Here is a 129978-nt window from a genome sequence, read left to right on the forward strand (position 1 = left end):
ACGAGTACATCTACACTGATGTTGAGGTACTGCGAGCAAAACTTTATAGACAAAATGGGTATCCCACAGATAAAGTCAATTGTTTGCTAAGAGAAACCAGTATATCATTTTGGAAAAAAAGATAGATAAGGTGCACAGTACCATTACATGGCGAAAATTCTGACAACATTTCATTTAATTCTATTAGGGATAAAGAGAAGTGGATACAAATGTGTACTGCACAGTAGTTTGTGGAAAGTCCATGACTTAACAAAGTAAACCCAAAAACGAAATAGAAGGTGCAAAACAACACAATTCGGTCATTGGCGTCAGGTGAAGTGGGTCAGACGGTCAAACGGACTATTTTCTACCCGCATGATATACTAAAGACAGGCTCAAAGTATTAAATATGTGTTGGTTTTCATTCGAATATACTTGTTTTCCTCTATAGTTGTTTTCTCCATCAGTTAAGCATTTTCTCTATGATGTCTTATTTTCATTTTGTATTTTTCAACTTGCAGTCCCTCCATACAACAAGGTCCACATTAATTATAGGATTTTTTGACGTTTATATTTATATATATATATATATATTAAAAAAAATGTTACCGTACACAAGGTTATTTTTTTCGTGTTATTCACTGAGAACAGTATAATCTAAGTTCGTTGTTTTCAATCTGCTTTACTGTCCTTTTTGTGTTTTAATTATAGGAAAACACTTTTTGGTCGTTTATTTAAACAGATTCCCAGGTTCAAGTCATGTTTATACCATCAAAACCAGATTAACCTTTACTAGACACACTTATTTTTATTATCAATTCTATATTTAACTTCCAGGAAAAAAGTTATTATTTTTAGTAACTATTATTAGTTATAAGGTGCTATTCATATTATGCGAAATAGAACAAAAATCAATTGGTGATAGCGTAGCGGAACGGGTAATCCGTGTATTTCTCTATTCTATTTTTCTATCAAACTGATTTCTAATAATGGAGGAAAGAAAAATGCTTTTATAATTGAACATTAGAGAAAATATTCTTTGAACCAATATTGATTTAAACAGCATGAAAATATTTCATTTTTAACAACAACAAAAACACTTATTAAGTTTTAAGTCTCTTTTAAAACTTATTACATAAAACAATAAAATAGCAGCATAATTCATATAAGAGCTACTTCAAATTGAGTTATGAGAGAATGCAAGAGTCCCAAGTCAGAAACCACTGGCCTTTTTTAATCAAATGTCTTTTTAATTTTTGATTTATTTATATGTTACATTGAAGATCCATTGGTGTCTGGCGTCTTTTTTTTTTTTGCTATTTGGTCAGTTGTTGTCTCTTTGACACATCCTCGTTTCCATTCTCAACTTTATCAACCTATCTAGACGATAGTTAAAAACAACATTTTGACAGGTTTGGCTAATTTTGTATATCTATCTATATCCGAAAATGTATTCGAAGAACATTCTTAACCGAAGTCCTAATTCTGTTTTATGTTATAAAATTGAGAATGAAAATTTGCTTTATATTGTCCTTCGTACACCGATTAATGCTTTTTTTTTGTAAGTGACCTCTTTCGATGTAAATTTAAACAAAAAACCTCACAGTAAAATTTTAAATTTTGTATTAAAACCCCTTAGCAACATGTAGCTCTGAATGATATTTTGATTTTATGGGAATATGTACGGTTGTTTAAACATGTTTGAAGTTTACAATAAAGATAAAAATATTCGAATTCCAGTAGGATTTTACACCATTTATATTTTCACCCTGATAATGAAACAAATATATGGGGAATTGGCCTAATCTCGTTGCATTATTTATCTACTACTATACTAACATAAATGCTAAAAATACAAATTCTATTCCATAAAGATAACATAGCAGAAATGCTGAGTTGGAAGTATTATAGAAAGCAAAAGACTATATATTTTCGTCTCATGTATACCAACGCCAACCAAGAGTAGACAAGTGCTTCATATTTAGCTCCTGTGTTCATTATTATCACTATTATATTTGTAGTTGTAGTCGGAGTTGGAGTCTTGTTGCTTGTTGCTGTTGTTGTTGAAATAAAAACAAATACAGGAACCGTCATGAATTGTCTCATTGTTACGGAATATTTCTGTCATAGATACCTGCTGATATTTTCCATCAATCTTCCTTATTTCCTTTTTCAAGACTTGTCATTAAGTATAACGTATCATCAGATGTTCATTTGCCATGACTAACTTGACGAGAGCCCCCTAATTGAAGGTCCCCTAATTGAACAAGAACTACTTGTGGTTTCAGAGCACCTGGTATATCGCCATTTTTTGGTAGCACTTGCGCTATTATTGTATGTCCTTGATACTGTTATAGTACTTCTAAGATTTCTGACATTGTTTTGCCCCTGTCATATATTGTCTTAATTGGTTAAAATATTATGAAAAGCTAAAGTAATGGTGGACTTCCATGTGGGTTTTATGTGTTAAGCATATGTTATTAGTATGTAAAAAGACTTATGCTGTCACAGTAGACATGTTTAAGTACATTTGTATAACAGTGTATTGTCTAACTTGAAATGAGAAATTTGTATTTCAATCTGTTATTTCGTTTTTCTGTTAAAGGTACTTGCAATATAGAGGGACAAAAGGATCGTAGAGACACTTTTGAGACATATTTTTGAGAAGGGTTGTTTATATTTGAACAAACGGGGAAATTAATTAAACATTACTTTGAAACCTATTATCAGTATGCTGTGAGACTTACAATGTATGTTTACTTGTACAAACACTATATTATTTCATCATAAAAGAACAGTTAAGGGGTTAAAATTCGATTAAAGATTGAAAGTTTGTATGAAAGGTGTAAATTACTAGAGCTTTTCTCATGGTGAATAGATATTTGAACTTTTATATGTTTTGACTCAAAGTTGTTTGAAAAATCTGAACACCGCGTTGTTACTTTTTGTATTGTAGCAGAAGTAAAAATCTGTAGTGTAAACTGTAACCCAGTGGTTTTTTATTAATACAAGAGAAACAAATCTATTTCTTCTATTATTATCTGCATAAATTTTCGACATTAGTTTTGTGTGTGTCGATGTGTTTTAGTGTTGGCAAGTACGAGAGAAGAAAGGAGTCTGATGTTCAGAAGAAGTCGTTTGTTGATGTCGTTCATAAGTGTTTCTAGTTTTTCATTTTTATATAGATTAGACTGTTGGTTTTCCCGTTTGAATCGTTTTACACTAGTAATATTTTGGGGCCCTTTATAGCTTCGTTGTGAGCCACGGCTCAGTGTTGAAGGCTGTATTTTGACCTATAATAATGGTCCACTTTTACTATTATGGCTTCGATGGAGAGTTGTCTCATTCGCACTCATACCTCATCTTCTTATATATAATTATTGACGGGTATATTCAAGCTTCCCCCGTACCGGTTTACCCAAGGTGATCCCGACCACTAATACAGTAGTCAATGAATAAATAAGAGAGAGACATATTTAGCCGGGGATTGGTATAATAATAACTATCAAGCAAAATAAACAAATCAGTATAATAGTTACACAAGTATAATTTGTATATTTTATTTGATAATTCATGCATAAAAAGGAAGAGGCGTTTTACTGATTTAAAGTTATTATATGTTAATTTTGGTTTGCGGTTGGTTGCAGTTCAGTATACTTATAAACGAGGGTACTCTACCATTTCAGACCTTTGCTTGCATTTATTACGCCTACCTTATTAAGCATGCACGTTATTTTATGCAATGTCATCAGATAGTACAAAACAAAATAAATAATAATAGCTGTTGATGTTGGAATCAAGTTAATTTGAGACTCTTGATATAAAACATTCAAAAGAATCTTTCGGTTTCTTATTTCTGGAAGCTTACTATGGGTGTGTAGGCGGATTGAATTATGATGAACGTAATATTTTTTGATACAATAGAGTTTTAAACCAAAATAATGTATATATATCACTATTTTTTTCAAGTAATATGATTTTTTTTTAAATCAAATAAAACAAAAGTTGCATCAATAGTTTTAACGGTTTGTGGAAAATGTTGATAATCAATCACAATGAACAAGGTCGTAGTATACTGATATTTTTTTTATTTTCGGTACTGAAATGATTTGTACACATTTTTTTTAATTTCCCGTTAATAAAATGAAGAAATTACTTAGAAACTAAAGAGTCAGCTCCCTCAGGCAAAATTTTGCTATTCTTGAGTTTTGATTCTTCTTTCAGTCATTTAGCTCCTATTTTGGCAATGTATTTATCCATCTCTGGCTTTCAAATATTCGGCTTTAAACGTTTCCGATGCAGGAAAATCCAGAAAAGCACTTGCCGTTTACAATTAATGAACATTTAAAGTTATTGTCATATCAATAATGCATTTGTGAGGATAAGTAATACTGCATCATAGAAGCAGGTACCTTACAAATAAAGTAGAGTACATAATGCGCACAAGAAATGAAAGTGAATCAAGGTGACTGTTAATATACTCTTTTGGGGAAATATTATTTCCAAATACAATATTCCCCATCAACTTCACAAGTATTATGTCAGGTCTGTATCTATTTAACCTTGTTTAGTTCGGTTTAAATTTTCAGCTTTGTACCTCAAGTAGAATTAAATCGAGCTTGAAAATTTTACGATTAAACAAACATCCTACGGTTAGTCAACTTAGTGTCAATGCCTTCCATATACTATAATTGTCAAAGTTGTGATTGATTGGTAAGTCCGAACCTTGATGAATATCTAGAACTTTCCAAAGATTGATAAATGTAAAATATTCCATCAAGCTCTTAAGTTCAGGCTTGTAGTACAATAATGACGCACCACAAACTGAATACTATACTAGCCAGACAGTGCAAACTGTTATACATTTATTTCCTCAGCATTTAATTGTGTACAGACATATCAGACAAAAATATGCGTATTTCGTTTTAAGGAAAACAAGAAATCATATATTAATCATCTTCTATTAATATGTATACAAAAGCGATTTTCTTTTTAAAAACATCTTTAATTAAGTGATAAAAAAAACATTTTGATGATACATTGTCTTGTCTTATACACATGCTTTACAGCAGTAAAAAGATATCTCCAAGGTAGATTTTAATAGAGATATTTAATGTGACCTTGAAATATTTCTTTCCGTACATGAATTTTATTCCTATGTACGTTTTGCTCATCTGAAGAGTGTTTATTTTCTTCGATCTATAAAAAAAATACAACTTAATCGGCGGAACGTAGATAGTTTTTTAGTATCCCCTGTCATACTATTGTCATAATCCTTAGTTAACCAAAGTTGTGTCAAGGAATGACTCTGAACCAAATTCCACATTATAGTTGACACCAGCGTGTTCGTAGACAAAACCAAATGAGAAAAACAACACTTTAAACGCCTTGTACTACATGTATGTCATCATCAAGGTAACTAATAAACGTTACATAATGTTTTATTGATGTCAAAGTGACATGTTAAATCCACTTCTATTGTCAACATATATTTGTCATGGCTTACAGAAGTTCCCCTGGAAACTTTGTTATAAACAATTACATAATATCTGTTCCGGTTGGAGCAAATATTTCATACCCTTTCTTCTCATATGAACAACTTCTGTAATATTTGTTCCATTATAATATAACACGCTATTTCTTCTATTCTCTTATGCAGGAACTTCTATTTCACGACACTATGACAATTGTAAATATCATTGTTAAAGGGAGAATTTTGATTTGTCTGTTTTTAACCTATTCGATTGATGAGATTTGGAAATCGGTAAACTTTATTGTCTTAAATTTCTACCAGACTAACATATACACATAACGTAGAAATTACAAAATAAAACATAACTGTTTAACAGGAAAGGGAGAGTCATTTGGTCTCTCATATGATAAAGAAAGCTTAGGGATTACATTTGTGATTTTTATCCGTAGTAAGTTATCAACGTGATTTTTATGTTAAAAAGCAAATAACTGTATCTATGTATACGTATTATATGAATTGCAAGTGGGTCCCTCTCTTCGTGTTCATCTTATATTCTAATGATTGATTTGCCTCACAATTCAATGTTTATGTTGGAGAATTTTAGTTTAAAACCATTATATAAAGAAAAACATGCAAAAGATGCCAGCAAATATTTTTTATTTGACATTCTGATATGACGTTCTTCTTTCTCTTCTGATACTCAAATTGATCATGCACTTCATTGAACTTAGTTTCTGTATGTTTTACTGGATTTAAGAAATTTTTACCATTTTTTAATTATTGATGCATTAAAGGAGTAGGTTCAGTAAGACCCCTTTTTGGCCCCAAAATATAGCAGTTTTATAAAATTGTGAAAATGTAATCTTTAAGCTATTTATTGGAAAGTAGAATGTTTCTGCTACATAAATATTGGCTGTTTTTGACCATACAATGCACATGTATCGGGTACTAGCATCATTAAGTCATGCTAAATTACTGAAATCTTCAAAATTTTAGCATTTTAGTTCAATTTTAGACGGTTTCCGTCTCAAATAAAAGTGGCCACATTCGTGTTCATTCATAATATTGAAACGTAAGTTGTATTTTATGATAATACATAATATATATAAAGGTTGAGGATGAACACGGATGCGGCCACTTTCATTTTTGACACAAACCATCTGAAAAGTGACATTTTTTGGCATATTTGATAGATTTTTCATATTTAAGCTTGAATCGGAACGTTTTTAATGATTAAATCAGTTAAAATCTATCAAATAAACTAATCGAATCAATTGAAATAGACACTTAAGTGTTTAAAAAGTGTCTAAAATATTTCGTTAGATGAACTTGAAAATTGAGGCCAAAATTGGTCCTTACCGGACCTACTCCTTTATACCAATTTAAGAAATACACATAAATGAACACCTACTACTTACTGTTGCCTCAAATTTATGCCAGCTAAAGTTATACATATACGTGAACATTGGTACACTACTGTTGCCTCAAACTTGTACCAGCTTATCAAATACACAAACGTGAACATCGGTAGACTTTTGTTGCCTCTACTTTGTACAATCTTATTATTATTATTGATACGTAAACACGGTTAAATGCTGCTGCCTAAAATATATACCAGCTTAACATAAATAGAAACGTGAAAATCGATAGATATTTTTTGCCTCTAATTTAAACCACTTTAGGATATACACATACGTGAACTTCGGTTAAATGCTATGATGTTCACTATTGGTGCCTCTATTTTCTACCACTTTACAATATACAGATATTTTAACATCGGTTAACTATTAGTGCCTCCATGCCTCTATTTCATACCATCTTAGGATATACACAAACGTGAACACCGGTTAATTATTTGTGCCCACGAATTTGTACTAGCATAGGATATAAACATACTTAAACACCGGTCAACTATTGGTGCCTATAATTTATACCACCTTATAGGATTTACGCATACGTAAACACCGGTTAACTATTGATGCCTCTAAATAATATAAGCTTATGATAATTATACACATACTTGAAAATGGTTAACTATTGGTGCCTCTAATTTATCCCCCATAAACATATAAACAAACGTTAAAATCGATAAACTATTCGCGCCTCTAATTTATACAAGCCTATGATAACTAAACACATACTTGAACACTGCTTAACTATGAATGCCTCTAATTTATACCAATTTAGGATATACTAGTACTCATATGCGAACACCGGTTAACTATTTGTGCCTCTAATTTATACCACCTAAACATATAAACAATCGTGAACATCGATAAACTATTGTTGTCTCTAATTTATACCACATAAAGATATACAGATACATGAACACCGGTTAACTATTGGTGCCTCTTATTTATACAAGCTTATGATAATTATACACATACATGAACACTGGTTACCTATTGATGCCTCTAATTTATACCACTTTATGGTATGCTCATACTGGAACACCGGTCAACTGTTGGTGCCTCTTATTTATACAAGCTTATGATGGTTATACACATATTTGAACACTGATCACTATTGGTGCCTCTAATTTAGACCAGCTTATGATAATTATACAATACTTGAACACTGGTTCACTATTGTTGCCTCTAATTTATACCACCTAAACACAAAAACAAACATGGACATCGATCAACTATTAATGCCTCTAATTTATACCACCTTGGGATATACTCATACGCGAACACCGGTTAACTATTGGTGCCCCTTATTTATGACCACCTTAGGATATAAACATAATTGGACACCGGTTAATTATTGGTGCCCCTTATCTATACCACTTTAGGATATAAACATACGTAAAAACCAGTTAATTATTGGTGCTTATAATTTTTACCAGTTTAGGATATACACATATATATATACGTTAACATCAGTGAACAATTGGTGCCTCTAATTTAATCCAGCTTAAAAGATAAACACATCTAGTACAAATTCAAAATAAGGCATAAAAGAGGGGCGAAAGATACCAGAGGGACAGTCAAACTCATTGATCGAAAATAAACTGACAACGCCATGGCTAAAAAAGAAAAAAGACAAACAGACAAATGATAGTACACAAGACACAACATAGAAAACTAAAGACTAAGCAACACGAACCCCTTAAACTGGGGGTGATCTCAGCATAACTTTGTGTTTGCTTTTCTATGTTGTGTTTTTTTTACGGTTGTTCGTCTCGTTTGTTTTCGTTTTGGTTTTTTTTTTGCCATGGAAATGTCAGACTTTTCCCACCCGACCTAATGTTTTGAATATCCCTTTTGGTATCATTTCCCGCCGTTTTAAAGAAACACCAGAAGTAACTATATTTCCGCCCTTCATCATACTTGACACTGCTTTTTTACCTATTTGTGAATATATAATTTTTCTGCTTTTCGTCCTAAATATCCCAGAACCATTTTCCATTGGACGTTAAGCGGCAAATAACAACTAAACTATCTTTTATTCAATATTAAAATATATTTCATGTAAACGTTATATTTTAATTAATTATGTAAAAGGGGATAAAAGGCATTTAAGGTGTGACTTGTTACGTCTCACTAATCAATAAAAACAACTCATTTAACTTTATTGATATTTTATTAATGAACAAAATAATGTGAACAATATACGATCTATGTCCCATCCGGAGACCATACGCCAACATTACTTTTGGTCAGTACGTAAATAATGAGGAAGCTGTATTCGAGTGTAATTTTTCAATAAGGACCTACACAGATTTACAACAGTGTTTTAACTTTCATTAATCATAAAAAAAAAGTATCTGACACATAAACAAGTCTGTTACGATTGGGGATATCCATATATATCAAATGTGATATACAATGGGCCTGAATAGAGCTGTATTACGTAAAGTTACACTCTTAAAGGTCATGGGTACAAAAAACAAAAGAGTTTTTCAAAAGAAAATATGATATAACATATTTAATGATTTCCGTTTAGTAGCGGTATTTGAAAAAAAAATGTTTGAATTCAATATGAAAGAGATCTACTTACAGATAAAACTACTTACAGATAAAAAAAAAAAACATTTACCTACAAACTGTTATCACTAGTGATTGTTTTCTTTTGTTATAGGCACTAGTATGCAGTATGTAAATCAACCAATTCGTCGGGTCTCTAAACCATTTTTTTTATCAGTATTAACAATGCTGAACAGTTTTACATTTTAAATTGACAACCATGAACACGTGCCTATTTGGCTAACAAAAAACACAATATCTAAACATTTTCGTACAATTTATTAATACTTATATCTGTATATAATACAATAACGATTTCAAATACAAGAATGGATGTACGGGTGTTACACTGGAATCCTCCTCCTACATGCATATCGTCTTTATTAAGCACATTGTGGGATATATCAGCAGAATTTGTATGACGTCGTTTAAATATATATAAAAGTACAAAAATGTACTTGAAAAACGCGTTCCTTTTATCATGGTTTGCCAAACAGAAAACATAAAATAAAATTTAACGAGACATAAGTTTTTTAAATAAACATACAAATTCCTTTTATGTTTAGAAAAACTATTTGAAGACGCCTACAGAATGCATCTAAATTTGATAATTTATAACCAAGTCTTCACAAAAAGTTTGATTTTAAATACCCACAACTATCACAAGTAGGATCCATGACCCTATCTGTTGTTATCTTTGCACCTTCGTAGGCAGTTCATATCAACTACAGCGTGCCGAAATAGCTCCTTGTTTATAATTATCTAAAATAGGTAAGTATGTTAAGGGAATACACTTTTAAAAGGCTCCTTTGGTAACTTAAAATATGTTCAAGACGGGTTAACGCAACCTTATTGCAATACAAGCTTATGCTTCCATAACTGCCGACATTTGAATGAACAAAAAACGAATAAACTTTTCGACTAACATAGCAGTGTGCTTGTTTTAAGATTACCCTTCATTTCTCTAATAACCCAAAATAGTTAAACATGTTAAAAATGATTTATGCATACTGGTAACGACTATACTATGTAATAATAAAATTGAGAATGGAAATGGGGAATGTGCCAAAGAGACAACAATCCGACCATAGAAAAAAAAAGAAAAAAAACAATGTCCAGTTTAAATGCATAAATATCACTGGATGACCAATATCAGACATCAGCTAACCAATCATGTACAGGTAGACGCATGCATATTAAACCGGGGGGTTAATATCAGAATTTATCCAAGAAATTGTCACTGTATTATAAATGGATGAGTAAATCTTACAGAACATAGTACTGCGCTATCAATGGTCAAATGGACTATTTAAATCATTGCAACTTTGGAATAAGCGCAAGAATTTACCATAACATACGGTCGAGTTGATCTACGGTAGCTTGTACATTTCCATGCATGCATCGTAGCCATTAAAATCTTGTAGAAGATACTTAAAGCAAAATGAGTCATGGCTTCTTATTATATTATCTTAATTATTATTTTAATTTGTTGCATAAAGTAATTATCAATAAACATTCCATTTGTATAAATACGAGGTATGATATATGGCATTTTTGAAAGAAAATTTTAGAAAGTAATTATGTAATCCCCAAGAAACTCCCTTAAATGGGTTCAGCTTAAATTTTATCAAGCCAAATTTGACTTCTATGCACTAAGAGTATACGCCTTTGCAAAACGAAACTGCAGTTTTATCAAATTATAATGAAGCCCTTGAAACAAACAATTAATCATATTGCAAAATACTTGTATGTGTCCTTGTACAATCCTACAATACGTAGGCAGATCTAAAGCAAATTTAATCATTAAATAATAATTTACATTATCACAACGATTCCTCATTACAAAAAGACAAAGTATTTTTACTATAAATGCATGTAATATGCAAAGGTAAAATTATAATTATTCTCTCTCATTTAATGCACATATAATCCTACGACCTTGAATTTGTTATTTTGTTTTACAAGGGACTTGTGGTAAAGAGAATTGTTTAAATTGTTCTTTTGTTTATTATAGCGTATCATTGTTTAATAGCGAAATTACAATATACATGTTTCATATACATCAGTAGACCGCGATGCCTAAATAACTAAGAAACAAGGAAGTTAGAGATATTACAACCTCTGATAGATATTAGAATGACAACAGCCTTTTAATAAACGCTGGTAAATGTCACATAAAAAAAGTTTGATGTCATGCACCACCTCTAATAGATACACTCAGGAAAAGTTTGATATCATGAACCACCTGTAAAAGATACCACCAATAAAAAGATTGATCTCATGCATTACTTCTAAAAGATACCACCGAAAAAAAGTTTGATATCATGCATCACCTCTAAAAGATACCACCAAAAAAAGTTTGATATCATGTACCACTTCTAAAAGGTACCACCGAAAAAAAGTTTGATATCATGCAACACCTCTAAAAGGTACCACCAATAAACAGTTTGATATCATGCACCGCCTGTAAAAGGTACCACTAAGGAAAAGTATGATATTATGCACCACCTCTAAAAGGTACCACTAATGAAAAGTTTGATATCATGCACCACCTCTTAAAGGTACCACTAAGGAAAAGTTTGATATTATGCACCACCTCTAAAAGGTACCACTAAGGAAAAGTTTGATATTATGCACCACCTCTAAAAGGTACCACTAAGGAAAAGTTTGATATCATACACAACCTCTAAAATATAACACTGAAAACAGTTTGATATCATGTACCAACTCTAAAAGGTACCGCCATAAAAAAGTTTGATATCATGCACCACCTCTAAAAGATACCACTTGAAAAAAAAGTTTGATATCATGCATGCAACAACTCTAGCAGATACCACCAATGAAAATTTTGATAACATGTGAGTAAAAGATATCACCAAATGAAGTTTGATTTTATGCACCACCTCTAAAAGATATCTCCGAAAAAGTTTGACATCATTCCCTCCTCTAAAAGATACCACCAAGGAAAAGTTTGATATCAGGCACCACCTCCGAGTAAAAGAAACCACGAAAAAAAAGTTTGATATTATGAACCACCTCTAATAGATACCAGCGAAAAAAGTTTAATATCAGGCTACACCTATAACAGATACCACCAAGGCAAATTTTGATATCATGCACCATCTCTAAAAGATACCACCAAGGCAAAATTTGATATCATGTACAACTTCTAATATGTAGCACAAATAAAAAGTTTGATATTATGCACCATCTCTAACAGATACCACCATTTTTTTTATAAGCATGATACATTTGTTCTAATTATGAATCAGATATATGTGCTTACTATGTGTCATCTCCAATAAATAAAATGCCATGTTACAAGTTACATATACTACAAACGTAACTGCCTAAAATTATGCAACACCTGCATATTTATACATCCCACACAGCCAAACAGAAGCCTCAAGAGTTTCCCATCTGGGCAAACAGAAATCCAAAATATCAATATTTTTATACCCAAGTAAACCATTAGAGTCGTAGGAAATAATTTTTTTTTTGGTTAATCATTTTTTCAATTTTGTGTCACTGGTGAAAATTTGAATAGACGAAACGGGAGAATTGCGTTCACAATTTTACTACTGCTATTTACGATGAGTATATTTAAGTGTTCAGTCAATCACATTCAAACCAAGAAACCATAGCAATGCGGGTGAAAATTATAATATAATTTTAAAACCTGGTCACACTCAGTTTATATATTATATGGAATGCATTTAACTGTATCACATTAGTTCGCCTACGCAATATTTGACTATTCATATCCAATCTCTCTATGATTCAAAAAAACTAACCGTGAAGAACTTATAAATGACTAATGCAATATTCCATGTCAATGTTCATGATGTACCGCTGACTTGTCTTGTTTCTTATCCAATGCAACATCGTAATCTCATTTGAATAAAAATGTGTCGATGCAGCAAGTTAATAAAATATAAATCAATGTAGATAACAAGGTTTCAGCTGTATAACGGATTTAAAAACGTAACTTTACCTGTAATTTCACCTGAATGCATACTGTGAAAATCTCTTTTGAATGTAAAATTTATGCAGATATTCCGAAGTTTGTTTGACATGCATGCATAAACGATCTTGTGAGGTCGATGATCAACTATAAAAAGCATGTCTGAATGACATGCCAACTGACATATTCATAGGTAAAAAAGAGAATGTTTACTTGTTTTTTTGAGCGGATCGCGTTGTCCAGTCTCTGGTTTTCTATGTTGTGTTTTCTATACTGTTGTTTGTCTTATGATCGTTATTTGCCATTGAATGATCAGTTTGTATTCGAACAATTAGTTTGAATGTCTCTTTGGTATATTTCTTCTCTCTTTTAACGAATACTACATCTGCTATACAATTTGATTGCTGTTTTAATTTTTCAAAAAATCAAGCTGTAACATTATTCTGCAATGTAATAATTGCAGAGTGAAATATTGTAACGGGTTAGTGTCGCTGTGAACCCGTTGTGTATATATATACTGAGTGCCAATGAAAACGCAACACTTTTGTTTTTCAAAAAAGTCTGATAATTTTTATTTATTTTATATTAGAACTTTGTAAAGTTGGTTGAAAATGACTTTAAAGACAATTGTCGACAACTTTAGGGTTGGGTGATTTTTGGAACAAATGCAAAGTAAGGGTTATATTGAACGGACATAAACCAAGTTCACCGCTTTTCAACATACGCACCATTTTCACGATTTTGTCATTTAAAGCTTGGCTAATGTCATAAATTTTCCCGCCCTTATTGTAAGGAAACTGCAATAAACATCTGAGTAAATGCCAGGTCTTTCTGACAACCAGCGACATGCAGTTTCGGGCATGATCCAATGAAGCCTTTCACAGCATACAATAACCCAAATCATCCACAAATTCAACAAAAATGGATCAGTTAATGATAAGCCACATCCCGGGGTTCAAAAAGCAAGAAACGCTCAGCAAAACCGATACATTTGGTCTTTAACATATCCGATATCGACTCTGATGGATGTCCAAAGGTCACGTGAGTTCAATGGTGGTCACGGTAGATCCTATGGAGCAATTTCAGTAAAGCACCATTTGCGCAGAAATTCAACGGTTAAAGAGGACCACAGTCGACATCTAAACGGCTGTCTGGTGTAAACATCGAATTCTGTAGACCAAAAATCATTCATTATGTACCAAAAATCATCAGTGGTGGTTACATAGACGTTTGGCACCAGCCTTGGCCAAAAGTCGTGCGTTTCGCCAGATTTAGGTCCGATAGAGCAAATTTTGCATCAGATTTGACATGGTTTAGACGATGAAAACCACCACCAATATCATAAAGTCAGCTTGAGTTTGCTTTACAGGACAAGTGGAATAACATTCCTCGAGATCAAATTAAACCTCCGGGATGATCAATTCCACGGCGCTGTCCAGATTGCGCTGCACAACGGGGTTGTAACATTTTTAGTTAGGACTGTGATTTGATGATTCGACATTGGATGTTTCGTTTATCTATTGCGCCCGAAAGATGACAATGAAACATTTTTGTTTGATATCGATCTATTGTTAGAATTGTTAATTTTCAAGAACAATTCAGTTTGAAAGATTATGATTTCTAATATAAATTATATTTTTGAAAAACCAAGTGTTGCGTTTTCATTGGCACGCAGTATATAATGATAGTTTGCAACCTTTTTGTCCTGACTTCTTCTCAATGATAAAGATACTGGAAGGTAATCTCAACTGAGGATGTGCTGATTGATACCCTCAGTTAGACGTGAAGGTGCACAGAAGCCGGCCTCACTTTCGATTTTTCTACAGTTATAGAGCAGAATAATGCCATATCCAAGTAAAGCTGATATATTGTTTGGGTAGTATTCTTTAATTCTGGTTTTTGCGTCTCTGCCATCCGCCATTTTTTAAATTTTAATATGCAACTGAAATGATGTCTGCAATCCTATTTGTGCAGTCTTCTTCTCAATACTTCAAGTTGATAAGGATTGTGCATCATACATAATACCTCCACTGATTATTTGATTAATTTCGATGTTGTTAGCGTACAACCAATATGGTTTCCTTTAATAGTGTCTCGATATTTACATTTATCTTATTTTCAGTGTGTTTGGTTCGGTAATCGTTTATGTTCTTGTTTGTGATATGTCACTTTTTTCTGTAGTTGTTACCATTCATAAATTTCTTGTTTAGTTGTATAGTTAAACGAGATTTCATTGTGTGCAACAATATTTAACTATGTTATGTTATATCTGTCCGCTTACATTCAACTCTTCATCGTTTTGACAACGACTGATATTCTGATTGTGCCTAAATATCAAGTACGTTATGATATAATTTTATATAGTATAATTGTGCGTTTTAGGAATCGCATGTAATGAAATTATTGAGATATTATTATTTTTCAGCATTTCTCCCTAAATCAACTTTCTGTTATTCAAACTTGAGTGCCAACATGATGAATGTGATGTTAATAACCAGTGACATTTCACATCATTACATCTAGTGATGTGCTGTTATAACTTTTTAGAGATGTTACTATTGATTTTACAAGTGAAGCTTCTTGTTATTACTGGTAGATACAAACAGATCTGTGTTGAAATTTTAAAATAGAGTTTTTCTCCTTGTTAACTCCGTAGCTTTTGTGTTTAATGTTGTAGGATTAAAAAAAAGTACACTCTTCAACACTGCAATACAGTATTATAAAAAAATATGTGTTTTCATGGTGTGTTTTTATTTTGTTCACAATCTGAATGGATTATTTCAGAAGATTGCATGTTTCTTCAGTTATAAACATTTTGTTACAGGGTTCATTTAAAAGACACTAGATGCAAATAACAATCATTTGATAATTGACTTAAAATTATGATATTCGAAAACTGATAAATGATTGATCAAACCAGAACTTTAAAATCTAACTAAATATAACTAGTATGTTATATACATATACATATTTATGGATCTACAATCTGTCGATACCTGTAACTTGGCATTGCACAAGGTCATCTTTTTTCTCTGGCTGTTTATGACATCTTTACACTAAATCCATTGGATGTTGGATGTGTACGGATTGATAGTTTAGTCTTAGATGCATGATTTTTTTATTAGTTGTTAGTGGCTTTGAGCTAGCTGTCAGATAACTGCGAGTACTATCAGATCTGTTCATTGCGTCTTTTTGTGTCGGGATGTATAAGTACCCGGCCACGTCTACTTGCATTTTTGTCCATCTGATGAGTTAAGCCTTTTTCAACTGATTTTTATAGTTCGTTCTTATGTTGTACTGTTATACCACTGTCCCAGGTTAGAGGGAGGGTTGGGATCCCGCTTACATGTTTAACCCCGCCACATTATTTATGTATGTGCCTGTCCCAAGTCAAGAGCCTGTAATTCAGTGGTTGTCGTTTGTTTATGGGTTACATATTTGTTTTTCTTTCATTTTTTTACATAAAAAAGGCCGTTAGTTTTCTCGTTTGAAATGTTTTACATTGTCTTATCGATGCATATTATAGCTGACTATGCGGTATGGGCTTTGCTCATTGTTGAAGGCCGTACGGTAACATATAGTTGTTAATGTCTGTGTCATTTGTGTTTTTGTGGATAGTTGTCTCATTGGCAATCATACCACATCTTCTTTTTTATATTATTTAATTCTAAGGAAAAAAAACAGTTTTTCAATAGTGAGTCATTCCAAACCAAATTTTCAGGAATTCCGAAAGTAACAGCCATTAAATGCAACATGCATAAAAGTTCGATTTTTAATATAATACCATGCAGAATTAATACCGCTACACAGAACACTAAATTTACTTTGATATCGACAGATACATAATGGTTGGTGATTTAGTTTAATTAAGATAAAGACTAAGCAATGAGTATTCCTCAGATTAAAATGTACAGCATTAGCAGAAAACACTTGTATATGTTAATAGCAAAACATGTTATAAATAAACAAGTAGCAAAAGCAGGAATAAAGAAGAAATTTTACCGCGATGTTTGGTGATCTAATTTTTTTCACTTAACTACATGTATGTCGCACCTTTAATTAACATAGAGAACTTTCACTCGACCCTAATTTGAAATAATCTGACAAGTCTAGACAGCACATGATTGACACCATCGTATTGTATTGTACAGAAAAATTCAGACCTGATCACGTAATATGACGATTAGGTCATATAATGTCTTGATTTTGTCAATATCAAAATAAGAATATGTGATTGCCAATACGTCAACTATCTATTAGGAACAAATGACGTAATTGTAAGCAACGATAAATTTATGTTACCACACAGCCTTCAACAATGAGCAAACACATTTTTACAATATTATATAGACAGCAACCATTTATAACTACTGTATTATAACGAAACGATAAAGTACTGTTACACTTCAGACGCACTTACATATAGTCTCAAACTTGGTCTTATAATTTATATAGATGATATTTGGTCAGTAGAATATAGTCAATTTGAAAATTTGGGATAATTTCTCGTATGTTACAATCTATTTCTTTTCAATACAATTGTGACAAATTTTGGAAACTAAGACAAAAATTTGACATCTCAGACTCGACTGTATTCGTTTTTCATCATTTTATTCGGCATATGTCAGATGGTTCTTACCTATCGCAGCATCACCTTTAACATTTTGTTTGTGTAGATTTGTTGCAAAAGTAAAACATAATAGGTCAATAATATTTGGTGCACAATTCAATTTATGGTATACATGTGTTGCTGACGGATGGCATTTGACTTAAATTCGGTTTTATTGGTATTCATAAATAGCAGCAAGTTCGACATTGAACTCTGTCAACTTTTGTTACATTCACATCAGTTTTGGAATCTAAACATACAGTGGTATGGGGTATAATTTTGTAAACAGCTAATAGAATGCAATAATATTTCCGGGCGACTCACTGAATGCAATTGATATACCGGTCATTCAACTTTTTCCAGTGTCAGTCCATTTCCTGTTTGACCCAATTTAATGATCACTATTGCTTTGATATTTTTTAATTATTTTTATCTGGGAATATTTGCCACTAAATGTTTTAAAAAAAAGATATTATCAATAAAGTTATTTTATAAATTAATCCGCCAGCTTAAGAAATACATATTGATTTGTGCATCATTTGATTATACAAAATGACAAGACGATCACTGAAGTATGTCTAAATACATTATCCCGTTTTGGGCATACATCCTTAATGATGATCAATATCTTCTATCTATAAAGTCAATATCGTAACGGAAAATACATAAATAAAACAGTATTTTGTTATGTATGAGGAAGTCTTGGATTATTGATTTAATACAAGATAAGTTTTAGGTGTTATTTTTTATGCAGAGACTGTCTGACAGGGTCAACCCTTTGGAATCTATAATACAGCCAGTGTCCCTTCTATTGATAAGTTATTACGAGTAATAGGTGGACAATGTTTTTTTTAATAAGTAGATGACCTCTGTGAACACAAACACAACTCATTTTTACCTCAGATAACGTAACATTTTTCATGATTTTATGCGACATATATAGGAAACATGAAAAAAATATTTCATAGCAAACGGTTATATATTTGCCCCGCATTACATTCCCGAATCACGTCAAATTGAAATCTGATGATACATTAAAGAGTGCACAAGTAAATCATTGAATTCAAAATTTCAGGAGGAATACTGATTAGAATTCATGAGATGCTTATAAGGAATTTGAACCCCACTTGGAAGGTTATTACTGCTTATAGAGAAATATGTTCATGTCACCTTTTGTCGTTTAGCAGAAAATGGAATGCCTGCATATCTTTCTGAAATATTTGTAATGTGTCTACTTTTACCAGTTTTAGTAGAGCAATTCTGCATTATAACTTCATTAATTTTCACAGGTAAAACATTGTTAAAAGTTATTTTCAATCACTGATGTTTGGAATGTACAAAAAATCGTTTTCGCCGCAAATTCTCATTTAAAGTGCAGTAAATATTGATGAACTCGTTAAAGATAGAATATTGAGCGTATTATAAATTCTTTTATGAACATCAAGACAATATAATTATGCGTTTTCTTTTGTCTTTATATGAAGTTCCAGAAAAATCAATTTACACTTTTAAATTGTTTTTCTTGCCATATAGTATTGAAACATCACCACGATCAACCTCTAGATGATTGAAATCCTTACTAAAAATATTCTCCAATAAATGCTTAGGCAAAATATATATAGATAAGTATCAAAGTTAGACTCCTTATTAAATGTACTGGCCTGACCTATGAGGTTTGGCTTGTTTTCGTTCTTGTGAACTACAGTCTGCAGTTATATTAGTCCGGCTTAATCCGTCAAAGGACGTTGTGTTTTATTCATTATAGCGAGGTAACTTGTTAGTCAAAAACAGTACAAAAGTAAGGAAATATTTACAAAACTGAGATTGTCTCTTTGAAAATTTTAAGAACATCATCTTTAGGGAATTCAGGCCTCAAACTCACTAAACACACATGACAAACCCAAAAAGCAAAGCACACCGCTTTTATTGCTACCTGTCATCTGATTATAGTCAAATAATACGAGCCAAACAACATGGGGCAAAATGTTTTCTCAACGAAAATTAAAGACAAACCCTAACACAAGATTGAGCCGAGTGAGTTGGCTGATCGTTTTGGAGTAACTGTACATTTCACAGATCATTTTGTTTTGCACTGCTCCTGTTATCAAAGAATGCGATGTATCACTGCATTTTTACATAATGGTAATAAGCAACACGACAGTTGCATTTGTGAAGCAGGAACGGCTTTCTTTGCAAAGCACCCGAGTTAATCCGGTTTTTCGAAAAGATTCGAATTTTATCAGTTGTTGTTTGTGAGACTTTCTTCTATTGACTATATACCATTGAATGTCTATCTTCGATCACGATATCTTTATTCAACAATGATCGTTATAATAAGGCTTATTTTTCTGTTTCTCTCTATTACCATTAGGAAGACCTGATAACAAATGTCTATAGATCAGATGCAGCTGAGATCTGAGCTGAGATCTGAAGACAATTGTCTATAGATCAGATGCAGCTGTATTGATTGTATTCGGTGCTGCAGACTCATCAGTGCTACAAGTAGAGGCTTCAGGTCATATAAAGAGAAATGATTATGTCATTTATTTGCGACTACCATTTCATAATGACAGCTTAAAAGAGGGACGAAAGATACCAAAGGGACAGTCAAACTCATAAATCTAAAACAAACTGACAACGCCATGGCTAAAAATGAAAAAGACAAACAGAAAAACAATAGTACACATGACACAACATAGAAAACTAAAGAATAAACAACACGAACCCCACCAAAAACTGTGGTGCAGGCATACATAATTATTAGTTTACCTGTCATTAAATAGCAAGAACATTACAGTACACTTATATTCTTTAATGTATATGGTTAATAAAAAAAGGCAACAGTAGTATACCGCTGAAGTAGTCATGAATAGATTAAGAGAAAACAAATATGGGTTACATACTACAATCGAGGGAAACACATCAACTGTTAAATAACGAAACAACAGAAACACTGAAGTGCAACAAAAACAAGGAACAATGGAACATACATAGACACGAACTATTCGATATCAACTGCCTTATTCCTGACTTGGTACAGGGCATTTTTAGAGAAAAAAAATGATGAGTTGAACTTGTTTTGTTGGTTAGCAAAACCTCGCGCTTTGTGGAAATGTTAAATATAACGCTAAAATGACAACATTACTACCTCAGGCATGGATTACCTTAGCTGTATTTGGCAAAACTTTTAGGAATTTTGGTCCTCAATGCTCTTCATATTCGTACTTTATTTGGCCTTTTTAACTTTTTTGGATTCGAGAGTCACTGATGAGTCTTTTGTAAACGAAACGCGCGTCTGGCGTATATACAAAATTTAGTCCTGGTATCTATGATGAGTTTATTTACAACCACTGGGTCGATGCCACTGCTGGTGGAGATTTATTTCCCCGAGGGTATCACAAGCCAAGTAGTCAGCATCTTTTAGTGCTGACATGAATTATCATTGATATGGTTATATTTATAAATTGACTGTTTACAAAATTTAGACTTTTTTGAAATACTAAGGCTTTTCTACCTCAGGCATGGATTACCTTAGCTGTATTTGGCAAAACCTTTAGGAATTTTGGTCCTCAATGATCTTCAACTTCGTACTTTATTTGGCTCTTCTTTTTTTTTTTTACTTTTTTGGATTCGAGCGTCACTGATGAGTCTTTTGTAGACGAAACGCGCGTCTGGCGTATATACAAAATTTAGTCCTGGTATCGATGATGAGTTTATTTACATGATAGAAATACAATAAAAATAAATGAAAGAACACTAAAAACACAGAAATACATCAATAAATATAGTTATAGTACATTTCGACATGTTAACCAATGAATAACAACTAATACCTAAGATAATTTAGGACAGTACACAAAAACTGCACAATAGAATTACGAACTGTGAGTCTCAAAAAAGTATCAACGCCACAAAAACTGACGTCACTGGTCTAAAAATTGAAAAAAGATGGTACAGATCTTAAATTAAACTATTAGTGATTGGTCAATATCCATCAAAGACCTAACTGTATTAATTTCAAATCAGTGTCTATTCTGGTGAACTTGTTTATGTATATTTCTATCATTCTCGTGTGTAAACGGTTTGTGAAATAAATATCAATTGCTGGCTATATATGTCTAGAAATATATTCAAATGCAGCGGTCTTTACTTTACTACTACAAGCCGTATAAGTGCATGTTATTCTATTGTTTTTCATCGAAGTCAGTTTTGTAATTTTATATATTTGAACCTATGCCGTTTAATAGCTATTGTCTGCGAAACATTCTAAAAATCTGATATTAAAAAATGCAATCATATGAATACAAATTGAAACAAGAGTATCTGCGATAATATATGTTTACAATTACATAATTCTATAGATCATTTTGCTGGGGACATTGCTTATCAAAGCCTGGAATCTCTAGTAATTCCGAACATTACACGAAACATTGGAAACAACATTCTAAAATAGATTATAATCTACAGTTGGTTCTCCAGAGATTTGAAACAAATTATTCACTGTGGGGCACATCCGTGTCGAGCAATCCATTTAATGGATATATAACTGTCTAGCAATAATTCCTCAACTTACACTGGAGAAAGAACTAAATTTCATCCAAGACCGACATAAAAACAGCAATGAAATTAGAACTGTGTTTTACAACCCTCGATATTACTCTATCACCAAATAAGGTTGATAAAAGGCACTTTCAAATACTAGTGGGAGCTTATTCTGGTTTAAGAACAAACAAAGATGATAATGAAATGTTTAGGTTTATGAATATATATGTTTTGATTTTGACTCTGATGATAACCATTCGGATGTGGAGTACTGAGTCCTACAACCTCAATTATCAAAACTAAAGAAAAAATAGTTTGCTCTAATAATAGACAAGTCTCTAATGGAGCTACTCTCAAATAATTACAAACATTATCAGTTTAAAAAAAATGCTAATGGTGAGTGCGACCATGGAATTACTTATTCAAAACAGGAACTGCATAACAATTTAAAACGTATTTGAAATGTTTGACTTTTATATATATTACATTAGTTAAAAGCAATAAACGTTGGCATTTGTATATAACTTCCGAAAATAAGTATGTGTTTAAATGTTACATTGTTTCCGGCGGTTGCATACATTATTTTTCGGAAAGAGCGTAAAATGATCATTTTAAGTATGCAAATTACTCCATTATTTCGACCAAATGATGCAATATACTTAGTTGCACGGAAATATATATCATATACATGTATATGTAATTGAACAAATTTCAAAAGTATATACTTTCTCAGATCATTTACATCGTATACTCATTTTCATTTGTAAAAGGTACACATGGCTGCGAACACATGTATTACTGTAAATACATATGATACGAATCGTTGCCTCCGTCTTACTATTATCTGCTGATTAAAAAAGAAATTTGGTTCGGGTTTGGATCGTATTGGTAGTTGTTGCGAAACTGTCTTCTATTGACTATACAATTGAATGTCCATCTTCGATGCACGATGTGTCATATAATTGTTATCTTTGATATCCTCTCTCCCTTTTTATTCAACCAATGATTTTTCAAATATGACTTATTTTCTGTTTTACTTTCTATTGCCATTAAGGAGATATGAAGACAATTGTCTATAGATGAGCTGCAGCTGTATTGATCGTATCCGGTACTGCAGACGCATCAGTAGAGGCTTAAGGTCATATAAAGAGTAATTATTATGTCATTTATATTAGACTGGTATTTCATAGTAACAGCTTAGAATGATGCAAGTGACAAAGAAAATTAATATAAGTTGCACTTTCACTCGGAATATGTTGAAAAATGACTGTGATGCAGGCATAAGACAATATACGTACTGTGTTGCCTGTCCATACATAACAAGGACTATACAGTACAAATTGTTATACTCGCGTTTAATGTATATGGTTACAGATTAAAATCACCTATTAGTGATTGGTCAGTATTCGTCAAAGTTTTTAAAATTTTCAAATAAGGGTGTCTTATGTTAAACATGTCCATTTCTGTTTCTCCCCTTGTATAAACGGTTTGTGAGTTGCGATGAAGTACATTACAATTGTTTTCCATATATAGCTAGAAATATATTCAATCGTTGTTTTTATATTACTTCTACAGTCAGCTGTATATCTGTATGAAACAATTATTCTTTTGTTTCACATCGAAGTCAATTTTATAAGTGTGTTTATTTACCCCCCTCATTTGACCCATGGCCGTTTAACTACTATTATCAGAGAAGCATTTTGTCGGTTTCTACAACCATTTCGGTTTACCGTTACGTAATTTTAAAGAGCATTTTCCTGGTTATATAGCTCACCAAAGCCTTGATTAGGTCACTGGTTATTCCAATCATTACACGAAAAAAATACTTCTAAAATAGATTATATTCTATAGTTGGTTCTCAGGAGATTTGAAGCAAATTCTTCACTGTTGGGCACATTCATGTCGAGCAATCCATTTAATGGATATATAACTGTCTAGCAGTAATGCCAATGCCTTTCTCCACTTATAACAGTTTCTGTAGTGAAACATCTAAACTACATTCAACACAAACACCGTTAAAAACAGTAATGAAAATACAACTGGTTTCTACAGCTCTCTTCTCTATCACCAAAATAAAATTGACAAAACACATTTACAAATAGGAGTTTATTCTTGTAAAAAGTAAAATCACAAAAATACTGAACTCCGAGAAAATTCAAAACGGAAATTCCGTAATCAAAGGGCAAAATCAAATGATAAAACACATCAAACGAATGAACAACAACTGTCATATTCCTGATTTTTCAAATGTAGAAATTGTGGATTGAACCTGGTTTTATAGCGCTAAACCTCTAACTTTTATGACAGTCGCATCAGTTTCCGTTATTTACAATCTCAAAACAAACATTTACAAAAAAAACAACACAAAAAGCATCTTTCAAAGTAAAAAACACATTTCTTTGTTTCGCGTGTTTGGCATCAGAAAATGTAAACGTCACATAGGAAGAAATTTTGTCGTTTAGTGTATATTCAAAACAATTATAATTTCACATTTAGAATGGTGGCATGCAGGAAAATCAAACTTTATGTTAGAATTAATTTCAGAAACAGACCGAGACCTAAATTTATCCAGAAGTTCCTTAGAATCTTTAAGAATCCAAACATGGTCAATACCACTACACGAGTAAAATAGTTTTGTTATTTGTCGTTCAAATTATTATCAAATTTATGATAGAACATTTCATGTAAAAAAACAAAAAACAAAGAAGGATATGAAATATTTATTATATTTTTATTTCGACCATTCGGTTTGTGGCGTGTTGAGTCCTTCAACCTCAATTACCAAATAAAAAAAATACAGGTTTACTACACCAAAAGACAGGTCTCCGATGTAGCTACTCTCAAATCATTACAAACATAATTAGTTTTGAAAAAGCGAATGATGAGTGCGGCCGTGGAATTACATATTCAAAACAGGAAATGCATTACTATTTAAAACGTATTTGAAATGTTTGACTTTTAAATATATTACATTAAGTAAGCAATAAACATTTGCATTTGTATTTTACTTCCGAAAATAAGTATGTGTCCAAATGTTATATTTTTTCCGGCTGTTGAATATATATTGTTTTTCAGAAAGAGCGTAAAATCACCATTTTAAGTATGCAAATTACCGCATTACTTCGACAAAATGATGGAATATACTCAATGGCACGGAAATATGTATCATGTATATTTAATTGAACAAATTTCAAAAGTATATATTTTCTCAGATCAAAGGGACATCATTTACATCGTATACCCATTTTCATTTGTAAAAGTTACACATGGACACGTGCACTCGTAATCCTTAAATGTATATGACACGATGCATTGCATCCCTCTGCTCATTTGAAAAGATTTTTTTATTGAAGCCACCAACATTTCCAGGCTAAAAAGACTGATGTGTACTTGCATGTCTCACAGTTCACTTGGTAAAATAGCATAGTAATAGTAATTGATTAGAGTTTCTACACTGTACAATGCAAAATTCAATAAATATTGTACGAAACAATCTTGATTTCGGTCTATGTTTGATGAATCTGCTTAAGCGATGACAGTTATCTTGGACGCTTTATAGAAAATAAACAAAGATACCCTGTGAGCGATGTGTATAAACTCATTGGGGAAGTACTATCTTTTAGTACCGAGTCATGTCGTCTACATAAAATACGTGTCGCGTCTCTCCAGTATAATTATCAGTTTATCGTTGTTTTGTTGTTGATTTTGTTTTTTATATACCATTTATTGTTTTCTCTATTGGTTATTGTTTTATCCGCAAATCGTAGTTTGCTTATTTTTACTTTTCTAAATATTTGTTAGACTCGTATCGACGTCACTTCAAATCACAACACAGCATACCTTCATAAAAGAGGGGCGAAGGATACCAGAGGAACAGTTAAACTCATAAATAGAAAATTAACTGACAACGCCATGGCTAAAAATGAAAAAGACAAACAGACAAATAATTATAGTACACAGGAAACAACATAAAAAATTAGACTGAGTAACACGAACCCCACCAAAAACTGGGGATGATCTCAGGCGATCCGGAAGGGTAAGCAGCAATAGTCAACAAAATCAAAAGCAAAGGGCAAACATCAGTAAATGACAACAAGACAACCAACGACATCGCTTTACATGAACAATTTAGAATCTTTACTCAGTCTGTTTCTATCACATTTGGAAAACGATGGTCCGTAGCACTTCTTGCATGCATATTGTATCGGCCTTTCTGTGTTCTTTCTTGTTATTTTCTTTAACATATGCATCTACTCATCTTTAATTTGACACTCGTCCATTGTAAACAGTCAGCTGACATCCCGATTAATGATTCTGTATCTTGGTCATAGAAATTTGCACGCAGAACGGTCACCACAACTCTCGCGGCGGATAATTCAAGTTTTAGTTGTGTTATGATCGTTGTGGGTTTCCAGTTACAGTTTTGTTCCTATGCATTGGTTATTTACTTATAAAACGGCGTGTCGACTCAAAATTTCTGAGCGTTTGGATCTTTTATTCTTATTCCCTTTTTACCTTTCTTTCTCTTAGACAATCACATATACATTATTAGGAGCTGTATCTTGTTCAATGACGTATTTTAATAAAGTTGAGACGCCATTACGATGTAAACTAAAAATTCAAGTCGTACAGGCCAAAAGTTGGTCGTCAATTTAAGAAAGAAAAAAAAGAAGATAAGAGTGCCATATAATCGGCCGTTGATTTGGACTATTATTGTATTATGACGTCAGACTTGGACGTCGCTTTAAGGAACGGATATTGATTAAAGACCGGACATCGATCTGATTCTTTGATACATATAATCATCATGAAACTTCTTATGTAATTGGTTTGTCTCTTTCCGTTGTGTCGTTATTTATCATTTTAATAGATTAGAAAAAGATAGTCTGTGCGACACCATACTTAGTCGCATCGCGGTGCAAATTCATTAGGTTCTTTGTAGAAAACACTTCATTCATTCCAAATCAATAGTAACGTTTTCTGTCTGACAGTGCATTGTTGAGCTATAGACACGAACGCTGTTACACATGTAATCTCAAGATACATATGATCGTGAAGGCAAAACCAACAAATCAATAGAATTATAGAAAGCAGGGAAGATGTTAATGCGTAATCTTCAGATAATTAAAGATTGATTTAAAAAAAAAGCGTTGTTGAGAATTCAAAACATTATAAATTTATATGACACTAACAAAATGATAAAAATGTTTTGAAAACAAGTGTTCAGATAAACTGACAAAGCAATAGGGACTCAGTAAAAGTACTAACATATATTAGTATTACTTGGTGTTTAAAGCTGTAGAATATCGTACTAAACGTATCACTAGCAAACAATACATTAGACGAATATTCTTAAGTTATAGATTTCTGTGTTTTGAGATATATAAACATCTTACGGTGTTTATATATCTCAACTTGTACGATTCGCTCGTGTATGTAACAATGTTTTAGATTTTAACGAGAGAAATTTATGTATTACTGAAAAATTATTACACCAGGGTTTTCGATATCACAAACTAGTCAAAACATTTACTAAATTTTATCATCGGTATAAAGACATCATTCGTAAATATAGCTCAACATGCAGACTTCTAATACGTTCAGGTATTTCACATCCAATTTTTTATGGAAATATTCTTTATAAAGCACAAAGGTGTCAGTATTCACCTCAGAAACTTACAAAACCTTTGAATAGACTTATTAAGAAGGGATATAATTACGATACTGTTGTCAAGTCATTAAAGATTGCATATTTTGGCGTTAATATTGAGTCACTGATAAGGTCTTTGCATCGGAACGAAACACATTTATTCTAAAAACAGTTATTGGCATGACACGGGTTATGTTCTTCTCATATATGTTATGATGGCATGATACTAAACCCCTAACGGGAAGGATTGTGCCTGATGTTCATATGATGCATGAAATCATAATCTTTCAGTCAGTTTAATTGAAGTCTGGAGCTGGCATGTCAGTTAACTGCTAGTAGTCTGTTGTTATTTATGTATTATTGTCATTTTGTTTATTTTCTTTGGTTACATCTTCTGACATCAGACTCGGACTTTTCTTGAACTGAATTTTAATGTGCGTATTGTTATGCGTTTACTTTTCTACATTGGTTAGAGGTATAGGGGGAGGGTTGAGATTTCACAAACATGTTTAACCCCGCCGCATTTTTGCGCCTGTCCCAAGTCAGGAGCCTCTGGCCTTTGTTAGTCTTGTATTATTTTAATTTTAGTTTCTTGTGTACAATTTGGAAATTAGTATGGCGTTCATTATCACTGGACTAGTATATATTTGTTTAGGGGCCAGCTGAGGGACGCCTCCGGTCGCGGGAATTTCTCGCTACATTGAAGACCTGTTGGTGACCCTCTGCTGTTGTTTTTTATTTGGTCGGGTTGTTGTCTCTTTGACACATTCCCCATTTCCATTCTCAATTGTATTTGTTGTTTTCTTCTTGTGGTTGATGTGTTTCCCGGATTTGTTTTCTGTACATCGATTCATGACTTTTAAACAGCGGTATACTCCTGTTGCCTTATAGATGAAAAATAATTTATATACACAAATTAATGATTTTTGCTCCAATTTTTTGTTTGTTTGATTAATAGTTAGACTGGAAATAGTAATTGATGCTGTATGAAAAAAAGTGATACACAACAGAAACTCCGTTGACACTTGAATACGGTTAATTTTTCCAGTATTACAAATTCATTAATTCTAGTTTCAACACTAATGAGTTTGCTGTTTTTTTTCATGTAAAATCCATTTCGGAACGATATATTGTATTACTTATAGAACTTCCCTCCGACAGTTCAGATCCACTAGAAACACATTTCCTCTCTACTCAATATGAAATATCATTAAATACAAATCAAACCTATAATCGAAATGACTACTTTGAATTAAATAAAACATCGAAGACCAGTATTAATCTGTTGGTGGGTTCTTTTAAAATGCCTTAGGGAAGGTTGTTCTTAACCCATCTAGAGTGTGAGAGATCGTAGCTTAGATCTATATTTGTCTCAAACCAAAGACTAACAATGTGTTCGGGTAGAGTACCATGTATTCCTTTGAACTTTTTACCTTGTGAATTAACACGTTCAAACTTCTGATTCAGCATGTCGGTCACGTTCATAGTAGGGTCACGTTATCATGTTTTCATCCTCAAAATGCATTTAACTGGCCACTGGATGTTACACAGCCACCCATTCGTTCATCCATCGATCCTTTCTAGGTACATATCTAGCATGGCCTTCATAAAAAGATTGATAATCAGGAAAGAACCAAAACTACCTCGTAAAAGGCTAAGCAAACCTCAATATTTGAAGGTTTTTCGTAATACGTCACTTGGTACTTTTTGTTTCTCTTCATGGTGGGTTTGCACATTATTCAACATTTTCTTTAAAATGAAAAGGATATCGGTTAACTTAAAGACAGCTGGTTTCAAGCCATTCATCTGAGATTTCTTTTTTATTCAAGCTCGCTTAGTTTTAACAGATTTGACACATCCATAAAAATGATATTGTAAGGTGTGTGATACCTTTAAATCATTATAGTTTTGCTTATTTTGCACGTTTATGCATCAATGATATCTATAGGTACGATATAATTGAAAATATGTTAGGTAAGATAAATCATGGGTGTAACATTAATGGATGGATGAATAATTTAAATTCAATTGCATAAAATCAATGTATGCAGGTCGTAAATAAATTATAATAAAATATCTCGACAATGAAATGTCACAAGGCCATACTTTGACTTAAATTAGATATGAGAAGGTTAACCATTTTATTCTTACTATCAAAAGTGATGTATGTGAAAGTTTAAGAATTTTCCTCTTAAAATGGTTTCTATTGACTAATAGTAAGCGTTATTCTGGATTGGGGTAGAAATGACAACCCATTTAATATTATTATGAAAATATTACCGGTCGACGCACCTGGTCGTTTTTATGCCCCACTTACGATAGTAGAGGGGCATTATGTTTTCTGGTCTGTGCGTCAGTTCTTTCGTTCGTTCGTTCGTCCGTGCGTCCGTCCGTTCTACCGCTCGTCCGTCTGTCCCGCTTCAGGTTAAAGTTTTTGGTCAAGGTAGTTTTTGATGAAGCGGCAGTCCAATCAACTTGAAACTTAGTGCACATGTTCCTTATGATATGATCTTTCTAATTTTAGAGCCAAATTAGACTTTTGTCCCCAATTTCACGGTCCACTGAACATAGAAAATGAAAGTGCGAGTTTCAGGTTAAAGTGTTTGGTCAAGGTATATTTTATGAAGTTGAAGTCCAATCAACTTCAAACTTAGTACACATGTTCCCTATGGCATGATCTTTCTACTTTTAATGCCAAATTATATATTTTACTTAATTTTACGGTCCATTTAACATGGAAAATGATAGTGCGAGTGGGGCATCCGTGTAATTTGGACACATTCTTGTCTTTTTTATAAAGTTCAAGTGAATTCCCTGATTTTTGGTTTTTAACTTGATGTGTATCAACTTGATCCATTTATGTGATTTGAACTCCGATAAACATCTGTTGCCTCACATTTACAATTAAAGATTTGTCAACCAATTAAAATCTCTATCAGCTTCTCTACTTATACTTGATGTTTATCGCATTTATTAACAATAATTAAATTTGGACGCAAATTGACGGGTTAAGGGTTTAGACTTCCCATTTGTCTATGACCCAAACTTTAACTTGTCTTTGGTTTTACGAGTCTTTGTTTACTCCTTGGTTTTGATTGTTTTTGTCTTCAAAGTCAATCTCCAATTAAAAAAAAAAAAAAAAAAAAAAAGGAAAGGAAAGAAAACAGGGTTAACCATTTCAATTGATTTCTGTACTCTTCAAAATATTAAGGAAATAACAAAAAAAAACGAATATTTTTTTGTTATAATCAACTCTGTATATAATAGTCTTCTAATATAAAACAAAAAACAAAAAACAGTGCATTCAGTATATATATATATAAAAAGGCAGGTGGAGTTTTAACGTAAGTATAAAAAGAAGTGTCTGAATCACAATAAACCCTATACCTAGGCAGGTCATATTGAGTTAAATTATATAACCGAAAACATAGACATAGTGTGCCCAGATTAATCACTTGCATTGCATGAATTAAATATCAAACCTCAGCAAAGTTAAGATTTCTCTATGTAAAGTATATCAACTATGAAATGTAAATTTAATACAAATGACCTTTCTTTTCTGTTTGTTCACCTGAAAGTGTAGGTAGGTAATGAAAGAAACTTTATCTTCTCATGTAAACTAATAAAGGAATCACGAACCAAATTAAAATCGATAGTAAAAGGCTCAAAAATAAATTGAAAGTTAAAGTAAACAGAGACTACCAAAGTGTATCGTTATTACCATATATGGAAATGGAAGCTGTGCTTTGACCTTGCATGGCAATTTGAGATGAAAATTTGCGTGACGAGAGAAAATATAAATTGCCATTTAACTTGAATTTTTACGATAATAATTTTACTGATGATGAATTACATTGGAAATAATTGTGCGTCAGAAGGTGAACAATTTTTTCTACTGGAGACACCCAAAATGTTATCAAGTGATTAAATATTTATGCAGGAGTCATTAAGGAACTACAGAGACAACTTTGATTCTCAACGAGCTACAAAGACAGCTATGACTGTCAACCGACAAGTCACCGTGGGGTCTGAAACAGCTTTTATTATCTAATGTCAACTTTGGCCCTCTTCTGTTATTTCACGATGAGTCACCTACGGTCACGATGCGTTCTGGGACTTTTCGGTAGATGACCAAAGTTGTCTCATACCGAACAGGGACTAGTTAGTAGCATCTTCGCTAGCCAAGGGTTACGATCCACTCCCGTTAAGAGAAAGAACGGGAGTAGATCGTAACCCGTGGCTAGCGAAGATGAGTTGGTAGATGACCGAATGTGTCTCATCGTAAAATGACTTTGTTTGGTCTCATAAAAGCACGACCTAACTATAAGATCTAATAAAATCTAATAAAATCAAACAAATGAACATAATGAATCAAACAAGTAGAAGTTTTATAAGCACACAAAAGAAAACATAAACATAAACACAAAACATAAAAACAGTCGTGTAAAATTCACCAAAGGAACCAAACGAAACGATTTATAACTCGCAAGTAAACATGAATAGTACTGAATTTAAACAGAAAATTACAAGACATTCTATTTGAAAATATATTGGCTTTGAAGTTATAGACACTTTTTATAATTAATGTGTGTGCATATCAACCTTCATCTTGGAAGTTGGAGGCAAAACTTTTAGAAGCCATTGTGAAAACCCATTCGGAGAAGAGAAGAAATTTGGGATTAAATTATGATTACAAAATCGGTTTAACTATTAACCGCTGAAAAAAGTCATGACAACATGATTCATATTTAAATGAGTGAGTAAGCTTACGCGGTTATGCAACAGGATTTTCCATTTTACTACAATGCAATTAATGCATTAAGATATTCAAACTAATTCTAATAAGTCGATACGACAGCTGATATGTTAGCGGCGTAAGATACAATCTGCTCAAAAGTCAGAGCTTTGTTCGTCTTTCTGCTGTAAATATTTTCAAAAATATTCTTTGAACCCATTTATAGCTATTGAAATTAATTATGATTTGGCGATTTGTAAAGAGTTGTAAATAGTATAACCCATGCTATGTGTTTGTTGCACTATATTAAGGAGATTCTTAAGATTATCTGTATTGGTCTTTGTACTGGAAACCTCCGTCCATGTGTAATATAAATGTGGTTACTTATATTTTTTCCGCTGCAAAATGCATATTAGACTTTTGAATATCTACACTTTATTGCATAAATAAGATTGTGTAAGTTAAGTAAGGTCGTGCTTTTCCCCGACTTTTTATAAAGTCTTTACGCTAAATATGTCGGATGTATACTGATTAATACTTCCTGCTGGAAGAACATGATTTATTAGTTTTAGTTGGCTTTGAGATAGCTTGTTTTCTGTAAATACGATTATTTTTAGATCGGTACTTAATATCTTTTGCCTTCACGTTAGTTGTTTCGTTCTGCTTCGTGTTAATATGACGAGTCAAGTCATTTCGAACTGGTTCATGCAATGTTTTCTATGTTGTACTGGTATACCAATGTACAAGTATGTAAAACAAGCATTAATTTTGGTGTTTTGTACAAAACTTAATAACGTCGAGGTTAGCATTAATAATAAAAATGATAAACATAAAATATTCAAGTTGACGTAATATGTAGATAGTTTGTCGCAAGCTATGTATTTTTAACATAATTTGTCAATTCATGGTGTACACTCTGACAAGTCTTGGTGAGTGCTTTCTACACTTACATATTCTTATGGCAGGTTCTTGGTTTTCAAAATTGAGTTTGAAAGGGGGTATCGGGGGAAAACTTGCCTAAAAAGAGGAACGGCAAAGTAATATAACACAACTTCTCAACCATAGGTGTGTTGGGGTCCATTACTTTGATTCTGATTTGCATTTTGAAATATTTGACTAGTAAGACCTTTCTTAACGTAATAAATATTTTCAAGTGCAACTTAAATACCAAAATAATTATCAAGATAAAATTTAAATCGGACTATGTTTTACCTATGTAGAGACTGCTTACTCGATTGTTTTAAAAGAATTCTATGTAGAATATTTGTCCTGTCAAGAGGGCAGGCCATTAAAACTAAATTTGTGTTAAAATCTATACAACAGCATGATAACATTTTCTGAAGACCCGACACATTAAGTACCAGATATCATTTGTCCAGTCATAATTTGTAAGGACATAGGTCATTAATATGATAAAATATTAAATAGAAAAACTAAATTTCGATCAAACATTCGTCGTTTTTGACACTTGTAATCTGTTGGTTTTATCCGATTGATTAATAAGCCCGCGTTTAATTCCATTATGTCAAGTCCAACACCTACACAGGACCCTACCGATGTAAGTAAGACTTTTCGATCGGTGTCATATCCTGAGATTACTACAAATATACCATTGGACAAGTAAATCCTCATGGAGTATGAAGTTGCACTTATAATTCTAAAAAATATGAAAACGACGTAATCATGAGTAAGCAGTATTATCGCTATTTTACAAAATTTCCATTGATCTTACTGACTGGTGATTTCCTTTCGCAGCACAGTAGAGTGATATGAAAAATTATCGCTAGAAACTAAGGGCACACGTGGCGTTGTTTATGAAATTAACAATGTCGTCATATGTAAAATGACGACAAACAGATTATGATCATTGGTGATTTCAACTCGATTGATTATCTCACTTTCGTCCTACCGGCTCAAGCGAGAAAATTAATCTCGTTGAGATTACCAACGATAATCTATAAGTCTAAGCCTTTGACATTTCTCTTCAACCTGGTCATCAATAACTAAATTTGCAACTATCTGGTCACCACAAAGTTAGACCGACAATAGTATACAAGACTATAAAAACGAGGAGATGTGGTATTATTTCTAATGCGACAACAATCATGCACTAAGGTTCAAATGAAATGGATGTATAAAAACCTAATTTTATATTTAAAGAAGTAGAAAAAATGTTATGATAAAAACTATTTGTAGACAACTCTCTCACAAGCAAAAAAACCTTCATACTTTCTATTTAGCATACTATTAAGAGTATTATCGTGATAATACATGTTCAACTAATTATGAAAGTTTCTGCTCTTACAGCGTGTGCCTTTGCATTATATTTTAAAGATAATAAACGCAAACATGAGAATACATTGCCATTTTTGTGTATATGATGGACGTTCGACTGTTATATGAGGATGATGTTTTACTGATCAATTTTGCTGTTTACAGTTTTACAATATTTCTTTATAGAAATGGAATGGTAAATCATGAAGTGATGATCGTTTTGTGAGGTTTTGTATCTCCCTATATGTGATAATGTCGAGGTTTTGTATCTCCCTATATGTGATGATCGTTTTGTGAGGTTTTGTATCTCCCTATATGTGATGATCGTTTTGTGAGGTTTTGTATCTCCCTATATGTGATAATGTTTTGTGAGGTTTTGTATCTCCCTATATGTGATAATGTTTTGTGAGGTTTTGTATCTCCCTATATGTGATAATGTTTTGTGAGGTTTTGTATCTCCCTATATGTGATAATGTCAAAACAATTGATTTGATAGTCCAAGGTTATAAAATTTGTAATACAAGAAATAAAAAATTAACATAATGACATTTAAACAAGGCTGTTACATAACGCGTAACATTTAGTAATAAGTAACGGAAATATATTATGTGGTTATCGTTGAATAATTGTCAAATTATGCTTTGATCATCTTGATGAAAGTTCAGTTTTGAAACTGTATTATAATGTTATTTGCTGCAACGATTTGAAATCTAACTGAAGCAGCGGAATGGAAATTGTTATATATTTCAAAGCCCTAAAATCATCTTTGTATTAATTATGTATATATTATACCATAAACGTATCCTACTTATAGATGCAGACATTACGTAATATGTCTTCAAACCAGTTCTTTTGGCAGCATCCGCAATATATAATTTATAAACACGCAATGTTCTTATTAAGGAAGCTCAAGCTGAATGATTGCAGGATACTGATTTGATTTAAACAGAGCTTTGAAACTTTGCAGAGGTATCCATGACTATACCGCAATGTAATTCTTTTTTAATTTGCATACCTGTGAAGTGAGATCATTAACTTGCACAGTTACGAGTCATTTCAGGATCAATATGGTCAGGTATAAGCCAATCTAAGGGTGCATTGATTTTCGTTATTCATCTGCATGTTGAGGAATTTTACGAATAGCTCAGTAATCTATAGGAATAAAAATTGATCAATACTGTAAGAAAGTATCACATTTTCAAATTTTAAAATTTCTCTAATTAGGAGATGTCTTCTTGGTTGTCTAATGAGCTTTTTTAACATTTATATTCCCTAGTTAGATGTACAAGGGAAAATAGTAATTACCGGTCTGTATAAAAACGAATGAATGTCACTGAAATAGTTGTCGTAAAACTTAATTCTGAGACAAGTTGACAAAACGAACACTTCCTTTACTGGCGTTGTTAGGCCACATTAAATTAATGTGGTGTTTTACAGAACTAAGAGTGAAAGGGAGATATTGGGTACACTACATTAAAGCTTGAACCCAATAGCAACTAATAAAACCGGAAAATTATACAGATCTGAGGTAAATTTTTCGCTCCCTTATTGTCTGCATTTCAATTACAATAAAATGGCTAAAATATAAATAAAAAAGAGTTCATACGATGAGATGTTTTGCATTTTTAACTGATTATGATTGATCTCAGTTTGTTAAAGGTCTTAAAGATCATAAGGATTCAACAAGTTGCACATAAACTTATACATTATCAATAGACCATAAAAGTAAGGTCAAGGTCTAATGAATCCAAATGAATTGCGAAGAAAAAATCCAGGCCAAGCAAAACCAATAGATTTGCAACTGATTTTTTTCTTCAGTTTGTTCTTACGTTGTGCTGTTTCACTGTTTTTTTGGAGAGTTGAATGCTATCAAACATGTTTAACCCCGTCCGATTTTTTAAGAGTTTGTTCAAAGTCACGAGCCTTTTAGTGGTTGTCGTTGGTTCATGTCCGTCATATTTGTTTTTTTTTCGTAAATAGTTTTGTTATAAATTTTGACCGTTCGTATTTTTCGTATGAATTGTTCTATATAATTATGTCGCCTTTTCATAACGAAGTCTCTACTATCAAGCAGTGCCTGTAGATGTCGACCAGATATAATTATTACTTGTCCAATTGTTTCGAAAAAGTTCATATTTTACAATACATCGTTGACAAGCTGCTGAGAAAATACAAAGTGAGTTGGTCTAGTTGCTCCAGTTTCCACAGAAATAAACTTTGAGTGATGTGAATGTTTGTTGAACGAATGGACGGGAAAGGTGTTTGCAAAATCCACTCGTCCATTTTCGACTCCTAAAATAGGTAAACTATCATATTACATGCTTTACTGACTCTGCATAACGACCAGGCAACTAAAAGATTATATTTAAAGCTTTATTGTCTCTATGCCGACCTTCCATGATGACTTATAATGACAAAAAAAAAGCTTCAATTTATGCATGCGGACCTACCAATTGAAAAGCATTAGTACACAATTCCCCGTCTACTTGTCGACCCTCACCGCGTTATTGGCCGGAATAATTTGCCCGTTTACTACAGTTGAGCCTTGAAATTTACCCTATCAGAATTAGGGCTTAGCACATGGGATCGTCGTCACATGAAATGTCACGGATGTGTCTTGCTTCGCAACCTTTAGCATTGACGAGACAAAAATCAATTGGATGCTTAAATTTTTCGTTAGTTCATAAAAATAAACTATTGAAAGTAAAAGCATCGCTAGCTTCGTTATATTTTAAATAGAAAATATCAAGACGACAAAATACCTTTGGTGGTCACAATATGAATTTTGATGAGTTTGTACGAATTTGAGTGTGTAAGCTTTAATAAACATCATCCAACCACGAAAAAACTTCATGGGAAATTGTTTGCCTCTATCATATGACACAAAACATCAAACCAACGATCGTTTTCTAAACGCTTTTTTCTTTATGCGTAAAGATGAATGGTGGTTATATAAAGTCATTACTTGAAACATCCTATACAAAATGACAGGACAACAAATTAAATTAAACGTCTATTTTTCTATATTAAACACACCCTATAACATGCCATCACTACGGTAGATACAATAGGGTATGTGTCACAAATTGCCATTAAACGAAATTGTTTAACTAATGTGTACAGATTTTGTCTCCGTTTCTGAATTACCATTGCAATACAATGGGTTTTAAAATCGTGTACAGCAAAGTTTTGTCTTCGTTTCACATTAATTAACATCGCAATACATCGTATAAAACAAAATTATGTCTCCGTTTCAGATTACCATTGCAAAAAATAGATTTCGCAATCATGTACAGTTGATTTTTGTCTCCATTTCAGATTAACTGCAAAACATGGATTTCGCAATCATGTACAACAGAGTTTTGTCTCCATTTCAGATTAACTGAAAAAAACATGGATTTCGCAATCATGTACATTAGAGTTTTGTCTCCATTTCAGATAAACATTGCAAAACATGGATTTCGCGATCATGTACAGCAGAGTTTAGTCTCCATTTCAGATTAACATTGCAAAACATGGATTTCGCAATCGTGTACAGCAAAGATGTTCCCGTTTCAGATTACCATTGCAAAACATGGATTTCGCGATCATGTACATCAGACTTTAGTCTCAATTTCAAATTTCCATTGCAAAACAATTGATTTTGAAATCACGTACAGCAAAGTTTTGACCTGTGTTACCTTTTGCAAATACAAATCGATTGCCGGTAATAGACAGACAGTACTCAATACAAATAAGAAGACATGCTATGATTGCCAATGAGACAACGTTCCAGCATAGTCAAAATGCCGTGTATACTCAGTATACCATATTTTTAAGAGTCATAATAATATTTCTAGTTATACTAAATAACTCAATAATTAAGGGTAGAAGACTATCTAGGTTAAATTTAATCTGACTATTATGAAGAAAGATTCACTAAAAAGCTTGACGTTAAAATGAAAGATATCTGCTAACCGACTTCACCACATAACAAATTATTTTTAAACGCAATATTCAAATACAGACATATTACATTATATTGTATGTCTCCGTATCAAACAATCTTATCAGTTGTTTACTATATTTTATTTCAATTAAATATGAAAGCATTGTGAAATAACAGAAGCTAAATGATAAAGGCAAATTTCTACAAGCATGTCATTCCTGGATTTCTTAAAGCAAATATATGTAATCGTTAAGTTATCATTTAAGTAATCATGTTTTAGGTGATTCAACTTTAATATGTGAATGCCCTTAAGATTTAAATTGTATGATAATCGGTGGTCCTCTACAATTTCACACTCAATCGGACCATAAGACGCATCAAGGCCGAAAATTACTCCATAAAATGTCTACTGATACGACTAGGACTATAAAAACACGTTAAAATGTTTTGCTAGAAGCCAAGCTTTTTGTGTATTATCTCTATTTTTGTTACGCTATCTGCCAATAATCAACATTAACTGAATGGGTTACTTGCCACGATAATTTGTACGATTTTCCCCCGGGCCTGAATAATTATCTTCTCAAATTTGTCTTTAAGATGTTCGTTAGTCAATTATGTCATGGTAAAATTATGATATTAAAATTCTCTGATGGAAATCTTTAAGACATTTATTTTGTACACATAAAAAACGAAAAGCTTTTGACGTCTACAACATATATTTTCATCAATTATGCAGGCATTTCTGAATATTTGTTTTTAGGAAGGAAATTTTTTTGCAACACGTATAATTTATCTTGTCCAGAAAATGAGCCCAATATTTTCAAAATTGTTATAACAGAGACATGAACTATACCATTGTGGGTCTGTTTTTTAGAACTTATATATATCTAGCCTATGAATTTATAATGATACTTTAATGAAATTTATGATAACTGTCACGTTTTTATAGTATAACCTGACACTTTTAAATTTATAGCTTTTTTTAAAACTAAATTGTAAATGCTGATGCGGAAATTCTATAGTTAAGCCTATTCCATTTATCAGATATGCATTGAGACGGGAAGCCTCAAATAAGGCTATTTCCAAAATAATAAGTAAAAGGAAATAAACGAAATTAACATTTTACAAATTCCGTGCGTTCGACGCGCTTTTTCTGGATTTACTTTCATCGTGAACACCCGAACTTCAGCATTAGAAAACCATGGGTGTATAAATTCATAGAAACGGTAGGAGTTATATAACAAATATTGACTTTAAAACAATAGCGTTATTCATCTATTACGGTCAAGTTTTCATGAGGGAGTTCTAATTTTAACGTACGCAACCTGTCGTTAGTAAATCCTATAATCTACACAACTAAAAAGCAAATACACTGGAAATGCACGTACTTTAGATATATTAGATTGAATCGGTGGTCTTGTGGTAAATGCTCGTCTCAAGTGAGATATGACGTGGGTTCGATTTAATGGCAAGAGAACACACCTGTTTTGTAGTGTATTTCTTAAAAAAGTTCTTCAGATCAGTCACTTCAAATTAAAAATATTATCAATCTTCACCACATACAAACTATTAAACCCTTTTACCACCTTTACAAATTGCTAAATGCAAGCTAGGGCACATACGAAAATTGATAAACCACATAGTATAGATAACAATGATTGATGTGCCACCTAGAACAGATACCAAACTGGCAATGATGATGCCCCATCATAAAATATAGACACTAATTATCTTGAAAATAGACACAACATAGAACAGATACCAATGATGAATACCACAAATTACCTAGGTCAGAAAATTATCAATAATAATATATCACCTAAGGCAGATACCAATGATAAAACCTCAGCCAGGACAGATACCAATTATAATACCTCAGCTAGGACAGATACCAATGATGACACCTCAGCTAGGACAGATGCCAAATGATTATACCTCAGTTAGGACAGATACCAATGATTATACCTCAGCTAGGACAGATGACAATGAATATACCTCAGATAGGACAGATACCAATGATGATACCTCAGTTAGGACAGATACCAATGATTATACCTCAGCTAGGACAGATGACAATAAATATACCTCAGATAGGACAGATAACAATGATGATACCTTAGCTAGGACTAATGAAAATGATGATACCTCAGCTAGGACAGACAACAATGATACCTCAGCTAGAACAGACAACAATGATGACACCACAGCCAGGACAGATACCAATGATGATACCTAAGCTAGGACAGATGCCAATGATGATACATCAGCTAGGATAGACACCAATGATGATACCTCAGTACCAATAAAGATACATAAGCTAGGACAGACACCAATTATGATACCTCAGCTAGGACAGATACCAATGAAGATACATAAGCTAGGGCAGACACCAATGATGATACCTCAGCTAGGACAGATAGCAATGATGAAAAAACTTGATCCAAGCCTAATTCTTTAATAAAGGATATTCCATAAACGAAGTAATATTCTAACAAAGCCAACACCGGCTTTGTTTACCTTCCATGATGAATAATAAACAAAATGGCAGATATTATGAATGGGTTATATAACTGTGTAAATAATGACTTATTTATAAACCCAGCGCTCATTTGAATGATTTAAATCATTCAGTTGATTTCTGCTCTTTGGTCGTCGTTTGGTGTCTCTTCGACACATTCCCCATTTCGATTTCAATTTTATTCAAAACATCAGTGTATTAATAAAACTCAATTTACATAGCAAAAGTTTAAAACTATATTCGGTGCTTTGTAAACAAATTAATTCATGAAGATGCACACCTTTTTCCTATAAAGTATTTAAATTTTCAATTCATTATATACTTGGTCCACATCTTTTTATGATATAAAGAATGGCCCTGATATTCCTTACACTGGTATAGACCACTAGTGGTTATTAGAATCTGTATAATAGCCTAAAGGATCAAAGCAATGTTCCTCAATAAGTAACATGTGATTTGTCTTCCCATTATCACATCTTGTAATACATTATAAGCCTTCTATAAAGTAAATCAGATTAAATCTACATCAAATACATTACCTTTAACAATGTTTAATAGATGTTAAACCTATAAGATTTTATCTAGTACCATTTCATTTGACATTACTCCAGCATATAATTCATAACCATCATTCTGAGAGATTTATTTATCAGACATTTGTAGATCCCTTGAAAAGGCTTATATCCTGGTGACATTTACAGAAATCCTAACACTATCTAAAAAATATATGAGACTAAAGGGAACCGTATTACTATGCTAATGTCATTGAATAATGAATAAATAATTGATGCAAGCTATACTTTATTGTAGTTTTAACATGGGTAGGCGTTATATTCCTGATTATTTTTGCCGAGCGATAGTGAGGGCTAAAATAACACGAATATAATGCCTACCCATGTTAAAACTACAATAAAGTATAGCTTGCATCAATTATTTCGATTCTGAATAGGACAATTAAGGTAATGTCTATGTCTGATGAGTATAAGAGTTAAAGCGATTGTGTAGACTCTTCCATGAACCCCTCTTTTTTGTTTGTAAAGAAGCAAACGGCTGGCACTTGGATTTTTCAGAGGGAGGAGTTTGAACAGCCAGCATGAACGGTTGTCGTATCTACTTTGTTTGTGTTTTTCTCTGTGACAAATGTTTTGTATGTGTTTGAGCTGTATTTCTGTCACAGTGTTGTCATTTAAGCGATATTTTTTAACATTGTCATAAAACGGGAGGTTTGGCTAGCCATTAAACCAGGTTTAGCCCACATTTAAAAAAAAATGTCCTGTACCAAGTCAGGTATATAGCTGTTGTCATGAAATATATATGTTGGCAATTGTTTTTCATGCACTTCCCTATTCCTGTTGTTCCTTTGTTTTCTTCTTATAGTTAATGTGTTTCCCTCGTTTTCAGTTTGTAACACAGATTTGTTTTCTCTCAATCGATTTCAGACTTTTGAATATCTGCATTACTACTGTTGCCTTTAATTTATGACATTGTTTGTCCAGCGTTGAAATTAAATCAAAATATAATGTTATTCAATCACCCAATACACTGTTAAAACGAAATATCAGCATTAAATTGTCAATCATGTCAATAGGCAGATCAAAAGAAACTGTAACATTTATTCTCATTTTCATGACAAGGTTGAAATGAAGTTAAAAGTATGTCAACATCAACAATTTCTGAAAGGATGTATAGTTCAAAACTGAAGTACTGAAAGGTGAAATCTAACCACCTTTGGAGCATAATAATTGGAAACAATAAACATTCAAAGCATAATCAGAATATAGTTCTCCATTACATCAATATCATTGACCAAGGACGTATATCAAGCATAACATAATTGAAAACCTTTGTAGGCATCTCATTCAACCATACATACGTGACATTAACATAGCTTTTAAGTAGTTTTCGTTATTAAAAACATTAAACAGATACAATTGTGGTGTAATAATAACTTTATTTAATACACATGGTTAGATATTGACCAACAGAGCTTGAATGCTTGCTGTAAACAACAAAAGAAAATCAGGCATTTTATATCAAAGCTGTAATATATGGTCGTGTAAATTATCTTATAAAGTAAGTTGATACAAATTTTATCTTACAAGTATTTGAGAAAACTCAAAAGTATATCTGCTGACCTGTTAACTGGTTTTTTTAAGAAAAAGATATTTACCCTGTGTATCTGTTCAATAGCCTAGGACAAGAGTACAACACAGTGAAATAAGTCTCCTGCTTTACCAAATGTTGATTTTATGTTGAAAGTCTTAAACATAAAGGTTTTATGACAAGAAATACATAAACTTAATATTTCTAAAGATCCATGACAATGAGGTCAAGGTCAGAAAAATCCTCTCAGACAGACATGACATTCATGTTACAATTATTCCATACATCAAATATAATTGACCTATTAATTATGGTTATTGAAAATCAGACCATTACAAAAAATTAACATTGACCAATGAACCATAAAATTGAGGTCAAGGTCAGATGAAACCTGACACACTGACATGTACACCTTACAAACATTTCATACACAACATTAAAGGGGCCTACTGCTTATAGTCATGAGAAATAGACCTATCACATAACTTTAACCTTGATCACTGATCCCTGAAATGATGTCTAGGGGAGATGGACCCTGTTTGACTGACATGTAGACATTGATAGGAACCCATATACCAAACGTTGTTATCCTATTACTCATAAGTGAGAAATTCACATGACAAAGAAATGCCAACATTTTGTTTCAACCAGTCGTTAAACCATGAAAATGTGGTCAAAGACAATGGACAAATGACAGACAAAAACTGTGTAACATAAGGTTTCTGCATGAAGCATGCAGGTCATTAACCTTCTGAAATATAAAGCTTGATAAACAGTTTAAATGGTTGCTGCCACCACTGTAGCTGCTGAATAGTAACACCTATGTCTCAAATACTGACGAGACATAAAATGGAAAAAGACAAACCTTCTTTTTCCAAAAACTAAATGTAAGTATAGGCGCAAGATCAAGCTTATATATCATAACAACCTCTATAAAAAATTTGACAGGTTATAAAATAATTCAGCTATTACTAATTTTTGCAGAAACATATAGACCATCACAGCACTTCTATAGCACTCACTCATATGAAAGAGACCAACTATGATAGTTAGAGATGGAACTATCCAGTCTATTGCACGATTCTGACACATAAAGATGTGGTTCCAAGTTCTTTATCATTTGCATCCTTTATTTATTCCTTATCTCTCTTATTCTTACAACATCATAAGGCTTGCATTTGAAACATTGTTTTTAATAACAAATATGCAGCTTATTTGACCTCACTTCTCCCTTCATCCGTCTCTAATACTTGCTCAAATGGCAATGTGATTATTTTTTGACTGATCAACTACAACCTCACATCATGATTGATGAACTATAACCAATCAGACAAGATCTGAAGAATGTCAGTCCTTAGGTAATCAGAAGACAGCCTTTATTGGCCATCATACACAGTCTAACATCTCAGTTTCCATGAAACTCATGTCTTCCTCTATCATACTTTCTAAATTCATGTCCTCTCCCAGAATAGAATCTGTATTTATATCAGTGATTTCCTGTTCATCCTCATTTGTCTCCCTTTCATCCTCTTCCTCTGTATCTGGTATTTCATCTTCTTCTTCCTCTTCATCTGTTTCTTCTTCATAAATTTTCTTCTTCTTTATTCTTTTCAATCTCAGATTCCTAGCTGAAATATAAAATTGGCATTGACAGCACATCTGTAAAATCACATTGATACAAAATTGTGTCCAAATTTTGTTTTGAAAGCCAAAATTATAAAACCTTGGAGAGCATAGACATGAGTGCACACCCTGAAATGTCTAGCCTTCTTTAAAAACCATTGATTTTGTTGATAGTCCTAAATTTAAAGTTTTACTACAAGTAACACATAAACTTAACATGATACAAGAAAATGACATCAAGGTCAGATAAACCAAACTAGAAATATATGTACATCTTACAATCATTCAATAAACCAAACATAGCTGACCTATTGATTAAATTTTCTAATAAACAGTCTTAACCAAAAATAATTAACATTGACCAATGAACCATGAAAATGAGGTCATGGTCAGATGAACCGTGATAGACAGACATGTACACCTTACAATCAATCTATGCATTTAATATAGTTGACCTATTGCTTATAGTATCGAAGTTCTGCTATTGCCTGTTCTATGGTCGGGTTGTTGTCTCTTTGACACATTTCCCATTTCCATTCTCAATTTTAACCTTCATATGAAAACTTAACACTGACTAATTAACCATGAAAATGAAGTTAAGGTCAGATGATACCTACCAGACAGACATAAACACCTTAAAATCCTTCCATACAAAAAATATAGTTGATCTATTGCTTATAGTCAAAGAAAAACCTGTGCGACTGACATGTACATCATAAAATATTTCTAAACACCAAATATAGTTGACCTATTGCATATAATTTAAGAAATTCCTTATTCCAAATAAAGTAGACCTACTGCTTATAGTATCTGATATATGGACTTGACCACTAAAGCTTAACCTAGTGTTCACTGAGCCATGAAGTGAGGTCAAGGTCAAATGAAAAGTCTGACGTGCATGAGGACCTTGCTAGGTATGCACATACTAAATATAGTTATTCTATTATTCATAATAAGAAAGAAATTAACATTACAAAAAAAATTTAACTTTTTTTTTTAAGTAGTCACTGAACCATGAAAATAAGGTCAAGGACAATGGACATATGACAGATGGAAACTTCATAACATAAAGCATCTAAAACAAAGTATGAAGCATCCAGGTCTTCTTGCTTCTCAAATATAAAGCCTTTCAGAAGATAGATAACGCCGCTGTAGCCGCTGCTGGATCACTATCCCTATGTGGAGCTTTCTACGACAAAAGTTGCAGGATGAAAAAACCAAAAGGATCTAAACAGGAATGCAAAAACTTTCTGAGGAGGTTGTAACCTAAGCTTTATCACAATTACCCAACTTTTATGATCTGGAAATATTTGCAGAAAAATCATTTGAATCAAGTCAACACTGGCTACTTCAGTACTTGGAGAATGGTACAATATTGGGACTGATAATCGATCAGGGTTAGTGCCTACCAGGTGTGAACTGAATAAATATATGTTATATGTGCCCACAACACAGAAAGAAAACTCATTTTCTATATATGACCTGTATGTCCTAATTTGTTCAAAAAGGTCAACTGTAGCAAAACCCATATAGGGTTATAATTTCCAATTATACAATCTAATATACCATATATCTGTTAATTATCTGCAGCAACAAATTTTCTAGTCAAATCAAATTATTGGTTGAAACATTGGATACAATGAAAGTTCTTAACTTATTTTTAACTTATTTCTACTTTTATCATTTAGAGAAAATTCCGCTGGTGAGTTGTTAGAAGTATTGTAATGGTAAAATCCACACACTTCAGATTTATTCAAACAATTTGTCTTGGTTTGAGGTTGTTTAGAAGAGGGTTTGCTAAAAATTTACTTTCTCTTTTCTTCTACCTTTCATGGTACCATTTATGATGAATTACCCTATGTTAGAAAATCAAACTGAAATTTCATGTTAAAAATTTGCTGATACATGTCAAATAATTTTACACCTTTAGTAACAGTATTCTCTACCATGTATGGGTTATTACCAGAGGAGTTCCTAAGAGTAGAAACTGGACTCTGTTCATGAATAAAGGTGCACCAAAAATAACTATCTCATGGAATTATATACCTAAGACATAAATATGTCAGTGATTGTATCTTTAAAAACTTCCTTTTTTGTGTGACTGTCTAGCAGCTTTGATCTTTATATCATTTTATGATTTAAAGTAAACAAGATCATGTTTCCTTAGCTTATGTGAGGTTAGTTTAAATTTCTACAACATGCAGAAAATTTAATCTGCCTAATGTGTAACCTTACAGATAGTGTCTTCACATAATCAGACAAAAACCTTAAAAACCTAGTACAGAGATGTCAATGTAAGACTACCAAATATACTGATATCAAATGATCTAACTTGAAAAAAACTTGTCATCAAGGTCAAAGAACAGAAAATAGGTTATGTCACAGATTAAGTGATTTTTTGTAAATTGTTTGCATACAACCTTGGCTAGTTGATCTCTAACTGAAAATCAAATTAAAGAAATCATAATTTATATCTTTTATTGTCTGAAAAATTACAGATTAAATTCCTTCAAAATAGGTGATTATTTGTATAGATAGCATATAAAATTGGTAAAAAACATTCTTTTTTTAAATCATCTAATCTATTATTTCTAATTTCTAAAAGGTAAGAAAATACTTTGTTACAAAATGATGTCCCAATTTTGTTTTAGAGCATAGAAAACCAAAGAGATCCAAATAGAAAAGGCCAAACGCTTCTGTTGCAACTATGCCTGAGAGGGTTGTAACCTAAGCCTTACCACAATTATCTAATTTCATGATCTGGAAATTGTTATGGGGGAAATAATTTGAATCATGACAACAATGGTGCCCACAACACAGAAAGAAAACTCATTTACTATAAATTACTTGTACCTTCAAATTTGGTAAAAAAAAAAGTCAACTGGACCAAACTTATACAGATTTATAAATTCCAATTATACAATCTAATAAACCAAACCATAAATCAGTTTAATATTTACAGAGACAATTGTTATTCTTAAGAAATATTCTAGTCAAAATAACATAATGGTCAAACATTGGACATTATGGAACACAGTCCTTAACATATCTTTAACTTATTTCTGCTCTTATTATTCAGAGAAAAGTCAGCTGATGAGGTCAAAGGAGTATTACAATGGTAACAATCTTACACTGATTTATAAAACAATGACAAAAGTGCTTGCTAAAACTTTGCTATCCTTTTTCAGTTACCTTTCAGTTCAAGTTATGATAATTTAGCTCATGTTAAAAAAAGCTGCATCAAATCTGCTGATACATATCAAGTTACCTAACAACTATAACAACTAAAATTCAATTCTCTATAATGTATGGGCTATTACAACAATTAAGTATGGGCTATTACAACAATTTCATAGAAAGGGAAACATATTCAATTATAACCTAAAGTAGAAACTAGACTCGGTTCATGAATATAGGTTCAGCAAAAAAAAAGGGTGTCCATTTGAATTATATAAAGAAAACATAAACATGTCAAGAGATTATATCTTTAAACTTTTTTATATTTTGTGACTGTCTAGTGGCTTTGATCTTTATATTATTTTATGGTTAAAAGTAAACAAGATCAAGTTATCAATGATTCATGGTTTCATTAGATTATGTGAGGTTACTTTAAATTGCTACACCATGCAGAATATCAAATCTTCCTACTGTGTAACCTTATAAGGGTAGTGTCAACTAATTTTGCATGCTTAATAGTAATGAATCTCCCCATACCTGTAACAAAACATAAACCATTAGTACCTACAGCGATGTCAATACTAGACATACAAGTATACTGATATCAAATAATTTCGAACCTTGTCATTAAATGTCATATATTGATTTTACACTACAAAAAAAAAAAAAATGGGGATGGGACACAGATGATGCCCACACTTGCATATATTATTATAAAGGGACATAACTTAAGAACAGTAATGGTGCACAACCAAAATTCTTACTTGTTCCGAGATTTGTGGTAATAAGCATTTTAATGTGCGTATTGTTATGCGTTTACTTTTCTGCATTGGCTAGAGGTATAGGGGGAGGGTTGAGATCTCACAAACATGTTTAACCCCGCCGCATTTTTGCGCCTGTCCCAAGTCAGGAGCCTCTGGCCTTTGTTAGTCTTGTAACAACATCTTTTCAATGATTGAAAAGGAAATACAAATGTAATTTCAGCCATGTAGTTCAGAGGAAAAATAAAGAACTGAAGAAGGCCAATGGCCGAAACGTCTTGAAAAATTGGTTTATTTATACAATTATTTATAGTATGTTCCCAAGTGGAATTTTGAAAACAAGGAGTCTTGTATTATTTTAACTTTTAGTTTCTTGTGTACAATTTGGAGTTTAGTATGGCGTTAATTATCACTGAATTAGTATATATTTGTTTAGGGGCCAGCTAAGGGACGCCTCCGAGTGCGGGAATTTCTCGTTGCATTGAAGACCTGTTGGTGACCTTTTGCTGTTGTCTGCTCTATGGTCGGGTTGTTGTCTCTTTGGCACATTCCCCATTTCCATTCTCAATTTTATTGCGTATAAGTTTCATATCATTTGGTTGAGGCAAATTTGAAGTAGAAAACGGGAACGAAAAATTCAGAAATTATCATTTGTAAAGGGGCATAACTCTAGAACAGTAAAAGTGACGACACCAAAATTAATACTTGATCTGTATTTTGTGATAATAAGCATTGTGTATAAGGTTTATAACATTTGGTTACGGAAAACTCAAGTTAGAGAATAGAAACATAAAAATTCATTAATTTTTCCATTTGTTAATGGGTATTACTCTAGATGGGTAAAGTGAGGCCACCCAAATTCAAATTTGATCTGTTTTAAGTGGTAACAAGCATTGTGCATACGTTTCCTAACATTTGGTTGGAGCAAACTAAAGTTAGAGAACAGAAACCATTTTTGGGACATATGGATAAACGTACACATGGACGAAGGAGAAACTTATTCTTACATACAATTACACTTGTGTCATAACTTAGCTCCAAAGATATCTAGATGTATTTTAAATTTCTGTGTTATTAGGTTGTCCTCTCACTGCCATTTAAACCCCACATATTCATTTATTCTCTTGCATGTAATAACAGTTACTAATACTTTTATATGGTACAAATTAATTTAGTTTATAATTTACTGTCATTGCTACTTTCTTTAGTAAACATTGGGTCAGACAGATCATGTATCCATTCTTTCCCATTAAACTCTTCAGTTTAAAACAAAAGTGCACACACTGCAAGTTCTTGCCTGCTTTACTTATTGGGATTGAAATTTATGTTGAAAGTTTTTAAGATAAAGGTATTACTACAGGTATCACAAAAACTTCACATTATCAATAATTCATGAACCTTGGGGTCCAGGTCAGATGAATCATGCCAGACAGACCAAACATACATATACACCTTACAGTCATTATATATACCTAATATAGTTAATCTATAGCATCTGTGAAATGAACATAAACATAAAAACTATTCTTGACCAATGAACCATGGAAATAGGTCGAAATCAGGTAGAGTCTACAAGACAGAAATGTACAGTAGACCTTATAATCATTCTCTTCAGCTCAAAATAGAAGGGCGCAATGTCGTTGGTGCCCTCAGCCCTGCCCTGAATTCCCTCATCCGCCCCCTTCTGCCTTATTTTCATAAAAAATCCTCAAGTGATATTGGTTGACATATTTAATGCTTGTACCTGTAGCATCTGAGATAAAACAAAAAATTAAAAAAACATGTACTACAAATAGTTCAATTATTGACCCTTTATTAGATATAAGAAGATGTGGTGTGAATTTGTAAAATTCAAGTAAACCATTATAGGTCAAAGTAAGGCCTTCAAAATGGAGCCTTGGATCACACCTTAAATCTTGTTATTCTGGGCCTTCTTTAGCTTACTGTTTTGCCCCTGGTTATAAGGAATACATTAAGGACCTGCAGTGTCTCCCCAGGACCTTTTAGCATCATGGTAATGTGATGGTATATTTCTTGAATGTGATGCTATCTAAATTTATTTTGTATAGGTTGTGTTAAGGATGTGATGCTTTAATTTTTAGAAACAAGATGGTATTTCAAATTTCCCTGTTTACCAAGATGCTATATGAAATATCTGGGGAGAACACTGACCTATAGATGTTTATATTCTTGTAATTGGCATTTACTTCCCTACCGTATATCTTCATTTAATATCAAATCTAACTGGGGTCAGCTTATCTGACAACCTTATTCTATAAATTACATCATGATATTTTTTTCAAGTATTTTAAAAAGTTATTTCCTGCTATATTTAAAACTTAAATTCAATTCAGTCAATGATTTGATTAAAAAAATGAATGAACAATTTGAACTTAATCATAATCTACCTTTCCATGATTTAGCAATTGACACATCACCCCCATACACTTATATTAAAATAAATCCCAGGATTTATGAAAGGGTGGATAAATATGACGCTGTAACTTTTACTATTGATCCTGCCAACAATTTATTTAATCCTTAATCTGCAGATAATAAAATTTTTATTGCACCTAGGACCAGGTCCAGGTCATATAAATATAAAAACACCTACACACTGTAGTCTACTTCACCCGCCTGTCAATTCTAAATCAAAAACATACTTTAATATAAATACCAAACTATTATTTATCTAAGGTGTGGACCAGGGTAGCCAATTAAAGTTATGATACGTGGGCTCCTAAATTCTTCTACCTCAAGATGATCAACATATATTTAAGGGCAATCATGCAGGTTAAGACTTGGTTAAGATTTGTCATGTTTTTGGAACAAAATGTGCATGTAAATGTTACATAGTATTCATTCATCATATTTAGGTATCAATCTACTTAGCCAATCCTGTATAACACATGCATTAAAAAATAAAAAGTCAGTTGAACATTCTCAACATAATACCTAAAAAATATCTGTCAATGTTTAAAAGGATAGTTCAGAGTGACGGTAGAGATATAAATGGTCACCATGAAACACAAGGTAGATTTACCACTTTGTAAGTTAAGATGACAATACCACCAAACTCCCACAGAGGTAGTAAACAACATTAATGTATAAAAGAAACATGTGTTTGAAATGTTAATGAAGTTCCTGTATTTAACGTATGTAAGGTAAAACAGGTTTATTATGCAATCCAACTTACATCAAGGTCAACGGTAAACATGAAAGGTTTGATGTATTATATTCACAGGTATAAAAAAAACATCCACAAAAAACTTGGTGTCATTGACAAAACATTTGCAGTTAGTGTATGGGTATAATAAAAACTTATATTTCTGTATTTGAGACAGTGAAAAAGCACTACATCACTGCACCCTTATCATTTGGTAGCCAGCATTACTAGACTGGTTGCTATGCATTGTGTTTACTCTGTGACACAGTCAATATGTACTTTCTACCTGTAAAGTGTCAACTTGCAGAAAGATAAACATAAGACCTATATTTCTACCTTCTATTTTTATGAAAAAACAAGTTTTTGTAATTTTTACAGAAAAAAAAAGATTTGTTTTTATAGTCGATTCATTAAAGCAGGAAAGATGTTAATATTCCTGTACAAAACGAAGCAGTTTACCTTCACATCGAAGAAATCGAAGAAATCCCCTGTAGAATGGTATTCTCTGATACTTTCTTTAAATGTGTACAGATTGTTTAAGATTTTTCTTATTTGCAATCATGAATGTAAGCTAGTACGATCAGAAATAAATTTGAAAGTATTAGTAAGCCGTGCTGTAATGTTTCCATAAAAAAAGACAAGTGTAACAGACATCACGATCATAAGATGAAATCTGATTCATTCAGTTTTTGGCTCTGTACTTCCAGAGATAAATGAACATTCATATCATTTCAAACTGCTAATTTAGTTATAATAGTAATCAAAATACTGGTTACTGTGAGACGTCTTTAAACTTGTCCTCATTATCTGGACTATTTACTAGTCATTGATAAACATTATATCAGGAAATTTTATAGTAAATGCACATTTGCATAATGATGAAAAAAATAAACAAGATGTTGCACATGATGTCATACAAAAAATACACCAATCTTCATTGATGAAAGATTAAATACTAAGTTGGTATTATAAAAATTCAAATTTAGCCAAACAGGAAGTGACTGCCTGGCAAATCTCAAAATCAACTACATTTCATTTAAACCACTTTATAACAGTATATTTGTTATAATTCTTTTCCCGATATAATTTTTAATATTAAGTATTTTCTCACACCTGTATTCTTCAATGCACATTTATAGTAACTATGATCAACATCTAGCAAAGAGTTTTCTTCAACTTATGATGCTTCAAGGGTGTCTTAAACATTCATTAAGGGGTGAACATTACTCTGTGCTTAACTGAATGCTATGACTTTTAAGATGAAGAACAGCAATTAAACTCTCGCTATAACTTTCAGATAAAGAACAGCAATTAAAATCTTGCTATTACTTTAAGATGAAATTCAGCAATCAAACTCTAGCTATAACTTTAAGATGGAGAACAGCAATAGTAGTATTCGACATTTGCTTTTGGTTAAGTGTTTGTAGTCATTTTGTGACTGATTGATTGATTGTTGTTCACTTACTGTCCAGTGGCAAATATTTCATGCATGTTCAGGACGAAAACAAATTAACAATAAAACAATGAGTAGGTCTTGTAATAGAGGCCACCCAGGATGAAGGTCAGGGAAATTTGGACTGCCACCTGAAAATGAGGTTATATTGGATATGGACAGAAATTTTGCCTTGCAACAGGCCACCTATGGACCCCTCAAAGAGTTGTTACACGGGTTCTTAATCTGCAGAGAGATTGAACGTCCCAACTCTGACCAGACGTTGCTGCAAACTTGTACATCATGCACAGTCAAACAGACCCCCCACTTTGGCAATTGTTTTACTGCTGGTCGGTACAAGATCAAGTGACCATACTTCTATTCCTAAGTTACCCTTGGGGGTAGTCATTTTGTGTCCTATGTTTTAATGCAACTAATCCATTATTTTCCATTTTATCATAAAGATAATGCCAAATATTAAATCATTTTTCAAAAGCAGATAGTAAGTTACAGACAGACAAACAGATAAAGAGACAAGGTGATTGAAGTAAACCACCCACTCTACAAGTGGGGGTCTAATAATACAGATCTTTAATAAACTTGTAGGTGTTGTAAATTTAATATCAATCATTATACAGGTATAAAATAGGACTGATAATTACATGTATCATGGATAACTAATTTTATCAGGATTCTTTTTTTTTTTTCGCTTTAAAGATTTTGATTGATCACGGTAATTACATTTAAAATGAAAGGAATATTTTTTTAAAGATTTTTACACTACTAGTAATACATTTTAAATGACAACCTTGAGTACCATCTGTATAAGGATGTTAATACTGTGCACTTTATGAATATGCTGATGCAATACAAATATCTCCACATGTTGTAATAAGTTGATACATAGTAAGCAGCTGTGGATTTATTGATACATTAAAGTTGTTCTGAATAATTCTTTCATTACTAACTATTTTCTTAAAAATGAATCGTGTCACACTGAATTGTGAGAGTTAGTCAAGGAAATATGGATGTTTTTGACTGTCTTCATTTAAATTAAATAAAAAAAATCATTTTTTAATTTTCTGAACTATTTGTTTCATCCAACAGCATAAAAAATTCAATCATCTGTATGTGATTAAGATCATCTTACAAAAACTCTTTGTACATCAATCAGAGGGGAACTACACTTATCTTTTGTCCTTTTCCTCAAATTAAAAATGTTTTATTTTGTGCTATAAAAGGTACAGTAATGAATGACATGATCAAACTCTAAAATATGGAAAATTAATTAGCATGAACAAAGATCTATCTGATTTTTGCTAATGCAATGATCATCAATATCTTTATTAAAACCTGCTATCTTTCAAGGAAAATTTAAAACTTATAATGTGTGTTACATTTTAACGTTGCGTCGTTTGTTTTCTCGTATTTTTTTAGTGTAAATTCACATTGCGATAAGACGTGTCATGGTACTTGTCTATCCCAAATTCATGTGTTTGGTTTTGATGTTGTGTTTGTTATTCTCGTGGGATTTTGTCTGATGCTTGGTCCGTTTCTGTGTGTGTTACATTGTAGTGTTGTGTCGTTGTTCTCCTCTTGTATTTGATGAGTTTCCCTCGGTTTTCGTTCGTTACCCCGATATTGTTTTTTGTCCATGGATTTATGAGTTTGAACAGCAGTATACTACTGTTGCTTTTATTTATCAATAACTTACTGTAACTTCAATTTATAGTGTGCATCTATTGTTGCTAATTATATTAAATTGACACAAATGTGAGATTAATTATTGCAATTTGGGGAAAATCTCCAACAGATATATGTATCACATATCAGAATGCAAGTTTTCATTATTGCAATAATCACCCAGTTACATTATTAATGCTATTTATAAAAAACGTTTACGTCACAATAATTTCTGAACTTACAGTAATTATCTTAATATTGTCATATAAACAAAGAATAGATGACTACGAAATTGTTATCCATTATTTCCCCCAAAATGTCTTAAACTTGGTTTCAAAGAGAATCACATCTTCAAGTTCTGAGAGTTCAATGGTGGTCCATTTTCATATAAACTATTTAAAGTAGAAACAAATGAGCCAAGGGAGGTAAATCTTGATTAGTTTGAAATCTTTAAATGTTATCCATGGGATCAATCAAATGAGATGTGAGCTATTAATTCAGGAAACACTATATTTGCATGGTTTCATTTATAATTATACATATATAATATATCAAGTCATTAAATAACCACTTTCCATCTGAAATTACTACAAGTAAGGCTAATAATTTACTCTCATAAAACAATTACTTGTGGTAAATATCAGACAAAATCAAAACCATTCATTAATTCGTGTCTGGAAGATCACGATTTATTTTTATGTTGTAATTAGCTTTGAACAAGCTTTCAGTAACTGTTGTACTCTAATACCACTTGTGTCAATTGTTTTTTTTTTATGTTAGATGTGTTTTGTGTTTCATACTGATCTTTTGAGGTAAGACAATTGCACTCAAGTTTTAGTTTGTTGTGCTGTTACACTTACACTACCTGTGGGAGGGTTGAGCACTCACAATTTTATATGACTGTCTCAAGTCACAAGACTTTATTTAAGTTGTTGTCATTTGTTCATGTATTTTATACTTGTTTTTTTTTGTAAACAAATTGTTATAAATTAGGCCATTAGTTTTCTCATTCAATATTCTTTCACATTTTCTCAGTCAAGGCCTTTTATAGCTGACTATACAGTTAAGGATCATCTCAATTATTAAAGGCCATCAAAGAAATAATAATACTGATCTATCAAGAGATTTATGTGTTTATTTGGTTTTCACCTGAGGACTGAAATTTAAAAAAAAGTTGTGAAAGATGTTCAACTCAAATAAAAAAAAAATATGTTTAAATAGACTCTTATTGACATAAACTTTATATGTCCCTTTAAATAGCTTGATATTTATCACTTACATAATCTTATTTTGGTTTCTAATTTTGACTAATTATAAAAAAGAAGATGTGGTATGATTGCCAATGAGACAACTTTCCACAAGAGACTAAAATGACACAGACATTAACAACTATTGGTCATTGACTAAGACTAGAATGGTAACCGACATTAGATAATAGAATGGTGTCCTACATGAGATAATTGAATGGTGTCCTACATGAGATAATTGAATGGTGTCCTGCATAAGATATTTGGATGGTGTTCTACATAAGATAATTGAATGTTGTCCTACATGAGATAATTGAATGTTGTCCTACATAAGACAAGTGAATGGTGTCCTGCATGAGATATTTGAATGGTGTCCTAAATGAAATAATTGAATGATGTCCTACATGAGATAATTGAATGGTGTCCTATGTGGGATAATTGAATGGTGTCCTGCAAGAGATATTTGAATGGTGTCCTAAATGAGATAATAGAATGGTGTCCTACATAAGATACGTGAATGGTGTCCTACATTAGATAAAAGAATGGTGTCCTACATGAGATAATTGAATGATGTCCTACATGAGATAATTGAATGGTGGCCTGCATAAGATATTTGGATGGTGTTCTACATGAGATAATTGAATGTTGTCCTACATGAGATAATTGAATGTTGTCCTACATAAGACAAGTGAATGGTGTCCTGCATGAGATATTTGAATGGTGTTCTACATGAAATAATTGAATGATGTCCTACATGAGATAATTGAATGGTGTCCTATGTGGGATAATTGAATGGTGTCCTGCAAGAGATATTTGAATGGTGTCCTAAATGAGATAATAGAATGGTGTCCTACATAAGATACGTGAATGGTGTCCTACATTAGATAAAAGAATGATGTCCTACATTAGATAATAGAATGGTGTCCTGCATGAGATATTTGAATGGTGTCCTGCATAAGATATTTGAATGGTGTTCTACATGAGATAATTGAATGGTGTCCTGCATAAGATATTTGAATGGTGTTCTACATGAGATATTTGAATGGTGTCCTGCATAAGATATTTGAATGGTGTCCTGCCTGAAATAATTGAATGTTGTCCTACATGAGATAAGTGAATGGTGTCCTGCATGAGATAATTGAATGGTGTCCTGCATGAGATAATTGAATGGTGTCCTACATTAGATAATAGAATGGTGTCCTACATGAGATAAGTGAATGGTGTCCTGCATGAGATAATTGAATGGTGTCCTGCATGAGATAATTGAATGGTGTCCTGCATAAGATATTTGGATGGTGTTCTACATAAGATAATTGAATGTTGTCCTACATGAGATAATTGAATGTTGTCCTACATAAGACAAGTGAATGGTGTCCTGCATGAGATATTTGAATGGTGTCCTAAATGAAATAATTGAATGATGTCCTACATGAGATAATTGAATGGTGTCCTATGTGGGATAATTGAATGGTGTCCTGCAAGAGATATTTGAATGGTGTCCTAAATGAGATAATAGAATGGTGTCCTACATAAGATACGTGAATGGTGTCCTACATTAGATAAAAGAATGGTGTCCTACATGAGATAATTGAATGATGTCCTACATGAGATAATTGAATGGTGGCCTGCATAAGATATTTGGATGGTGTTCTACATGAGATAATTGAATGTTGTCCTACATGAGATAATTGAATGTTGTCCTACATAAGACAAGTGAATGGTGTCCTGCATGAGATATTTGAATGGTGTTCTACATGAAATAATTGAATGATGTCCTACATGAGATAATTGAATGGTGTCCTATGTGGGATAATTGAATGGTGTCCTGCAAGAGATATTTGAATGGTGTCCTAAATGAGATAATAGAATGGTGTCCTACATAAGATACGTGAATGGTGTCCTACATTAGATAAAAGAATGATGTCCTACATTAGATAATAGAATGGTGTCCTGCATGAGATATTTGAATGGTGTCCTGCATAAGATATTTGAATGGTGTTCTACATGAGATAATTGAATGGTGTCCTGCATAAGATATTTGAATGGTGTTCTACATGAGATATTTGAATGGTGTCCTGCATAAGATATTTGAATGGTGTCCTGCCTGAAATAATTGAATGTTGTCCTACATGAGATAAGTGAATGGTGTCCTGCATGAGATAATTGAATGGTGTCCTGCATGAGATAATTGAATGGTGTCCTACATTAGATAATAGAATGGTGTCCTACATGAGATAAGTGAATGGTGTCCTGCATGAGATAATTGAATGGTGTCCTGCATGAGATAATTGAAAGGTGTCCTACATAAGATATTTGAATGGTGTCCTACATGGGATAATTGAATGGTGTCCTACATGAGATAATTGAATGGTGTACTACATAAGATAAGTGAATGGTGTCCTACATTAGATAATATAATGGTGTCCTACATGAGATAATTGAATGGTGTCCTACATGAGATAATTGAATGGTGTCCTTCATAAGATATTTGAATGGTGTTCTACACGAGATAATTGAATGTTGTCCTTCATGAGATAATTGAATGTTGTCCTACATAAGACAAGTGAATGGTGTCCTGCATGAGATATTTGAATGTTGTCCTACATGAAATAATTGAATGATGTCCTACATAAGATAATTGAATGGTGTCCTACGTGGGATAATTGAACATTAACCTACATAAGATAATTGAATGGTGTCCTACGTGGGATAATTGAACATTAACCTACATGAGATAATTGAATGTTATTGAATGTTAACCTACACAATATAATTGAATGGTAACCTTCATGAGATAATTGAATGATGTCCTTCATGAGATAATTGAATGCTAACCTACATGAGGTGATTGATATACCTACCATATTCTCCAGGTTCTAATGATGATCCTGATTGATGTATTAGTTTCTCTGTGTGCTCTGTCATCAAGTCTCGACATTTCTCTATTGTACCTCTAGGACACCATCCATCTTTCTCATCACAATTTTTTGTCTACAAAGTTTAAATAACTAAGTTAAAAATATTTTAAGACTTCACCTTTTCAATCATAAGTTGAGGGGATTAATTTGAGAATGCAATTATTTTACCCCATATTCACATTTTATTGTGTTCATTTATCAACTTATAATTCTTTAATGATTGGCACATCTAATAGAAATTGAATTTTATTGGTCTGTTCTAGATATTGTCTATAACCTAGTTTTAACCAGTAATTTATTTAGGACAGTTCTAGTAATTGTATATAGCCTGGTTTAGACCGACAGTTTTGTTGAAACGGTTCTTGTTATTGTATACAGCCAGGTTTAGACCCACAGTTTAGTGGGATTGTCGATAGCCAGGTTTTGATAGACAGTTATGCAGTATCAACTCTAGTAATTGTCTATAGCCTGTGTTTTTTACCCACAGTTTAGTAGGGACACTTTTATTCTTTAGTTTAGCCAGAGTTTGACTGTTCTTGTTAATGTCTAAAGCCTGTGGTCGGCTCATGTTACTGGTTATTGTCTTAAGCCTGGTTTTGACTTACCGTGTAAGGTTTCCAGCTAAACAGTACAAAATGAGGATTTTAAACAAGAGGCTGTCACAACGACAGCAAACAGGATTTATTAACATTTATTTGTGTCCTGGAAATATCACAAGAACCATTACTGATGAATGGTGAAAGTGAAAATCGTCATTATTGAACTTGACCTCTATTTTGTTATCAGTAACAACATATAAAAATTTTAAAAGCTTTGGTTGAATAGTTCATGCGTAAATGCACGGACACGACTGGAAACTCCATTTTTCATTCTTTCAAGAACCATAACTCCTGAACGGTAAAAGTCAAAATTGTCATTATTGAACTCGACCTCTACTTTGTCATCAGTAACAACATATTAAAATTAGTGAAGCTTTGGTAGAACAGTTCATGCGTAAATGCGCGGACACGACTGGAAACTCCATTTTTCAATCTTTCAAGAACCATATAACTCTTGAACGGTAAAAGTCAAAATCGTCATTATTGAACTTGACCTCTATTTTGTCATCAGTAACGCTTTGGTAGAACAGTCCATGCGTAAATGCACGGACACGACTGGACACTCCATTTTTCAATCTTTCAAGAACCATAACTCCTGAACGGTAAAAGTCAAAATCGTCATTATTGAACTTGACCTCCATTTTGTCATCAGTAACAACATATTAAAATTTGGGAAGCTTTACTAGAACAGATTATGCGTAAATGCACGGACACGACTGGAAACTCTATTTTTCAATCTTTCAAGAACCATAACTCCTGAACGGTAAAAGTCAAAATAGCCATTATTGAACATGACCTTCATTTAGTTGTCAGTACAAATGTAACAACATATTAAAATTCTAAAAGCTTTGGTTGAATGGTTCATGAGTTAATGCACGGACAACATTTGATTGCCGACCGCCCGCCCCCAATTCAATAACCGACATTTTTGTCACAAAAATCCGGTTAAAAAACAGACCTCAACTGTATTATTACTGCAAAGTTTGGTAAAGACTGACAAAGAGGTTTCAGAGTTGATGATATATTTAATAAGACTTCACCTTTTCAATTATAAGTTGAGGGGAATAATTTGAGAATGTAATTATCCCAAACAGGATTTAATGGAAGCCTATATGCCACCATAACTGCAAGATCACCAAAAAATACAGGATCTTTGTAGATCTCTCCAAATCACCAGTCATATAAAATTTCAAAATGAACTGTTGTTGCAGAGGTGTAAAAAATCTGAAAAACTCATATATCGCGATCAGAATGAAGAATTGCATCTGGTAACCATCTTTTTCAGATAATCCAAAAGGAAAGACGACTTATCCTAACACACTTTTCATTCATTGTTCCTGCAAAAACTGTTTAAGAACAGATTTCTTTTATTTATTTGAATTGAAAGAATATGGGGAATGTGTCCATGTGACACAGATGATGCCCCTGCTTGCATATAACTCAAGAACAGTAAAAGTGACACTACCTTAATTTGAACTTGTACTTGTTCTGATTTTTGTGGTAATAAGCATTGCACATCAGTTTCATAACATTTATTTGAGGCAAACTAAAGTTAGATAACGGAAACAAAAAATTCAGCAATTTTTCCATTTGTTAAAAACAATAACTCTAGAATGATAAAAGTGACGCTACCAAAACTTAAACTTGATCTGTGTTGTTTTTTTTGTGGTTATTGTTAAGTATTGTGTATAAGTTTCATATCATTTGTTGGAACCAAACTAAAGTAAGGGAAAAGAAACCAATCTTGGGACATAAAGACAGACAAACGGACATGTACAGAAGTACAAGGGAAAACTGAATGCCCCTTCTGCTACAGCAGGGGCATTTAAAAGGAAATAAGTTCATGTAGGATCTATGGACAAGGTTAAAGTAAATATAATATCGTCGCTGGGCTTCTAAAATGTTGTATATGACTTTTTTGGCTAACATTTCTTTATTTCTGTGAAAATAGTTTAAGTTCTTGGATAATCCAGAAATGTCAAAGTTTTTATTTCACTGCTATTTACAAAAATGTTCAAGTTCACATACGACATTTTGGAAGCATGCATTTTGCCAAAAATTTCAAAGCCTGTTTGTGAGAATTTTTTTTATTGAAAAATTTGTAATTTACGACATTTTAGAAGCCCAGCGACGATATGGTATTAAATGATTACATAACATGGAATAAGCAGATAAGGTTAGATTGCAAATGAGACTAACATTCAATAGAGCCATAAATTAAGTGTATTTTAGCATTTATAGGTCACTTTACAGCCTTCAACTTTGTCTAGGCGAGACAATGATTGTTTTTCCAACTAATTCTTTTTATAGTAACAGTTTCATACTAACCGACAAATAGGGTCAAAAGATAACATCTATGAATAATCCTCATGAAAGGTTTTTTAAAAGTAAACAAATACAAAGTTAAATGTTTGAGTCAAAAATGAAAACATTGTTAAACTGGTATTTTTGTCTAATATTATATAACTTTATACCACCTGATCTCTAATTAAAGGTGACTCTTAATACTTTATTATTGATAAAATTGGTCAAACTGAGAAATTTTCTGCTTAAAATTACACCTGATTACTCATATTTCTGTTAAAGCCGAAGTCAATAATAGATTTCTATTGAGTTTATCTATATGCTATGAAATGAAGTCATTGAACCATACACTACAATATCAATGTAACATACAGGATAGTATTGATTTGTAATATCAATCAGCTGTATGACATTACCATACTTGTGAAGTCTCTCTGATGACTCCAACAAGGTTTAATTTCGCAAATTACACCACAGAAATTGACATCCCTAACTTCAACAGGAAATCTAATTTGAAATTAATGAACTGCTGATTCCAACTATCAATTGTTTCCCCTTGGTGATCACAATGTTTTTCAATACAGCTTTGAAAACCGTAATGTAGAAAACATATTTGAATACACAAGTGACTAAGCAACATTTGATGAAAGAGATCTTTAGAACAAAACAAACCAAGCAAAGTTTTATGGCTTTCAGACATCAAATTATTGTTGATTCAGCATTGGTTTGAAACAGTTACATTATTTTTCATCTTATTTAAAAAAAAGTATTCATGAGAGTATTAATGATGTTATTGTGAATTGCTGCTATCTGGTGCCCAATAACTCTTCCGCAGATAGAATTATGTAACAGGTACAGAAACAGATATAAGAAGATGTGGTATGAGTGCAAATGAGACAACTCTCTATCCAAGTCAAAATTTGTAAAAATAAACCATTATAAGTCAAGTACATGTACAGTTAACTACATTCCTGAAAATTTGTTTTACTGTAGATGTCACAACTTAATTCAGAGCTTCTTAAGAGTGTTATTCAGTGTACTCGAAGACACAGTATATCTCTATATTAACATCTTTTTGAATAATACATATATATTCTAAAAACTAGAGGCTCCAAAGAGCCTGTGTCGCTAACCTGCTTCGTCAACAATGAGCACTTTTTAATAAAAATTATCATGAAAGCTCAATAACTGAAAAAAGAATTAACTGACAATTTAAGTCATGTTAAAGTATTTGTAGATCTTGTCCTGCAGATAAAATTTAGTTTTTTTAATATTCTATGTATATTTGTATCTACTATATACTTTAAAAATGAAAAGAAGATTTATATGGTCTTTTTCATTGCATAAAGACTATTTGCAGACCAAAAGTTGTGAACTTCTATCAGGTATATTATCTTTCTTTTCCTTTTATCTAAAATGATCAGTTATCTTGATTGGCAATGAATCCAAACCTCAGTACATGTATTCCACCTAAGACTACCTATTCAACACTGTAATTAAATCTTTGAATATTGAGTTATTGGTATAAATATTGATTTTGTTATCGGTAAATGAAAACCATACTTAATGTTACACATATGTACTTCCATTCTCAATTTATTTTACACAGTACTAATTGTCAATACCTATAGTTTGGCATTGCACAAGGTCATGTTTTTCTGTTGACTGTTAATGAGGTATTTATACTAAACCCATTGGATGTTGGATATATTCTGTTTGATAATTTTAAGTCTTAGATACATGATATTTTTTATTAATTGTTATAAGCTTTGAACTAGCTGTCAGTAACTGTAAGTTCTCTCAGATATGTAGTTATTGTCTTTTTGTTTTGGGTTATACAAGTAACAGTCCAACTCTGTGTTTTTGATACTTGTTTTTTTAATTTGTACTTTGATGAGTTAAGCCTTTTTTCACTGATTCCACTGATTGTTATAGTTTTATTTTATTTCTTACTCTTACACCACTGTCCCAGGTTAGGTGAGCGCTCACAACCATGTTAAACTCATTATTTATGTGCCTGTCCCAAGTCAGGAGCCTGTAGATCAAGGGTTGTCATTGGTTCATGTCTGTCATATTTGTTTTTCATAAATTGATTTGTTATAAATTAGGCCTTTATCTTTCCAATTGAATTGTTTCCTATTTTTTAAATCAGGGCCTTTTAAAACCAACCATACATTGTGGGTTTTTCTCATTGTTGAAGGCTGTAAGGTTGCCTATAATTGCTTACATCTGCATCATTTGAGCTTTGGTGGATAGTTGTCTCATTGGCAATCATACCACATATCCTTATTTTATAGAGGCTATTCAAAATTTCAATAAAATTTCAACTCTGCAAAAACATAGATCACACCCACACATAGTTGAGATTTAGATTTTATTTGATTTTTGGTGGTTAAATGCCACTTAAAAGTACCACTTTGAGGCTATTTCGTGGCAGCCAATTTTTATTGGTGGAGGAAAAAATACCACCAACCTTCGATAGGAAAACTGACAAACCTAGTACATGTAAATTAAAATTAGAGTCTGGTGCACCTGCATGAGAGGGGTTCGAACTCGCAACCTCAGTGTTGACTGGCTAGTGATTACAGTAGTAACTACTTAGACCACTCAGCCATCAAGATTTGGAAGTGCCATCCCTGGCTCCCATGTAAGTTTTTATGGAACAGCCTTAAGTAATATTTTAGAAATGCACAATAGAAAATTCTTCTGAAAAATGGACTCATTTAAGCAAATGATGAATAAAATCTTCCATAATCAATCATAGGAATTTGAATTATATTGACAGTTCTATCCAGAAGACATGAAAGTGTGATTACAGACTGATTGATAAACAGATTGTGTAACTCATAAAAGCATCTCACTACATTTATTTTATGCTCATATGCATTGTTATATATAATTATTTGCTGTCTCATTGACGTTTACCCAATATATTCTTTTAATGTTATGTATAAGACCAAATAGGAATTTCCAAGACAAATATTCAAGTATCTTAAATCAATAAAGAAAACACAAGAGAACAGATCATCTATGAAATCTTCTTAAGATACTGTAATTTTCTACAGTCACAATAATGTCCAATATTGGAAGAAACATTCTGGCATATTATGTAACATCTGACTTCATAAAGCATAATTAAATGTTCAATATCCATTTGTCTGACACATTTGGTACAACATGTTTGATGTAAGCTGATAATGCTTCCTAGATGTAGTCAGAATGAGAGAATTATATGTTATTCAAATCATAGCAATAAAATACAATTGCATCATTCATTACTCAGAATTGAGCTGTGGGTGTTAAGTTACCAAATATAAATCTTTCTAGGAATTTTATATTGTCACTTCATCCATTAGTCTATTAATAATGCATTTGTTCATTCCCTGTAGTGATCAGATTAGGTCAAAGATATGCCAGAAATAGTGTTTCCAATGCTTTTAATTGTGTTTATCACTGATCCTAAAATATATGAGCTTTTATGAGAACTTTCATTTTTGATTGATAGCAGAGATGCATTCTTATGTATATCTATTCAGTCTAAAACCATGTTAACAAGTATAAATTATTTTGTACATAAATCGTTTCATTTGTTTAACATTTGTCATTACAGGGCCTTTTATAGTTAACTATGAGGTGTCATGTATGGTTTTTGGTCATTGTTGAAGGCCTACAGAGATCTATAGGTCTTATTCAAATATACATGTCATTTGATCTCTTGCTTGCATTGTCTCATTGTCAATCATACTATAACTCCTTTTTTTTTTTTTTTTTAAATAAAAGCTATGCTCAGGCTCAAATTTATACACATGTAATGAAATACCATAAATGACATGCACGATGTTTAGGGAACATCCAGAAATTAGTTACAAAACATAATTCTTGAAAAAATTGTGAATTCACTACTGAAATAAAACATTGAATTATCCAAATACTTCCATTACGTTACTTCAGGGGAAAATACTGGAGAATACTAGAGAAATAACTTTAATCTTATCAAAATCAGTGTAGCATAAAATGTGAGATGGCCTACATTAAATGGTAGACAATTATGTTCCTTATAGTTCCTTATAGGATCTACACTATTTCAATGTATTTTCATGATTGAAATTCTCTATATTAATAAACTGTTAAATATAAGGCAAAGTATAACCTTGTTCTGGTACGGATAATGAAATTCAGAACTTTAGTCTCTGAACTTTGAAATGTAGGGCATCATGACATATTATTATTGGCTATGGGATGTTCACTGTACAATCCTTATGATGCATACTTGCATAATTCTATATGACTGTAGGTTTATAAGTATCTTAAAGATTCAAGTTAAGAAGTTCATATCATGAGTAATTCATTAGTCATCAACAGGAGCTACATCCAAGAAACAAACTATTTATCATGACACTTATTTGAAAAAAGAAAATAAATAACAAGAGGCAGTAAAATGAGAGCAAACAAGGTTTCTATTACATTTATACATGTAATTTTAAACAGGGGTTAAAAAATCCACTAGCCCGACGCCCGGGACTAGATCATTTACGCCTCGGGCAATTAAAAGGTGTAATCCGATATGCCTGACGGACTAGTAACAAAAAATTCTTGACGTTTCCAAAATAGAAAGTGAAAAATCCCTTCATCACTATTCTAAGTTAGCCATTTCGATTCAATTAAGTCATCTGGGATTCCAAGAATTTGAACTGGTTTGTACAGGTCCTGTTGTACATATTTTAAAACTAGAACAAATAACTCTGGCATGCCTGGGTGGCCTGGTATCATGTGTTGATTGCAATTCTCGTACTTTAAATATCGATTTCTCATACCATGGCTTGGGGTATTGAACATTGCTTATCGTGCAGAGATTTTCAATTAACAGTATTTGGGGGTATGATGTATTGATTGGTCATGACCTGTCTTGTTGCACAGCTCTTGAGTACGAAACCATGCAACAAAATATTTCTTAATATTTTAGTACGGGAACCCCAGGGACTTCGTCAGTTTCAAAACGAAAAACGGTAGATGAAGGGAGTAACGAGAATTAAAATTTATCCCCAAAAATGGTAAATACGACAGGGAAAAGCCGCGGAAAAAAAATAATAGTGTCCAGGACAGCGCTGTCCTGTCAAGTCTTTAGAGCGAGACTCACACATGTTCATGCTTATTTGGCGGCATTTTCCTTTGACCTCTTGTTTTTTTTCTCTTTTATCTTTACAATTTGGCCAAATAAACACACATTCACTTCCTGAAAAGTTGGCAGAACTGGGACACATTGATTCCTCTGGCAAGGTTGGCTGTTGCTGATGAAAAAAACAGACAATGCTCTGTGAATATTGCCGTTAGTTGCCCTAAGCACGCCAATAAAAAGTCTGCTTTGAATGTGGGAACAACTAAGTTAGGTTAAGCACCAAAAGAATAAATAACAGATCAACAAAAATGATTAAATACAGTGTATAATGTCTCCTTCAAAACAAAGGACACCCACTTTATATTATGCATCAAACTCTTGATTTTTAAGGCATACTAGGGCTAGCAGGTCAGTTTTGATGGACTAGCTGTTCTTCTAACAGGGCTAGTAAAATCCTGCTGCCAATAAGTCCTGGGCTAGTAAGTTGTAACAATTCTTTTTAACCCCTGTTTTAAAGCAACAAAATGTCATAAGTCCTGAGAGACAAAGATGGAAGAAATCAAGAACTCTGAACAGCTGGGGAAAGTACAAACACAACAGTCAAGCTTGAAACAGCTCTGAATTTGGACTGTTATTGATTCTTATATAATGTCCTTATCATAGCTTCATCGGGGTGTAAAAACGTTGACCGTGCACACATTTTTAGAATGAAGCGGGACACAAAATGTACTTCCGTCAACGCTTTTACACCCCAATGAAGTTACAAAAGAAGCATTAAATTCTTAAATAAAATATATACATATTAGCAACTTACATACTTACTTTTATTTTATATTGTTTATAAAAAACATTTATCATGTATATTTACCCTGCGATTAGTTTGTAAACTTATTAAATATGAAAATGTAATGTGCAGCTCCAAGGGTAGGAAATAGGATTAGCCAAACATTTTAAGGTATTTTCATACGCTTTGATCTATTAAAATAATGTATTTGTCCTGTAAGAATCCAAATAATTCCTTCATGTCCTGCTCTATGCTCATTTTAACATGGGTAAGCATTATATATTTGACCAAATTTACAATGAGAGTATGCTTACTAGGCTAAAATATCGACAAAAATAATGCCTACCCATGTTAAATGAGCATAGAGCATGACATTAAGGAATTATTCTGAATTATTTGACACAGCCTAGGTTTCTTACAGAATGAATGCAGTCTAAGAACTCCAAATTTTGAAATTGGACATTTACCTATTATGGTACAAAATTGAATTAGTATCCATAGAATTTTATAATAATTTGTCAAAATGTTGTTCATATCATGCTTTTTTTAAAAATATAATAAATTTTATGGATCACTGGATTTTTTTTCAGGCTACAGGTTGTGCAAAATTGTAAGAGTTTGCATAGCTTATGCAAGGATAACCCACTTCTGTTTGATAAAAAGAAAACAACTCGTTGAATTCTAAGATAAAATATTATATTAGAAGATAGCTCAATTAATATGCTTTCAGATAAGAAAAGAAAAAAAATTGGGTCACCAGACTCGATTTTCTACATAACAAAATAGGTAAATTCACAACACATTCTTCATATAATAGTATCTGTATCTGAGTTATCTCCCCCTATGATGCAAAGATGAATAAAATGACTGAAACAAAAATATTGTTTTTTGTAAAATACAGCTGTAAATATCAATAAGACACATAATTTTCTGTATTAACATGATGATGAATAGTCTTACTCATGAATTCCATACTACTCTAAAATTTCCACATTTCAGTAAAGATCTTGACCAATTATTATCAGCTATTTCAAAATTTGTGATTCAGGTAGCCACCCCAGCTTCCTTAAATAGCAATCAGTAGACCCATACTTAAAGTCATTCAAGACTTTGCAGATATAAACCTATAACATGAATTTTATAACAATCCAACAAGAAATGTAGATGAGAGAGTGTACACTGCAATGTTCAATGTGATAAATATTTCCAAGCTTAACTACTGTGTTAACAAAATTTATTCACACTAATTTTCAAACTCAACCAAGACATTGCTGATATCAATCTTAAATGTAAATTTCATAACTATTTGGCACAACTTGTATATTTGAGAGTGCTTACACTGCAGTTTTCTATACAATTTACATGTCCAAGGACATAACTCCTGTAAAAATAATTGATCAGCGCTGATCCTGGAATTCGTCTAAGACATTGCTGATATACACCCTTGATTTCATAAATACATTTGTATTTGAAATGAATTATTTACTTCAGAGCGATTACAATGCAATTTTCTATAGAACTTACATTAATAAACTCATTGTTATACAGTTTGCAAAGCAGTATGATATTTCATATTGCATACAGGTCACAAATTTATTTATAGATTAGTAATAACTGGTTCTGTTTTTATGCTTTTTAAAAGTAAGGTAGTGTTGGTACACAACAGAAATATCCAATTTGTTCAGAATCTTTATTGAAAGAATTAAAACACAGTATTATGAAAAACACTTAAATTTAAATAGAATTCCAAACTGTACACACGGATCACAGCTTTTTATCATTCTATCAGAATTTCCTTTTTAAATATGACCACCCAAAACAAATCTGTCAAGATAGATCTGCTTGGGACAACTGTCTAAAAGAAGTTATAAGGATGCAATGGTTTTAATAATTCCCCTACTTGGAAAGTGATAACATATGGACACTCTGTCATAAATTCTTATAAATGTAATACTAACCTTTCCTTTTTTAACTAAATCTTGAACTTCATCAACTTGTATATCACAAATCTGGTAAAACATTTGCCTACATGGTGGTAACCTATCTGGTCTGTATATATGTACTGGTTCCTGAAAGATGAAATGTTGTAATAAGTACATATCATAGATTTTTAATATATATTAATTAAGTAAATGGAGCTGTAGAAAAGGAGATATTTCAAATTTGACTTATCTGTATAAATAAGATAATGTAGTGTGAGTGCCAATGAGACAAGTGTCCATCCAAGTCACTGGTTTGCTACACATGTCTGCTTGCTTATCATTGTTCAAACTTAAGTCTCCCTGAGGCAAATAAATCTCTTTGTATCATTGTTAATTGGGATTCCAAATCTACCCACTTTCCTAATATTCATAGCTGCTCACTTCTAAATGACTAATATTATTGAATTTATAAGACTAGAAGCTAGCAGGAAAAGGCTAATATCATATTTCTTTGTATTTAGACAATCGAGCATATAAACATGTGTATATGGTGTCTACTATCTCATTCAATTTGACTTAATTGCATCAATATTTGAAGTTGTGTCAAATTGTTAATAGAAAAAACATACTGCCTTTAATAGTCAGCACAATATGGTTAATTTTTTATTGTCACTGATTGTCAATGTTCAAAGACAAAAAGTAACTTCTCAGCATTAATTCCCTATATTAACTCTCATTAACACATTTCATGCTCATTGAACTTTCTTTGAATTGACAGGGATACAGTGTGTCCTACCTACATGTGATTTCCCATTGCTAAAAAATAGTAAAATTGAAACGTAGTTGATAATTGGAAAATATTGTATTCTGCATATTCTGTATCTGCCTGTCCCTATACCAGGAGCCTGTAATTCAGTTGTTGTTTGTTTCTGTGTATCATATTCTGTATCTGCCTGTCCCTAGCCAGGAGCCTGCAGTAATTCAGTTGTTGTATGTTTCTGTGTATCATATTTGATTTGCATTCATTATTTTGTACATAAATTAGGTGGTTAATTTTCTCTTTGGAATTGTTTTACATTTGTCATTTCAGGGTCTTTTATGGCTTACTATGTGTAATGGGTTTTGCTCATGGTTGAAGGCTATACAGTGACCTATAGTTGTTTTTAAAAAAAAGGTTATTTATTTTTCTGTTAGTTAGAAAACTAATATTTACTGATTCTGTTGTTGCTCCTGGTTTTTGTTTACTACCACCTGGTTTGTTTATATCAAGACTCTCCAAATCTATTTTAGGAACATTTGGTGCGTTACGTTTCAGAGCTGGGAATGCCAAGGTATTTTCTGATCTCTTACATTTTATTGCCACCATATCTCCACAGGAAGCTACAAAGGAAAATCAAAGGTTCTTATATACAAAGTCTATTTTGTTATTCCATTGATTGAATCTAAAATTCCAAGTTATATAATTGTATTTCAAGCTATAAAACTGACCAGTGCAGAAAAACTTCACTCAAATATTAAACATTATATATAATAAAGTGAATGAAGAGTGGTCACCTTAAGGAAGTGAACTTTAACTTGAAACAGTAACATAAAAGCATGAAATATAAAGTTACTTGAATGGAGACCAACTCATTAAAGTACACATGAAAATTTAAATGAATATAAATGATCCTAACTGATGGAAATTTAATCTCAACTTAAATCAAATTCAGTAAGAATTAGGTTTTGCATGGATACTGCTATTATCACAAAGAGGCATCTGTATTTAGAGGTATCTTATCCTACAACTTGTATTATCTTAGTATGACATGACTTCCAAACAATAACTCTATCAGTCAAAATATATTTATTTTCCACTGACCATTTGGTAGTCAAACTTTCTATTTTCTATAACAATAACTGGCATCAAACATGCCTGTTAGGACTATCAATCAAATTTCTTTACTGAAACATGACAGTATCTTTATAGGTGAATGACTTTCTTTTAAAGGGTTATAAATGTACCATTAACATAATAATAAAGTTTGGTGGCATCTGGTTCTTTACATTATTGATCTGAAACAACAAAATTTTTAAAGAAAATAAGTCAGTTTTAAAATTCTTCATAGTCAGTTCTATATTTAAGTATTATCGTTTTGCTGATTTCTTTCATTTCAAATTTTCTTCTTTGCATTATTTTGAGAATAACAATAAAGCAACACACTGATTTTGACAATAAGCCTTAATTTCAGAATCACAAACATTGTAATTATGACAAGATATAAGATAAATATGTCTTTATGTTTAATGTATTTATGTATTACTGAAAAATTATTACACCAAGGTTTTTGATATCACAAACTAGTCAAAACATTTACTAAATTTTATCATCGGTATAAGGACATCATTCATAAATATAGCTCAACATGCAGACTTCTTATACGTTCAGATATTTCACATCCAATATTTTATGGAAATATTCTTTATAAAGCACAAAAATGTCAGTATTCACCTCAGAAGCTAACAAAACCTTTAATAGACTTATTAAGAAGGGATATAGTTACGATACTGTTGTCAGGTCATTAAAGATTGCATATTTTGGCGTTAATATTGATTCACTTATAGGGTCTTTGCATCGGAACTAAACACATTTATTATTAATAAACCAGTTGTTGGCATGACACAGGTTATGTTCTTCTCATATGTGTTATGATGGTATGATACTAAACCCCTCACGGGGAGGATTGTGCCTGATATTCATATGATGAAGACATAATTTTTCAATCAGTTTAATTGAAGTCCGGAGCTGGCATGTCAGTTAACTGCTAGTAGTCTGATGTTATTTATGTATTATTGTCATTTTGTTTATTTTCTTTGGTAACATCTTCTGACATCAGACTTGGACTTCTCTAGAACTGAATTTAATGTGCGCATTGTTACGTTTACTTTTCTGCATTGGCTAGAGGTATAGGGGGAGGGTTGAGATCTCACAAACATGTTTACCCTGCCGCATTTTTGCATCTGTCCCAAGCCTCTGGCCTTTGTTAGTCTTGTATTATTTTAACTTTTAGTTTCTTGTGTACAATTTGGAGTTTAGTATGGTGTTCATTATCACTGAACCAGTATATATTTGTTTAGGGGCCAGCTGAAGGGTGCGAAAATTTCTCGTTGCATTGAAGACCTGTTGGTGACCTTCTGCTGTTGTCTGCTCTATGGTTGGGTTGTTGTCTCTTTGGCACATTTCCCATTTCCATTCTCAATTTTACTATTTACTTATTTTGCAGCCATGACCGGTCAGAATGGGGACATTAAATCTGATGCCTCATGTAAAGAGAGTGCCACACTCTTTGCACATTAAGAACCCTTGCAACAACTCTTATAGGGGTCCAAGTCAAAATTTCTGTCCCTATCCAATATACGCTCATTTTCCAATGGCATTCCAAATCTCCCCGACCAACATCCCGGATGGCCTCTATTACAAGACCTACCTATTGTATTTATTGGTAACTTGTTCTCTTCCTGAACATGCATGAAATATTTGCCACTGGATGTTAAGAAACCAACAATCAATCAATCTATTAACTATTGTTATTTACCTTGTCTTTTTCTATAGTCTATCGTTTGATACATCTTAGCCTCTGGATGTTTTTTGGGATCATATCCATATTTGGTCCACAAACACCTCCAGGGACCATTTGTGTAATAAAAAGCCACCAATGGTAACAAATACTTCAGTTTGTCCTCAAATCCTGTGAAATGGTGATTCAATGCAGCTCTTGACCAAATAGGACGTGTTTCAAAAAGCTGTAATAAAACAAATAGTGTTTTACATTTTATTTTAGTTTCAAATATATGTTCATCATTCAACAGTTTTTAAGAGATTAAGAACTTACATGTCTAGTTCCATCAAGTTTGTTTGAAACTGGTCCAGTAGTTTTAGACATGATTTATGAGAAAATGTGAAAGTTCAATATGTTAAATGTGTATCCCTTGTGACATTATCAAATAAAGTACAAAATATATAACATTAATAAAACATAAATCGAAAATCTATGAGACACTGGTGTCAAATTTCTATAATATTTGAAAAATTTACTGAAGGAAAATTTTATCAATTAGAATTAAGAATTATAATTTTCCTTTCTTTGAAATAATATGTGGAATTTCACAGTGCTTTCTATTAATTTTTATTTGAAATTTGACTCAGGTTGGTCCACAGAATAAAACAGTAAAAGCTTCACCAGAAACATGTGTCATCCTATCCCCATTCTTCATAAAATAGACAGGTGAGGGGAGATAACTCAATATTTTCTTTTTTCTTTTTTACTTTTCACAATTCTGTGGATTCTTTGAAATTCAATGATAAAACTAAAATAGCATATTCATCAAAGAGATCTTTCATTCTTAATTAATCATTCAATTTATAAAAAAAAAAACTTCTGCAAATTTTCTACCAACTATTTCTCAAAATATCATTTTATTCAAATGTCTTTACAGTATACTGTCTTTCAGTATATCATTAAAACGTGTGGCCATTTTACAAACAGAAGCTGTCATTATTGGTCTTCCTGTGTTAGTATCACCCTGCTGCTTAGATGTGTGTAAAATACCCATATTTGGGATTGTTATTTTTTAAATATACAAAGCATAGGACTTTCAGATAACAGCTTTAAAAGCTATCCCTACTTTGCAAAATCAAACGTCAAAGTCAAAATTTATACACTTTACATCGTGTCATCAAGGCATGGCTAATATTTAGTTTCTGAAAGCATGTATTCTAAATTTAAAAATAAATTGGAAATGCGTGGACACAGATGATGTCCCTGCTTGCATGTGACATAAAAAGGGACATAACTCAAGAATAATAAAAGTAATGTTCTGAAATAAGGACTTGAGTTTTGAGGTAATAAGAATTGTGTACAAGTTCCATAAGGTTCTGTTAGAGAATAGAAACAAACAAGAATGTGTCCAAAGTACACGGATGCCCCACTCGCACTATTATTTTCCATGTTCAATGGACCATGAAATTGGATAAAAAATATAATTAGACATTAAAATTAGAAAGATAATATCATAGAAAACATGTGTACTAAGTTTCAAGTTGATTGGACTTCAACTTCATCAAAAACTACGTTGACCAAAAACTTTAACCTGAAACATGCATTGTCATTTTCTATGTTCAGTGGACCATGAAATTGGGGTCAAAAGTTTAATTTGGCTTTAAAATTAGAAAGATCATATCATAAGGAACATGTGTACTAAGTTTCAAGTTGATTGGACTTCAACTTCATCAAAAACTACCTTGACCAAAAACTTTAACCTGAAGCGGGACAGACGGACGAACAGACAGACAGACGGACGAACGAACGGACGCACAGACCAGAAAACATAATGCCCCTCTACTATCGTAGGTGGGGCATAAAAATTTACATCTTTTCCATTTACAAAGATAAATAATTATAGAACAGTAAAAGTGACGCCAATTATACTCAAATTTGATCTCTGCTTTACGGTAATTAGCATTGTGAATAAAATTCATAACATTTGGTTGAGACAAACTTATTTCAGCAATTTTAACATTTGTCAAGGGACAAAACTCTGGAAAGGTAATAACTATGCCACCCAAATTCAAACTTGATCTGAGTTTTGTAGTAAGAACTTAGAAGCATTGTGCAGAAGTTTCATAACATTTGGTTGAGGCAAGTAAAGTTTGAGAACAGAAATCAATCTTGGGACAAGGGTAAAACTTAATGCCCCTTCCATTAAAGCAAGAGGGCATAAAAAATGTGGTTAGTTATGGTATCAAGCAATTTTTTTTTTTGCTGAAATGACAGTGAGCACTTATATGTCCTTAAGCGTACCTTCTCTTTTTCATTGGACTAATAAAAGTAGTTCAAGAAGATGTTAAAGCAATTATAAAATAATCAGAAATAAGAAATGAAGACAAAAATTGACCTTCTTCAATTCCTCTTCCTGTTTTGGTTTGAAGAATTTTTTATGTAACTCTCTGTCTGCCTCATCTGATGGACTTGATGGTACATCATCAACATAGCTCACAAATCTTGTATATACTGTTCTTTTCTGACGAACTAAAAACAAAGATATAATTTCTGAGATAGCCTACTAGTCTGAGCAAATTTCTCAAGATTGCAGTATTATACATGAGAATAAGCTTTAAGTTTTGAATTGCAAGAGTTGTTTGAATGTTTTGATTGGTTTTTATTGTGTAGGTAATAAAAGATATCATTAATTCTAATTCAACATACAATATAATAATAAAGGAATTTCTCGATCATTTCTTGTAATCTTCTTATGCCAAAATATGATATAATATATGTATATATATATATATATATAAAACAGAAGTGATGGTCTTATAAGTTATAAGACTCAAAATAATTTTATAAAATAAGAAATACTATTCAAATATCTACTTGTAATGACTTCATCCTCTTTCAAAGGTAACACCTGCCTCTGGCTCATATTTATTCTGCTGTATAGATCATAATTGGTAATTGGTAAATTATAATAAAATGTGGTTGTATTAAATCACATCACCGAATTAGACTATTTTTCCTCTATTTGTGACATTTTTACCTATTGTTTTTGTTGTTTTGTTCACACATCGTTGTCAATATAATGGAATTTGATGCGACTGTCATAGAAGTGAGAGGTTTAGCTAGCTTTAAAACCAGGTTCAACCCACCATTTTCTACATAAGAAAATGCCTGTACCAAGTCAGGAATATGACTGATGTTATCCATTCGTTTGATGTGTTTGAACTTTTGATTTTGCCATTTGATTGGGAACTTTCTTTTTTGAATTTTCCTTGGAGTTCAGTATTTTTGTGATTTTACTTTTTATGTAAACTGTTGATGTGTTACAATGTAGATTTGTACATTTTTTTCTTGAACAATGATGTAAAATCATATAATCAGCAATAATGAGAAAATAACCCTTTATATACTATAAATAAAAGGAGAAGTGGCATATAAGTCTATGAGATAGGAAAGCAATAACACAATTAAATTGTATTTCAGATATCTCAAAATCATAAGGAATAAGGCAACAGAAATTATTTCCCTAACAGGCCTGGGTGTATGACATTTTAATGAATTGTTATTTAACTCAGTATGATCAGTGTAAAAACTAGACATATCTCCAAAACTCACTGGTTCCAATGAGATGTGTTGGTCTGCTATGGTCTGGATTAACATAGCCAGGTTTGTGAGATATCTCTCCTCTATACAGGTAATCCTTGTCAGGAAGATCAAACCGTGAAAATATCACTGGTGGCAAGAATAAAGCTGCATCTCGATTGAAGAACTCATTTCTATCGACATTTTCTTTAAGGTGTAACTGGTGAGATATATTCTCATATCCTGACTCTGCTCTATTGAAAGGAAGATACTGGAAATCTGCCATGGCTGCAAATATAAATTTACAAGTTATTTCATTTACAAATGTTGAGCAAGGTATTTTACTATTTTTTTTCAACGAAAGTGGACATATATTTGTTTTATTAACTACATGATATTCTCTTAAAGGTGGTCTATTTACTATTGTCCCGAAAAACCTTCAACAACATGGAGACAACAATTAAGCTAGGCTTGAGAAAAATGTTTTATACTGCACTCGTTCTATTTGAGCAGTCAAAATGCGTTGACCGTATATTTCTATGTCATATACAGTCACTGAACTGATAACATTTTTCTTCATGAATATTTAAATAGAAATTGCCGAAAATTATATTTAATTATTCATACGACCAATTCAACCTGTTCTTGTCTCCTATGTATACAACGACTCAAACTTATTTCTTTTTAAATTTTTAGAGAAAAAAAAACATATTTCACTTGTTAATAATTTTAGTTTGCAAACTATAAATCATTATGTTTTATGCTTATTGATGATATTTTAGTTCATTCTCGTTCACCATCGATTGCGGGTTTCAACAGGTAATGTACATTTCATTGTGTTGTTTATTTCTCCGCCTGCATGATATGAGGCCTTTTTACAAAAGGGGGAAGTTACCCAATATCTAAATAAAATAATATCACTCACACATTAAACAACAATTGATTTTTTTTTTTATAGATTGCAGTATAAAGACAATAATAGTGCATTGACTTGACATATCAACGATATAAGGATTCAGCTCGAAACGGAGAAAAAGCTCTGCAGAACCTCGCATTTCCCCGTTTCTAAGCATCATCCTTATATTGTTGATATGTCAAGTCAATGCACTATTATTGTCTATATTTATCACAACAATAAATATAAATAGAAGGAGATGTTGTATGATTTCCAATAAGAATATTATCTATAAAGACCAAAAGACAAACATTTGACCAATTCAAGTTCATTGAACTGACTGATATACACACTATCATTAATTAGCAAAACTCATACAGTATACATGTATGATGTATTTATATAATTAGCTATTAACTAGAAGTCTAGAACACAGTAAGGTACATATAATTTACCATTAAATTTGTATGTTGTATCAATAATCCCAAGTACTTCAACTTGATATTCATATTTGGATTTATCTCCCTTTTTTGGTCTTCTTTTGACCTTCATTAATAAATTTGTTGTAGAACATCTTTCACCAAAAGCTGGTTTACAAAAAGGATCAGCAGGCCTCCAGTTTACAGATAATCTTTTGTTTGCTTCTGAATATACCTGAGTTTATAAATTAATAATTACATTACATGTATCTTTCATTATAATACGTTAGAATGATTGGCATACACAAATCCTGCAAATAGTGTCATTCTGAAATCAACCTTCATTTCAAAATGAAATGTAATATTTATGAAGACAAGAGCTTCCAAAATAAGGTGCACAGGTAAATAAATGAAAAAAAATATAGAAATCCTGTTTTCATCATGTTCATAATCCTAGCACAAAAAATGTAATTATAGTATTGAATCCTCTTTTAGTAATTTTATAGGGTTGTAAAAGCGTTGACCATGGGTGCATTTTTAGAATGAAGCGCTTCTGTGCTCCATACACAATGTAACTTATTTCTGTCATCGCTAATTTTACACCCTAATCAGCTAATAAATTTACAAAAAGAAGCGTTCAATTTAAGAAATAATTCATGGGGGCTTGAATGTATCGTGATTTTACCACGGGTTGGCCCTTTATGACAAATATTTTACCCTAAGCGATAGCGAGGGGTAAAATATCGGCATGAAAGGATTACCCGTGGTAAATCACGATATATTCAAGCCCCAGTGAATTATTTCGATTCTAATAGGACAAATACGGCAATTGTTTTGGATCGAAGCGCTCTAGGTGAAGGCATTTAATTTGCCGCTCCCATGAACAAATGCACTATTAAGTTGATGTAAAAGAACAGAGCAAACTGAATAAGTGACATGCTTAAAATATTTAAAAAAATATATTTAGATAGATTTGGATGAATCTAAATGATAACTGTGCTTAAATGTCTTATATGTATACAAAAATGGCTTATATAACTCATTTTAGCATCGTTTGTTTACGTTTCATAGTTGGGATGATTTTCGATTTCAGAAGCGTGTATTTTCCCGTAAAATGCTTAAATTCTGACGTCAATGTTCTATGACGTCGGCTAGCTCATTCATAGAAAAGCATATGACGTGGGAGTACGATCGGAACAGCCCAAACAATATATTCATATTTTACCACGGGTGTGTACTCAAAGCGTTTGAAGGACGTCATGTTAGAATCTTAAATATATAAATAAGTTACAAATAATACTACAAGGCTGTAAATTTGTCTGATGGTGTTTTGAGTCATTTGAATGCTGATATGTTGATGTACAAATGTATAAAGTTTTACTGATTAGATGATATCAAATGGCAAAATATGTTTGAATTGTCTGCAAATTCTACTAGAGGTCATCCTTTGAAATTAAATAAAAAATAGGTGTTATTTAACTCAACGTCTTCATATTTTTTCACAAAGGCTCATTGATCAATGGAAAAGTCTGTCAACAGAAACAGTTAGTGCAAAATCTGTCAATATATTCAATAAACTTTAAAGAGGAACAGTCCAGTGTTTTCCATTCGGCATTTAAGCCAGGTGTGCCGACCACCTTCTTTTGAAAGCCGACCACCTTTCGATTTTAGGAGGTGGTCTGCTTTTTTTTCAAAATCCGGATTTTTTTCGGTTCCGTACCGTTAAAATTTGAATACTAATCCCGCCTTGTTTTCATTGACAAAGATGGCGTCCAATCCACAGGCACTTGTTTCTAGGGAAAACAGTACTATTTATTCTGCCATAGGCGACAATGTTAACATTTTCTAAATTTACCACTTTTTAAGATAAAAACCTGGATAAAACAGTTATATGTTGTGTTAGTACTTTATTACTCTGTTTTAAAAATTTAAGCCAAATAGTATCATGACCAACTTCCAACGGAGCTTGTTTATGTTATCCATGCCCACCGTCATTTTGCACCAAATTTATGAAATTTTGCAAGTCTTTTCGAATAATTCTCTAGAAAATATTTCAATAGGTTTTAAAATTTATATTGTAAATATACACACTGCAGTTATTCATAGATAAATAAAAAATATATTGTACCCTTACATCCAATCACAGCGCTCCTAATTTGACTTCCTTCACCTGCCTTGGGTACACAAAAGGCCAACCTAATGCTGGGAAAATTAAATACTACCGTTTTCCCTATACTGTGACATAAAGATATAAAGAATTCTTATGACATTATTAATGCAATACTGGGCTATTGTGAAAACCTTGGCTATAATAAATACTTGTATGTCCCCAGTACTTAAAGAAATATAGATCATTTTATGTCCCCACCCCTACATGCTGGTTTACCTCATTCTCTACTTCTTTCAGAAAAGCCTTAATAAACAACCTGTATCCAATCATATCTTATCTTATTTAAAAAGAATGATAAATAGTCCCATTTAAACAGATAAAATGGACAGTTCCATTCAATTTGTATTCATTTTATCAAAAATTTACAAGAAATGCACAAATTCAAGATTTTTCATACTAATCTCCATTCCATGCTTTAGTATATGCCATATTGTGGTTAAAAATTTTAGAGCTTGCTATAAAATCTATTATTCTGTCTTGAGATGATGAAAACAAAGATATTGGACACTTTAAACATTAAATATGCAAACTACTCAGCTGTAAAGTTGCCTTTGTTGCCTGTATTAATCAATGAAAAAACTGAATTATGTCCCTTGGGAGTATTAATTTCCAACAAAAGTCCTTTCAAACAGTAGGAAATGAAAAATTATTTATGTCTGATATAATAAAAGAAAGAAACTACAAAATGAAGCACTTTTGAAATATTTGCTGCATGCATTATCAAGAATGTGAACAATTCTTTACACAGGAGAGTATAAATTCTATGTAAATTTAGCCTCAAGTGGGCCTCTTTTTTTCTTAGATGAACAATTCTAACACTGAAAATGCTTTCAATGTGACCAAATATTGCCTAATTCCATAAACAGTACAAACTAAACCAGACAATTTCCCATTTTAATAGATTATGTTTACAGAAATACCCAAGTTATACATTTAGGGAATTACGCAGCAAAAAAGGCAAACATTTCAGTAAAAAATATTTGTCGCGACTTGAATTCTGGTGTTTCCAATTGAAAAAATCATTGCGAAAGGTGAAATCAAATACAAAAGAACTATAATATGGTGCATTTTACACAATATAGTTAATATTGACATCCTAGAATAAAGTTTTATATCATTACCAATCAATTTGACCTATCATGATGACTCAGCACTTTTCTCAACACAGTATTGTTCTCAGTGAAAAATTTCTATTCTTTGTGATAAAAATCAAATGTACTAATCAAAAGCTTCAAAATAGTATAAAAGAATTGAAGTTTGAGTGACTTTGATTTCCCTTGCTATCTTCAGTATAGGGAAAACGGTACTATTTATTCTGCCATAGGCGACAATGTTAACATTTTCTAAATTTACCACTTTTTAAGATAAAAACCTGGATAAAACAGTTATATGTTGTGTTAGTACTTTATTACTCTGTTTTAAAAATTTAAGCCAAATAGTATCATGACCAACTTCCAACGGAGCTTGTTTATGTTATCCATGCCCACCGTCATTTTGCACCAAATTTATGAAATTTTGCAAGTCTTTTCGAATAATTCTCTAGAAAATATTTCAATAGGTTTTAAAATTTATATTGTAAATATACACACTGCAGTTATTCATAGATAAATAAAAAATATATTGTACCCTTACATCCAATCACAGCGCTCCTAATTTGACTTCCTTCACCTGCCTTGGGTACACAAAAGGCCAACCTAATGCTGGGAAAATTAAATACTACCGTTTTCCCTATACTGTGACATAAAGATATAAAGAATTCTTATGACATTATTAATGCAATACTGGGCTATTGTGAAAACCTTGGCTATAATAAATACTTGTATGTCCCCAGTACTTAAAGAAATATAGATCATTTTATGTCCCCACCCCTACATGCTGGTTTACCTCATTCTCTACTTCTTTCAGAAAAGCCTTAATAAACAACCTGTATCCAATCATATCTTATCTTATTTAAAAAGAATGATAAATAGTCCCATTTAAACAGATAAAATGGACAGTTCCATTCAATTTGTATTCATTTTATCAAAAATTTACAAGAAACGCACAAATTCAAGATTTTTCATACTAATCTCCATTCCATGCTTTAGTATATGCCATATTGTGGTTAAAAATTTTAGAGCTTGCTATAAAATCTATTATTCTGTCTTGAGATGATGAAAACAAAGATATTGGACACTTTAAACATTAAATATGCAAACTACTCAGCTGTAAAGTTGCCTTTGTTGCCTGTATTAATCAATGAAAAAACTGAATTATGTCCCTTGGGAGTATTAATTTCCAACAAAAGTCCTTTCAAACAGTAGGAAATGAAAAATTATTTATGTCTGATATAATAAAAGAAAGAAACTACAAAATGAAGCACTTTTGAAATATTTGCTGCATGCATTATCAAGAATGTGAACAATTCTTTACACAGGAGAGTATAAATTCTATGTAAATTTAGCCTCAAGTGGGCCTCTTTTTTTCTTAGATGAACAATTCTAACACTGAAAATGCTTTCAATGTGACCAAATATTGCCTAATTCCATAAACAGTACAAACTAAACCAGACAATTTCCCATTTTAATAGATTATGTTTACAGAAATACCCAAGTTATACATTTAGGGAATTACGCAGCAAAAAAGGCAAACATTTCAGTAAAAAATATTTGTCGCGACTTGAATTCTGGTGTTTCCAATTGAAAAAATCATTGCGAAAGGTGAAATCAAATACAAAAGAACTATAATATGGTGCATTTTACACAATATAGTTAATATTGACATCCTAGAATAAAGTTTTATATCATTACCAATCAATTTGACCTATCATGATGACTCAGCACTTTTCTCAACACAGTATTGTTCTCAGTGAAAAATTTCTATTCTTTGTGATAAAAATCAAATGTACTAATCAAAAGCTTCAAAATAGTATAAAAGAATTGAAGTTTGAGTGACTTTGATTTCCCTTGCTATCTTCAGTATAGGGAAAACGGTACTATTTATTCTGCCATAGGCGACAATGTTAACATTTTCTAAATTTACCACTTTTTAAGATAAAAACCTGGATAAAACAGTTATATGTTGTGTTAGTACTTTATTACTCTGTTTTAAAAATTTAAGCCAAATAGTATCATGACCAACTTCCAACGGAGCTTGTTTATGTTATCCATGCCCACCGTCATTTTGCACCAAATTTATGAAATTTTGCAAGTCTTTTCGAATAATTCTCTAGAAAATATTTCAATAGGTTTTAAAATTTATATTGTAAATATACACACTGCAGTTATTCATAGATAAATAAAAAATATATTGTACCTTTACATCCAATCACAGCGCTCCTAATTTGACTTCCTTCACCTGCCTTGGGTACACAAAAGGCCAACCTAATGCTGGGAAAATTAAATACTACCGTTTTCCCTTCTATTCATAGGAAGGTCGACTATCCATATAAATAGAATATATAGGGATAGTAGATCTTGTCATGGATAGAAAACAAGTGCCTGTGGTCCAATCGTCAAATTTCAATGTTTTCATTAATCAATCGGGGGAAAGAAAGGAAGATGACGATGATGATAAAGAAAATACTAGACTAAATAAGTTAAATAAAATTGATAGTAATGTTGAAGTTAAGGAAATTGAACAAAAATCAACCAAACAACGGAAAAGACACGCAAGTGAAGACAAATATGAGCAAGACTTCAAAATGACTTATAGTCACAGAGGAAGGATACTACTGTTCTGTGTGCCAAAAATACGGCACAAAAGCAAGAAACAGAACAGAAACCTGGATTGAAAGGCCTTAAATCCATGCTGATGCATAAAATTGTAAATGAAAGAAGAGATAAAAGAGATAAATTTTTGAAAAATAAAATCAAAGAATATTTGACAATTAATATGACTACTTCTATTTATGTTTGTTCAACTCCATAAAATGTGAATATTATACTAATCTTTATTTCTGTGACCCCCACGTGCACCCACAGTAAATTAAAAAAGGTTGGACATTTAAAAACAAGAGTGCACACGCTGAAATGTCTCGCCTTCTATACTAATCATTGATATTATGTTGATAATCCTAAGGCAGTAACCATTTGATTTTCTGGGGGGGGCTATGGTTTTTTTTGGAAAAAAAAGTTTGTTTCCAGTTTTTGGAGAAAAAAATAATTTGTTTTTGATTCTGAGAAAAAAAAATTGTTTGTTTCACCCTCAGCTGCCACTATATGTAATGCTAAAATTGAAAGAAAAAAATTGTTTTCGATTTGTCGCAAAAAAAACAGATTGTTTTTCGCCGCAGGCGAAAAAAAAAGTTTGTACAGAAAAAAAAACCATAGCCCCCCCCAGAAAATCAAATGGTTGCTGCCTAAGTATAAAGCTAAGCTTTATTACAACTGTCACATAAACTTAACATTAACCAAGATAACTAAACAAAGACCAATGAACCTTGAAAAAGAGGTCCAGGTCAGATGAACCATGCCAGGCAGACAGGTACAGCTAACAATGCTTCTATACAACATATATAGTTGACACATTACTTATAGTTTAAGAAAAATAGACCAAAACACAAAAACTTTACACTGTGCAATGAACCGTGAAAATGAGGTCACGGTTAAATAAAACCTGCTCTACTGACATAAAGATCATAAAATATTTCCATACACCAAATATAGTTGACCTATGGCATATAGCATTAGATAAAAAGACCAAAACTCAAAAACTTAACTTTGACCACTGAACCATGAAAATGAGGTCAAGGTCACATGACATCTGCCCGCTAGACATGTACACTTAACAATCATTCCATACAACAAATATAGTAGACCTATTGCATATGGTATGAGAAAAACAGACCAAAACACAAAAATTTAACTATAACCACTGAACCATGAAAATGAGGTCAAGGTCAGATGACACCTGTCAGTTGGACATGTACACCTTACAGTCCTTCCATACACCGAATATACTAGCCCTATTGCTTATAGTATCTGAGATATGGACTTGACCACCAAAACTTAACCTTGTTCACTGATCCATGAAATGAGGTCGAGGTCAAGTGAAAACTGTCTGACAGACACGAGGACCTTGCAAGGTACGCACATATCAAATATAGTTATCCTATTACTTATAATAAGAGAGAATTCAACATTACAAAAAATTTGAACTTTTTTTTCAAGTGGTCACTGAACCATAAAAATGAGGTCAAGGACATTGTACATGTGACTGACGGAAACTTCGTAACATGAAGCATCTATATACAAAGTATGAAGCATCCAGGTCTTCCACCTTCTAAAATATAAAGCTTTTAAGAAGTGAGCTAACACCGCCGCCGTAGCCGCCGCCGCTGCCGCCGGATCACTATCCCTATGTCGAGCTTTCTGCAACAAAAGTTGCAGGCTCGACAAAAAACCACCCGGTTGCAAGTTATTTTTTTAAAACACCCACCTTACCTTAGTGAAAAAAGGAAAACACTGAACACTGGAATGGGAAGAAATGGTTATTCTAACTTTTGATGTGAAACAGTAATTGCAACAATTTGAATATCATCATTTACCAGAATGGGAAAATAACTTATCCTTTGGGTATCACTAATTAGCGACAAGAAGCGTCAAGCGTCAAGAAGCGTCAAGAAGCAACAAGAAGAATAGTTTTAGTGACAAGAAGACTATTTAGCGACAAGAAAACATCTTTTCTTTTTAATCATGTTAATTAAGATTACTTATTCCAAAGAAATATTAAACAAGATTGCAAATGCTGAAATGTCTCGCCTTCTTTACTTATCATTGATATTATGTTGATAGTCATAAATATAAATCTTTATTACTACTGTCACATATACTTAATATTAACCAAGAAAACTAAACATTGACCAATGAACCATGAAAAAGAGGTCAAGGTCAGATGAACCATGCCAGGCAGCCATGTACAGCTAACAATTCTTCCATACAACAAATATAGTTGACCTATTGCTTATAGTTTAAGAAAAACAGACCAAACACAAAAACTTTACACTGAGCAATGAACCTTGAAAATAAAGTCAAGGTCAAATTAAACCTACACAACTTACATATATAGATCATAAAATATTTCAATACACCAAATATACATGATATAGTTGACCTATTGCACATAGTATTAGAAAAAATGACCAAAAATCAAAAACTTAACTTTCACCACTGAACCATGAAAATGAGGTCAAGGTCAGATGACACTTGCCAGCTAGACATGAACACCTTACAATCATTCCATACACCATATATAGTAGACCTATTGCATACAATATAAGAAAAACAGACCAAAACACAAAAACTTAACTATAACCACTCACTGAACCATGAAAATGAGGTCAAGGTCAGATGACACCTGCCAGTTGGACATGTACACCTTCCAGACCTTCCATACAGCAAATATACTAGACCTATTGCTTATAGTATCTGAGATATGGACTTGACCACCAAAACTTAACCTTGTTCACTGATCCATAAATTGAGGTCAAGGTCAAGTGAAAACTGTCTAACAGACATGAGGACCTTGCAAGGTACAATCATACCAAATATAGTTATCCTAGTACTTATAATAAGAGAGAATTTAACATTACAAAAAATCTTAACTTTTTTTTCAAGCAGTCACTGAACCATAAAAATGAGGCCAAGTCTCAAGGACATTGGACATGTGACTGACGGAAACTTCGTAACATGAGGCATCCATATACAAAGTATAAAGTATCCAGGTCTTCCATCTTCTAAAATATAAAGCTTTTAAGAAGTTAGCCAATACCGTTGTAGCCGCCGCTGCCGGATCACTATAATTTTTTCAAATATATGGGCAGAAATAAATTGATAGAATAAAACTTAAGACATAAATATGATAAATGGTTAAATGAGGCAATACACAAAATAAAATTATGAAAAATATTCACATTTTAATTGTTTTCCTCTTGTTTAATATCAGTTCTTTTAATTTCACAATGTGTGCCTGTATTTTCTGGACAATGATCCATAAATAATGCATTTAGCAAGATTATTATATTTTGTACAAATAGAGTTTTAAAAACACAAGTAAAATTAATATTATAATACGACAGGGTAAACGTAATACTTGCTGTAATACATAATAAATATAAAATATCACAAATAAATTTAACAATTAGATGTACATGTATATTTTTTTTAAATATTTTTTACAAAAATGTATCGATTTATCAATAGACTATTAACTTTCTTGTCGTTAAATTTTTTTTCCCTTGCCTATTCTTTAAATATTTATTGGAATAAGTAATTTTAATAAAAAAAATTAAAAAAATCTCATTGCTTCTTGTCGCTAATTTGTAAGAACAATTAACCTTTTCTGACATCCTCTAAAGCCACAGCTCATAGTTTATTAGTATAAGTTATTTATAAAGTTTTATAACAAAGCGGCTAAAGAAGTTTCAACTCTACACAGTAATACAGGTTGGTAGGTAGAGTGCTATCATGTCATGAAGACAGGTGGTTGTAGTTTTTTAACACTTACAAAAATGTACACTACAGAGGCATGTAGATCTATAATATTTATAAATGTGTTTTCACCTTTGAAACATTTTCAGTTCCACCTATAGACTTCAACGCATTATCTACATTTTTTACAACACCTGGATAATCTACACAAACAAATCGTTTGTGATTGAAGGGGACTTTGGTTAATTTATCTCCACTAGACCACATGTTCTTCATGTTTTTGTTTTCATTTTCAACTGGTGCTTTAATCTCTAATTATATTTTTTCCAGGAAAACTGTTAAGTTTTACGTTATTCATAAAATAGCTTATATAATGCCAAATAATAATGATATTTCTGTAGATTTTATGGTCTATATTTATGAATCGAAAAGAAAATAAAAGTTGAGATTTGTTAATTTAGAGATTATTTTCAAGATGTCTGCGCCCATGATCAAAATTTCGTAATCCTTGGACATAACTAACACACCATATATATAGCGACCTGTGCTGCAGATATTTGCTCTCAAAATGAAGAAGAACTCAAATGAAAAGTAACCAATTATTTATTTCAGTCAGTGGTACATGTCATATCGCCGTATCGGCACATATTTACGGACATTTTGCCATTAAGTGGTCAATTCGTCTCGAAATGATTTTTTTTCACCTTTTCTGGTATTTGATAATTAAAGAAAAAACAGGAATTGCATTTTATATTGTTCTGTAAATCGTTAAAAACTATCATATGTTAATGAGCTGTGAACTTAAAATATTTAAGATAACAATCTGACATACAAAAAACGTTGCGTCATAGACCCCGTTCACACTATAGGACATTTTTGTCGATTTAAACTAGACCGGTTCACTTTAGATAGATTTAAGGGCCAATGTGAAGGCTTTGAATCGATCTTCAATCGGTCTAAACTAAAACACCAAAAGAGGTAGTTTAGTTCGAATCGATTTAAAGTAAACCGATCTTACTTTAAATGTGAACGCAGAGATCGGTTTAAACTACCACGATTGAATCGAAAATAACGTATGTGCATGTACAGCGTCAATACTATCTCAAAGGTTCGTTGTTTAACCCATATTTCTCTGTTTACAGACATTTAAAACAAACTGAAAACATTTTGTCTTCGCCATCGCATAGATTTGCGAAATCTTTGTCTTCTTTTCTTATGATGATTTTTTTTCTTTTCAGGAACCGTAATATTTCGTCGTGTTGTAACTTCGTTACTACAGATATTTTTTTCAAAATTAAAAAAAACGTCAATAACACCTGTACCTAAAGGAGAAACAATAACTTTATCCATTTTTTTTCTCAAGTGTGTGTGTCATAGTATTAATAGATGAATTTAATAAATCAGTTCTATTTATACACAATGTTTACAGTTTTACGGGTAAAAAGGTTAGATCAATTGAGTTTTTAATTGTAGTGTGAATGCAGTGGATCGGTTTAGAATGATAGAGATCGTTATGATTAAAGATAATGTGAACGCTAACTGGTTTTATTTAGATCGATTCTAATTAGATCGATTAAAAAAAATGCTAGTGTGAACGGGGTCTTACATGACATATTTTTTTATACCATCCATATTTCAAAGGTCCTTATGTTATTTTTTGGCTATTTATGGTCCGCAAATAGTCAAAAAATAACATAAGGACCTAAGAGCTACAGTTCCGCAGCTAAGGTTTGGATTGCACTCTCGTACATTTTTACATGTTTTCCGGTTACTTTATACACCTTATCGCTATTTGTCCGCCATTACTGGATATCACACAGGTTCCCATAAAATTTTGACGTCATAATACAAAATATCTGACGCCACAATGGAAAATGATTGTTGTGTGCGTCAAAAGTTCAAGCAGCCGGGTCAGCCGGGATTAGTGATAAGGTGTACATGTATTTGGAACAACAAAAACACTAGAACATGACAAATGTCAAACATATTCAAAGTCGCTTTTAAAGACGTATGAACAAACTTAATCAAAGTTCAACATTCTTATTTAATGTAAAAAAAACCATGCATTGATAGAAATGATGCACCGTTAGAAATGTTGTCTGAAGGGTGTTATTAAGTACAGCTATGTCCTCTGCCTGTCAGATACTGGTTCTTCAAGTCACATGACTGTCTTGTGATTTTTGGTCATACTTATTACAAACCAGCAAATCTATTTATTCAATATACATTGTACATGTACTATTGACAATTCTTTTTAGACAACTGTAAGCTTAAAAGACATAAAGGGGATAACAGAGTCAACTCTTTTTTTATTTAATCCCAAAGTTTGAAAACTGCATTTTAAATTAGAAAAAATAATGTCTTTTGTAGAAACATGAATTAAACCCATTAGCGAAAATTGTTATTAATATCAAAATATATCACATGAGGATATAATCAATATTGAATTGCTATTTACACTTATAAACCATTTTTTTACCTCCAGACTCTAGCGAGGCAAATAATTTGGTAAAATTATAGTTCTCAGATTAATTACCTTGTATTTCCTCTTTTCCTTGTTATTTCAATTTTTTATAAGATTTAATCATTCTTTGAAGTTTATACTGTTGTATTCCCTTGTCAAATTCTGAAAAATGGAAATTTAGCACAAATATTGATATCACTGTTTTCACCCATGATATCAAAATGGAAAATCCATGACCAGATTATGCAAAATATCATCTGTTGAAGATAGTAGTTACACACACTTCTGTAGGCACATAAAATGACATGGGCAAAGCAATGGCCCACAACTAGGCATAGTGTTATTCGTCTGGAAAGATAGCCACCCCGATATTTATAAGAAGATGTCGTATGATTGGCAATGAGACAATTCTCCACAAGAGACCAAATGACACAGATATTAAAACAACTATAGGTCACCGTACAGCCTTTAACAATGAAGAAAACCCATGCCGTATGGCATAAAATTAAAACACAATTAGATATTTTAAATGATTTTAACTGAATTCTGTTATTCATTAAGTACAAAACATACAACTATTTGAGGTTTTTAAGTGTATACGTACATTTTAATTCAACTGCCATCTAATTGACATACATTCTACAATCTCCAATTACAATCTATTACCCCTTTTATTCCTAAGTGTAGAATTATTTATACTGTAAATACCTAAATTATTATATTACATCTCAAAACTTGTTGGGGTTTTCCTAGGACTTCATCAATGGATCAAAGGAAACAATGTCCATTATTTTTTATTCTTATGCTCAACATAATGTTATGATTGATATGTTATGTCAGATATGGTCAAACATACAAATGTATAATATCTGGATATTTGCTTAATTTCCATATATATATGCATGATATATTTTTTTAGGAAATAACAGCCTGGTCAATAAACTGTCCTATTTTCATTAATGTAATTATCTGTTAAATGTTTATAATGATGTAATAATTTTTACTTCTCTTTTAAGATATCAGAAAGGAAGAGAGAAGAAGACAGGAAAGGAGGAAGAAAATAAACAATTGGAAAAGAAAAAGTTATTAGAAGCTAAGATCAGAAAACAAGTTGCATCTGAAGAAAAAGCCTTTCGTATTGTTGAAAGACTGATAGAAAACCCAATAACTGAAGAATTTCTTAAAGATTCAGTACGTTTTGATTATTGAATTTTTGGAATCATTTTTTTTTATATGACTGCAAAAATTGAAAATTTTTTGGTCGTATATTGGTATCACATTGGCGTCGTCGTCTTCCGAATACTTTTAGTTTTCGTACTCTAACTTTAGTAAAAATGAATAGAAATCTATGAAATATCAACACAAGGTTTATGACCACAAAAGGAAGGTTGGGATTGATTTTGGGAGTTTTGGTCCCAACATTTTAGGAATTAGGGTCCAAAAAGGGCCCAAATTAGCATTTTCTTGGTTTTTCGCACTATAACTTAAGTTTAAGTGAATCGAAATCTATGAAATTTTAACACAAGGTTTATGACCACAAAAGGAAGGTTGGGATTGATTTTGGGAGTTTTGGTCCCAACATTTTAGGAATTAGGGGCCATAAAAGGGCCCAAATAAGCATTATTCTTGGTTTTCGCACAATAACTTAAGTATAAGTATACAGAAATCAATGAAATTTTAACACAAGGTTTATGACCACAAAAGGAAGGTTGGGATTGATTTTGGGAGTTGAGGTCTGATCGGTTTAGAAATTAGGGGCCACAAAGGGACCCAAGTAAGCATTATTCTTGGTTTTTGCACCATAACTTTAAGTATAAGTAAATAGAAATCTATGAAATTTAAACACAAGGTTTATGACCACTAAAGGAAGATTGGGTTTGATTTTGGGAGATTTGGTGCCAACAGTTTAGGAATAAGGGACCCAAAGGGTCCAAAATTGAACTTTGTTTGATTTCATCTAAAATTGAATAATTGGGGTTCTTTGATATGCCGAATCTAACTGTGTATGTAGATTCTTAATTTTTGGTCCCGTTTTCAAATTGGTCTACATTAAGGTCCAAAGGGTCCAAAATTAAACTTAGTTTGATTTTAACAAAAATTGAATCCTTGGGGTTCTTTGATATGCTGAATTTAAAAATGTACTTAGAATTTTGATTATTGGCCCAGTTTTCAAGTTGGTCCAAATCGGGGTCCAAAATTAAACTTTGTTTGATTTCATCAAAAATTGAATAATTGGGGTTCTTTGATATGCCAAATCTAACTGTGTATATAGATTCTTAATTTTTAGTCCCGTTTTCAAATTGGTCTACATTAAAGTCCAAAGGTTCCAAAATTAAACTAAGTTTGATTTTAACAAAAATTGAATTCTTGGGCTTTTTTGATATGCTGAATCTAAACATATACTTAGATTTTTGATTATGGGCCCAGTTTTCAAGTTGGTTCAAATCAGGATCCAAAATTATTATATTAAGTATTGTGCAATAGCAATAAATTTTCAATTGCACAGTATTCAGCACTAGCAAGAAATCTTCAATTGCACAGTATTGTGCAATAGCAAGAAATTTTCAATTGCACAGTATTGCGCAATAGCAAGAAATCTTCAATTGCACAGTATTGTGCAATAGCAAATATTTTCAATTGCACAGTATTGCGGAGTAGCAAGAAATATCTACCGTAATTGCACAATAATGGCAATAGCAAGAAATTTTCAATTGATTTGAGTTATTTTTCTTTGTCCAGAATAGTAGTTGAATCAACTTAAATCATTGTTTTATACAATATACAATGTATATTCACTTTTACTACCAACTGATAAATTAAAACAATCTTTACCATTCAGTGATAACAAGCACCTTTTGTTACATTCTAATATTTTATGATGTATTTAAATGAGTAGTTATTGTTGCAAACTTCATTAGAAATTTGAATTGAGATCAGTTTTGGAAAAAAGGAAAGGGGGATGTGAAAAAAAAAATATTTTAAGTTCATTAGACCACATTCATTCTGTGTCCGAAACCTATGCTGTGTCAACTATTTAATTTTCGATTGTGTACATGTGAAAAGCACAAGTGTCCCACACTATTTGACATAATGATTTGTAGCATAAAAAGAACTTTGATTAGAATTGCTTTTTATGCCCCATTTATTATGCCCCATTTATGGGCATTATGTTTTCTGGTCTGTGCATCCCTTTGTTATTCAATCCGTCCGTTCGTTCATCCCGCTTCAGGTTAAAGTTTTTGGTCACAGTAGTTTTTGATGAAGTTGAAGTCCAATCAACTTGAAACTTAGTACACATGTTCCCTGTGATATGATCTTTCTTACTTGAATGCCAAATTAGAAAGTTTCCCCCATTTTCACAGTCTACTGAACATAGAAAATGATAATGCGGATGGGGCATCCGTGTACTGGGGACACATTTTTGTTTCACATGTTGTATGTCTCTGTTTGCTGAGCTCTATAAATTTAACTATTTTATATGTATGCACCTTCAGATTGTTGTGGTTTGTGACTCTGCATGCACATTAAATGAAGAAGGTAGTGGGTTCATGGAAATTTTTTGTTCCTTCATAACTTTACCTTCTACTGTCTCCATCTTAATATTTAAAAAAACAGAGGATACCAAGGGGACATTAAATGGAAGAAAACTGACAATGCCATAGCATGAAACACACACACAAAAAACTCCATAAAAAACATAATAAGCTAAGGATTGAGAATGGAGAGTGCTCATTTTTTTCAATTTAATAAACCTTAGAAGTTTGGCCTTCATTTCACATACTTAATTAATATAAATCTCATACTGTGGATTCTTTATTAATTGTTGGGATACCAATTTTCATGGGTTTCATGGGTAAAGGTGAACAACAAATTCAAATGTTTAAAGAATAACATATTTTCAATAGACTTTGTATCCAGAGATAAGCAAAACCACGAAAAATCAAATATCCACGAATATTCAAGTTGTCAACAATCCACGAAAATTGATACCCACAAAAATAAACGAATCCACAGTAAACAGAAACAACATTTGTTATTTCAGTGCCAGTTTATTGCACCTCACCATTATGAAGATATTGTTGAAGAAAGGTCCATAACAAAGACATGTGGCTATCCTGTATGTTGTAAACCACTTAATGCTGTAAGTTCTTTTCAGTAACTTATATACTGTATACTGTAAAGACAGAATCATTTGTGAGGAGTTTGATTTTGCTTATTTATCAATTGTTATAAGTTAATCATGGAAATATTCCCTAGCACCAGAAGTTAAAAAAATGATAAAACTCAGCGAAAATAAACCATTTTTCAGATTTTGGTCAGTGTAAAAATTGACTTGGTCATCGATCAGATATAACTGTTTTCTTCATAGAACCTTTATTGTTAGAATCAAGAGTCTGAGTGTGTGTATTCTTATCAGGTCAACATGCATATGCAACTTTTTTAGCTTTAACTCCTTCAACTTTTATTGATCTAGATGGTCATCATATAATGCATGAAGAATCTTTCATTTCGTATGATTGATAGCAATGGCTGCTATATCTGTATCTTTTCATGTGCTTTTGTTCGATTTAAAATTGTTTTAATTTTGTACAAACTACAAAAATTAATACTTTGACAATATTATTTTTTTTACACTGTATACTATTGTTGAATGTTGAATGTTGAATTTGATGCATGTACATTTAGCATGTTTTGGTACCTTATTACTAAAGTGTGATTTACATATTTTATATTAACAGATATCCAAGCAGAAATACCACATCTCCACAAAAGATAACAAAGTTTATGATATAACTGAGAGGAAGGTATGACGTAGCTTTTATTAGTGAAACTTTGATCTTAAGAATAAAGCAATGAAAAATAATCGAAACAAACCATGCACATTTATTTTAAATTGAATTTATAATATTAAGCAATGAACAAAAACTTTTGTCTATATGTGGCTTCCCTTAAGTCTCAAGGTGGCTTTTATAAATGCATCAGGTCATTAGGTAACTTTTAAGCACATTTCAGTATAGTTTGAAAGTTTTTTACGGTTACAAGTTACTAATTGTTTTAAATTAGACCTCAGATTTCAAGGTTGGATTTGACCATAATGGGGCCACCTACATGCTTTAATAGCAAAATTTAATGAAAACATAAGAAAATGTATTAGATGATTGTGCAAAAAATTCTGTTAAACGACATCTTCAAAAAGTTGTGTTGCAATTTGATAACCACCATCAGTTTTGTGATCAAGAGCTATTTGCCTCTTAAAATTTGTGTGTCATCTCTTTTTATAAGGTTGTTGTTCAGATTTTATGACGAAAACATTCTTAAGTTATTTTGACTTCATACATGTAATAATGTTTGTTTTATTTGAACAGAGTTATTTTGACTTCATACATGTAATAATGTTTGTTTTATTTGAACAGAGTTATTTTGACTTCATACATGTAATAATGTTTGTTTTATTTGAACAGAGTTATTTTGACTTCATACATGTAATAATGTTTGTTTTATTTGAACAGAGTTATTTTGACTTCATACATGTAAAAATGTTTGTTTTATTTGAACAGAGTTATTTTGACTTCATACATGTATTAATGTTTGTTTTATTTGAACAGAGTTATTTTGACTTCATACATGTAATAACGTTTGTTTTATTTGAACAGAGTTATTTTAACTTCATACATGTAATAATGTTTGTTTTATTTGAACAGAGTTATTTTGACTTCATACATGTAATAATGTTTGTTTTATTTGAACAGAGTTATTTTGACTTCATACATGTAATAATGTTTGTTTTATTTGAACAGAGTTATTTTAACTTCATACATGTATAATGTTTGTTTTATTTGAACAGAGTTATTTTGACTTCATACATGTAATAATGTTTGTTTTATTTGAACAGAGTTTCTGCAGTAACCATTGTTACAAAGCCTCTAGACACCTACAAACTCAGTTATCTACAACTCCATTATGGTCAAGAGAAGAGGAGAGAGTTTGTGTTAGTCTGCTTACTACAAACAGGTATCAGATTTACCTTAAAATCTTCACTAATTTTATGTCTGACATTTTACTATTTCAAAAATATATTTACAACAACTATCCACCAAATGTATCATTCTAAAAAACAATATTTGTTGCAGAAAATAATATGTTGATAAACATAAAAAGCCATGATCATGTATTAGGTCTTTAAAGTAATGAAAGAATTTCACTGATTCCAGTGATGAACAAACAGGCATTTTAGAAATTTGAATAGATTTGAGAAATTTGGCATTGCCTGAGATTCAATGAGAAAATATGTTCAAGTAATGTCATACAATTTTTGACATGTATGAGGTGATCATCAATGTAGAACTATTGCGCAATAATACTTTTTTTACAGATAAAAATTATTGTTCAGCTTACATTAAATGGTTGGAACATTGCACTATCACAATAATAGCTCACCTGAATCAATGATATTATGATTTGTTTCAGTGGATTACCAGGTGTAGAAGTTGTTGGACCAATAGAAACTGTATGGAAAGAAGTTCATCAGTTAAATAAACTTGACCAATCAGAATCAAAGGTCAAAAAGTCTGATGACAACAACAAAGAAATTAATGATATAACTAGAAAAACAGCTGACATTAAACTTAAGGATGAAACTTTGTTGGAACAAGGTTGTGTAGAAGATCCAGATGATGAAAAAGATGAACATGTTTGTACAGATATAGATCAGACTAAAACAAATAATCAATTTGAGGGGACATTTACAGAAAATGATGCAAGTGATTGTAAAACTTCAGTCGCCCAGACAGAAAATGCAGGTTGTCCTCCTGTAGAGTCAATACCTGAGACAAAGAGTACAAAGGGAGATAATCCCTCACAAACTGAAGATAAAATGCAACAGTTGATGAAATTATTAGACAGAAGAAAACAGTTGCTTGGTCAGTTGACTGAAATAGAAACTGTTTCTGAACCTTCAATGGTACAAAATACAAAACCAAAAACACAAGAAAATTTAGAGACCAAAAGTTCTAATCAGCAACACATTCCCATTGATAAAGATGTTTCAAAAGTTCATAGAAAAGATATCAATTTTCCCAAAAATGTCCATGTAGAACATGAACAGAAAAACGCTGGTATATCAGAGAGAGACATAAGTGATGGATCATCAGTTTTCAAAAATATTGTTGAAAGTGAATGTAGTAAAACCTTTGATGTTAGCAAAGAAAAAGACACTAAGCCAAAACCAGAAAATACCAAAATGTCTAGTCATTCTGTTATTCAGTTGATATGTCAGTCTGTTAAAACATGGATTACAACTGAAACCTTAGAATGTTTACAAAAACCAGCAGAACAGGATCAGACTAGTAAGAGTTGGTCAAAAACACATTTTGACGCATTATATCAAGCTTTATGTAAAAGAGTAGATGCGGGAGAATTTGAAATAGAGGATATTGGTACTGAATCCAATATGGATGATGATAAAGATCAAAGGCTACCAATACCTGAATTTGAAAAATTGAGAGTAGAAACAAAAGATTATGCAAATAAAGTCCAGCGATACTTTGCTGGTGAATTGTTTACTGAACCTACAGAAAAGGTACTATCAGTTAATTCATACTTCAGTTTACTGAACCTACAGAAAAGGTACTATCAGTTAATTCATACTTCAGTTTGTCCCCTACAGAAAAGGTACTATCAGTTAATTCATACTTCAGTTTGTCCCCTACAGAAAAGGTACTATCAGTTAATTCATACTTCGGTTTGTCCCCTACAGAAAAGGTACTATCAGTTAATTCATACTTCGGTTTGTCCCCTACAGAAAAGGTACTATCAGTTAATTCATACTTCGGTTTACTGAACCTACAGAAAAGGTACTATCAGTTAATTCATACTTCAGTTTACTGAACCTACAGAAAAGGTACTATCAGTTAATTCATACTTAGGTTTACTGAACCTACAGAAAAGGTACTATCAGTTAATTCATACTTTGGTTTACTGAACCTACAGAAAAGGTACTATCAGTTAATTCATACTTCAGTTTACTGAACCTACAGAAAAGGTACTATCAGTTAATTCATACTTCAGTTTGTTAAGATAAGATATTTTATTGGTTTAAAATAAAAAATTACAGGATTGATACCAAGACAATGGTTAATGAAATGTACAACAGCAATACAAATGTGTACAGTCATTCATTTATTTATTTATTTTGACCACTCATGGTTATTCAAAATAAAATGTTAACTTTCATTTTTAAACCTCTAGTAAGTTCTCCAAGAGAAAAGACCATAATGTTTTTATTTGTTTCCCTAATTCTATGCATTTTCCACAGAATACACTAGTATGCAGAAACCTGATGAAAATTATAGTTAAGCTTTTAGATTTGATTTCTACCAAACACTTTGATAAGTTTTCAAGTAGAAAGACATATAACAAAAACACAGACTGGACATGGCAGGGTAGTAATACATCCACACAACAAAAAAAGAACACTACCTTCTTCATTTAATGTTTATTCACATTATAGGATTACCAAGAAAATACACCTGTATACCTGCCTACAGTGGACACTTATGATCAGATGCAAATAAGAAGAAAAATAGTAATGGAGAGACTACAAAACGTGTAAGTTTTAAATTATCTTCTGTTATTTTTTTTGACAGATTTGGCACTGAGTAAAATTTGTTTTCTTGCCATATTAGTTGCTTTTCTTGAATTCACTATATGATATTATTTGTCACAATCTGATGGTTTGTGTCAATGTGCGTTTAACAAAAAAATGACTTCCATTTTCATTTATTTATTTCATCCAAATTTGTTATACAAATATTTCCACACTTGACATGAGACTGGTTAACACTCAAATTTATTTCAGTTTATTAACTTGAAATAAAAAAAATTCAATAAAAAAGTATGAACTATTTCTCATTATCTCTAAGTAATCATAATTATATTCCCTCTTCCTGAGTTTGATTTAAAACATATACAATGTATGTCAATTAGATAGCAACACATCATTAAGATATACACGTAATTCATATAATACATAAAATGTTAAAAATAAAACCACATAAAACTTGCTGTAAACCAAAACAAAATATATGTAATGAACATATGTTTTTTTTCCCCTTAGGATACAAGATGTGTTATCTCCCTTGAAGCTCACACTACAAGACGTTTATACTGAATACAAAGACATGATTGGCACATTCAGGTTAGTAGCTGCATTTTTATTGACATTTTTATCTTACCCTCCACTGTAAAGGACATAATATTTGTCTGTCTGTGTTTCCATATGCATCTGACTGTAAGTATATCTGTTATTCCTTCATCCCATGACAAGTTAGTTTTTGATTTAGGATAATAGGTACTTAAATGGCAGATCTCACTGAGTTTCAAAATTTACCAAGTTAATTTTATACTTTCTGAAAGCAATTTGAATATTCTTTAGATAGAAGAATCAATGTATAAGATGCATGCAAACATTGTAAAAAATATTTGATTTTTTTTACTTCTAATATCTGTTTCTCAAAAACCTGCCTCTAAAATTATTGTTTTATTGATATAAAATCTATAGGGAATCTATAAATTTATTTTGCTGTGTAATTTATTCAGGTGTATTCTGTAATATCTCTTAAAAAAACATTGAAAAATAATCATTTGATGCCCAATTTAGGCAGGTTGTCATGTCTCATGCCTATTTGGGGACTTTTTGTCATCATGTGAGTCAACTGTAATATACTCAAGTAATGAATTTGGTGATTCTTTTTCAAAAAGAGGCAAAAGATACTAAATGGATATTCAAATTCACAAGTTGAAAACAAACTGACAACACCATGGCCAAAAAAAGAAACTACCAAAAAACAAACAACAGTACATAGAAAATTAACAAATGTGCAACACAAACAACACCAAAAACCAGTATTTCATCATATTTAAAGGAAAGGAGTAGTGTAAGGGCACTTTTAGCACAATTATTCATGATAATGTGAACTTTTTCTGTCCAATTTTATAATTTATTTCATCTGTATGACATATAAAGAATAAAATTATCTTTATCTGTTCTTATTAGGTAAACATTTGACTTTGTCATACTTGAATCAAGTACACTTATAGATCAAATCCTGTCTGACAGGATAAATTCTTCCAAATAATTTTAAATATCAAATCCACATTATGTTTGAGGTTTAAAATTACCCCACTTCGCATAAATATGAGCTCTAATTTGCATACAATGACTGGCTGACAAAGGTTATCCTCTTAGAAAAAAAATGGTTGTGTGTTTTGAACTTCTAAAGCAACTTTTGTTGCAGACTATACAAGAACATTTAAACATTAATGACTTTATAAATATGATACATGTATAGAAAATAATTCTACTAATTCCAAACAAAGATTAGTATTTTAATTATTATTTTGCATTAAATTGGGTATATAAATCTGTAGAGACACTTGTCATCTGTTTATATTTCAGTCTTGACAGCAAAAATATCCTGCACAAGCCAGCAGAATGGACAATTATCAATCTTATTTTACTGAGAATGTAAGTACTGCTTAAGACACTACTTGCATTGTAATGTTACCTTATTGTTTACCGGTAATTTAGAGTTATCTAATGAAAGTTCTGGAAATTTTCGTCCTATTAAAGCATTTAAATTTATTTTTATCAGTGAATGAATAGCTACCGTAGGTTAAATGCACAAAATATAGGTCAGTATCAAATTGTTACCAAGGTGTATATTTTTGTCTGTACACATGGCTTAAATTAAAAATGACAAAAAGACAAACAACAGTCTACCAAACAGAGAAAACTAAAGACTGAGCAACATAACCCAACCAAAAACTTATAAGTCTATATATTTTAAGATTGATTTACACCTTCAGAATGTAAAATATGATTGAAGCTGATTTATAAGCAGGTGCATATAAACGTATGGACTTCCACCTCCAGTGTAATAGTTTCTGTATAAAAAGTTTCTGTTATCTATATAAAATGTAATATATTAAACCTAACCTAAAATGTAGTTTAACACCTTATAAACAAATGTTTCTGTAGAAAATCAGCATTCTAGCTCATACCATCCATACAATATATGCAACAGTATGGCCTTCAACAAAGAAAAACAAACTTTATAGTAGGTTAAAAAAGGCCTCTACATGAAAAATGTGAACAATTTAAATGAAAAAAACAACTAATGACCTAATTCATAAAGAATCTATTTACAAAAAATAAAAAGATGACAGACATGAAGTGATGGTAACTGCTGTCCTACAGGCTTTTGGCCAGGTGCAGGCACTTTCTTTGTATTTTAGTCAACAAGAGTGACATTGTTTCTTCCATTGGTAAATATTGTCAGTAGAATCGTTTAATTCTTTTAAGTTGTATGACTACTGTTAACAACTGATTACATTATCTTCTCTTACCAGGATCTGATTTGGTAGGATATTATAAACAAATACATTGTGAGATACTGATTAAACACAAAGGTCGACATGAGACTGCTGTTGATGTTTCAACAAATTATTTAGTATATATGTTCCAGCACAATATATATATGTATATATTTTCTTTGTAGGCTGTCTAGGAAGAATATTAAGATAAAGAAAGCATTCCTTCAACCAACATCTGTGACATACTTCAAGATTTTACTTGGCAGACTAGGAACTAACTTACAGCAGATTGATATGTACATTGATGACTTATTATCTATCACTAATTAAAATATGGGACCATATACTGGAGTATTTTTTGGCCAAATTAAGGTTATTTTATGGATGGACTTTGACTATAGAGTTTTTAGATTTATATGTTGATATCCTAAGCAAATGGCTGTCTCAGTTGTCTTGTGATAGCCTTTTAGTCTCTATGGTGAAAGGTTGTCAGTACAATCCCTGGAAAGGTCAAACCAAAGATTTTAAAATTTGCTGACTATCCAATATTCTAACAACATTTATGAGTAAGAGAAAAGACTGGTATGCCTGAAATTAGAATAATGTGTCTAGAAAGGATGACCTATATTCTTGTTTGCTTTCACATACAAATCTGGCTCAGTGTGTTCGTCGTCTCGTACAAACCTGAATATACGTTTAATTTTCCACTGGACATTAAACATTCCTCTATCAACACTATGGTTTATGTGCTTTCTACAGTTTAAGAAGAATTGTCTATACCTCAAGAGTGAATTGGGTTACAGGCTAGCAAGTGAATGAATCTTTTACTGATAAATTGAGCTCTTTTGTTTCTTAAGCAACACATTCATTGTAGATGTAGAAAAACAGACTTACAGCTAAAGGAAACTTGCATTTTAATTTCTGAAGAGAACAAAATAAAAAATGACCTATCACAATCAAAAGAGTGCGCATACTGAAATGTCTTGTCTGCTTGGAAAATTGATTTCATGTTGAAAGTCTAAAATAGAAAGGGCCTATTATAAGTATCACAAAAACTTCACATGCTGAAAGATCCATGACGATGGGGTCAAGCCATCAAGGTCAAATAAATCCTGTCAGAGAGATATGTACACCTCACAATATTCAATACACCAAATCTAACTGACCTATTGCTTTACAGACCAAAACACATGACTTAACATTGACCAATTAAGCATGAAAATTAGGTCAAGGTCGGATGTAACCAGCAAGACTGATAAAAAATTGAGAATGGAAATAGGGAATGTGTCAATGAGACAACAACAAAACCAAAGACCAAAAAATATCTAGAGGCCACCAAGGGGTCTTCGACACAAAAAAGAAAATCCCACAACCTGAAGGTGTGCTTCAGCTGGCACCTAAATTAATGTGATCTAGTTCAGTGATAATGGACATCACATCAAACTCCAAAGCATATAAATTAACTAAAATTAACAATCATACAAGACTTGCAAAGTTCAGAGGCTCCTGACCTGGAACAGGCTCAAAAATGTGGCAGGGTTAAACATGTTTTGTGAAATCTCAACCCTCCCCCTATACCTCGAACCAATATAGAAAAACAAAAACACTGCAATCCGCACAGTAAAATTCAGTTTAAATGAAGTCGTGACTGTCAGAATAAGTAACAAAAAAAACTAAGCAAAATGACAATATTACATGAATTAAGAAAGGACTACTAGCAGTTAATGACATGCTAGCTCCAAACCCCAATATAACTGATTGAAAGATTATGTCTTCATCATATATGAAAATCAAGCACAATCACTCCCATTAGGCCACGGTTTTTTAATTTGTTGGTTTACGGATTTTTCGCATAAAAAAGTCGGGTCGGTCGGTCGGAAAAAAAAAAGAAAAAAAATATCTTTCAAAACAGAAAAAATATGCAAAATAAATATATATTTCACCTTACTAACAAAATGTTTATCTTATATGCTGTTTTGTCATCATTTCTTAACATTAAGTTCGATGAAATATTATTGATCAGTGATCATGAACATCGCATGACATCGTTTCATAATTTCCTGTAAAAAAGGGAGGTTGCACGGACAAACACGAAATTAAATCGTCATTTCACAAACAAGAAAAACAGATTCGCGTAGCTCTCAGAAAACTTGGTGAATAATGATCTTCAAGCACAAAAACTGATAAAGAAAAAAAATATAAAAACGTCGTACAAAAATAAGTTTCAACACACGTGTCGAAAAACGTAATAGACTCGTCCACTGGAAAAACGACAATATCGGGTTAATCAGTTGTCATGCAATCCGGTTTTTATCCCAATGATCGATATTTTTTGTTATCTATGTGTGAAAGGGGTCTCTTCCGGTATAATGAAATAAACGAAAGACTTTCTAAGGTTCGGATGGTTTTATTACCAGAGAATAAAAACTCTGAAATAACAAGATTATAAACATTAATGATAGTTCATGTAACATATAGAATATATTATACACATATTATATCACAGACAATTTTAATACAGTTCAAACGATTCCTAATATAATAGTGTTACTATAAACAGTAGATACACATTTACTATGGAATGTTCATTCATTCAATCGTGTAGTGAAATGTACATCACATGTCACATGTACTTTAACAAACCGGTTTCTCTGACCGACATTTAATTATAACGGTAACCAGTTTTATTGCGTTTACAATCAAATATATTAAATGTATCTTAAAATTACTTCTCGCAAGTACATGAAAGTTTACAATTAAACTTAATAAATATTACAACATTCAAAAAGTATTTACTATGTCTGAATACCAACATATAAATTCTACCACTGATTTGCTAAAAACGCGCAAATCGCCAATGGAAATAATCCATGAAGAACTATCATTTCTATAGTATAAAATAATACAAAAACTACAAATTATGCGCTTACCACTTGTGGAGTGAGTTCTCTAGTAAATAAGGAACTTGGCACAAAGTAAATAGTCTACATCAGAGTCCTGAAAACCAAAATACAATAATAAGAACGGACTCTTCGTAATTATATAAAATACTAATCGCATGACAATTGTATTCAATTCGTCCATATAAAAATAGCATTACGCTAACATGTAATTCGAACATTCTTTTCACAATATAATGTAACTTATCATACATGCCGCCATTTTTCTACATGCAGTATTCATAAAATACTGTTATTACGATATCTCTAAACATTACATAATTACGCTATGATCAGCGGCAAATATTACATTACTTTATAAAAATATGACCTAGCTTCTTTACCAAAAATACGCTCATTCAAATCTTTCATTCCGATGTTATAAACATGCAATCTGAAGAGTATTTACTAGAAAATAGGAAAGTTAACCAAATCTATTAATTCGTGTCAAAATGTTAATAAAGAAGAAGTGCAACTTACTAGTCATGTCTGGAAAACTATGTAGATGAATATAGTCAATATACAATCTGTCAATATGGGTTTCTGCTATAATAGTCTAGGTAAATAATGGACGTCTTTCACTGACCAGTGTCCAGGTAAATTCTACCCAAGGTACACAAAGGAAAACTCAATTTAACCGCCAATAACCAAGAACCAATCAAAACAAGAGTTCAATTTCAACCCCCATGAATATGTATGAGTAACATTACTCAATACGTAAATTATATACTAAATCAAGTCATAAAGGATAAATATCCTTTAGTAAAAATACTTTGCAAGAGTGAAATAATTAAACTAAAGACTCAATAAGAATTTGATAAGTAGATTTTTAATATAAATCAATGATTTCAAAAGTGCAAATTACATAATTTATGAAGCATGAAAAATCACTCTGCTACATCCTCCCCTCTGTTGAAAAAATGACTTCCATGTCATTAGAACTGTCTTCCCCTCTCCAGAAAGCATGGCGTCCTCGACATGATGGAACACTAAAGGTCACTCTCCATAATCTTCATAATGGTTCTGGAAAGCTCTGTCTCTTGTCCTTTAAATCTACCATTCTCTGCTTGATGTAATAACCAATTTACTCTCATCAACCAGTCTGGCTGTGTTGTGGCCTGTTTGGACGTGGTGACGTAGTCCTTGAGATAAGCTGGTGGTTTGCGTTCTCTCTGGGGTCGAGTAACTGGTGAATCTGGTGAATGTCGTGGTGGTGTTGGCAATATACGACGTTGTCGTTGTCTCTGTGGTGGTGGTGTTGGTGTTGGTTGTTCTGTCTGAGCTTCTGTGGGTACATCTGCCGGTCCAAGTGACGTGTCGGTCAGCGCACTGCCATCTACCATATCTGAAGTGTCATCTTCATCCGCATGGCCCGTCGCTGTACCATTACCATCGTCAACTACAGGGGTTGGTTCTCCAGTATCAATCTCAACTGCAGGAAGAGCGTCCCCTCCAAAACCAGAGCCCTGTCCTCCCTCAACACTAGCATGGCCGTCACCAGTAGCATTGAGAGTCCCTGTTGTCTGGTCCACTTCCACACTTGTAGCATCATTGTCACTGTTGCTCTGTGGGCTCATCTCAGACACAATTACATAGTAATCCTGCTCCGACTCTTCATCTGATTCCGTCTCATCAATCTGCTCAATGCTTTCAGACTTTGTCGGTTCTTTCCTGGTAGGCTGTCTCACTTTACGCCTGGCTACAGGTGCAGGATCTTTTCTCTTTTCTTCATCACTCGGCAGAAATCCAATCGGGAGTAGAAGGTTTCGGTGTAGTGTTCTCTTCTTTCCCTCTCCCTTTTCTCTCTGAACCACGTACACTGGGATGTCGTTGTTTGGCTGTGAAACAACTAGGTACGGGTCTTCTTCCCACTTGTCTGCAATCTTGTGTTTACCGTCGAAGGCTACTCTTCTGACAAGTACTCTGTCGCCGGGTTGCAGAATGGCTCCTCTAACTTTCTTGTCATACCCTGACTTCTGTCTTTCTTGTGCTGTTCTTGCTGATCTTGTTGCTAACTCGTAAGCCTTCTTAAGTCGCTGTTTCATGGCATCAACATACTTCGTTGCTGGTTCTTTCTTGCAGTTTATGTCCAAACCAAAGGCAATGTCCACTGGTAATCTTGGTGGTCTTCCAAACATCAAGTAGTATGGAGAAAAGCCAGTTGTTGTCTGTCGAGTACAATTGTATGCATGAACGAGTCCAGCGATGTGCGACTTCCAATCCTTCTTCTGTGTTGCTTCAAGGGTACCAAGCATACTGAGCAGTGTTCGGTTGAAGCGTTCTGTCATGCCATTCCCCATAGGATGATATGGCGTGGTTCTCGACTTCTCCATTCCAGTAATGTGACATAACTCTTTGATGATGTTGGACATAAAGTTAGCGCCTTGGTCAGAGTGGATTCTCTTCGGCAAACCATAGTGAACAACGAAGTGATTGAAGAAGGCTTCTGCTGTTGTTTTTGCAGTCTGGTTTCTAGTTGGAACAGCTAAGGCATATCGGGTGAAATGGTCGGTGATAACCAGTACATTTTCATAGCCGCCTTTGGATTTCTCTAATGACAGGTAGTCCATGCATACAAGTTCCAACGGTTGAGAAGACTCTATGTTGATGAGTGGTGCTTTCTCGTTGGCTGGTGTTTTACGTCGTACACATCTGTTGCAATGGCTTATCCAATTTTCAACATCTCTGGTCATACCATACCATACAAAGCAATCTCTGACTAGTGAAAGTGTCTTGTCACGGCCCTGGTGTCCCATATCATCATGAAGTGCTGTAAGGACTGTGGTTATACAGGCTTCTGGTAAAACTTGCTGTTTTACTGGCTCTTGGTCGATGTTGATTTCTCTGTACAGTATGCCATCTTCTAGTATAAGCTTGTCAAAGTTGTTGATAAACCAGATGTTCCATGGCGTTCTTTCTATCTGATGTTTGGCTGGCTTTCTATGCTCTTGGACCCAGTATAACCATTCTTTCATAATCTTATCGTTCTTTTGTGCTGTTTTGATGTTGACCATAGACTTTGGTGGCAAAGATGGCTCATCAGCTGTTGTCGTTGACATTGACAAACATTGCAGGTATGGCTGAACGTGCTGCAAGTTACAAATGGCCTTCACGGATTCAGTGCACATGCTGAAAGTGTTGGTCTTTCCGAGCAGTCCTGGTAACCTTGACAAACCATCAGCATCAGCGTTGGCTTTACCTGGTCTGTAGACGATGTTGAAGTCATATGCTGATAAGGCTGCAATCCATCTATGTCCAGTAGCATCTAACTTGGCCGTTGTAAGGACGTATGTCAACGGGTTGTTGTCTGTTAGCACAGTAAACTTGTTCATGTAGAGGTGGTCTTTAAACTTCTCAGTGACAGCCCATTTCAATGCAAGGAACTCAAGCTTGTGTACTGGGTAGTTCCGTTCTGCTTTACTAAGTCCACGACTGGCATAAGCTATGACTCTTTTCTTGTTGTCTTGTTCTTGGTAGAGTACAGCACCAAGTCCTAGCATGGAAGCGTCTGTATGCAGCTCAAAAGGTTGGTTATAGCGTGGAAAACCAAGTACTGGTGGCTTCTGTAGCTGTGACTTCAAGTTGTTAAATGCTTTGTCTTGTTGTTCACCCCATATCCAGTTTGATGGTTGCTTATAGTTGGTCTTGCATCTCTTAGATTTGTGTGGCGCTGGCATTAAATCTGTTAATGGCCTGGCGATCTTGCTGAAATCTTTCACAAACTTTCTATAATAACCAACAAAGCCGAGAAACTGTCTAACCTCTTCTGGTGATGTTGGTTTTGGCCAATTCTTTACTTTCTCTAACTTGGCTGGATCAGGCTCAATACCATGCTTGGAGACAATGTGGCCAATATACTTCACTTTCTCTTGGAAGAAGGCGCATTTCTTGGGTGATAACTTCAAACCACTTTCTCTTAATCTCTGTAGGACTCTCTCGAGACGTTCTAGATGTTCTTCATAGCTGTTAGAAAATATAATGAGGTCATCTAAGTATATGAAGCAGATGTTGAGATGAAGGTCGTCTAGGATATCTTCCATCAATCTCTGGTATGTTGCTGGGCTGTTGACAAGTCCAAATGGAAGGCGATTGAACTCATAGAATCCAAGCGGTCCTACTGTGAAGGCTGTTCTCTGTTTGTGTGATTCTTCAAGCTCTACCTGGTGATATCCAGACTTCATATCAAGTACAGTATAAAAGCTGTTTCCACCAAGTGCATCTAAGATCTCCTCGCTTCTTGGAAGTGCGTATGAGTCCCGAAAAGTCTGGTTGTTTAATTGTCTATAGTCGATGCACATTCTTAGCTTCCCATCTTTCTTTCTACACAGGACTACATTTGATGACCATGGAGAATGTGATCGACGGATAATACCAGCTGCCAGAAGTTGTTGAAGGTGGGTGCGAACTTCTTCAAACATTGCAGGTGGGATGCGTCGATGTCGTTGTTTAAATGGCCTTTCATCCTTCAAGTCTATTCTGTGGTGAACTCTATCTGTGTGACCAATATCTGTGTCTGAAGTACTGAAGACATCTCTAAACTGACGAAGTAGCTGCTTTCCTTGTTCTAGTTGTTCATCGTCTAGTAGATCTGTTGGTAGACTCACATCATACAGTACATCATAGTTGTTGGTATCAGGTGTTTCAATGTCAGTAACTGCAACTGGCTGTACTTCACACAAGATGGCGTTTGGTGAAACAGTGATAGTTCTAGTAGTGACGTTGCTGATGTGTACTGGAACTAGTCGATTATCTTTGTAGTTGTAGGAGACTAATGATGGAGCAATGTCTAAATCGGTTGGTATGGCAGCTCTTTTTGTAGGTTGTAGCAAACAACAAACAGGATGGTATGGTATCTCATGGTCCATGTAACCTTGAAGTACTATATCTTTGTTGGGTTGAATGTGTACTGTCTTGCCTTCTGCACATTTGATGATTGCCAGTCTGTTACTTCTCTTCTGCAATTCTTTCTCTCGTAATGATAAGCAGCGGAAAGTGATGTACCATGGTGTAAACAAGTCTGCATCTTGGAGAAATCTGTTTCCAAAACGGGTTTTAACATCATCCATAGCTGTGTTGAGGACATTCGTTCCAAGGAGTAGTGGTACAATGTTGTTGTAAGTGCTGTCTGGTACTACTAGAAGTATGCATGGCTGTTGTCTATCTGATGATGTACCTGGCAACTCTAAGTCTGCTGTAATGTATCCAAGATACGGCATACTCTGACCATCAGCACACTCAATGTTCAGGATTCTGTTCAATGTCTCTATGGGTTGTTCAGCAAGATACTTTCTGTAGAAGGCTTCACTAACTGTGCTGACTGTTGAACCAGTATCCAGTAAAGCTGTTACTTTCATACCATTAATCTTGACAGTTACTTCGCTGGTGCTGCCTATAAGACCTGTTGTATCTTTGCGTGGTTGCTGTTGGTAAGCAAAGGCTCTGTCTTCCATGTTGATCTGCTGGTAGCTGTATGCTTGTCTGGAATGGTCTAATCTGACGCAGCATGCAAAGGCAAAATGACCGGCTTGACCACATCGGTAACAGATGATAGGTTCTCTAGGTTGAAATGTTGAAGTCGGAGTAGGTGGATATGCAGGTTGTACTGGTTGGTAGTAGTCGTTGTCCCAGTAGGGTCTTTGTCTGCGGTTCCTGCGTCGTCGACGTCGTCTATGTGATGAACCAATAGAACCATACTGTTGCTGGGTATCAGGTTGGTACTCAGTGGGCTCCATAGTAGAAAAAAAATACACGATAAAAAAAATCCGATATAATACAAAGTACACGCTATATATGCAAAAAAAAACTTTCAAAAATATTAATGACCAAGAGTCACTAATAATATTCAAGTCAAATAAAATATTTCCAAAAAAAAAATTAAGTTCAAATTATCTCCCCTTCTGTATCAATTACAAATGTAACTGTACAGTATTCAGAGTCAAGTAATAACTATCAATCACTAAATGCAAATACCTAAACTGCTGTCAAGAAGAATGACTAACAAATGACTAATGCAACAAGTCAAGACTGACTACAACCACAGTAAATATCAAGTAAACAATCAAAGAACTAAGGGCAATAACTCCAACTAAGTCAAATATACCTCAGACACAAGTCCTAATCAGAAATACCAAGAATCAACTACACTTCCGGTATGCAATGTCAAGTCAAGTAAAGTCTGATCTGATGTGCTCAAGCTATGTGTGAATGCAAGTAATGTTAAACTGTGTGTATAACCTCACAACTATACTAAACTCTACACTCTCTATAATCAAGCTAGGTTATTCAAAAAAATATGTCTAAAAAAATATATGTTCAACTACATGTATTTATAATGCCTATGTATTTATTAACTTATAGGTCTTATACCACCACACTATAATTAGTATAATCAAAATCAATCTTATAATCAAACTCTTTATAAGAAATCAATAATCAATACACCACACTATATATATAATCAAATACAGTTCTATTAACTACCTCTAGTTAATACTAATAATGTCAGATAAACATTATGTAAACAAAATATCAACAATAAAATACAACTGTATACTCAAGTATACCACTGGCAGAACAAAAAATACCAGTTTCAAAAATCTTTTTAAGATTTGCCTAGTCTTTTTCAGTTATACTCAGTTACAAATATGTATAATCAAGTCTAAAATACCCAATAATATATAATAACTCTACGATCTAGATGAATACCAATTTCAGAACATTATGTGTTTATGTGTCACATCATAATGTATAAGTACTATATACTATAACTGTATACGATAGTGTTGCTTTCTGTGTTTACTTTAATCTGTATAAGTCACATATGGTTTTACTAGCAGTACAAACTAACTCTCACTATAACCTTAACTGCCACTGTGTATATGCAAGTGTGTATGAAAAATAAAAAAATTGAAATGACAAAGTCAAAACGTCAAGTGCTATGACCAAGTACTGATGCACCAAATTTTTTTGATTAATGTATACTAAGTGCAAGTATTGATGCACCACTACCAGTTCACACTAAACGTGGTGTTTCAATCAATCATAGACTAAGTCAGTGACAGTATAAGACTATACCCTAGATGTAAATGAAAAAATAAAAAAAATTAAATAAAATAAAGTGTCTTTTTCAATCAGGTTTGTGTAAAAATGTGTGAAAAAACTAAGTGTTGAAAGCAACCTATGCTGTATACAAGCTACAATATATATATATAGTAAAATTGCCTACCTTATAAATAAGAATATTTTCCAACACAAATAATCAATGCACAAACACAATGTACAATAATCAAAAGCAAATGTCAAGTTTTCAAATATTGAAAACTATAAAGTCTTAGTTACAATAAAGTAACTTCCGGTACAACAATCTTCTAAGTCGGTTATACGGTATACATGTATGTAAACAAATACACGTGGACATCCACATGGCTAACAGAGGTAAACATCAACACGTGCACGTGATCTGGAAAATATTGCGTGACATCACTATTGGTAAACATCAACATCTACGGGTAGAAAGACAATAATTCTGGAACATCGGACTTCTGACGGATCTCTCTGTGCCACATCATTCCATAATACTACGTGGGCGCCAAATGTGAAAGGGGTCTCTTCCGGTATAATGAAATAAACGAAAGACTTTCTAAGGTTCGGATGGTTTTATTACCAGAGAATAAAAACTCTGAAATAACAAGATTATAAACATTATGATAGTTCATGTAACATATAGAATATATTATACACATATTATATCACAGACAATTTTAATACAGTTCAAACGATTCCTAATATAATAGTGTTACTATAAACAGTAGATACACATTTACTATGGAATGTTCATTCATTCAATCGTGTAGTGAAATGTACATCACATGTCACATGTACTTTAACAAACCGGTTTCTCTGACCGACATTTAATTATAACGGTAACCAGTTTTATTGCGTTTACAATCAAATATATTAAATGTATCTTAAAATTACTTCTCGCAAGTACATGAAAGTTTACAATTAAACTTAATAAATATTACAACATTCAAAAAGTATTTACTATGTCTGAATACCAACATATAAATTCTACCACTGATTTGCTAAAAACGCGCAAATCGCCAATGGAAATAATCCATGAAGAACTATCATTTCTATAGTATAAAATAATACAAAAACTACAAATTATGCGCTTACCACTTGTGGAGTGAGTTCTCTAGTAAATAAGGAACTTGGCACAAAGTAAATAGTCTACATCAGAGTCCTGAAAACCAAAATACAATAATAAGAACGGACTCTTCGTAATTATATAAAATACTAATCGCATGACAATTGTATTCAATTCGTCCATATAAAAATAGCATTACGCTAACATGTAATTCGAACATTCTTTTCACAATATAATGTAACTTATCATACATGCCGCCATTTTTCTACATGCAGTATTCATAAAATACTGTTATTACGATATCTCTAAACATTACATAATTACGCTATGATCAGCGGCAAATATTACATTACTTTATAAAAATATGACCTAGCTTCTTTACCAAAAATACGCTCATTCAAATCTTTCATTCCGATGTTATAAACATGCAATCTGAAGAGTATTTACTAGAAAATAGGAAAGTTAACCAAATCTATTAATTCGTGTCAAAATGTTAATAAAGAAGAAGTGCAACTTACTAGTCATGTCTGGAAAACTATGTAGATGAATATAGTCAATATACAATCTGTCAATATGGGTTTCTGCTATAATAGTCTAGGTAAATAATGGACGTCTTTCACTGACCAGTGTCCAGGTAAATTCTACCCAAGGTACACAAAGGAAAACTCAATTTAACCGCCAATAACCAAGAACCAATCAAAACAAGAGTTCAATTTCAACCCCCATGAATATGTATGAGTAACATTACTCAATACGTAAATTATATACTAAATCAAGTCATAAAGGATAAATATCCTTTAGTAAAAATACTTTGCAAGAGTGAAATAATTAAACTAAAGACTCAATAAGAATTTGATAAGTAGATTTTTAATATAAATCAATGATTTCAAAAGTGCAAATTACATAATTTATGAAGCATGAAAAATCACTCTGCTACATATGAAACAAGAAAATTTCAAATGATTTGTTAATATTCAGTACTTTAATTGATGTATTCCACCTGTCCACATTTGGACAAGTCTATTTCTCTGAGATGATGCATCCTACGGACTGATGACAAATAAGGGAAACGAACTAATTTGTAATTGGTTTTAAACACAGGTTTCGTTCCGCAAAATTATTTGCGCAAAAGACATTTCAAGGTCAGTTATAATTGATTTGTCTATTTTTAGAAACGTAAATTGGAAGTTTTATTTTCACAACAGAAAGTGTTATCAACTTTGTTAATGATTAATGCATTTCATTTCATAATAAAGGAAAATTTTAATTATTTTTCAGGGATAATGCATTAATAAGGGTCGGGGGGAATAAAAAAGCATGAAAAGTCAATTTTATTTTTATTCTGAAAATCGGCAAAATCGGGTCGGCGGATCCGTAAACCAACAAATAAAAAAACCGTGGCCTTAAGGGTTTAATATCATACCATCATAAAATATATGAGAGGAAAATAACCAGTATCATTATAACAACTGGATTTAAAAGAAATGTGTTAATTTCTGTTGCAAAAACCCTATGAGTGAATCAATATTGATACCAAAATATTTATCTTTCTGGGAGCTCCTGGGTATAAATCAATTTTTATACGACCGCAAAAATTTAATTTTTTTGGTCGTATATTGCTATCACGTTGGCGTCGTCGTCTGCGTCGTCGTCGTCGTCCGAATACTTTTAGTTTTCGCACTCTAACTTTAGTAAAAGTGAATAGAAATCAATGAAATTTAAACACAAGGTTTATGACCACAAAAGGAAGGTTGGGATTGATTTTGGGAGTTTTGGTCCCAACATTTTAGGAATTAGGGGCCAAAAAGGGCCCAAATAAGCATTTTTCTTGGTTTTCGCACTATAACTTTAGTTTAAGTGAATAGAAATCTATGAAATTTTGACACAAGGTTTATGACCACAAAAGGAAGGTTGGGATTGATTTTGGGAGTTTTGGTTCCAACAGTTTAGGAATTAAGGGCCAAAAAAGGGCTCAAATAAGCATTATTCTTGGTTTTCGCACAATAACTTTAGTATAAGTAAATAGAAATCTATGAAATTTTAACACAAGGTTTATGACCATAAAAGGAAGGTTGGGTTTGATTTTGGGAGTTTTGGTCCCAACAGTTTAGGAATAAGGGGTCCAAAATTGAACTTTGTGTGATTTCATCAAAAATTGAATAATTGGGGTTCTTTGATATGCCGAATCTAACTATGTATGTAGATTCTTAATTTTTGGTCCTGTTTTCAAATTGGTCTACATTAAGGTCCAAAGGGTCCAAAATTAAACTTAGTTTGATTTTAACAAAAATTGAATCCTTGGAGTTCTTTGATATGCTGAATTTAAAAATGTACTTAGATTTTTAATTATTGGCCTAGTTTTCAAGTTGGTCCAAATGGGGGTCCAAAATTAAACTTTGTTTGATTTCATCAAAAATTGAATAAATGGGTTCTTTGATATGCCAAATCTAACTGTGTATGTAGATTCTTAATTTTTAGTCCAGTTTTCAAATTGGTCTACATTAAGGTCCAAAGGGTCCAAAATTAAACTAATTTGATTTTAACAAAAATTAAATTCTTGGGGTTCTTTGATATGCTGAATTTAAAAATGTACTTAGATTTTTAATTATTGGCCTAGTTTTCAAGTTGGTCCAAATGGGGGTCCAAAATTAAACTTTGTTTGATTTCATCAAAAATTGAATAAATGGGTTCTTTGATATGCCAAATCTAACTGTGTATGTAGATTCTTAATTTTTAGTCCAGTTTTCAAATTGGTCTACATTAAGGTCCAAAGGGTCCAAAATTAAACTAATTTGATTTTAACAAAAATTAAATTCTTGGGCTTATTTGATATGCTTTATCTAAATATGTTCTTTGATTTTTGATTATGGGCCCAGTTTTCAAGTTGGTCCAAATCAGGATTCCATATCAAGTATTGTGCAATAGCAAGAAATTTTCAATTGCACAGTATTGCACAATAGCAAAAAATATCTAATTGCACAATAGCAATAGCAATTAATTTTCAATTGGAGTTATCTTTCTTTGTATAGAATAGTAGTTGATAATATATGTTGGAAATTTGCCAGACATGACTATGATGTCATTTTCTATTTTTATTTGCCAATAACTTTATGTAAATAACTTCATTGGAAATTTGCCAATATAAAATGTTGCTGATGAAGCTTTTTTTCCTTATCTTATCTAAAATGTTTTTAGATAATGTATGTTGGACATTTGCCAGACATCTTTAATTAGCATTTGTATATCTTTATTTACCAAAGTCATAACAACTATAGGCATACAACATATAAACTACACAAGTATACATAGATAGCAGAAGGTAATGTGTTTAACATATTACATCATGTTAGATCTTAATTTTTGTGCACAAAATATAAATTTACCCAAATTACATAATTCTTTAAGATTATTAGAACTCATTAATTGTATATATTTATACATAGAAGGTTTTCTCCAATAATATGGTTTTATAAAATAAGATCTAAGACCTTGATAAGTAGGACATTTCAAAATAAAATGCATCTCATCTTCGATGTCGTCTTTACAAAAACTACATAGTCTATTACTTCTTGCAATTGCAGAATAGCGACCACATTCTATAGCTAGATCATGACTACTAAGTCTTATTTTGGTAATACATGTCTTATAAATAACTGGTATTGGTTTACATAAATAATTTTGTAAACAAAAATTATGAACCATATATCTATAACTTGTACATTTAACTAAATTATTCATTTGGCTGTCAAAATCTTGCTTCATACAATCAAACAGGCGTTGTTTAATTATCAAGTAAAAACTACTGGAGAGTTTAATACTATCTAAAAATAAACCTTGATTATACCAAATATCACCTAAACCTATACTGTGCAACTCATTTTTAATAAAATACAACCAATTTATCTTATTATTTGGACATTTTTGTAAATCGTCATATAAAAAACAGTAACAGTTTTTCAAAATACAGTTTGTAGTACATAACAGCTTAAACCAGTATTTAAAAATTCGACATTTTCTGGTGCAATAATGGTAATCTACCTAGCTCATAGTACACCATGACATTACTAGTAGAGCTTTTTACTTTCATAATATTTTTACAATAGCCCAGATGTATCCTTTCTATAGCTGGTGCCTTGTGAGCACCCCAAATTTCACAACCATAACAAAGTACACTGTTTATATAAGTATCAAAAAGTGAAAGTAGAGTTACAAAATTCAAATATATATCCTTTACATTTCTCCTTAAGGCAAACACAGCTTTTCTACCCTGTTCTGAGAGTTTCTGCTGTAACACATTATATTTACCATTAAAATTCAACAAAATACCAAGATAACTAAACTTATCTACAACTTCTATTTCCTGGTTATTATAATACCATTTTTCATTGCCATGTATTTTTCCACCCTTTCTAAAAACAACAATTTTCGTTTTTGCTATATTCACACTAAGTGACCATTTAGAGGTATAATCATACAAAGTATCAAGTAACGTTTGTAATCCAGATACAGTTTCTGAAAAAATAACCATATCGTCAGCGTACATTAGTAAAAATAAATTTAGTTCCTTCATCTCATAAGGAATAGAGTCACTATTTATAAAAGCCATTTCACAATCATTGACATACATAGAAAAAAATATCGGTGATAATACTTCACCTTGCATCAAACCTACTTCATTAGTAAAATAATCAGAATTGAACCCATCAACACTTACACAAGAAGTGACATTAGAATACATAGCTTTGATAACCATTAAAAATTTACCTTGTATACCAATTTTTGATAGTTTATACCATAACATATATCTTTGAACAGTGTCAAAAGCTTTTGTGTAGTCTACAAAACAACAATAAAAACGATTTTTGGCTGATAAAGATTTGAAAATTAATGATGTAAGAGCAAAAATAGCATCTACTGTACCCAGACCGGGGCGAAAGCCGAACTGGGCATCGGTCACAATATCAAATGTTTCCGACCAGTCTATTAAACGTTGATTAAGAACAGACGTAAATAACTTTCCAAAATTACTGACTAAACTAATCCCTCTGTAGTTGTTCGGATCAAGCACATTACCCTTCTTGAATATAGGAATAAGTATGGCTTTTGCCCAATCCGTAGGGAAAATTCCGGACTGTAAAATTCCATTAAAAATGTACAGTAATACAGGCATAAACACATCTTTGTATTCAATAAAATATTCGTTAAGAATTCCATCAACTCCATGACTTTTATCACGTTTAAGGTTACGAATAGCTTTCAAAATGTCATTTTCTGTAATTTCTCTATCAAGTTCCTCATATACGCATTCACCATCAGTGTTATTAAATTGGCTGTCGTCCAGTACAGCATCTGTGTCTGATGAGCACAATGACTTAAAATGTTCATGGAACAACTTTAATGGTACAGCATGTTTAGGAGACGCTTTTCTTTTAAATTTCTTGTAAAATAATTTAGGGTTTGTAAGTCTCATTATGTCTAGCATGTTTCCTTCAGTGCGCATATACTCTTGTTTCAAGCGACGTTCTAGTGTTTTATAGCCCTTTTTCGCTCGGATTAAATTACTATGGTTTAGTTGCGATTTTAGTCTATTAAATATATTTAAACAGTTTATATAGCGGCGATGAAGGTCTTTACACTGGGCGTTGAACCAAGGTTTATCATCACAAATGTTAGATCTGCAAGATTTAAAATTGATTGTCCTCTTTTTAAAAAATGGTGCCATAATGTCATTTAACGTACTAGTGAATTCGTCCAACGAATTGTCGAGTAATTGCTGCCCATCAAAGTCAATCCGTTCACGACACATATTTATCTTTTCCATATTATTCAGGAAACAATCTCTACATTGTTCTTTTAATTCATCATTCCATTTAAATTTGTCCTGCGACAGTTTCTCTCTGTTTTCACCATCCGGGAACCGAGTTGAATTTTGTTTGTTACACAGTAATGAAAGTTGTATATGTAGAAATGCGTGGTCGGAAAAAGTTGTAAAATTAGACACAATAAGTTGACGCACTATCGGGAAAAGTGACACTGGGACTAATAGGTAGTCTATAACGCTCATTCCATTCGCACCACAAAATGTAAAATCATTGGCAAAACCATTTTTATGCCGGCCATTCAATATTCTCAAACCCGAGGCTTTACATAGCGAGATAAGTTTTGGACCATAGCAGTTTGTATTGTTGTCCGGATTATTTCTTACATTGAGTTCTATATCAGCAGAATAATCAAAAATATCATCAAGTCTATTCCTTATAGTAATATGAATACTATCGTTACTCACAAAATCATCTATTGCCCCAGTTCGACTGTTTGTATCACCCAAAAGTATGACATCACCAAGTGAAGAGTAAAGTTCAATGCTATTTTCTAAATCAACAAATAAATCACAATTATAAAGTTTATAAAAATTTGATCTGACAGGGGGTATATAAACGCAGGCAATAAATAAGTTTTTATCACTTGTAACAATATCCTTTTCAATATTCAACCATATAATTGTATCATGAATACATGTTTCGATAGATATTTTATTAGAAAAACACTCTTTTATTAAAATTACAATACCTCCTCCTTGAATAGATTTAGACTTGCGTCTAGCATACAAAAAACAATCAAAAAAAAAAAAAAATTTATTATGTCCCTTTAGTGAAGGACGTGCTGTTAATGTGCTCTTGTTATTATTCTAGAATAGGACAGTTTTCATACATCTTCAAAGATCAAGAATTTGGTGAGATCATTCCATACATTCAACAGCACCATATTGATAAAAAAAGAATTTAAATACATTTACAGTTATTACTTCATAAACATGACTGTATTGATTTTCAAAATCAGATCACTGTGAACTGTTTTCAGCGATTCACAACATATATAATATATCATGAACAATCTAACGGAACTTAGACCTAGCGATTTACTTGTTCACTCGAGTTTTATAGATAGCCAATTTGATCCTTTTGATGATCTTCTTTCGTCACAAAGACAAACTAACATTACAATAGATGTTCCTTCCAACACAAGCAACATAAGCAACGATACAAGCATAACAGAATCGATAATAAAATTTATCCAAGAAGAACTTTTATCTTTACCTAAAGACAGCTTTGTGTCTAAATTAATTGATAAATGCCAAAACGCTCACTGTGAAATTGACGACATTCGCTACGCACTTCTGGAAATTGCAAAATGTCAACATAACTTTCCATATCTGAATGCAACTCTTAAAAAGCGTCTTTGTCCTAGAAAACCAAACGGTGAATCAGTTGAAAACAAACTTGGTAGCGATTGCTATGCGCTTTATTTAGCATCACTCGGAGAATATACGGAAGATTTAAGATTAACACTTAATACTCGTTCGCATACGCAAAGTGCCCGAAAAATGTCTACAGCAGATGAAAATAACCAAACACATTCCAGCGAATTTTCTCAGAACTTGTGTCTGAAAGAGTCTCTCGTGCGCATAGAAAGAGAAATTAATACATTGAAAGGCGACTACACTCAGGAAATCGAATATCTTAATAAAACAGTATCTGTATTAGTACGAGAAAACAAGCAACTGGTCAACGCTAACCAGAAAAACAATGACCGGTTACGGAACTTTCAGAATCAAATTTCATCCTTACGAGAAAACAACGAAAACTTAGCTAAAACAGTAAACAACATGAGTGTCGTTACACATGAAGCGGAAATGACATGCAAATCAAATAAATTAGCAATTGAAAAAAGTTCAGGAACTTTCCGAAACAAACTGGATGAATACGAAAACAGCATTCAACAGTTAACAACAGATGTAAACAAAATAAAAAACGACTTTAAAACAGTAAAACTAGACGTTAATGAACTACGTTCAAGCGTGAAATCTGAGTCATGTAGAATTAACCAGCTAAGTGATACAAGAGCGCAAGGCGTTGTAAGTCTGAAAACAAAGACAAACATCATGAGTGATAAACTGAAAGAATTTGACGATGAACTCAAAAAAGTAAATATTGATTGTTGTTCTCATGCGAAGTCAATTAGTGATTTGCGAAAGCGTATCATAAACACCGAGAAAGATGTCAAAGTCCTTGACAAGTCTACAAAATCGTACGCAGACATTCTAAAATCTAAATCGGAACAAGTTAAAGCTTCGGCTGAAGCATTAGATAATTGCAATGTGATCGAATCCGATTTGAGTCAGTCCAAAGAGCCAATTCAAAGGAATTCCATTAATGAACATTCCAATTCTCTAGTTGACTCACACACAAAACACGTCAGATCCTCTGATGTTACGAATCTGTCCGTTTTAGTCAAAGACATACATGCACAAAGTAATATTGTTAATCCAGCTCCGTCTACTTCAATAGAAAATAAAATCAAGAACACCAACAACAATATAACTGGAAATGAACAAAATACAAATATACAAGTGCATTTTCCGACTTCCATGTGTAATCCCACAACCGTTGACAATTTTCGTGGATTTGTTAAAAAAAACAAGACACCGTGTATCCAGATTCTACGTAGGTGGTATCGACAAACACAATTCATGTGAAGAATCTATGCGTGAATATCTCGCTGCAAGAGGTGTTAATGTAACACATTTAAGATATTTTGATAAACAAAATCGACGAACAGCTTCTGCACAACTTAATATCGATGCTCAATGTGAAACCTTAATACGGGATCCGTCTTTTTGGCCTGAAGGCATTTTTCTAAAAGAATGGCTTCCATGGTCAGTTTTTCTATCTACAAAGACCGAACATCCATAAATGTCTTTAAACATAGCATGTTGGAACTGTCGCGGAATAATGTCCGCAGTACCATATCTACTAGAATTCTTAAATGATAATAAGATTGATATTATTTGTTTATCTGAACATTGGCTTAGAAAATCACAATTCCACTTCCTTAATTCAATCGATAAACAAAACTATTTAGTATTTGGAAAATGCGCCGATGAACACTGCCCTGAAAAATACAGTTATAGCGCCCGTGGAGGTGTTGCGATTATGGTCTCTAAAACTTTATCTCCGTATGTCACAGAATTAGTAATTGATAGCAATAGGATATGTGGTATCGAACTTAAACTTCCTAATTTACCTAGTATATTTTTTCTGTCTATATACTTACCAGCAATTACACAACCCAACGAAGCATTCGTTAATGAACTTGAATACTTAATGGACACATACAAATCGTATTCGAACCACGGGACGGTGTATATTCTTGGTGATTTCAATTGCAAGATTGGTGGACCCCGATATTCGTTTACTCAAGATCGTCGTAGTCAACTTCTTGAAAGTCTCCTTATTGACAATAACAGTATATCATTACATGTTCAGGACTTTGCCAAAGGTCCGGTATGTACATTTCAATCTTATGAGGATGGTCCTAAAACAGGGATAGATCACATAGTCACAAATAACGAAAATACACGAGATATTTACAATGTGTTTGTCCCAGACGAAAGCATATTTAACGTTTCTGATCACAAGCCTATCGCGTGTACTTTACTAATCGAACAATGTCGTGCTGATAGTGACAACTTATACGAAAGTGTTATGGCTGACAAAGTATCGTGGACCAAAGCGTTAGAAATGAATTCAGTTAATGACTATTCATTTGCAGTCTCACAATTTTTATGGTCTGTTCAAATGCCGTCACTACCAGCGACCAAAGAAGATATCGAGCTCTACTATAAGACTATTATAGTTGCTGTTCAAAAAGCTGACAAAGAAACACTCCCACATAAGCAATTTGTGAAACATATAAAGCCTTATTGGACGAAAGTCGTAGATCTATCACACAAAACAATGCTAAATAAGCGCAGTTTATGGATACTGAACGGAAAAGTTCACGATAGAAGCGATCAGTTCTTTGCTGATTACAAACATGCAAAACGGACTTTCAGAAATGAAATGGATAAAGCTTACAACGAACATATTATGAACATTGCCAACAGAATGGAAGAGTCTATCGACAATGATCAAAGATATGTATGGTCGGTCTTAAAAAGCAGACGTAAACAGAAAACTTTTTGTCGTGAACTAAACTTAAATGGAATAACTCATACAAACGAAAGTGAAATATGCGAAGCATGGGCGGACCATTTTGAATCCATTTTTCAGTTTGATAGCAAGCTAACAAATTCAGCAAACATAAATTTGGTAAAACATGAAGTGAATAAAATACGACAAACGCAGAAGGAAATCAAAGCTCCAATCAACCCATTTGAGTTTGAAGAAATTTCCAACATTTGTAAAAGTTTATGTAACAACAAATCTACAGGTTTAGACAACGTTTCATATGAGCATATAAAATATGGTGGTAAAACATTGCAAAAACACTTATGCAATCTATTCAACCTAATAATACAAACACGTTATACTCCTCTAGATTGGAAAACAAGTGTAATTATACCGTTATTCAAAGGTGGAAATAAAAACAAAACTGATCCCAATTCGTACCGCGGTATATCGTTAACAAGTTGTATCGCCAAGATATTCGAAAAGTCTCTTTATCCTCGATTCGACTCCTTGCACATAAAGTTTCCACATCAATCTCAGATGGCATACCAAAAGGAATTATCAAGTATTCATGCTTCATTTAACTTACAAGAACCGATTCGTCATTATATTGAACGTAACAGTGATGTTATTGTTGTGCTGTTAGATAGCACGAAAGCTTTCGACACCGTATGGCATGATGCATTGTTATATAAACTACATAAATATGGAGTTACCGGTGATTTATGGCTGCTCATAGATGAAATATACAGTGACATGCGTAGTTCTGTACTGTTCAATGGTAGGCTATCTCGTTGGTTTGAACTGAAACGAGGCGTTCGCCAAGGTGGCATCTTATCCGCCCTGTTATATTTAGTATACATAAACGATCTTTTGTGCGACATTGAAGACTCTAAATTGGGATGCGTTCTTCTAGATATCAGTGTAAGCAGCTCTGTTCAAGCCGACGACATTGCGTTACTCTCAACAACAGAAAAAGGAATGCAACAACTTATTAACATTTGTCAGACATATAGCGAGAAGTGGGCATTCAAGTTTTCTCCGACTAAAAGCAACGTCTTACGTTATTCAAAGAAGAACAAGAATGTTACAAGCAATCTAACTTTGTATAATGACATCATACCACTCGTGACGTCTGCCAAACATGTCGGTATTCTTCTGAACTGTAAATTTAGATCAATGGACCAGACGTTGAATGCTTGTAGAGTGTTGCGATCAACTGCTCTTTCAGTTCTAAATTCTGGAATTCATCCATCAATTTTAAACCCTTTGACGTGTTCCAAGATAATACTTCAAATATGCTACAGCAAAGCTCTATATGGTTGTGAGTTATGGAACAATTTGACTCAAACAGAACTTACGATGTTAGAAAGATCTCACAGATTTGTGTGTAAAATTATTCAAGGGCTTCCAAAACGAACCCGTTCTGACAAGTGTACAAGTCTTCTAGGTTGGTTTTCAGTTGAAAGCATTATCAACAGATGTAAACTTTTATTTTTTGGTAGACTATGTAGGTTAAAGTCTTCTGCGTTACCAAAACGAATAATGATAAGCAGACTTATGGAATTCAAACATAAATGTGTTCCAAAACAACTTGGTTTTATACCTGACATCTATAAAGCAGCCAAAAAATATAACATTACAGATTATATTGTTAATTTTGCAAATACTGGTTCTTTCCCATCAAAAAAACTTTGGTCAATTATTGTAAATCAGAATATAAATGCAAGTGAAGAAACATGGTGGTCTTACCGAATTTCATGCGATAATGACTTTTATATGTTTAGACATATTCATTCTGCAATCAAACCGCATAAAGCATGGACAATTGCGAAACAGTTTCCCGAACTTCGTGTCTCCGCCAAGTATGTGATTGACTTATGTTCTATAGTACGCTACGAAGATGAACATTTACTTTGCGACAAATGTGGAAAGTTCTTCTTGAATATCGTTGAACACTTACTGGTATCCTGTGATTTTATTCAAGACAAAAGAGATGATCTATGGGAAGACATTATTAACATTAATCCCATTCAGTTCAGTGTTTATATGGACAGTCTTTCGGCACATGAATTCACAACAACAATTCTCTCTTGCAATACGTCATATGAATTAGAAAATGATGAATTAACTTTTTTCTCTAAGACTTGTGTTCGTCACGTTGAAACAATCTGCAGAGATTTCTACAATCGATAGAAGATGTGTCCGTTACCGATATTATAGACAGTGCTAATTTTTTTTCTCATATTAACTTTAAACGGTGACTTTAATTCTTTGTTTTTTGTAATTTTCTGATTTATATATTTCATGTACACCAAATCTCTATAATAGAGGAAATAAAGTTATATATATCTAAAAATAAACCTTGATTATACCAAATATCACCTAAACCTATACTGTGCAACTCATTTTTAATAAAATACAACCAATTTATCTTATTATTTGGACATTTTTGTAAATCGTCATATAAAAAACAGTAACAGTTTTTCAAAATACAGTTTGTAGTACATAACAGCTTAAACCAGTATTTAAAAATTCGACATTTTCTGGTGCAATAATGGTAATCTACCTAGCTCATAGTACACCATGACATTACTAGTAGAGCTTTTTACTTTCATAATATTTTTACAATAGCCCAGATGTATCCTTTCTATAGCTGGTGCCTTGTGAGCACCCCAAATTTCACAACCATAACAAAGTACACTGTTTATATAAGTATCAAAAAGTGAAAGTAGAGTTACAAAATTCAAATATATATCCTTTACATTTCTCCTTAAGGCAAACACAGCTTTTCTACCCTGTTCTGAGAGTTTCTGCTGTAACACATTATATTTACCATTAAAATTCAACAAAATACCAAGATAACTAAACTTATCTACAACTTCTATTTCCTGGTTATTATAATACCATTTTTCATTGCCATGTATTTTTCCACCCTTTCTAAAAACAACAATTTTCGTTTTTGCTATATTCACACTAAGTGACCATTTAGAAGTATAATCATACAAAGTATCAAGTAACGTTTGTAATCCAGATACAGTTTCTGAAAAAATAACCATATCGTCAGCGTACATTAGTAAAAATAAATTTAGTTCCTTCATCTCATAAGGAATAGAGTCACTATTTATAAAAGCCATTTCACAATCATTGACATACATAGAAAAAAATATCGGTGATAATACTTCACCTTGCATCAAACCTACTTCATTAGTAAAATAATCAGAATTGAACCCATCAACACTTACACAAGAAGTGACATTAGAATACATAGCTTTGATAACCATTAAAAATTTACCTTGTATACCAATTTTTGATAGTTTATACCATAACATATATCTTTGAACAGTGTCAAAAGCTTTTGTGTAGTCTACAAAACAACAATAAAAACGATTTTTGGCTGATAAAGATTTGAAAATTAATGATGTAAGAGCAAAAATAGCATCTACTGTACCCAGACCGGGGCGAAAGCCGAACTGGGCATCGGTCACAATATCAAATGTTTCCGACCAGTCTATTAAACGTTGATTAAGAACAGACGTAAATAACTTTCCAAAATTACTGACTAAACTAATCCCTCTGTAGTTGTTCGGATCAAGCACATTAACCCTTCTTGAATATAGGAATAAGTATGGCTTTTGCCCAATCCGTAGGGAAAATTCCGGACTGTAAAATTCCATTAAAAATGTACAGTAATACAGGCATAAACACATCTTTGTATTCAATAAAATATTCGTTAAGAATTCCATCAACTCCATGACTTTTATCACGTTTAAGGTTACGAATAGCTTTCAAAATGTCATTTTCTGTAATTTCTCTATCAAGTTCCTCATATACGCATTCACCATCAGTGTTATTAAATTGGCTGTCGTCCAGTACAGCATCTGTGTCTGATGAGCACAATGACTTAAAATGTTCATGGAACAACTTTAATGGTACAGCATGTTTAGGAGACGCTTTTCTTTTAAATTTCTTGTAAAATAATTTAGGGTTTGTAAGTCTCATTATGTCTAGCATGTTTCCTTCAGTGCGCATATACTCTTGTTTCAAGCGACGTTCTAGTGTTTTATAGCCCTTTTTCGCTCGGATTAAATTACTATGGTTTAGTTGCGATTTTAGTCTATTAAATATATTTAAACAGTTTATATAGCGGCGATGAAGGTCTTTACACTGGGCGTTGAACCAAGGTTTATCATCACAAATGTTAGATCTGCAAGATTTAAAATTGATTGTCCTCTTTTTAAAAAATGGTGCCATAATGTCATTTAACGTACTAGTGAATTCGTCCAACGAATTGTCGAGTAATTGCTGCCCATCAAAGTCAATCCGTTCACGACACATATTTATCTTTTCCATATTATTCAGGAAACAATCTCTACATTGTTCTTTTAATTCATCATTCCATTTAAATTTGTCCTGCGACAGTTTCTCTCTGTTTTCACCATCCGGGAACCGAGTTGAATTTTGTTTGTTACACAGTAATGAAAGTTGTATATGTAGAAATGCGTGGTCGGAAAAAGTTGTAAAATTAGACACAATAAGTTGACGCACTATCGGGAAAAGTGACACTGGGACTAATAGGTAGTCTATAACGCTCATTCCATTCGCACCACAAAATGTAAAATCATTGGCAAAACCATTTTTATGCCGGCCATTCAATATTCTCAAACCCGAGGCTTTACATAGCGAGATAAGTTTTGGACCATAGCAGTTTGTATTGTTGTCCGGATTATTTCTTACATTGAGTTCTATATCAGCAGAATAATCAAAAATATCATCAAGTCTATTCCTTATAGTAATATGAATACTATCGTTACTCACAAAATCATCTATTGCCCCAGTTCGACTGTTTGTATCACCCAAAAGTATAACATCACCAAGTGAAGAGTAAAGTTCAATGCTATTTTCTAAATCAACAAATAAATCACAATTATAAAGTTTATAAAAATTTGATCTGACAGGGGGTATATAAACGCAGGCAATAAATAAGTTTTTATCACTTGTAACAATATCCTTTTCAATATTCAACCATATAATTGTATCATGAATACATGTTTCGATAGATATTTTATTAGAAAAACACTCTTTTATTAAAATTACAATACCTCCTCCTTGAATAGATTTAGACTTGCGTCTAGCATACAAAAAACAATCATAACCAGGAATAGACAAAGTAAAATCATTTTTAAACCAACATTCTGTAAGAAAAACTATATCATATGTGCAAATAAAATTCAAAAATGCAATGTTATCAAGTTTATTTTGAATACCACCATTCACGTTCCAAGAAATTACTTTCAAATTGTCACAGTTTTTTGAATGAGACACAAAACCTCCAACGCTATCCTAGTCTTCTTTGGTAGTACCCTGCTTCTCGTCAGTTTGATGAGTTGTCTTGTCAGTACATATATCTACCTCGATCTTCCCATTCGGTATCTGAGTTTCCATTTTCGGTAAGAATTGTTTGTGCTTAATCTGATCGAAAAGCTCGTTATTTATATACAGTTTATCTCTGATCATCACTGCTTTAGCTTGTTGAGCACGAGCCTCTCTTTGAATTGGGAGCAATTGTTTTCTTTTAGCGAGCACATCTGGTGTATACTGTACACTGAGACCGAACGGAGAGCTCTTCAATTTGTAAGCAGATGACTTCACTACCTCACGCTGTTTAAAATTGTCAAAAGTTGCAATTATTGGCCTTGGCTTGAATTTGCTATTCATACATCGAACGCTGCGGAAATTAATATTTGTTTTAACATCCATTTCATCGCGAACAAAACCACTCAGCAGATTTTGGACATCCTCACCTGGCATGTCCACAATACCGTAGAATATTAGATTGTTTTTTGTAGCCTCATATTGCAAATCAGACACGGTTGACTTTAACTCGCTATGATGTCATTTTCTATTTTTATTTGCCAATAACTTTATGTAAATAACTTCATTGGAAATTTGCCAATATAAAATGTTGCTGATGAAGTTTTTTTTATTGTTTTATACAATAAACAATGTATATTCACTTTTACTACCAACCAATCTTTACCATTCAGTGATAACAAGCACTTTATTTTACATTTTAATATTTTATGATGTATTTAAAAGAGTAGTTATTGTTGCAAACTCCATTAGAAATTTGAATTGATATCATTTTTGGAAAAAGGGAAACGGGGATGTGAAAAAAAAGGGGGGGGGGGGGGTTTAAATTTTTCTCATTTCAGATTTCATAAATAAAAAGAAAATTTCTTCAAACATTTTTTTGAGAGGATTAATATTCAACAGCATAGTGAATTGCTCAAAGGCAAAAAAAAAACTTTTAAGTTCATTAGACCACATTCATTCTGTGTCAGAAACCTATGCTGTGTCAACTATTTAATTTTAGATTTAAAAAGTTTGAAGAAGAAATCTTTAATTGATTTGTAAAATCTTGACATTTGTTTTGTGTAAAAAAAAACCATGTAATGTCAAAAATTTGATCACAATCCAAATTCAGAGCTGTATCACGCTTGAATGTTTTGTCCATACTTGCCCCAACTGTTCAGGGTTCGACCTCTGCGGTCGTA

General features: G+C 32.4%; 3 protein-coding genes and 2 long non-coding RNA genes across 5 annotated transcripts; 2 read left to right on the forward strand and 3 right to left on the reverse strand.

Annotated features, from left to right (window-relative positions):
* Nucleotides 1–43571: 43571 nt before the first annotated feature.
* LOC139512979 (general transcription factor 3C polypeptide 5-like) lies at nucleotides 43572–88799 on the reverse strand. Its single transcript, XM_071301013.1, has 9 exons — nucleotides 88619–88799; nucleotides 78944–79142; nucleotides 77627–77881; nucleotides 76410–76543; nucleotides 74051–74258; nucleotides 71689–71855; nucleotides 70512–70622; nucleotides 59694–59823; nucleotides 43572–45371 (listed from the first exon to the last, which is right to left on the reverse strand). Exons 1-9 carry the CDS (start codon nucleotides 88760–88762, stop codon nucleotides 45130–45132), a joined length of 1590 nt encoding a protein of 529 aa, XP_071157114.1. The 5' UTR covers nucleotides 88763–88799; the 3' UTR covers nucleotides 43572–45129.
* Nucleotides 88800–88940: 141 nt separating this feature from the next.
* Nucleotides 88941–102667, forward strand: LOC139512975 (putative RNA polymerase II subunit B1 CTD phosphatase RPAP2). The gene is made up of 10 exons (XM_071301007.1): nucleotides 88941–89077; nucleotides 91967–92141; nucleotides 94993–95091; nucleotides 95690–95755; nucleotides 96844–96962; nucleotides 97419–98529; nucleotides 99460–99557; nucleotides 100066–100146; nucleotides 101407–101475; nucleotides 102509–102667. Exons 1-10 carry the CDS (start codon nucleotides 89055–89057, stop codon nucleotides 102651–102653), a joined length of 1986 nt encoding a protein of 661 aa, XP_071157108.1. The 5' UTR covers nucleotides 88941–89054; the 3' UTR covers nucleotides 102654–102667.
* Nucleotides 102668–104664: 1997 nt separating this feature from the next.
* Nucleotides 104665–105844, reverse strand: LOC139512990 (uncharacterized). Its single transcript, XR_011662368.1, has 3 exons — nucleotides 105743–105844; nucleotides 105254–105320; nucleotides 104665–104752 (listed from the first exon to the last, which is right to left on the reverse strand). It is a non-coding gene; the product is annotated as an uncharacterized lncRNA (long non-coding RNA).
* Nucleotides 105845–112802: 6958 nt separating this feature from the next.
* On the reverse strand, nucleotides 112803–114044 carry LOC139512989 (uncharacterized). Its single transcript, XR_011662367.1, has 3 exons — nucleotides 113930–114044; nucleotides 113441–113507; nucleotides 112803–112940 (listed from the first exon to the last, which is right to left on the reverse strand). It is a non-coding gene; the product is annotated as an uncharacterized lncRNA (long non-coding RNA).
* A 6253-nt stretch (nucleotides 114045–120297) lies between these two features.
* On the forward strand, nucleotides 120298–121947 carry LOC139511020 (putative leucine-rich repeat-containing protein DDB_G0290503). The gene has a single exon (XM_071297586.1). The coding sequence runs from the start codon at nucleotides 120298–120300 to the stop codon at nucleotides 121945–121947; it is 1650 nt and encodes a 549-aa protein (XP_071153687.1).
* The last annotated feature ends 8031 nt before the right edge of the window (nucleotides 121948–129978 follow it).

This window comes from Mytilus edulis, chromosome 2 (assembly GCF_963676685.1).
Source record: "Mytilus edulis chromosome 2, xbMytEdul2.2, whole genome shotgun sequence".
Taxonomy (NCBI): Eukaryota; Metazoa; Mollusca; class Bivalvia; order Mytilida; family Mytilidae; genus Mytilus; species Mytilus edulis.

Excerpts from the sequence above, each read along its gene's own strand:
- LOC139512979 (XM_071301013.1), bottom strand. The coding sequence starts at position 88,762 with ATGAAGAACATGTGGTCTAGTGGAGATAAATTAACCAAAGTCCCCTTC. Across the intron at positions 77,882-78,943 it reads TACAACATACAAATTTAATG|CCATGGCAGATTTCCAGTAT; the intron begins GTAAATTATATG and ends TTATATTTGCAG. Across the intron at positions 70,623-71,688 it reads CAGGAGCAACAACAGAATCA|GAACCAGTACATATATACAG; the intron begins GTAAATATTAGT and ends TTCATCTTTCAG.
- LOC139512975 (XM_071301007.1), top strand. The coding sequence starts at position 89,055 with ATGAAGAAGAACTCAAATGAAAA. Across the intron at positions 95,756-96,843 it reads ATGATATAACTGAGAGGAAG|AGTTTCTGCAGTAACCATTG; the intron begins GTATGACGTAGC and ends TTATTTGAACAG. Across the intron at positions 99,558-100,065 it reads ATGGAGAGACTACAAAACGT|GATACAAGATGTGTTATCTC; the intron begins GTAAGTTTTAAA and ends TTTTCCCCTTAG.
- LOC139511020 (XM_071297586.1), top strand. The coding sequence starts at position 120,298 with ATGAACAATCTAACGGAACTTAGACCTAGCGATTTACTTGTTCACTCG.